General features: G+C 45.1%; 4 protein-coding genes across 10 annotated transcripts in view; 1 reads left to right on the top strand and 3 right to left on the bottom strand.

Annotated features, from left to right (window-relative positions):
* Positions 1 to 24,076: 24,076 nt before the first annotated feature.
* Positions 24,077 to 45,280, bottom strand: CCM2L (CCM2 like scaffold protein). 6 transcript variants are annotated; one of them, XM_060188300.1, is made up of 10 exons: positions 45,069 to 45,280; positions 40,552 to 40,719; positions 37,967 to 38,050; positions 37,685 to 37,868; positions 35,986 to 36,446; positions 32,364 to 32,463; positions 29,300 to 29,363; positions 28,146 to 28,275; positions 25,620 to 25,758; positions 24,077 to 25,046 (listed from the first exon to the last, which is right to left on the bottom strand). In XM_060188300.1, the coding sequence occupies exons 1-10, from the start codon at positions 45,096 to 45,098 to the stop codon at positions 24,733 to 24,735; spliced, it is 1,674 nt and encodes a 557-aa protein (XP_060044283.1). In that variant the 5' UTR covers positions 45,099 to 45,280; the 3' UTR covers positions 24,077 to 24,732. The 6 variants fall into 6 exon arrangements, with proteins under 6 accessions (XP_060044283.1, XP_060044275.1, XP_060044268.1 ...); XM_060188292.1 differs by having other exon boundaries at positions 32,364 to 32,499; positions 37,685 to 37,865; positions 45,069 to 45,275; XM_060188285.1 differs by having other exon boundaries at positions 32,364 to 32,499; positions 45,069 to 45,274.
* Positions 45,281 to 56,652: 11,372 nt separating this feature from the next.
* XKR7 (XK related 7) lies at positions 56,653 to 90,302 on the bottom strand. 2 transcript variants are annotated; one of them, XM_060188273.1, is made up of 4 exons: positions 89,246 to 90,302; positions 65,283 to 65,485; positions 63,663 to 64,126; positions 56,653 to 63,404 (listed from the first exon to the last, which is right to left on the bottom strand). In XM_060188273.1, the coding sequence occupies exons 1-4, from the start codon at positions 89,830 to 89,832 to the stop codon at positions 63,171 to 63,173; spliced, it is 1,488 nt and encodes a 495-aa protein (XP_060044256.1). In that variant the 5' UTR covers positions 89,833 to 90,302; the 3' UTR covers positions 56,653 to 63,170. The 2 variants fall into 2 exon arrangements, with proteins under 2 accessions (XP_060044256.1, XP_007523126.2); XM_007523064.3 differs by having other exon boundaries at positions 56,653 to 64,126.
* A 16,823-nt stretch (positions 90,303 to 107,125) lies between these two features.
* PDRG1 (p53 and DNA damage regulated 1) lies at positions 107,126 to 116,826 on the top strand. Its single transcript, XM_007523063.3, has 5 exons — positions 107,126 to 107,321; positions 110,096 to 110,171; positions 111,360 to 111,434; positions 115,092 to 115,172; positions 115,774 to 116,826. Exons 1-5 carry the CDS (start codon positions 107,235 to 107,237, stop codon positions 115,854 to 115,856), a joined length of 402 nt encoding a protein of 133 aa, XP_007523125.1. The 5' UTR covers positions 107,126 to 107,234; the 3' UTR covers positions 115,857 to 116,826.
* A 2,821-nt stretch (positions 116,827 to 119,647) lies between these two features.
* The window catches only part of TTLL9 (tubulin tyrosine ligase like 9), an 11,392-nt gene continuing 3,200 nt past the window's right edge, over positions 119,648 to 127,839 (bottom strand). The window contains exons 3-5 of the mRNA XM_060204831.1: positions 127,735 to 127,839; positions 124,282 to 124,406; positions 119,648 to 120,036 (exon numbers count right to left, since the gene is read on the bottom strand). The exon at positions 127,735 to 127,839 is cut by the window's right edge and continues 9 nt beyond it. Of these exons, the coding sequence (XP_060060814.1) occupies positions 119,960 to 120,036; positions 124,282 to 124,406; positions 127,735 to 127,839 (307 nt within the window). The 3' untranslated portion in view covers positions 119,648 to 119,959. The remainder of the gene's footprint in view (positions 120,037 to 124,281; positions 124,407 to 127,734) is intronic.

The raw sequence follows: 127,839 nt of genomic DNA, 5'->3' as shown, positions 1-127,839 counted from the left end.
GAACTTTGGAGCCTCAGTTATGAGATTCTCTTTGCATAACCATTATGCTATCTACCCCCACTTTCACTGCTATTTGTTTATCAATTACTTCTTGATGGACATTTTCTTGTTTACAGTTTTGGGTTAAATGAGTAAAGCTGCTATGAACATTAATGTGTAAGTCTTTGTGTGGACATATTTTTTATATTTATTTTCCCTTTTTTGCCCTTTTTAAAAATCATTGTTGTAGTTATTATTGTTGTTGTTATTGATGTTGTTGTTAGATAGGACAGAGAGAAATGGAGAGAGGAGGGGAAGGCAGAGAGGGGGAGAGAAAGCTAGACACCTGCAGACCTGCTGACTTCCCTGCAGGTGGGGAGCCAGCCCCGGGGCTCGAACAGGGATCCATCCTTATGCTGGTCCTGTGTAGACATATTTTTATTTCTTTTGGGTAAATACTTGAGACTGGACTATTTAACTTTATAATAAAATTTTAAATTGATTTCCACAGTGATTATACCATTTACTTTCCCAGCAGTGATGTATTAGGAAATACATCCTTGAAAATTTTCCACATCCTTGAAAATTTTGTACTTTCTAACTTGTATTAGCACCAAACAACACTTATACACTTGTAAACTTTATCCTAGAATTCTCCCTTACTTGTAATTGGGGTGGTAGACATTTGCTGATGTGAGAAATATAACTGATTACAAGATGTAATGCTGAGTGTTGCATCTTTGCAGTCAGACTAGAATTCAAATGTCATTTATCAACTGTGTTATTTTGAACAAATCAAGTTATCTCTCTGAAGCTCAATTTCTCTGTCTAGCAAGTGAGAATTAGTATTGGCTTCAGTGAGTCATTGTGAGAATCGACATTCAAGGGTGATATGGAACATAAGAACAATAAAACAGGGTAAGGGGGATATTTGAAAGAAGTAGTAGGGGAAGTGGTGGTGTGACTTAAAACAAGACTTCTGGGAGTCAGACGGAAGCACAGCGGGTTAAACTCGGCGCAAAGCACAAGGACCAGCATAATAATCCCGGTTCAAGGGATTATTATAAGCACACATGGCACGAAGTACAAGGACTGGCGGCAGCGGCGGTGTAAGGATCCCGGTTAGAGCCCCCAGCTCCCCACCTTCAGGGGAGTCGCTTCACAAGCAGTGAAGCAGGTCTGCAGGTGTCTATCTTTCTCTCCCCCTCTCTGTCTTCCCCTCCTCTTTCTATTTCTCCCTGTCCTATCCAACAATGATGACAACAACAACAACAGCAATAATGACTACAACAATAAAAAACAACAAGGCAACAACAAGAAAAAAAGAATCCCTGTTCAGCTCCCCACCTGTAGGGGAGTCGCTTCACAAGCGGTGAAGCAGGTCTATAGGTGTCTTTCTCTCCTCCTCTCTCCATTTCTCTGTCCTATCCAACAACAACAATAAGACAACAAGGGCATCAAAAGAGAAAATGAATATTAAAAAAAACAAACAAACAGGACTTCTCAGAAGAGGGGACACATGTTCAGAGACTTGCTGAAGTGAAGGAGTACGTCACTGTGGTAGTCTGATGGAAGAGCAAAAGGTTCTGAGACACAATTGTACTTAGTGTGGTTGCTCTGGAAAACGGTGTGGTAGCTCTTCAAAAGGTTAAGCATAGGGGCTGGGTAGTAGCATTCCTGATTTAGTGCATATGTTACCATGTGCAAGGACTTGGGTTCAAGTCCTCTCTTCCCTCCCCCCTCCCCCACACAAACACAGAAGGGAAGCTTCAGAAGTGGTGAAGCAGGGCTTCAGGTTTGTCTCTTTCTCTCTTCTCTATCTCCCCCTCCTTCCTTAATTTCTCACTGTTCTATAAAAAAATGAAAGAAAGGAAGAAAAAAGGTGGTGGAGTGACCAGGAGCAGTGGATTCATTGTGCAGGCATCATACCCCAGTGATAACTCTGGTGGAAAAAAAAAAGTTAAGCATAGAGTTACCATATGGCACAGCAATCCCACTCCTAGTTACATACCCAAGAGAACTGAAAGATATATTTACACAAAAATTTTATAAAACATTTATATAAATTTCCTAACAGAATTATTGATTATAGCCAAAAATCAGAAACAATTATAATACCACTAATAGATATGTGTTACATCCATACAATACAATATCATATGACAATAAAGAGGTACAAAGTACCGATAGTGCCACACCTCTGATGAAGTCTGAAAATACCATGTTAAATGAAAGATGTCAGTCATAAAGAACCATGTATTATATGGTTCCATTTATATGAAATGTCTGGCAAATCTATGGAAATAGAGAGTGGATTAGTGGCAATCCAGCCTTGGGGTGATTAGCGGATTAGTGGCAAAAGTTGGGAGGGGGAATAAGAAATTCTTGCTAATGGAGGGCGAGTAATGAAGACATCCTAAAATTAATTGTGGTAATGGTTGCACCCATTATGTGAATATACTCAAAATCATTAAATTGTGCATTTCTAATGAGTACATGTGACAAGTGATGTCTCATTTAATAACCATGTTTAAAACAATGAATAAGGAAATTCCTTATATACCAGTGGGGACAACTGGGTTAGTTAAGAGACAAGCAAGGCCCATGACAACTTCTGTAGGATTCTTTCACATCCTCTCTCTTTTTCTTCAGAGTACTACTTAACTCTGACTTATGGTGGTGCCAGCGAGTGAACCTGGGACTTTGGAACCTAAGGCATGGGAATCTCTTTGTATAGTCATTATGCTATAGTCTCCCCTGATCTTTTATTGCTGGGGCTTGGTGTATGCACAATGAGTCCACCACTCCTGATGGTATTTTCCCCCCTTTTGTTGCTCTTGTTGTTTATCATTGTTGTTTGTTATTATTGTTGTTGTTGATGATGTCATTGTTGTTGGATAGGACAGAGAGAAATGGAGAGAGGAGGGGAAGACAGAGACGGGGAGAGAAAGACACCTGCAGACCTGCTTCATCACTTGTGAAGCAATTCCCCCCGCAGGTAGGGAGCCCGAGCTTGAACTGGGATCCTTGCACTGGTTCTTGCGCTTCACGCCACATGCACTTAACCTGCTGCACTACTGCCTGGCCCCCGGTCTTTTTTTTTTGTTTTGTTTATTTATTGGATACAGACAGTCAGAAATCAAGAGGGTAGGGGAGATAGAGAGGGAGAGAGAGGGAGACACCTGCAGCCCTGCTTCACCACTTGCAAAGCTTTCCTCTGCAGGTGGGGACTGGGGGCTCGAACCCGGTTCCTTGTGCACTGTAACATGGGCGCTGAACCAGGTGCACCACTACCTGGTCCCCCCGGGTCTTTTTTTTTTTTTAATTTCTTTATTGGGGCATTAATGTTTTACAGTCAACAGTAAATACAATAGTTTGCACACACATAACATTCCTCAGTTTTCCACATAACAATACAACCCCCAGTAGGTCTTCTGTCATCCTTTTCCAGACCTGTACTCTCCCCCCCCCCCCACTCCAGAGTCTGACTTTGGTGTAGTACACCAACTCCAGTTCCTGACGGTCTTTTTTATTTTCCCCTCCTTCTCTTTCTTATCTTTGTTGAAACAGAGAGAAATTAAAAGAGGAGGAAGAGATTAAGAGTTTGAGAGATAGAAAGATGCCTGCAGCATTGCTTCACCACTCATCAAGATTCCCCCTGCAGGTGGGGACTAGGGTCATGAACCCTGATCCTTGTACATGGTAACATGTGTGCTCAAGTGGGTGTGCCACAAATGTGTGACTATTTGCCAGCACAGGCCTGAGCTGAATTTGGAAGGGCACACCTACAAAGGTGCCTATAGCTTCTTCCAGGGAGGTGTACTGTGTAGTTAGCAGACTAGTGAGTGAGTGTGCTGAGAGGGGTTTTACTGATTAAAATACACCCTTGTGTCCTCTAGAATTCTGAGTCACCTGGATATATTAACTATGCACAAATAAAATAAAATCTGCTAAGACCCAGAAACTTCATGAACAATATAGAGTTGAGGCTGGGCAGGATTTTTAGTTGGAAGGAATCAAAGTTTTCAGTATGGAGGAAAGACGGAAGTACGGCACTGAGACTGGTACCATGGGTAGGGAAACGATGCATTGAGGCTGACTACTTCTCACTAGTGGTCACTTTGGACAAGTAACTCAATCCCTGTCTGCACTGGCTTCCTCATCTGCAAAACTGAGTGATAAAAGTTCCTGAATCATGCAAGCAGCGGTGCAAAGACCCTGGTTCAAGCCCCTGGCTCCTCACCTGCACGGGGCGGGGGGGGGGGTTTGCTTCACAAGTGGTGAAGCAGGTCTGCAGGTGTCTATCTTTCTCTCCTCCTCTCTGTCTTCGCCTCCTTTCTCAATTTCTCTTTGCTCTATCCAACAACAACAACAATAACAACAACAAGGACAACAAAAATGGAGAAAATGGCCTCCTGGAGCAGTGGATTCATAGTGCAGGCACAGAGCCCCAGCAATGACACTGGAGGCAAAAAAAAAAAAAAAGTTCCTGCATCACTAGGTTATTGGATTGTTGCATATAAAGGACTTTTTTTTTTTTTTTGGTAATTTATATGACCAATCTTTTAATGGCTACATAGATTTAACAATATTTTGCTATTAACATGAATGCTACAATGAATAATCTTGTACCGAAATCATTTATCTACAGGATAAATTCCCACAGGTGGGACTGCTAGATCAAACAGTGTATAAAGGACTTTTGATTGTGACTTCACAGACAAGATCTCATGTTACTTCTTTGTGATAGGAATGATTATAAATGGATGAATAGATCAGAGAAGTGAAGACACTTGCCTAAGATCACACAGCCAGCAAGTGGCAGAGCTGGGATTCCAACCTAGGTCTGTGCACCTCCAGTGTGCTTCCAACAATTGTTCTTTTAGTGGCTACACAAGCTCAGTGAGTATTTACTGGAGACTGAGCAGTTGAGTGAGAGACAGTTACTGACTGGAGAACATGGCACAGAGCACAGTCTTGGAGGGAAGGTAGGAGCCAGGGAACAAGATGGCTTCAGTTTACAATAGGTCATATACTGACCTTTTCAAAACACATTTTCCTATTCCCACTGACATTTGCATTTTATATTTCACATTCTTTGGGACCACTGTTGATTGTTCCATATTCAAAAATGGGATGGGGAATAGGGAAGGCAGTCACAATCATTATATTAGGACAGATAAAGGAGTCCATGTTCATTTCATAGCTATACTTTCCCAGGCAGTTATCACTGCTATCTAATTTTTAAGACAGGCAAATGAAAAGAGACAAGACTAACCCTTGAGAAATCCAAAACATTCCCCAGTGGGTTCTTGACATCCACCTTCTACCCCTGCCACTTTTCCCAAAGTCCCTCCATATTTGTCTTCTTTAGCCTCCTTCCCCCTGTCTTTGCATGTTTCTAGAGAACTTGTCACCACCAAGCATGACAATACATGTTCATATATATATTAAAATATACTTTGTTTTATGTTAATGAGAGAAAGATATAGAGATACCAAAGCACTGCACAGCTTTGGCTTATGGTGGTGCAGGGGATTGAACCTGGAATTTAGGTGCCTCAGGCATGAAAGCCTTTTTGCATAACCATCATGCTGTCTCCCCTGTCCACATGTTTATATGTTTTTTTTTTTTTGATTTAAGAAAGGATTAATTAACAAAACCATAGGGTAGGAGGGGTACAACTCCACACAATTCCCACCACCCAATCTCCATATCCCATCCCCTCCCCTGATAGCTTTCCCACTCTCTATCCCTCTGGGAGCATGGACCCAGGGTCATTGTGGGTTGTAGAAGGTGGAAGGTCTAGCTTCTGTAATTGCTTCCCCGCTGAACATGGGCGTTAACTGGTCGGTCCATACTCGCAGTCTGCCTCTCTCTTTCCCTAGTAGGGTGGGTCTCTGGGGAAGTGGAGCTCCAGGACACATTGGTGGGGTCTTCAGTCCAGGGAAGCCTGGCCAGCATCCTGATGACATCTGGAACCTGGTGACTGAAAAGAGAGTTAACATACAAAGCCAAACAAATTGTTGAGCACTCATGGACCCAAAGCTTGGAATAGTGGAGAGGAAGTGTTAGGGAGATACTCACTGCAAACTCTAGTGTACTTCTGCTTTCAGGTGTATATTTTGTAGTAGTTTATGGATACGTGTGAACATATGCTCTCTCTCACAGAAACTGGTGTATATCTAGGTTTTGGGACTTTGTTAGAAAGTGAACCACCTGAGATGGAATTAGAGTATACTATGAAAGGAAAGGTCTTACCCAAGTAATGAAGCTGAAGGGTTGTCATTCCACACGTGAAGTCTCTGGACACAGTCTGAAGTGAAGCATGTTGAGGTGGCAATCGTTGTGTTGGTTAGGTTGTGATCGGCAGATGCAGTATTATTTGATATGGATTGGGAGAGGCATACGGGAAAGTGGGCCCTATCCAATGGTTCCAGGACTGGGGGAAGTAGAGGCTCTATAGTGGAGATGTGAGGTTCCTGCTGTCTTAGTGTTCAAAAAGACAATCGATAGTTAATGTTATCATCACATTATTTGGTAATTGGGTTAACTTTGAAAAGTCCTTTTGTTAGGGTTTGCTGTACAGTACCCAGTATCTTGTATATAGCTGTGCTATTGGTTGCTTCTGATCTACTTGGTCTAGGCTTTTGAGAGAGTCTGCATATCAAATACACAGCCTATATATTAAAAAGATTCAGTTTGTGTTTTGAAAAACTTCGAGACATACAATTAATTTTCCTCCTCTCATATTAATTAACTAGTAATTTATATGACTACATTTTACTAGGAGTGTACATAAACACCATTCCCACCACCAAAAGACTGTGACCCATCCCTCCCACCCACTCCCACCCCCCACTGTCCCAGGAAGCTGCATGTCTACCCCTCACCACAGGGTTTTTACTTTGGTGCCCAACTTACAATTTGGTCAGTTCCTGCTTTTAGTTTCCCTTTCAGATCTTCTTAGTCAACTTCTGTTGATGAGTGGGATCATCCCATACTCATCTTTATCTTTCTGACTTAGCTCACTTAACATACTTCCTTCTAGCTCTGTCCAAGATGGGTCAGAGAAGGTGGGTTCATTGTTCTTGATAGCTGCATAGTATTCCATTGTGTATATATACCACAGCTTTCTCAGCCACTCATCTGTTGTTGGGCACCTGGGTTGCCTCCAGGTTTTAGCTATTATGAATTGTGCTGCTATGAACATAGGAGTACACACCTCTTTTTGGTTGGGTCACATGTTTATATGTTATCCTGATTATTGTCAGTCTCTTTTACTTTTTTGCAGGTTTCATTCAGGTACTATTCACATGCCTATTGTACAGATGAGTTGGCACTTAAGGTTTTTGAATAACCAGTAAATGATAGCACTAAGATCCAAGGCCCTTCTTTCTTGGTTACTTCTTCTTCTTCTTCTTCTTTTTAAATATTTACCTATTTATTCCCTTTTGTTGCCCTTGTTATTAATGTAATTTCCTGGTTACATCTATTAACTTTTACTAAGGGCTTACTATGAACATCTCTGTCAGGGGCTGAGAACTCAGAGATGTACAGATCTTGGCGAAGCAATGTCCAACTCAATTACAGATACAAAAACTGAAACCACTGGCTTGCTATCTAAATGTTATAATGCTATCTATGATTGAGAGTAGCCCCAAATATTATAGGACCAGGTAGAAGGTAATCATGTCCAGCATGGGATATAGTAAGGAGGACTTCTTGAAGAAGGTGATCTATTGAAACTGAAAGGAAGCTAGGGGCTAGGGAGAGAGTATAATGGTTATGCAAAAGCCTTTCAAGCTTGAGGCTTGGAGGTCCAAGGTTCAGTCCCCAGCACTACCATAAGCCAGAGCTGAGCAGTGTTCTGTTTTTTTTTTTTTTTTTTTTTTTTTTTTTAATGGAAGCTAGTAGATCATGACAAGGGGGCCTGGTAGTTGTGCACCAGTTTAAGCGCACATAGTACCAAGTGCAAGGACCCACACAAGGGTCCCAGTTGGAGTCCCTGGTTCCCCACCTGCAGGGGGGGTCACTTCACAAGTGGTAATGCCAGTCTGCCTGTGTCTTTCTCTCCCCCTTCCTATCTTCCCCTCCTCTCTCAATTTCTCTTTGTTATATCCAATAAAAAATAGCCTTCAGGAGCAATGGATTCGTAATGCAGGAACCAAACCCCCAGTGAGCAAAAAAAAAAAAAAAAAAATTAAATATATCTATCATGACAAAAGCTATCACAGAAAAAAGGACATCCTGACAAGGACTTGTGAGAGAGGCAACCTCTTCTGTTTGTTGGTCCCTGAAGCCTCAGGAATGGGCAGGTAGACCATGAGACTGGAGAGGGCAGCAATAGCTGATAAGGATCTGGGGCCTTCTCAAGTAAGTGACCTGGGAGAGTGACCTGCAGGCACTTTGGAAACTTTCCTGTGTCTATCATAGAGGCATCCCTCTTGCTCAGGGGTGTGATGGGACTGGATGGGGAAAAGAAGTTCTGGGGGATGCCCAGTAAAGTTGTTTTTCTGTACCCAGCTGCATAGCCACCTCCAGCTGAAGGGTTTCCCTCAGGTGGGGGCAGGGGGAATGTATGGTTTCACAACCCCTCTCTATCTTCCCCAGTTGTCCCTAGAGGCCAAGAAAAGAAGAAGTTCTTAGTGGACTTCCTCCTGGGTCAAGTGCAGGCCTTAGCCCAGACAGGCCTTGGGTTTGGGGTGTGGAGCAGAGCTAGACCTGCAAACCTCTCAGCATTCTGGAATCCAAAGAGCTTAGGTCTAACCTCAGTCAGTAGCTGCCACAACTGTGCAGGGTGTGACCAGGCCAGAGACCTAGGAGAATGGGTCCCAGTTCTGATCTACTGTTTGTTCCTGAATAAGACCTGCTCTGAGCCTCACATCTTGAATAAGAAAGTAAATTCTTATTTAGTAGTTTAAAACTGAGGCTATGTGCATAAATGATTAACATGGAGAGATTCTCAAGGCATGTAGAATAAATAGTAGAGTACATTCAATAAGAAAAAAAACCAAACACAACTTCATATTTACCTATATGTGTATGTAAATGCATAGAGGAAGGTCTGAAAACTACATAGTTGACAAAAACAGGGGTATGAGAAAGAAGCGTATTGGGGACAGGAGGTGGTGTACCTGGTTAAGTGCACGTAGTACTAAGCATGAGACCTGCTCAAAGATCCAGGTTCGAGCCCCTGGCTCCCCACCAAGCTGTGAAGCAGGTCTGCAGGTGTCTATCTCTCTCTCTATTTCCCCCTCCTCTCTCAGTTTACCCAGTTAAAAAAAATGTTCACCAGGAGCAGTGGATTTGTAATGCCAGCCCCAGCAATAACCCTGGAAGAAAAAAAATAAATAAATAAACACAAAAATAAAGAAGACTAATACATTTGGATCAGAGAAAAAGAGGTTTGACCTTTTCTGTCTACATATTTTTTTCTTTTCTAACTAGATATACTTGTTTTTTTTTCATATACATAAGAAAATAATGAGTGGTCTGGGAGGTGGTGCAGTGCATAAGGCACTGGACTCTCAAGCATGAGGTCCTGAGTTCAATCCCTGACAGCACAAGTACCAGAGCGATATTTGGTTCTTCCTCTCTCTCCTATCATTTCTCATAAATAAATAAATAACTTTTTTTTGCCTTCAGGGATATTGCTGGGACTCAGTGCCTGCACCATGAATCCACTCTCCTGGAAGCTTTTTCCCCCCTTTTGTTGCCCTTGTTGTTTTTCATTGTTGTTGTAGTTATTATTCTTGTTATTGATGTTGTCATTGTTAGATAGGACAGAGAGAAATGGAGAAAGGACGGGAAGACAGAGGGGGGGGGAAAGATAGACACCTGCAGACCTGCTTCACCGTTTTTGAAGTGACCCCCCAGCAGGTGGAGAGCCGGGGGCTTGAACCGGGACCCTTATGCCAGTCCTTGATTTTGCACCATGTGCGCTTAAACCACTGCATTACTGCCCAGCCCCTATAACATCTTTTTTTTATATATATAAAAAGAAAAGAATGATAAATGAGAGAATTGGTTTACATGGTTATTCAGAGGCCTTTTCCTCAAACATTATAAATGTTCAAAACAGGGCCCTGGTAAAATTGTACAGTGTACTGTTTTTCCATGTGTGCTGCCCAAGTTTGAATCTGGCCCCCACTACATCATATGAAGTTTCAGTGTGGTGGTCTTTTTCCTTCTTTTACTCTCTCTGACTCTATCTAAAATTATAATAATTAAATGTGTTTGTTTGATAAACTTCAAAACATACAGCAAAATTGAAAGACAACAAAATCCTTCTGACATTTTATCATTAACATTTTGCTTACTCTAGCACATGTCTATCCATTGATTCAACTTTTTTATATGTATTTATTTTTTTACTGGATAGGACAGAGAGAAATTGAGAAGCATGGGGGAGATAGAGACAGAGAGACACAGAGAGACACCTGCAGACTTGCTTCACCACTTGTGAAGAGACCTACCCCACACCCCCAGTGGGTGGGGAGCCAGCAGCTCCAACTGGGATCCTTGAGCAGGTCTTTGCACTTCATACTATTTGCACTTAACCCGATGTGTCACCATCCGACCCTCAATGTATTTTATTTATTTTGGACAGAGAGAGAAGTTCAGAGGGAAGGGGGAGATAGAGAAGGAGAGACACCTGCAGCCCCGTTTCACCACTCATGAAGCTTTCCCTCTCTAAGTGGGGGATGGGAGCTTGAACCAGAGTCCTTGTGCATTATAATACCTAACCCCTACCAGATGTGCCACCACCTGGCCCCCAATTCAACTATTTAATATATGTATTCAAGATAAATTATTTCTGCATACATTAACTAGAAAGTTCAATGTTTATTTACAAGATGTTAATATAAATTTTTAATATAAAACAGTGTACAAGAGTGCTCATTTGCTAAATTCTTACAAATGCATGCACTTCATGCTAATTACTATGTAACTCCATTACTTAGAAAGTTCCTGTTCTAAGTTCCCAGGTTCAATAACCAGCCCCACCACAAATCAGAGTTTATTTGTTCCCTGGGCAAGCTTGCCCTCTCTCTCTGTATTCCTCTTTCATTAAAAGTAAATTAAACAAACAAACAAACAAACAAAAATATATATATATTTAAAATTCCCTCGTCTTACAGTGTATTTTAATTGCTAACATTCCTTAATTCAGCACTTAACACAGGATCATGCATACAATAATAAATCAATAACTCTTGATTGAAGGAGTGAATATGTCTAAGAATATAGCCAGCTTTCCTGAGGGAAGAACGTCATCTTTTTCTCTTGCTTCCCTCAGAGAACTGACATATATTAAACACTTAATAATGAAGTACTGACTGTATTATAAATTGTTGTGTGACAAATCACTCCACATTTAGCAGCTTAAACTATTATAGACAGCTATTATTTTATACAATATCTGTGGAGGCTATATAGTTAAGCTCAGTTAGGCTTTCAGCTTTATTAGGGATTGATGGGGGCTGGAGGGTTCATTTTTCTTTCTTTGTTTCTTTCTCTTTTTTTCCCTTTCTTTTTTTTTACCAGAGCACTGCTCAACTGTGGCTGATGATGGTGTAGGGGGTTGAACCCGGGACTTCAGAGCCTCTGGTAAGAGAGTCTGTTTGCATAACCATTATGCTATCTACCCACCGCCCAGGAGGGTTCATTTTCACTATGACTTCCTCACATGACTATTGGCAGGAGGCCCCCCATCATTACCATGTGAATCCCTCCAGAAGTTCAACTGCATATGCACAAGACAAGATGACTGGCTTCCCCAAGGGTGCTTGATTCTGGAGAGAAAGGTGAAAACTTGTTATTGTCATGCAGATTATTTGTAACCAATGTAGGGAGGGAGTATGGATACCAGAAAGCAGGGTTGGTTGGGGTTTTCTTGAAGAAAGGAGTAATTATGAATACGTTTTCTGATTTTCTGAGCTCTTTGTTTTGTACTGCTGTGCTGGATTACAGGCAGTGTAAGGATGAGTCAGAACTAGCAGTTCCCCTACCCCTTGCAAGGTGTGTGTATGTGTGTAGGCATGTATGTGGTGGGGGTAAGCATGTTAGATAGCCATGAAGATAGATGATGTTTGGGAGTAGAATAAATATCACAATTGTGACTTAAAATTATTTATACATATATTTTTTTAAACCAGAGTACTGCTCAGCTCTGACTTATGGGAGACTTGGGCATTGACATTGGGGAACTCTGGTGCCTCAGGCATGAAGGTCTGATGTGCTACTGATGCAACTATCTCCTCAGCTATCACAGCAGTAATTTAAAATTGTGTTTCTATAATTCATAGCACAGTATTTAAGACAACACAAAAGTGTCTTTTTTTTCCTTTTAAAAATACTTGTTTTGTTTATTTCATAAAATAGAGAGGAGAGACCAGAGCAGTGCTGAGGTTTTGCAGTACTGGATATCAAACTGGAGATCTCATGCTTCCTTATTAAACAGCTAGACATTCTCTAGTCTAGAGGCAATGACCATGTTTTGTATACCTTTCCAAAATTATCCCATGTATATATAGAATATAATCTTTCTCCCTTAAAAAAAAAAAATCCAAAGTACATCATGGAATTTTTTTTTTTTTTCTTACCAGAGCACTGATCAGCTTTGGTTTATGGTGGTAGGGGGATTGAATCTGGAAGCCTCAGAGATGAGTCTTTTTGCATAACCATTATGCTATCTATTCCAGTCCCTGGAAATGACCTTTTTCTTAAATTTATTTTTATTACCTTTAGTTATTGGATAGAGACAGCCAGAAATTGAGAGGGAATGGGGAGATAGAGAGGAAGAGAGACAGAGACACCTGCAACACTGCTTCACCACTTATGAAGCTTTCCCCCTTGCAGGTGGGGACTGGGGGCTTGAACCTGGGTCCTTGCACATTGTAATATGTGCACTCAACCAGGTGTACCGCCACCCAGCCCCCTGGAAATGATCGTTTATCAATACATGGAGAGCTACTTCATTCTTATAGGCGGTTGCATGGCATTCTGTTGTCTGCATGAGCCACAGCTTATTTAATCAATCTGCTATCACTGAACATTCAGTTTATTTCTAATCTCTTGTTAGAAACAAAACAGTGATGATTCCCTTGCACACCCATCATTTTTCACTTGCAGGAGTCTAAATGTAGGGAAAAGTCCTACAATGAAATTGCTGCATCAAAGGGCTCATGCATTTAAAATACTACTATAAATAGGGTTTATAGAAACATACTCTCCTATCTGCAGTGTGTGAGAGTACTGTTCTGCATACTTACACCCCCATGGTAAATTATCACACTCTCTATACGTTGCCAGTCTAGTAACTGGAAGACAGTCGTTCAGTGTAGGATGTGCATTGACCTCATTTTGAATGAAGCTGAACATTTCATCATACATTTCCTTTATATTTTCTTTTCTGAGAAACTATGAATAATTTGCCTATTTCTTTTCATTATTTGTATGTCATCCTTACACACTGAAGACACTGTTTTTCTGTGAAAGAAGCTTAAAAAGCAATGTCTGGTGGCTTGAGAGGTGGAGCAGTGCAGTGACTACAGTGTTAGACATAAAACTATTAAAAAGCATCTCTGAGCTCAATATGTGCCAGAATGATGCTCTGGTTCTCTCTCTCTCTCCTTAATTAGTAATTTTAAAAATTTAAAGATTAATATTTATAGGCCATCTTTCTTTCTTTCTTTCTTTCTTTCTTCCTTTTTAGTATTTTATTTATTTTTATTTTTGAGAGAGATGCAGAGAGAGAAAGACACAGTGAGCAGCACTAGAGCTGCTCAGCTCTGGTTTATGGTGGTGCAGGGGATTGAACCTGGGACTTCAGAGCCTCAGGCATGAGAGTTTTTTGCATAACCGTTATGCTGTCTACCTCTACCCCAGGTCATGTTTCTTTTACATAGAAATGAATAGTTTCTGCAGGTTGCATTTTTTTTTTTTTAGAAATCACTTAGGATTGCCTAAGACTAAAGGATCAGCTGTGTCATGCAGAGTTATAGAAAGCAATGCTAGGACCTGGCAGTGGGATGGGGAAGATTGACAGAAGCAAGGGGGCAGTTAGCTCTGGAATTAGATTAAAAAGATTAAAAAGGAGGTGGACAAAAAGACTAGACCCTATGACCCTTTGTCCCTATCTGAAATCTCTGAGAACAGGTAAGTCAGAAGTAGAAGGATATATTAATATGATTGTCAAGTTTTCCTTCCTCCCTCCCTTCCTCCCTTCCTCCCCTTTCCTTACTAGAGGTTCATAGCTCCAGGCCTACTTTTTCAGAGAAAGGAAGAGACACAGTACCTGAAATGCCTTGGTGCTCCTATGTGGCATAGCAAAGCAGGCACCCTCTCTAGTAAGCTGTCTTGCCCACCCTTGGCTGTCTGTTCCTAATCACTTAGGTCTGACTAGGTGGTTACTGCATCAGGAAGCTTCAAGTAACATTAATAGTACTCCTAATATAAATTCTATGAAATCAGAGTTTAAGTGCTAAATATATAGTTGTCTAATGGGTGGATAGATGACGGGATGATGAATGGATGAGTCTAATCAAATGATGTAAGAAGTTTGTGTTTCTGAGCAGGAAGAAAAACATTCTCTGTTCCCCCTTTGTATTACCTGCTCTCCTCTGTCTTTCTCTTACCCGCAAGAGTCAGGTCTTAGTATCTTTTCTGGTCCTTGTCCCAGACCCCTATCCCTTTCCTGTAGTGCCCAGGCTCTCTACTGCTCTCTAGTCAACTGTCATCTCCAGCTGGATTTACTTTAAGAAAATGGAAACCCATTAGACCTACATTTCATAAAAGCCCTTAGTCTGCCCTTTGAGGACCTTCTCCATGTGCCCATATCTTTTCTTCTCCTACAAATACTTAACACTTACTATATGTACTTTTATCTGGATTATCTTGCTTAAGCTTCGCAATAACCTATAAAATCTACAAGGACAATGCAATTATTGTCTCCATTTTCTAGAGGAGAAAACCAAGAGTGCAACATTTTAGGGGTTTGCCAAAGGTGACTAAGCTAGTGGACGACAGCTTTGGGATTCAAAACCATTCAGTCTGACCTTAGAGCTGGATTTCCTAACTACTACCTAACAACTTTAGCTACTAGTGCAAACTGTTTCCCAGTTCAGAAGTGTGTCTTATCCATACTGGTCCCACTTGGAGGACTCTTCCTTCTATTATCTGCCCGTCAAAAACCATGCTCAATCTTTAAGTGCTCACTCATAAGTCACTTCTGTAAAACCTTTTCCAGCTTCCCTAGAAAAAGCTGATTTCTCACTCTGGGATTTGAAAGTTGAGAACCCTTTGAAAAATATTATATATGAGGGTCATGCAGTGGCACACCCTGTACAGAGCACACATTACTGTAAGCAAAGACCTAGGTTCAAGTCCATGGCCCTCACCTGCAGGCGAAAGCCTAACAGTGGTGAAGTAGAGCTGCAGGTGACTCTCTTCCTCTCTATCTCACTCTTGTAAAAGGCAGTAGCCTTGAAGTTCCCTTTTTATGCAGAAGTTTTTAAGTTCCTTTTAGTGTAAGTTGCTTGTAGTGTGAGATGGAAAATTCCTTGCCCTTTCCCCCTTGAAGAACAGGACCTAATCAGTAAGCCACCGGCTGTTTACCAAGAATCAGTAAGCCACTGGTTGTTTACCAAGACCCTGCAAACAGGCAGAGCTCATCAGGGCCTTGGCACTAGGAAATTATTTTCTAGGAAGGGGCAGCTGATGGCGGGGGGATGTGGTGACCCTACCTGGCTAGATTCTATTGGTTGTGTGATTTTGCAATGTTTGAAACTAGCCCACGCTTTGCTTTGAATGGATCATGCTTTTGCTAAGTTTGAAATGATTGGATTTTGTGTTTTCTATAGCATGTTATTGGATATAGGCTGATAAGGTGATGTGTTCCCCCTCCCTGAGTGTAGTCTGAATTCCTATAAATTGTGTGGTTTGAGCCTTGCTCAGGGTCGAGCTGGTAGACTGCTGTCAGTCACCACTTGGACTGGATTCGAATTCGTGAATAAACATCTTTTGCTTCCTTGCAGTGGATGGTGGTTTGATTTTTGCTCACTAACAACTCTTCCCTTTCAATTTCTCTCTGTATCTATCACAAAATAAAATATATATTTTTAATTAAAAAATAATTGTAAGGAATTGGGCAGTAGCATATTGGGTTAAGTGCACATGGCACAAAGTACAAGGACCAGTGTAAGGATCCTGATTCCAGCCCCCGGCTCCCCACCTGTAGCGGAGTCGCTTCACAGGCAGTGAAGCAGGTGTGCAGGTGTCTATCTTTCTCTCCTTCTCTGTCTTCCCCTCCTCTTTCCATTTCTCTCTGTCCTATCTAACAATAATGACATCAATGACAACAACAACAATAACTACAACAATAAAACAACAAGGGCAACAAAAGGGAATAAATAAATATTTTAAAATTATTTTTAAAAATAATAATTGTAGATTAGGAATCAATCTCAGGACCTCAAATGAGAGTACAGCACTTCACTGTGCCACCTCCCAGGCCTGAGAACTTTGTGCTGTGATAATTGGGGAGCCTGTTGATGCCATCAGGCTGGGAGACCCCCTCTCTTAGTGTGCAAGAACTGATATGTGCCTTTTTCTACTGTCTAGCATGATGCCTGCCACCAAATGGGCACCTAGATGTTTGGTGACAGTGGCTCCAGACTCCTCCCCAACACCTGATTGTAAAGAATTGCTGGGTGTTTTTAGTGGAAGCTGGGAGACAGTAAGGAATTTCAGAGTCCCAGGTTTTTTATTTTATTTTATTTATTTATTTATTTATTTAAGAAAGGAGACATTAACAAAACCATAGAATAAGAGGGGTACAATTCCGCACAATTCCCATAACCCGATCTCCATATCCCATCCCCTCCCCTGATAGCCTTCCCATTCTCTATCTCTCTGGGAGTATGGATCCAGGGTCATTGTGGGTTGCAGAGGGTGGAAGGTCTGGCTTCTGTAATTGCTTCCCCGCTGAACATGGGCGTTGACTGGTTGATCCATACTCCCAGCCTTTCTCTTTCCCTAGTAGGGTGGGGTCTCTGGGGAAGTGGAGCTCCAGTACACATTGATGGGGTTGTCTGTCTAGGGAAGTCTGGTCAGCATCTTGCTGGCATCTGGAACCTGGTGGCTGAAAAGAGAGTTAACATACAAAGCCAAAGAAATTGTTGAACAATCATGGACCTAAAGACTGGAATAGTGCAGATGAGGTGTTGGGGAGTATTCCCTGCATGCTCTTGTGTACTTTTGCTTTCAAGTATATATTCTTCCCCTAGTTTATGGGCACATGGTTTTAAGTCTCAGGTTTTAAGGTCCCAGTGTACAGGGGAAGCTGTGACAGTTTCACTGACTTGTCATCAGTGGGAACTATTTCCAGGGCATCCAGCTGGTGGGGAAGTTTCATCCTTCATCACCCCAAGAGGTGTTGGAATCAGCTGTTCTAGCCCCAGGGGGGTTTCCCCCCTTGCAGTGTTAGGAACTGAACCATGAAGGGAAGCCATCTGGGTAGGGTAGCTGTATGCTATAGGAGGAAGTGTGACTAGAGTCCCCAGGCTATGTGTGCACTGCTACAAGAGCTTTTTGGACCTCAGAAAGCAAGGAGCTCTGTGGCTTTGGTAAGAGGGTAGTTCCGGGGTGGGTGAGAACTTCCTCAGGGTAAGGGAAATTGCTCCATTTCCAGAGCTGTGGAGTAAGAACTATCCCAGTGTCTGTCAGCAGCCCTGCCACTGTACCCGGGCTAGGACTATGAGCAGTTTCTGAGTTTGGTTCTCTTGCAAGACCTCAAACCTTTAAAAACAGACCCTACCGCTAGGACTGTGAGCAGTTTCTGAATTTGGTTCTCTTGCAAGACCTCAAACCTTTAAAAACAGACCCTACCGCTTTAGTCCTACCGCTAGTCTTCTCTGTTTTACTCAAGAATTTACCAAGGTTTCTCATAGAGTTAGGTTCCAATGTCTCAGCCTGCAACTACTATAGCCCAGTAGCTGATAAACAGCATAACACAGAAATAATGAGCACAGACTCTAGTGTTAACCAGATATGAATCCAAATCCCAACTCACTGTACAGTCTTGGGTCACTCACTTGACCTCCTTCAGCTCCAGTTTTCTCTTTGATGTAATGAGGACAAATACATTTGAAAACACTGAAGTTAAGGATTTGTCCAATGGAACAAACTTGTTCAAAGAAGATGACATGACCAATTCTTTTCAAAGTGTGGTCACTGGACCACACGTATCACCAAAGTAATTGTTAAAAATGCAAATTATGTGCTTCTATCCCTGTTCTACTAAAACTCTGCAGCGGTACTCAGAAACCCATATTTTAACAAGTCTTCCAGGAGATTCTGATGCATGCAAACTTTGAGAACCACTACTTCAGATCACCTTGATAGATGGGCAGTGTTTGGGGAGAAGAAATTTGGAACATCAGCATCCTAGAAAGGATTAACAGAACTTTTATAAGCTACTTCTTTTTTCTTTTGCCTCCAGGGTTACCTCTGGGGCTTGGTGCCTGCACTACAAATACACTGCTCCTAGAGGCCATTTTTTCCCCCTTTTGTTGCCCCAGTTGCCCTTGTTGTTATTGCTGTTGTTGTTGTTGGATAGAATAGAGAGAAATTGAGAGAGGAGAGCAAGACAGAGAGGGAGAGAGAAAGACACTTACAGACCTGTTTCACCACTTGTGAAGCGACCCCCTGCCCCCACAGGTGGGGAGCCAGGGCCTCAAACTGAATTACTTGCACTGGCCCTTGTGCTTCACACCATGTACGTTTAACCCACTGCACTATCACCCAACCCTCTATAAGTTACTTCTGAACATTAACAAGGGCAAGACAATAGATAATGAGCAAGCAATATGAACAAACAGGGAAACTCAAATGCCTGACAGATTTTGGGGGTTTGACACTGTGGATTAACAGAGAAATGCAGGTGAGAACATCAAAGAGATACCACCTTATACTAACACAGAGGCAGAAATTACAAAGTCAAATAAAAGCTGATAAGACACCATCCTTGTGTTGCTAGTGGAGCCATTCAAAATTTAATAGAATTTTAAATGCATATGTCATGTAATCTAGTAATTCTACTCTGAGGGACAAAATCCAAAGCAATTTTTCACATCAGCTCATAAGGGTTATGTGCAAACAGGTTCAGTACAGTGTTCGTAGTAAAAGGAAATTCAAAGTAAAGTAGTTGCCTATCACTGGGAGAATGGATACAGAAAGCACCAGATGTCCAGCTTGGAATCTTGAATTCCCAGCAATCAAATGCAGTAAGTTGTATTTTCCCACAGCAACCTGAATAAAGCTTAAGAAAAAGAATAGGGAGTCAGGCGGTAGCGCAGCGGGTTAAGTGCACATGGCAATACCTTTATTTAAAGCACAAGGGCCGGCATAAAGATCCTGGTTCGAGCCCCCCGGCTTCCCACCTGCAGGGGAGTTGCTTCGCAAGCAGTGAAGCAGGTCTGCAGGTGTCTATCTTTCTCTCCTCCTCTCTGTCTTCCCCTCCTCTCTCCATTTCAACAACAACAACAGCTATCCAACAACAACAACAGCTATCACAACAATAACAACTACACCACAGGCACAACAACAAGGGCAACAAAATGAGAAAAAATAGCCTCCGGGAGCAGTGGATTCCCAGTGCAGGCACTGAGCCCCAGCAATAACCCTGGAGGCAAAAAAAAAAAAAAAAAAATCAAGCCAGACACAATGCTATTTGTATAATACAAACACACACAAAAACATCATGTATTGCATGCGCAGGAACATAGTGCACAGGGGTGGCTGCCCACATTGAGGAAAAGAGGGAGTGTGGGGGAATAACTGGATAGGGAGGGAAAAACAAACAGCCAGAAAGGGCTTGCATGAACCAATTAAGTATGAATAGGGAGTTGGGCGGTAGCATAGCAGGTTAAGCGCAGGTGGCGCAAAGCGCCAAGACTGGCTCAAGGATCCCCATTCGAGCCCCTGGCTCCACACCTGCAGGGGAGTCGCTTCACAAGCAGTAAAGTAGATCTGCAGGTGTCTATCTTTTTCTACCCCTCTGTCTTACTCTCCTCTCTCCATTTCTCTCTGTCCTATCCAACAACAATGACATCAGTAACAACAATAATAACTACAACAATAAAACAACAAAGGCAACAAAAGGGAATAAATAAAAAAATATGAATAATGGAACTCTGGACTTAATTACTTAAAAATGGGTTAATAGTACGTTGCCTGAACAAGTAAGGCACTATAACGGCTAGCAAATAAGTTTTGGCTCTATCCCCAGCACTGTCACATAGCAGGTCTCAGGTCAATACTTGCTGAATGAATTCATGAAATCCTCTTGGAGCCACAAACATAATATAAAGGTTACTTTAAGGTGATAACATCTAAATAAACATATGCCATAGGAAGGCTAACAAATAAGTTTTAACTGCTCTGTGTGAGCCTCCATTCAGGCCTTATTTCCTTTTAGTCTCTGTCTTTACTCAGGCTGCACTAAGTGCTCTCCTACCACCACTCTCTTTCTCTCTTTCTTTCTTTCTTTCTTTCTTTCTTTCTTTCTTTCTTTCTTTCTCTCTTTCTTTCTTTCTTCCTTTCTTCCTTTCTTCTCTTGTCTTCCAGTTCTCTCTTCAAAATTTCTTATTTTTCTCTTTTTAAAATATTTATTTATGTATGTGTGCATTTTTACATATAGACAGATATAAACTGATATGGACAGGATAGGGAGAGAGAAGGAGGGAGAGAAGGGGGCAGAGGGAGAGAGAGAGAAAGAGACCTGCAACACTGCTTCATCATTTGTGAAGCTTTCCCTTTTGCAGGTGGGGACTGGGCCTTGAACCTGGATTCTTAAGCTTTGAAGCATGTGTACTCTGTTGGGTGTGCCACCACCCAGTTCCTCTCTTCTCTCCTCTCCTCTCCTCTCCTCTTCTCTCCTCTCCTCTCCTTTTCTCTTTTTTTGTTCTTCTTAAAATTTATTTATTTATTTTAAAAAGGAGACATTAACAAAACCGTAGAATAGGAGGGGTACAACTCCACACAATTCCCATCACCAGATCTCCGGATCCCATCCCCTCCCCTGATAGCTTTCCCATTCTTTATCCTTCTGGGAGCATGGACCCAGGGTCATTGTGGGTTGCAGAGGGTGGAAGGTCTGGCTTCTGTAATTGCTTCCCCGCTGAACATGGGTGTTGACTGGTCGATCCATACTCCCAGTCTGCCTCTCTCTTTCCCTGATAGGATGGGTCTCTGGGGGAAGTGGAGCTCCAGGACACATTGGTGGGGTCATCTGTCCAGGGAAGTCTGGTCAGCATAATGCTGGCATCTGGAAACTGGTGGCTGAAAAGAGAGTTAACATACAAAGCAAAACAAATTGTTGAACAATTATGGACCTAAAGGCTGGAATATTGCAGATGAAATGTTGGGGGATACTCACTGCAGACTATTGTGTACTTTCGCTTTCAGGTATATATTTTGCCCTAGTTTATGGATACGTGTGAACATATGCTCTATCTCACGGGACCTGGTCTATATCTAGGTTTTGGGACTTTGTTAGGAAGTGAATTGCCTGGAATGGAATTAGAGAATACTATGAAAGAAAAGGTCTCACCTGAGTAATGAAGCTGAAGGGTTGTCATTCTACACCTGAAGTCTCCGGACACAGTCTGAAGTGAAGCATGCTGAGATGGCACTCCTTGCGTTGACTAGGTTAGGATTGGCGGATGCAATATTATTTGTTATGAATTGAGAGAAGCATGCAGGAAAGCGCGTCCCACCCTAAGGTTCCAGAACTGGGGGAAATACAGGCTCTATAGTGGAAATGTGAGGTTCTCGCTGTCTTAGGGTTCAAGAAGACAAAAGATAGTTATTGTTATCATCACATTGTTTGGTAACTGGATTAACTTTGAAAAGTCCCTTTGTTAGAATTTGCTGTATAATACACAACATCTTGTATATAGCTGTGCCACCAGTTGCTTCTGTTCTCCCTGGTCTAGGCTTTTGAGAGAGTCAACATATCAAAGACTCAGCTTATGTATTAAAAAGATTCAGTCTGTGCTTTTAAAAGTTTGTGACATACAATTTTTCCCCACTCATATTAATTAAATAGTGATTTATATGACTTCAAATTAATAGGAGTTACACATAAACACCATTCCCACTACCAAAAGACTATGTCCCATCCACCCACCCCCGCTGCTCCAGGAAGCCAAATATCCACCCTTACCCTCACCCCAGGGTTTTTACTTTGGTGCCCTACTCCAGATTTAGTCAAATCCTGCTTTTAGTTTCCCTTTCTGTTATTCTTTCTCAACTTCTGTTGATAAGTGGGATCATCCCATACTCATCTTTATCTTTCTGACTTAGCTCACTTAACTTCCTTCTAGCTCTGTCCAAGATGGGTCAGAGAAGGTGGGTTCATTGTTCTTAATAGCAGCATAGTATTCCATTGTGTATATATACCACAGCTTTCTCAGCCCACTCATCTGTTGTTGGACACCTGGGTTGCTTCCAGGTTTTAGCTATTATGAATTGTGCTGCTATGAACATAGGTATACACATATCTTTTTGGTTGGGCATTATGGAATCCTTGGGGTATATCCCCAGGAGAGTAATTACTGGGTCATATGGAAGGTCTATGTCTAGCCTTGTGAGAGTTCTCCAGACTGCTCTCCACAGAGGCTGGACCAATGTACATTCCCACCAGCAGTGCAGAAGGGTACCTCTGTCCCCACAGCCTCTCCAGCATTTGTTGCTGCTGTCCTTTTTGATGTATACCATTCTCACAGGAGTGAGGTGGTATCTCAATGTTGTCTTTATTTGCATTTCTCTGACAATCAGCGACCTGGAGCAATTTTTTGTATGTTTGTTAGCCTTTTGGATCTCCTCTGAAGTGAATGTTTTGTTCGCATCCTCTGCGCATTTTTGGATGGGGTCATTTGCTTTTTTGGTGCTAAGTTTGCTGAGCTCTTTGTATATTTTGTTATTAGTCTCTTGTCCGATGTATGGCATGTGAAGATCTCCCATTCTGTGAGGGGTCTCTTTGTTTGTGTGATAGTTTCTTTGGTTGTGCAGAAGCTTTTCAATTTGTTGTAGTCCCATTGGTTTGTTTCTGCTTTAGTCTTCCTTGCAGTTGGGTTTGTTTCATCAAAGATGTCCTTGAGATTTAGGTGGGAAAGTGTTCCACCAATGTTTTCCTCTAAGTATTTGATAGTTTCCGGTCTAACATCCAGGTCATTGATCCACTTGGAGTTGATTTTTGTTTCTGGTGAGTGTTGTTAAAGTTCAGGGGCTCCAGCAGGCCGGGCTAGCGTCACGGCGGTAGAGAGAGACTTGAGGACATATGGCTGGGCTGAGAAGCTGCAGTTTAATCTTTATTCACGAACAGGCAAATCACCATACCATGTGCTTCTCCATCATTTTCCTTCTGCTGCTGCTGCTGGGACTCTGGACATCCTTAGCATAGGGGGCGGGGAGAAAAAGGGGTGCAAAACTAGCAAGGGCCAAACCAATTCTCTCAGAGTTGGGGGGAAGGGGAACAAACCAATATGAAACATAGCAACAGGTGAGATAAAATGGTTCAATTTCATTCTTCTGCATGTTTCAACCCAGTTTTCCCAGCACCATTTAATGAAGAGAGGCCCCTTACTCCATTTAATACTTTGGACCCCCTTATCAAAGATTAGATGTCCATAGGTGTGGGGGCTTCTCTTCTCTTCTCTTCTCTTCTCTTCTCTCTGTCTATCTCAGACATTCACTAAAACTGGCTATGGAATCCTGGGTAGTGTTCATTTGGGGTTTGGACACTGAGATGTGACAGACAAACACTATTTTCTCTTCCCAAACTGTGAGCTCCCTGGGAGATAGATAGCATAATGGTTATGCAAAGAGACTCTCATACCTGAGGCTCCAAAGTCCCAGGTTCAATCCCCCATACCACTATAAGCCAGAGCTGATTAGTGATCTGTTTTTTTTTAAAGGTGAATACATCCAAAATGTTAGCTCCCTGAATGTCTCCCTACACCTCAGTTCCCATCCCATTGCACCCAAGCAAGAAAGGTAAACCAAACGGGAAAGTGTTACACGTGAAAACAGCATTTCTTGAGCACCTGTCATGTATTAGGACTAGCACTCAGGTCCTGGCCTTCATTAACCTCCAGCCTGTAAGGTAGGAAGGGGTGATCTCCTGGGAAAGACAACTTGTTCAGCGTCTGGGGATCAAGATCACCCACATCTGAGTCAGCTGAGACTCTGCCACTTATAACTTTAAAAAGCCCCCTCCCCTAGAAAGAACCCCCTCACACACTTCGTACAGTGAATATGAGGTAATACCAAGGAGAATCAAGAGAATGCCAGTTTATTCGACTGTCAGAAGAAAGAGGTCTCCAGGCTTTGGGAAGTCTTTTCTCAGTATGCCAGCAGGTGGAGCCCACTCTTCATCGCTCCCTTGGCTGAGTCCTATGGGCTAGAGGAACAAAACAGGTCCACTGCAGACCAGCCAGGAAGCTGGCAGAAAGGCCCACAGAACCCCAGGGAAAACGGCGCAGAATTTTAGGGTACTCCCCCACCTGCAGGACATTCTCGGTACTGCAAGGACCGGAGCCCCAAAGGGCAGAGACTGAGACTCAGGCAAAGGAGGTGAGGAGGGGGTTCTAGGCATGGGGTCCCATATGCAAGAGTAAGTGGGACTCCAAGCAGGGTGGCAGGGCCGCGTCCGTTCCCCGCTGTCCACATGGCAGTGGCCACAGGCTATAGATAGTTGTCCTCTGCTGTGTCGCCCCCACTCGGGGATTCCTGGGCATCCAGGTCTGTGCTTTCGTCGTCGTCAGGGGCCAGGGCCTCGATGTCGTGTGTGATGTCGGCCAGCAGCCTGTGAAAGGCCTGCACCTCGGGCCGCTGAGCTGCGCCGTCGTAGCTGCGCACTGCAGACGCAGACGCCGAGCTCATGCTGCGCTTGATGCGGCCGAAGCTGTCGGTGAGGATGCCGCCCTCGCGGATGCCAACACCCTCCAGGAAGCCCTCGAAGTAGCCGATGTCTTGGTCGGGGATGAAGGGTCGCATCCCTGCCGGTGGAAGTGCAGAATGAGTCCTCCGAGCTCAACCTCTTCCAGGCACACAGAAGACTCACTTTCTCAGGAGATCTGAGTTCAAATGCCCACCCCTAATTCATGGGCTGTGTGTCCTTGCAAAAGTTTCTTGACTCTCTGAGCTAGAGAATAGGGCTCGTGTTCAGTACAGGTGAATATTATTATTCATATTAGCCCTAGGGCTTTGCCCACACAATTCTATCCCTCCCTGGTTGACTTTCATTCTTTTTCTTTTAGACAGAGAAAAGAAAGGAGAGACATCACAGCACCATCAGTGAAGCTTCCCCTATGTTGGCATGCTTCTACGTAGGACCTGGGTTCAAATACTGGTTACAAGCATGGTAAAGCACCGTGCTCTACCAGGTGAGCTATCAAATAGAAAAGGCTGTTCCCCTCTGCAATACAGTCTCATAAGCCCTATGCATCTCAGCGTGCTGGCTTTACTGGAGGGTGAGCAGTAGGAGTAAACATTCCTGCCCTCAAGCCTGGCTGGGAATGCCATCAACCACCAGGCACCTAGCCTAACCCGTGGGCTGGGGCAGAGCTCACCCAGGAGGAGGAACTTGCGACGATCCCCATAGAGCTTCAGCAAGCCTGTGCAGTAGTCCTGGATGGGCAGCCCCAGCCTGTATTCCCGCAACAGCAATGCAAACTGCTGGATTTCAGGAGGGGCCAGCTTACTCCTCAGCTGTGGGGACACACTTCAAATCAATTCAGAGAGCAACCCCCACCCCAGCCTTCCTTGAATGTCCCAATCTTAGGACATATTTGATCCAGGCCTCCTCTAAAAACCCTGTGCTGGCATCCTAGATGTCCAGATCCCTTGTGCTACACCTGAAAAAAGGATGTGGGCTTCCAGCTACCTAAGTGCAAATCCTGCCCCTTCGCTGATTAGCTCTGTGTCCTATTAGCTGACTAATCCCCCGACCCTAACTTTTCTCCTCAACAAAGGGAGAATAATGATGGCTCTGCCCTCATCTTCTTGGGCTATTGAAAGAATTAAAATACATGATGCATAGAAGGTGCTTAGAAGGAGGCTGAGTGTTGGCTCACTGAATGAGCACACATGTTACAATGCACAAAAACCCAGGTTCAAGCTTCCAGTTCCCACCTGTAGGGGGAAAGTTTCATGAGTGGTGAAGAAGTATTTCAGGGGTCTCTCTCAATTTTTCTTTTTAAATTTTTGCCTCCAGGGTTATCGCTGGGGCTTGCTGCCAGCACTATGAATCCATTGCTCCTGGTGGCCATTTTTTCTATTTTTATTGGATAGGACAGAGAGACATTGAGAGGGAAGGAGAGATAAAGAAGGAGAGAGAAACCTGCAGATCTGCTTTGCTGCTTGTGAAGCATCCCCTCTGCAGGTGGTGAGCTGCTCAAATGGGGATCCTCGCACAGGTACTTGTGCTTAGTACTATGTGTGTTTAACTGGGTGCACCACTGCCCAGCCCCCTGTCTCTGTCCCTCTATTTTAAATATTTTATTTATTTATTAATGAGAGGGATAGGGAGAGAGAGAGAAAGAAGCAGACATCACTCTGGTACATGTGCTGCCAGGAATTGAACTCAGGACCTCATGCTTGAGAGTCCAACATTTTATCCACTGTGCCACCTCCTGGACCACTGTCCCTCTCTAACTCCCCCTTCCCTCTATTTCTTTCTGTCTATCCAATCAATATGTAAATATAACAAATAAAATATTTAAAAATAAAAGGTACTGGGGGAGATATAATAGTTATGCAAAGAGACTCATGCTTAAGGCTCCAAAATCTCAGGTTCAATCCCCTGCAATACCATAAGCCAGAGCTGAGCAGGACTCTGGTAAAAATAAATAAATAAATATTTAAAAAAAAATATTTTATTTATTTATTCCCTTTGTTGCCGTTGTTGTTTTATTGTTGTAGTTATTATTGTTGTTGTCATTGTTGGATAGGACAGAGAGAAATGGAGAGAGGAGGGGAAGACAGAGGAGGAGAGAAATATAGACACCTGCAGACCTGCTTCACCGCCTGTGAAGCGACTCCCCTGCAGGTGGGGAGCCGGGGTTCGAACCGGGATCCTTATGCCGGTCCTTGTGCTTTGCGCCACCTGTGCTTAACCCGCTGTGCTACAGCCCGACTCCCATAAATAAATAAATTTTTAAAAAGGGCTGAGGAGACAGCATAACAGTTATACAAAAGACTTTAATGCCTGAGGCTCCAAGCTCCCAGGTTCAATTTCTAGCACCACCATAAACCAGAGCTCAGCAGTGCTCTGTTCTTTCTCTCTGTATCTCTCTCATTAAAAAATAAATAAATAAAATGTTTTTAAAAATAAATAAAATAAAATGTGCTTAGAGCAGTGCCTGGCATACAACAAACATTCAACTAATGCATGCTGACATTAAGGCCTTTCTCAAGCAGAGTTTACCAACCTCCCATCCCACTTGGACCTCTGAGGCCTTTTTTCTAAAATATTTATTTACTTATTTAAATATTTATTTATTCCCTTTTGTTGCCCTTGCTTTTTATTGTTGTTGTTAGCATCATTGTTGGATAGGACAGAGAGAAATGGAGAGAGGAGAGGAAGACAGAGAGGGGGAGGGAAAGACAGACATCTGCAGACCTGCTTCACTGCTTGTGAAACGACTCCCCTACAGGTGGGGAGCCGGGGGCTCAAACCAGGATCCTTATCTCGTCTTGCACTTCATACCACACTAAAATATTTTTTTAAACATCTAAAATTTATTCTCCAAAAGACAGACCACATCATCAGGTAAAACTACAGTTTTTTTTTCTTTCTTAGATGATACATTTCACTAGGCATTGTTAGCTTAACAGTGAGAAAACCACCTGTGTATTATCCTCCTGTGTAATAATATCTACTTCACAGAGTAAAGGCATATTCGTATTTGTTCACCTGCAATTCCAGAAGGAAAGGCATGACTTAACAATAACCACTTTTGTTTACTCTTCTTGAATCATGCATGGTCTGATGCTTTAATTATGGCAAAGAACAATTGGGATTCCTCAAACACCTTCATGCTGGTCCAGCCTCCAGGCCTTTGCCTGCACTCTCCCCACTGTCTACCCCAGTTTACCGTGACCATGTAATCCTGCAGCTGCTCAAGTCCCAGGCCACTGTGGTCACTGCCGCTGCAGTGGGAACCATGGAAGGACGGAGTTGATGTGCCACTGTAACAGGCTTCAAATGTATCCTGGGAGCCATTGCTGTGGGGACAGGAGGAAAAGGGCCCTCAGCTGCCTTCTTTTATCTCCTCTGTCTGTGACAAGCAAGAGGGTATATAACCACTGATGCCCTAATAGCCTCCAGGGGCCTTCATGATCTAGCTTTTGATTGCCTCTTTTTTCTTTTCTGAATATTTATTTATTTAACATGAGAAAAATAATGAGGGAGAAGACAGAGTGAGAACCAGATCACTGCTCTGCCCTGGATAAGGTGGTGCTGGGGGTTGAACCTCTGACCTCTGAGACCCTGGGAGTGCAAACTGGTGCTCTAACAAATGCATCTCCAGACTTTCCTGGTGGTCTCTTAAGCATCATATCTTACTGTGCTCTTCCGTGCTCTCTGGGCTCAGGCCAGAGTATTGTGCCTTCTGCATTTCTTCAAATTTCTTTAAGAACCTTGCCATCTCTGCCAGGGGTGTCTCTATGTCTCTATTCTCCCTCCCTCACCTAACTTAACCCCAAACTTTCACTCAGTTAACTTTCAGTCCTCATTGAATCTTGAATGTCTTCTCAGGAGTTTTCCCTACTCCTCTCAGACTGAACTGGAACCTTTGTTAAAGTATAGCAGGATAGACAAGGCCTTCCCAGATTTTCCACCAATGTCCTCTTTTTAACATGTAATATATATATTATTTTTATAATATAATTTATTTACTTATTGGGTAGACCAATGATATATATAGAACCAAAACTAAAGCCAACTAGTTTTTTTTTTTTTTTTTTTTGCATTATCTGTGACTCTAAACTCTGCAGGTCACTGTCTCTGGGTGACAAGGAAAGAACCTTCAGAGACCTAGTTCTGGATCACTCAGAGACCTGGGTCCCATGAGTTCACCAGAGTCTAGAGCTCAGTTTGTTTCCCACTCACTATACCCAGTGTATCAGCACAAATCCAGGTAGGTCACTTTCTCCCATCCTCTTTTGCCCAGAGGATCTCAAGGGTGTCCAGAAAGCTGCTTTGTCTGTGTAGGGGAAAGTGGGGTCCCCAGCAAGGGGCAGTACTTACAAGGAGCTGCAGCAGCTGAAGTCAGCATCATAGGCATAAGTCCCATCTGTGCGGCAGCTCTCACCTGGAGCCAGCAGACAGAGAGGCTGTAAGAGGTAACAAGGAAGGGACCCGCAACCCTGGTTCCCCAAGGCCCCACCTTCAATCCCAAATGGGGCTCGGATGGAGGCTGGAGTGTGCATGTCCTTGGAAGCAATTGTAAGGGTGTTAGTTTTCACCCTGAATGAAATGGGCAGCCACTGAGGAATTTTGACTTGATTTCCACCCTCAACATCCAACACACAGATGCCCTTGGGTAACACCCCTCTTCCTCTCCAGCCCCTCACAGCAGATAATACCACCTTCTGCCTACTTCATGGAAAGTCTTGGGGAAAGCAGACAAAGGAATATTTAGTGAAATATGTGTTTGAGGTGAGACAAATAAAGAACATGCTAGGGAGCAGTTAAAATTTTGAGAGCAAAGATCACCCCCCCCACCACCATAAGACAGAGTTGACCAAGTGCTCTGGTAAAAAGAAAGAAGAAAGAAAGAAAAGAAGGAAGGAAGGAAGAAAGAAAGAAAGAAAGAAAGGGAAAAAGTCATTCACTAAGAACTTGCTCTGTACCTACCCCGGTCTCTCTCTGAATCCAGGTGTTAGCCTCACCCTTCTGATCACAGCTCACTCAATGGCACTTCCTTGGGCTGTCCTCTGATGCCCAGGCAGGGCAGGTCCCTCATTGTGTGTTCTAGTAGCACAGTGTGCTTACATTTAGTTTTTCTGAACAATCTTTAATTAATTAATGAATTAATTATTATATTTATTTAGATAGATTTACAGAGGGAGAGATAGAGAGAGATTGAGAGACCACAATACAGAAACTTCCTTCTATGCAGTGGGGGCCTGCATGGAACCTGTGTTGCACTTATGGCAAAGCAGTGCACTATCCAAGTGAGATGTTCCACTGGCCCTAATTAGCTTATTTTATTGCTGCCAGGGTTAAAACTGGGTCTGGTGCCTGCATAACTAATTCATTTTTCCTGGTGGCAATATACACATGCATACATATGTATGTATTTTAAATATTTATTTATTTATTTATTCCCCTTTTTGTTGCCCTTGCTGTTTTATTGCTGTTGTTATTGATGTCATTGTTGGATAGGACAGAGAGAAATGGAGGGAGGAGGGGAAGACAGAGAGGGGGAGAGAAAGATAGACACCTGCAGACCTGCTTCACAGTTTTTGAAGTGACCCCCCTGCAGGTGGGGAGCCAGGGGCTCGAAGTATGTATGTGTTTTAATAGAGACAGGTATTGAGGGGGGAAGGGGAGATAGAGAGGGAGGGAGAGAGGGAGAGAGAGATAGATGTCTGCAGCACTGTTTTACCACTCATAAAGCTTAGGTAGGAACCAAGGACTTGAATCCTGGTTCTTGTGCATAGTGACGCGTGAGCTCTACTGCATATACCCTTGCTAACCAATTTTTCTTGGACATTAAGCTCGGTAAACTTTTCTTGAGTAAATGTATTACTTGAATAGTTGAGTGGTCTCATTTATTTTCTCATCATTCTTGTAAGAGTTGCTGAACTATTATCCCACAACACCTACAAACTAGGGAAGTTCCAGAAAGGAAGAGACAATTCCCTGTGGCTGGAGCTTTGTAAACAGGGACTATGTTGAGGGACTTCTGTTTGAGGAGACTCATTTCATGGCCTTGAAGGCAGCATGTAAAGTGAAGCTGTTGCAGATTGAAGCTTGAGAACTAGAGACACCTGGGTTTGAATCCTGATTCTGCCATTTTTGCCAGCTGTGTGGCCTCGAGCAACTTGTTGATGAGTTGGAGCCCTATAAAACTGGAGCATCTATAAAACTGGAAGTCCTTTTGTCCATTAAAAAATACTTCTTGGGGCCAGGTGATGGTGCACCTGGTTAATGCACATATTACCATGTGCTTGGACCTGTGTCTGAGCCCCCACTCCCTACCTGTGTGTGTGTGGGGGGTGTTTCACAAGTGGTGAAGCAGGTCTGCAGGTGTCTTTCTCTCTCCCTCTCTATTTCTCCACCCTTCTCAATTTCTCTCTGTCCTATCAAATAAAATAGAAAGAAGGGGGGAAGGCCACTGCAAGCAGTGGATTTGTCTTGCAGGCAACTGAGCCCCAGCAATAGCTCTGGTGACAATTAAAATAAACAAGCAAGCAAAAAAAAAGCATTTAAAATCAAGGGGTGAATAAAAAAAACAATACTTCTTGAGAATGTTATATTCCTCTGGTCCCATGCTAGGCATAGGGAGTACAGTGAGAACGAGAACAGAAAAGGCTGATGTGGGCAGTAAGTAAGATGTGGCACTTGGATACTGTGTTTGGCAGCTTTGTCAGTGTCAGTGAATGACTCTATTGGTCTCAATTCTCACTTCAACACTGTTCAAGGACCAGTCCAGAAATCTTGATTCTGACCTAGAGTACTAGTGGGGCTAGACAAATGTCTAGTCAGTAAATAAATTCATGTACTTAGGTTTCTGCAAAGTGAGAACAACAAAAGCAAAAAAAGAGAGAGAAAATCTGAGCATTGATTTGAAAGGCTTATTCTAAATCTGGAAGCTGGGGCATTAATGAAGATGCTACATTTGAAGTAAACATGAAAACTGACATTTTATCTACATCTCAGGGTACACTGTGATTGCCATAGAAATTAGGGCCCATTAAGACTTTCCCTGGGGAATTAGGTGGTAGCGCAGCAGGTTAAGCGCACATGGTGCAAAGTACAAGGGGCATAAGGATCCCGGTTCAAACCCCGGCTCCCCACCTGCAGGGGAGTCGCTTCACAGGCGGTGAAGCAGGTCTACAGATGTCTATCTTTCTCTTCCCCTCTGTCTTCCCCTCCACTCTCCATTTCTCTTTGTCCTATCCAACAATGACGGCATCAATGTCAACAACACTAATAACAACTATAACAACAATAAGAAACAAGGGCAACAAAAGGGAAAGTAAATAAATAAATATTTTTAAAAATTTAAAAAACTTTCCCTGAACCTAGTCCTGTGCCATTCCAGACACCCCTGAGGGATGGCCAAAGCATTTCCAGTACTCACTTCGGCTGCAGAGCCAAGGCCGTTCGGGTGTTGACATGTAGTGGTAGCCAGCCCGGTCCACGCACTCGATGCTCTGGTCCCCATAGATGATCTGGAAGACCTGACAGATAAGGGCACAGGACTCCTCAGCAGCATCCTGGCCCAGGAAAGAGGACAGAGAGTTTACATCTCCCCAGTGAAAAGAATGTCCCTGCTCCCTAAGACTCTGTTTGAGGAGACTCAAGGAACACACATGCACATATGTATGTTTAAACTGATTTGTAGGACTTTCCCATCAAAATGATATGATTATTTTCTGGGGTTTGTACCCTTTTATAGAATCTCATGGGAGTCGGGCAGTAGCGCAGTAGGTTAAGCGCACGTGATGCAAAGCGCAAGGACAGGAGTAAGAATCCCGGTTCGAGCCCCCAGCAGTGAAGCAGGTTTGCAGGTGTCTATCTTTCTCTCCCCCTCTCTGTGTTTCCCTCCTCTCTCCATTTCTCTCAGTCCTATCCAACAACAATGACATCAATAACTACAACAATAATAACTGCAACAATAAGACAACAAAGGCAACAAAAGGGGATGAATAATTTTTTTTTTAAAAAAGAATCTCATGCCAACTCTAACTCCTCTGTACTGATAAATGAACACATGCACCCCAAAGTTCAGAGTGACTCATGGACTTTCTTGAAGCTTATCTAAAAAATGGCCTAAGGGTTGAGTGGTATCATACTAGGTAAAGTGAAGGTGAGTGAAAACCCAGGTTCAAGTCCTGGTCCCCACTATCAGGGGGATACTTCACAAGTGGTGGAGCAGTGTTACATGTTTGTCTGTCTCTCTCCCTCTGTCCACCTCTCTCTCTTTCTTTCTTTCTTTCTTTCTTTCTTTCTTTCTTTCTTTCTTTCTTTCTTTTTACCCAGAGCATTGCTCAGCTCTGGTTAATGGTGGTGCAGGGGATTGAACGTGGGACTTTGGAGCCTCAGGCATGAGAGTCTCTTTGCATAACCATTCTACCCCTGCCCATCTATTTCTTTATTATGAGAAAAGGAAGAAGGAGGAGAAGGTTGTTTCCAAGAATGGTGGAATTGTCATGCAGGTACTGAGCCTTGTGGCAAACAACAAACAAGCCTAACATACAGTATAATATTAGAATACACTTGCTTTCTTATTTATTTATTGGAGAGCCAGGAGCTTGCACATGTGCAGTTTCACCACTGCTACCAGGTTGACATTACACACACACACACACACACACACACACACACACACACACACGGAAAGACACTACAGAGCCAGAACTTCCCTTAATGTTGTGGCACTTCTATGTGGTGCCAGGACTCAGACAGGCTGCACACATGGAGAAGCACACACCCTACTAAGTGAGATATCTTCTAACCCAGAAATTGCATGAAATCACTAATTTATTCAGTATTTATCTAGTGCCTATTATGTGCCAGGCAGGGTTCCAAATACTGGAGATAGCACAGTGAACCATCCAGAACACACAGGTACCGTTTGGTTGGAGTGAAGTAAATAAAGAGGGAGAGCAGGAAGAGATGGGGCCAGTGAGGTATGATGATGATGGATGACACATAAATACTCTTATAAGCACCTAGATGGACGTTAACTTTTACTCTGTATGAAATGGAGAGACACTGGAAAATTTTCAGCAGTGAATTGATGTGACTTCTGTGTTAATAGGGCTGCTTTCATCATGTGGGAAAACAGATTTCGAGCAAGGGCCAGACCAGTGAGAGTTGACTGTATTGTCTAGATGGATTTTAGTTATATTTTTAAAATAAGGTCAATAAGATTTGTTAACTGTGTGTGTGTGTGTGTGTGTGTGTGTGTGTGTGTGTGTGTTTTAGAAAGAGAGGAGCTGGGGATCATTGCAAGGGAAGTGTTTGGTCTGAGAAATGGGACAGAGCTGCTATTAATCAAGACAGAACAAGTAAGAAGGTCTGAGAGAAAAAATCGGGAGCTCAATTTTAGGTGTATTTTGGCTGTGTTTGAAAAGTTTCATTAGACCTTACAAAGGAAAGGAGGCTGGATAAGAAGTACATGTCTCCCCACCTGCAGGGGAGTCGCTTCACAGGCGGTGAAGCAGGTCTGCAGGTGTCTATCTTTCTCTCACCCTCTCTGTTTTCCCCTCCTCTCTGTCCTAACAACACATAACTACTACAACAATAATTTTTTTAAAAGTACATGTCTGCAGATTTGCTGAGGGATAGCATTTGGGAAGTTCTTAATGTTTTAAGAGCCTCAAGGCAAGGGACCACCTAGCAATGAGTGCAGATGAAGGTGGAAGAGGATCAAGGACTAAGCCTGGGGCACTTCAACCTTGAGAGACTGGAGAGAAGCTGAAGCTACAGCTCTTGTGGAGCATCCAAGAAGGTAGGAAGAAAACTGGGTGAGTGTGAATAGCTGGATGCCAGGTGAGAGGGATTCAGTGGAGCAAGGTGGCTTGGAATCTGAGTTCACTGGTATTGCCCATGTTTCCTTATAGACAGACACTACGTCTGTTCTGTTCCCACAGTTCAATAGGGAGTTGGGGGCCCTGGGTCAGAGGAAAAGCTTAGAAGGTTCTGGTGCTGTGGCAGCTCTTGCTCTCTGTCTGTCTCTATCTAAGTGAAAAGTCATCAGGCGTGGTGAAATCACACATGAACAAAGCCCCAATTCCAAAAAAAAAAAAAAAAAAAAGGAAGGCAGACAGAGATAGTCTGACTGACACAGGACTTGGAGGTGTCTGCTAGACTGTGAAACAAAACTTAATAAGCGATGTTCTGCCACCCCCATGTAGCCATAGATCCGGGATCAATGGATACCACAAACCAGGCCAACGGGATAAAAAGCAAGAGTGAATGTAAAAGTACAGGGGTGAGTGGACAGGGAAGGTGAGAATGGCAGTAATGCCATAGTGAACTAACATGACTTCCTGGGTGCCAGTGTTGAAGTCATCACCTGTTTCATGTGTATCTTTGCACAAGTTACTTAGTCTCTATGTCTGTTTCCTTCTCTCTAGAAGGAATGGTTATAATAGTTGCATCTAGAAGATACTGTGGGAATGAACTGAGTTCATGTTAGTTATGAGTGTGGCATGGGTTGGCACTGAATTAGTTTTGGTGTTCTCACGACTTGCTGGAGATCATACTTATTCTGGCATTGACGTTAGATAAAAATTTCATTGGGGGGAGTCGGGCTGTAGCGCAGCGGGTTAAGCGCAGGTGGCGCAAAGCACAAGGACCGGCATAAGGATCCCGGTTCGAACCCTGGCTCCCCACCTGCAGGGGAGTCTCTTCACAGGCGGTGAAGCAGGTCTGCAGGTGTCTGTCTTTCTCTCCTCCTCTCTGTCTTCCCCTCCTCTCTCCATTTCTCTCTGTCCTATCCAACAACGACGACAACAACAATAATAATAACTACAACAATTAAAAAAAAAATTCATTGGGATGGGCAGGCAGAGGTGTCCTGTGTGCCCGGACTGTGGTTTCTGAGACCTTTGGACAACACGGGTACGTGGGGAGGGTTAACGAAAGAGGCCAGGGAGACCCAAGGACTCTAATGGAGCGGAGGAGGGTGCAGCAGGGGCCTCTCAATGCCCACGTATTGGGGAGGAGGAAGGCAAGGGTTGCCTCGGGCTCACCCTATTGGCCACAGCCAGGATGACAAGGTTGCAGTAGGCGTCAGGACTGGGGTCCTGCGGGTCCAGCGGGTTGGAACCCGGGTGCCGCCGCTCCCAGCTGCCAGCGCCGCTGCCCGCCTGCCTGCGCTCCCAGCTGCCGCCGGGTTTGCCTGCGCCGCCGCTGCCACCGCCGCCGTGCCGCCGCTCCCAGCTGCCGCTGAAGGTCTGCCGCCGCTCCCAGCTGCCCGACGCGCGCGCCCCCGCCCGCTGGCGCTCCAGGCTGCCGCCGCCGCCCCCCGCCCGGGCCTCGGCGCCCGCGCCCCCGCCCCAGCCCATCCGCCAGTCCAGGCTGCAGATGGTGTGGCGCCGCTCCGTTGTGCCCCCGCGCCGCTTCTCGGGCGCCGCGCCCGGTGGGCCTGGTTCGCGCCGCGCGCCTCCGGGACTGGCGTCTACGCCGGCTGGTACCGGGTCCACTCCCAGACCTAGAAGACCGGTGGCTGTCAATCTCAGAATACCCGGGCTAAGAGCGCCCTCCAGAGGCTGGTTGGAGAATCTCACCACAACCGCCGCCTGGCCCCGCCCCTGGATTCAAAGTCTTGGGACCACACCCTCCATCACCTGGTGCTACTTTCCCCCGCCGGCTCTCAGATCCCAACATCGCCGCCAGTTTGGGTTCAGTAAAGGTGTTCCCACCTCCACTCCCTGGCGCCTCTCGCCTCAGATCACCCCCCACACACACACACATCTGACCTGAGGGTGTTTATCAGGCTAACATTAGCCCCTTCTCTGGACCCTAATCTAGAACCCCGTCCCGGTTGAGTACACACCTGACCATGCACAAGGACACAGGTTTAAACCCCCACCCCCCCGCAGTTAGCTGAGCGATGAAGTGATGGTGCCGGTTGCTCTCTGTCTCCCCCTCCCAATTTCTCTGCCCTATCTAGTAAACAAACAAACAAATATAAAAGAATACTATCTCCAGGACACAGCGGTGGGTCATCTGTCCAGAATCTCAGAGTCCTGCCCCACTAGGGAAAGAGAGAGACAGTCTGGGAGTATGGATCGACCTGCCAACGCCCATGTTCAGCGGGGAAGTAATTATAGAAGCCAGACCTTCCATCTTCTGCATCCTACAATGACCCTGGGTCCGTACTCCCACGGGGTTAAAGAATAGGAAAGCTATCAGGGGAGGGGATGGGATACGGAGCTCTGGTGGTGGGAATTGTACCCCTCTTATCCTATGGTCTTGTCAGTGTTTCTAGTTTATAAATAAATTAAAATTTTAAAATGCTATCTTTAGTTTCACGTCTTCCTCCTCGCCTTGGAGTCCCGGGTTCCCTGCATCCAGCCCCTAGTCTGGAGCGACCTGAGCCCGGCACCCCCCCCATATCTGGCCCCTCCCCAGATCAGGCCTATCCCCTGCCTCGCTCTCTTTTGCTATGTATAGCCTGTGACTTCGCACCTTAACTTGTCCTCAGGATCCCACTCTCCCCAGGCCACACCCGTCTCAGTATGGTGAATCAAGCCACCCATTCTGCTTCCTCCACCTTGGGCTCTACTTGTGTAGGCCCGTAATCCGATTCTAGTCTGACTCAAGGTACTTTGCTCTGGCCTTTCCCATCAGCCCAGCATCACCTGAATCAGATCACACGCATTGCCGAGACTAGCTAGTGACCCTCGCTCTCTGGTTCATCTCGAGGCCCTGCCCGGCCCACAGTACCAGTCTTAAGCACCAGCAGGTGCAGCGCGTCGTCCTGCAGGTAAGAGGCGGCAGCTATCTCGTGCGTGGGGATACGCAGGATGAGCTCCTCGTTGTCGCGCCAGGTAAGTAGCAGACAGCGAGCTGACAGGCTTAGGATGCTGTCCTGCTCTGCAGTGGTCTTCAGCGGCAGCTCCTTCAACTGCTGCAGGGCAAGGCGGATCTCCTGAGTGATCCCAGGTTCATCAGGAGAAGAGGGAGAAGGGGACAAGACCTTGCCCTCCCCTCTCCTCAGAGCCTCACCCTGGCAGTGTCCAGAAGCTGCAAGAGCTCGTCCCGGCTAGAGGGGTTCAGTGAGGATGTCACCCAGGTAAGGTGGCCCAGAAACTGGATAGGAATTGGAGAGAAGATCAGAGAGAAGTCACTCAGAAGTCTTGGTGGACCCTTACCTGACCTCCTTACTGATGCAGTGCACGGAGACGGAGACAGAAATGTCTGAATTAATAGTGTCCTAATAATTACTATTATTAAGATGGTGAGAGAAGCCAGACACAGTCCCGACACAGTATGTTCATTCACCCATTTATATTGCCTTTAAGGACAGACAACTAAAATACAGAAAATCTAAAGAAAATGCCTAATATTATTATATAGCTAGAAAGGGCAGACCTGAATTCCACACACAGGAGCCCACTGCTCGCTTAGACTGCCTAAGCACTTAGTTATTATCAGTGACAGAAGCAAAAGTCATTTTAATTGCTTGAGAGAAATACCACCCATAGTGTCTGGGGAGGTTGTACAAAGCTTAGAGCTTTGGCTCTGAAAGCATGAGGTTTTTGTCTTTGATTTCTGACATCAAACATGTACTGGTGTCTCTCTGTCCCTCTCATGTTAATAAATAAATAAAAATATTTGAAAAAAGAAATACCACCCATGAGTTTCTTTGATCTGAGGGTCTCTGTTCATCCCAAACACCATTGTACAAGTCATTGCCCTCTGATTTTGTTGCAGAGGTCAGATGAAAAGGGAAGAGTGGTATATAAAATTTTATGTGATTTTGTCAGAAAATGATGCCCCAAATTCATTCTTCATTTATAACTTAATGCTATTATTTAAATCCCATTCAATAAAAAAGTTAAAAAAATTTTTTAGAATTTTGAGCTTTATTATTTTGCATTTTATTCTTCCAGGTAAACTCCATTAATCAAACCTTTATTCTTTACTCTATGCAAGTTCAGTCCTCAGTTTTATTGTGGATTTATTTATTTTTAATTCTTATTTTATTTATTTATCCCTCTTTGTTGCCCTTGTTGTTTTGTTGTTGTAGTTATTATTGTTGTCGTTGTTGGATAGGACAGAGAGAAATGGAGAGAGGAGGGGGAAGACAGAGGGGGGAGAGAAAGATAGACACCTGCAGACCTGCTTCACCACTTGTGAAGCGACTCCCCTGCAGGTGGGGGGCCAGGGTTCGAACCAGGATCCTTATGCCAGTCCTTGTGCTTTGTGCCACCTGTGCTTAACCCGCTGCGCTACAGCCCGACTCCTGTGGATTTATTTATTAACTTCCTCTCCATATAGTGTTGGCAGATAAAATACAAAATACCAGCTAAATCTGAATTTCACATAAACAACAGATTTTTTTTTTTAGTTTGTAAAGTATTTTTAGTTCTATGCAATATTTGGGGGCATATTAACACCAAAGAATTAAGTATTCATTGCTTATCTGAAATTCAAATTTAAGTGAGCAGCCTGGTTTTGCTAATTGTGGCACTCCTACCCCATGTACATCTTCCTTAGTGATGAGGATTCTTCATGACTCCTTCATGGTGTTTTTGAACTAGAAGTCAAGCCCTTGAGTGGCCAGACATGGTCTGTATAGCAACAGAATCACTGCACTGTTGGTAAAACCTGATAGGAAGTTCAGTGCATAGAACACTTTCTCCAGCTACTCCCCACTTGGGCTCCTACAGTTGAGAACACTGATGCTGGGCATCAGTGGAGGGTAATGCTGAGGGTCAATAGCATAAGACAAGGGATGAACTCTAACCTCACCCCCCACCTCCCACCCCCCAAACCTCCTTCTGTGAGACAAGGCTAGTCAGGGTTGGTGTGGAGGACAGGTAAGGCCTTTTTTGATGGAATCAAGGACACACTACTCCAAGTTATGGTGCCTTGGCATTATGATTATCTTAAACTGAAGGAACTTGAAGACAGAAGCAGGAAGGTCGTTCTTACCTTCCCTGCCCCCACTTCACCTTTCTTTTCTGGAAAGCAGGAGAAAAATCTTGCATGTGAAAGGGACCCACTTTGTAGTAGGTGTAGTAAATTCTATCGGCAGAGACAGAATTTAGTGTGGGGGCTGGGTGGTGGCATACCTGGTTGAGCACATAGGTTACAGTGTGCAAGGACCCAGGTTCGAGCCACCAGGCCCCACTTGCAGGGAGAAAGCATTGTGAGTGGTGAAGCAAGTCTGCAAGTGTCTCTCTGTCTCTCTCACTCTCTGTCTCCTCCTTTCCTCTCAATTTCTGTCTGTCTCTGTTCAATAAATAAGGATAATTTTTAAATTAAAAAAAACTAATTTAGTGTGGAGAACGCTGTCTAAACAAACCTTCATCATTCATTACCCCTTACCTTGTCAGTTCTTCACAACCGTACTGTTTCTTTTTCAGAAAAAAAATTTTCGACTCTGGTTACTTCTTGATATCTTGTAAAGACTCAGGTAATGTAAGAATTTGATAAAATGTGTATATTTTCTCCTATGACTCTACCTGTTGGTTTGATTTGCTGACCCAGCTGGGGATCCTAATATGGTGGAGGGAAACTGTTTCTCTCCTCTGCACTCCTCCTGCCTAGGTCATTCCCATCCCTTCTCCTCACCCTGCACACACCTTGACTTCTTTTTCCAGGTAGTCACATAGCAGAATCTGGGGGTCGATGAGGTAATCAGGGGGATAGAGTGGCATTGAGTGCAGTGGCCGGCGGCTCACGCTGCTTCGACAGGCTGCCCTGCGTGCTGCCTTGGGGAACACCAGCCTTCGGATGGGAGATACGAAGCCCTGGGAGAGGATGGAGGGAGTATGACAGTAAAAAAAAAAAAAAAAAATCACTAATAGCCATTGACCTTATCAAGCACTTAGAGCCATCTTACACACTATGTAATTATCACAAAAACTGCAGAAAGAGGGTATTTAAGTGAAATATATGGAGACTCTGAGAACAATCTGGAGATAGGACTTTCTTTCCAAGCAGAGGGGAGAGCAAATGCACAGCCCTAGAGGCTTCAGAGGCATGGCACATGGAAGCATGGGAACAAAGCAAAGAGAATCTTGCCTAGTCTGTTGAAGTACAGACCTCCCCAAAGTGTCACTTTGGCATGAAAATTATTTCAGGCTAAGAACAACTGACACTCTGTAGGTTTAAGAGAAACTTTTTACCACTCCTTTAACTACCTGGAAGAATAAAAATGGGGAATGGGCAATATTACTTAGATTTAGGGCTATAGTCAGAAATAATTTTTGTGGAGGTGGGGGAGATAGCATAATGGTTATGTAAAAACACTCTCATGCCTGAGGCTCCAAAGTCTCAGTTTCAACACCTCACACCACCATAAATCAGTTGAGCAATGCTCTGGAAACAAACAAACAAGGGGCCAGGTGGTAGTGTACCTAGTTAGGAGCATACATTGCAGTGTGCAAGGACCAGGGTTCAAGCCCCCTGATCCTCACCTTCAGGGGAAATCTTCATGAGTGGTGAAGCAGGGATGCAGGTATCTTTCTGTCCCTTTCCTATCTCTGACTCCTTCTCTCTCAGTTTTTCTCTGTCTCTATACAATAATTTATTAATTCAAAGATTAATAAAGAAAGGAAGGAAGAAAAGAAAGAAACAACAAACACAGAAATATCCTTTCTGTCAGAGAAAATATGACAGGACAAACTTATAACTAATGTGCTTGGATCCTTAATCATATAAATCCCCTTCCTCTCTCCTTTAAACTCCAGGACCCTACCCCCATTCCTTAACTCATGATAAAAGCTCTCTTTTGGGGAAAAAGAAAAATCTCTTTTTGACCCCCTTACATTAGAATTTACTTCAATGTAGACTTTCTATACTTACATTATTAAATTTGTTCTCTTATAATTTTTTCCCTCTCAGGATCTTGCCCACTTTTTTTCATTCAGGATGAGAGACATCACAGCACTAGAAATGTGTCCTAGAATTCCCATGTGGTGTGTTGGGACTCAGACCTTGACCGCATATTGTCCATCTAGCCTATATGATTTTTTTCCCCCAGAGCACTGCTCAGCTCTGGGTGGTGTTGAGGACTGAACCTGGGACTTCAGAGCCAAATAATCAATCTGATGTTTATTCACTTACTCTGTAAATTCAAAAAGAACCCAGATGGGTAGGAAAAAGTTTCCTCTCTGTCCCTACACTGTTATGGCTAAACTATGAGATAAACAAGTTATGAAGCCTTCAGTACCAGCTATGGATCTAGGACTTTGTCCTGTGTACATGAATGATTGTGAGTATGGGAGATGGTGTGTGTGTGTGTGTGTGTGTGTGTGTGTGTGTGTGTGTAATGCAAAGGTAAAAGTTTTGTCTCTGCCCCTGAATGGTTTAGTCCTAGTCTTGCCAACCTCTCTCTTTCTCTCTCTCTCTTTTTTTTTTTTATCAGAGCACTGCTCAGTTCTGGCTTATGGTGGTGCAGGGGATTGAACCTGGGACTTTGGAGCCTCAGGCATGAGAGTCTGTTTTGCATAACCATTATAACCATTATGCTATCTACCCCTGCCCCCAATCTCTCTATCCTTATTTATTTATTTATTTATTTATTTATTTTTGTTGCCCTTGTTGTTTTATTGTTGTAGTTATGATTGTTGTTGTTATTGATGTTGTCATTGCTGGGTAGAACAGAGAGAAATGGAGAGAGGAGGGGAAGATAGAGAGGGGAAGAGAAAGATAGACACCTGCAGAACTGCTTCACTGCTTGTGAAGTCACTCCCCTGTAGGTAGTTGGGGAGCTGGGGGCTCGAACCGGGATATTTAAGCCCGGTCCCTGCACTTTGCGCCACGTGTGCTTAACCCGCTGCACTACCGCCCGACTCCCCAATCTCTCTATTCTTATCTTACCCCACACTGCCCTTACCCTTTCATCTTCCCACTTGCTACATTCCATGTCACCATGAAGTGTTTGCACATACTGTTCCTCTGCTGGAAACACTCTTCTCTGTAGCTTTTCTTCCTTCCTTCCTTCCTTCCTTCTTTCCTTCCTTCCTTCCTTCCTTCCTTCCTTCCTTCCTTTTCTTTCTTTTTTTCTTTTAAGATTTTATTTATTTATTTGTGAGAAAGATAGGATAGAGAAAGAACCAGACATCACTCTGGCACATGTACTGCAGGGGCTCAAACTCAGAACCTCATGCTTGAGAGTCCAAAGCTTTATCACTGTGCCACCTCCCGGACCACGCCTGTAACTTTTCATTCTGTCCATCAAGTCTCAATCTAAACTGACCCATCTAGTGGCCTGGGAGTTGGTACAGTGGCTAGAGCATTGACACTGCAAGCACAAGATCCCAAGTTAAGGTCTCCAGCACTGCATATGCCAGATTGATGCTCTGGTTTCCATCTCTCTCTCTCTCTCTCTCTGTCAGTAAATATACAGGCTATGCAGTAGTGAGAACACATTTTATCATGCCCAAGAACCCAGGTTCAAGTCCTAAGACCCCACCCACAGGGGGAAGCTTCATGACAGTGAAGCAGTGCTACATGTATCTTTCTTTCTCTCTATTTCTCTTTCTCTCTCAATTTATCTCTGTACTATTAAATAAAAAATTAATATGATATGTATACATATATATTTTCTTTTTAAATTTCCATCAGGGTTATCAATGGGGCTTGGTGCCTACACTACAAGTCCACCGTTCCCAGCAGCCATTTCTTCCTTTTCCCCCACTCTTTCTACTTTAAATGACTGATAGAAATTAAGAAGAGAGGGGGAGTGGGCCAGGAGGTGGCACAGTGGATAAAGCATTACATTCTCAAGCCTGAGGTCCCAAGTTCAATCCCTGGCAGTACATGTACCAGCGTGATGTCTGGTTCTTTCTCTCTCTCCTATCTTTTGCATTAATAAATAAACAAAATATTTAAAAAGAAAAAGAGAAAGAAAGGGAGAGAGAAAGGGGAAGGGAAAGAGAGGGAGAGAGAGACCTGCAAACTTGCTTCACCACTCCTGAAGTATTCCTCCTGCAGGGGCGAGTAGGGCTCCTACATGTCTTTGGGCATGGTCACATGTGTACTTAACAGGGAGCACCACCACCCATCTGCCTACATATATATTTTTAATTTTTTTTATATTTATTTATTCATTCCCTTTTTTGCCCTTTTTATTGTTGTAGTTATTACTGTTGTTGTTATTGATGTCTTCGTTTTATTGTAACTATTATTGTTGTTGATGTCATCGTTGTTGGATAGGACAGAGAGAAATGGAGAGAGGAGGGGAAGACAGAGGGGGAGAGAAAGATAGACACCTCCAGACCTGCTTCACCGCCTGTGGGTGGGGAGCCAGGGACTAGAACCAAGATCCTTATTCTGGTCCTTGCACTTCGTGCCACCTGCGCTTAGCCTGCTGCGCTACCACCCAACTCCCATTTTTTTTTTTTAATCTAACCTGTCTCGAGCTGGTCTCCTAATATTTAGCTGTAGCACTACATATGAATTTTTTTGCAGTTTGTGTGTGTGTGCACGCACACAAACATGTATAGTTGTCTTCACCATTAGACAGAATTCTAGGGAGGAAGCAGAGCCCTTGTCTGGTTTTATACACCACTGCATATTTCCTGTATGAGGCTCAGTGCCTAGCATATAAGAGATTATCAGTAGATATCTGTGAAAGCATAACCCAAGATAGAACATACATGGGTGTCTGGGCTACCTTCTGAGCCCTCAGGATTTATGCGGAAGCCCTTTAGAGCAACCCTAACCAGGCTTCCTGGGAAAGGCAATTTAGTGGGGTTGGGGGTTGCATTTGCAGGTGAGACACCCAAAATTCCAGACTAGAAAATTTCTGAGAGTCAGGAAAGTGTAAGGATATGGGAGATAGAGGAACTGTCTTCCAGGCTGAAACCTTAGAAGCTGGCTCTTGCATAAAGACAAGGAGGGATCAGAGATAGTATTGCTGGTAGTTCACCAGACTTACATACCTGAGGCCCCAGAACTCCCAGGTTCAACTCCTGGCACCACCATAAGCCAGAGCTGCCCAAGTGCAAGAAGGGAGATCTTTCCAAATGAAAGAAGGGCCCCACTTAAGGCATTGACTCACTACCAATCACCCCCCTCACCCCCAGGCACCCTACATGCCCAGCTCTGGAAACATTTGTCTCTTCTGCACACCTCTCAACTTCCCACCTACCTTTTTCCCTTTTTTGACTTCATACTCCATGGCGAAGAATCCTGGTCCACTCCTGCCACAGTCCCAGCCACCCTCCAACCTCTCCCCCCACAGTTCCTTTGTTCGTTTTCCTGCCTGGTCGGAAACTCCACCAGTCCTGGAGTTCCTGCCCCTCCCGTCTGATAGTGAGCAGAGGCGGATCTGTGGTGGTGGAGTGGTGCAGGGTGCAGCCTTGAGATCTTCCAGCTAAGAAAGGAAGAACTGTCAGAAGACATGCAGTTGAGGAACTCAGGAGCTGAGGAAGGCTGGGAAATGTCCTCTGAATTTAGGGTCATAAAATCCCAAATTCCACCCCAACTGACAAGGCAAGTCAGTTCCCATTTTCAAAGCTCCAGGTTTCCCTCTCCCTTGTATGAACTGGTAATAAATGAAAGTGTGGATGGGAAAACTCTTCATACACCAAAGAGTACTGTGTTCAAGGAAGAAGTTCTTTCCTTCCTTCCTTCCTTCCTTCCTTCCTTCCTTCCTTTCTTTCTTTCTTTCTTTCTTTCCTTCTTTCTTTCTTTCCTTTTTTATTACCAGAGCACTGCTCAGCTCTGACTTATGGTGATGCTGGAGATTGAACCAGGGACTTCAGAAGATCAGGGAATAAAAGTCTTTTGCATAGCAATTACACTATCTCCCCAGTTCTAATATTTTAGAAATTAATTATTAGTTTTAGGGGAGACAGTGTGCATGGTCTTTAGTTATAAGCTGAGTTTGAACCTGGCCTTGCCACTGACCTTGGGTCACTCTCTTCTGGCCCCCACCTATAAAATGAACATAATACCAATCTGATCTCAGAGTGACCTTGGAGGGACTAAATGCACTTAGAACTCTTGATACATCAGAAGCTTCATAAGTATGAAGTATTGACCTATCTGTGTGTCCTGAACTATTTTTCTGTCTCTTGGAAAATTATAAAGGGAGCAAGGCTAGCTTTGTGTTTCCATACTGAGTACTTTTTCTCACTTATTTCTATTAAAAATATATACACAAGATATGTATATGTATATTACATATATACACATATTTTTCTTTTAAAATTATTTATTTATTTATTCATGAGAAATATAGGAGGAGAGAACCAGACATCACTCTGGGATGTGTGCTGCCAGGAATCGAACTAGGGACCTCATGGTTGAGAATCCAATGCTTTCTACACTGTACCACCTCCTGGACCACAAATATATATATTTTTTCTACTAGTGTTATCACTGAGGTTCCGAGCCTGTACAACTCCATTGTTCTCTGTGGCCTCTTTCCTTCTTTTTAGAAGGTAAGAGACGGAGAGACCTAGGGAGATCCCACCTGTATGAGGAAGCTTCACGAGCAAAGAAGCAGTGCTATAGGTGTCCCTTTCTCTCTCCCTCTATATTTCCCCCTTCCATCTCAGTTTCTCTGCCTCTATCAGAAAAATGAAACAAAAAAAAAATTTAAATAATTTTAAAATAATTATTTAATCCCTTTTGTTGCCCTTGTTGTTTTATATTGTTGGTGTTATTGACATTGTCATTGTCGTTGTTGGATAGGACAGAGAGAAATGGAGAAAGGAGGGGAAGACAGAGGGGGAGAAAAAGATAGACAGCTGCAGACCTGCTTCACCACTTGTGAAGCAGGGGAGCCGGGGCTCGAACCCGAATCCTTATGCTGGTCCTTGCCCTTTGCACTACCTGCACTTAACCCATTGCGCTACCACCTGACTCCCCATGCAGATTTTTTTTTTTTTCCTGTTAGGGCTTTGTTGCAACTTCCTGACTGTGATTCCACCACTCCTGGAGGTCTTTTTTTTTTTTTTTTCCTATGAGAGACAGAAAGGGAGACAGACACAGAAGAGATACACAACACTGTTCCACCACTTGTGAAGCTTCCCCTTTGCACAGTGCTCTCATGTATGTGATGGCTGAGGCTCAAACCTAGGCCTGCAAGTATGGCAAAGTGCATGCTGTACTGGGTGGGCTATCTCTTCCTGGCCCTCCTATTATACAGATTTTAAAAGCAGACTCAGCTGCAGCTGCTGGCACTGAGGTGTCTAACTGATCTGACCCTGAAGGTGAGCAATTTATTGTAGGGGCCAATGCACTCTGCACGCTGTAGCTCAAACAGGTGAAAAGGTTCTGACTCAGCCCTCTGCACTTGCCTTAATACCTGGGTTCTGGAGACCCTACTTCTGCTACTGAATTGTTGTATGATTCAGAGAAGGTTGCTTATAACCACTCTAAGCCTCAGATTTCCAACTTTTCAAAAGCCCTGCTCTGTAATTTGAGGGTCAAGAAAGATATAAGGCCCTAGAAGAAAACGCAGTGGGGACTTCTGAAACACAGACCAATGAGTAATATTGTTTTGAAAGATTTTTTCTTTTCTTTTTCTTAAAGATGAGAGAGAAAGAGAGAGAGGAGAAAGAGGAAGGGGGGAGTGGGGTGGTAGCATAGTGGGTTAACCACAGGTGGTGCAAGGTGCAAGGACCGGTAAGGATCCTGGTTCAAGCCTCTGGCTCCTCACCTGCAGGGGAGTCGCTTCACAAGTGTGCAGCAGGTCTGCAGGTATCTTTCTTTCCCCGTCTTCCCCTCCTCTCTCCATTTCTCTCTGTCCTATCCAACAACGATGATATCAACAACAACAATAATAACTACAACAATAAAACAAGTGCAAAAAAAGGGAATAAATAAATAAAGAGGAGGAAGAGGGAGAGAAGGAGAGACACCATAACACTGATGCTTCCTTCAACGTGGTGGTGGCTGGGCTCAAATCTGGGTCATACACATAGCAAAGCAGCAGAAACGTTTTGTTTGTTTTCTGAAAGTGTGGTTATGTCAGGTCACTTCTCACTGGAGGAAGGACCAGTGCTCCCCACTGCCTTTGTGTGTGAGGAAATTCTCAGCTAACAGCTCTCCCTCTTCCTAGCCTCCTGTGGTGGGAGGAGAAATGAGCAGGGTGCTTAGTGGCAGCCCACGTAGCTACTCCTTCCAGCTCCCCTATTTCCTGCCTGTCACCTCCCAATGACAGGAAGTAAAATGGCCATGAGTCTGCTAAGCCAACAGGAAGAGGCCAGGATGTGCAGCCCAATTCCTGACTCTGCTCCCAGACATCAAAACTCCCTTCTAGGTCTTTGGGCCAGTGTTGAATTCTCTCATCTTCAGAGCAGTAGCAGGTAGTGGAAGGTAGTTTCTTGCTCTAGCATCTCTCTCTTCTTAAGTAAGTTATTTATTCAATAGAGACATAAAGTGAGAAGGGAGGAGGAGATAGAGAAGGAAAGAGACAGAGAGAGATATGCAGCCCTACTTCACCATTTGGGAATACTTTGTCACTCATGAAGCTTCCCCTCTGTAAGTGGGGGCCAGGGGCTTGGACCTGCATCCTTCCACACTATAATGTGTGCGCTTAACCAGGTGTGCCACTGCCTGGTCCTTTGCTCTGGCATTTCCGTAACTGGCTCTGAAAGTTTCTCTGAGCCTTGCTTTCTCAATATACAAACAGAGAACTTCTGTGACCTGGGAGGTAGTGCAGTAGATAAGGCATTAGATTCTCAAGCACAAAGTCTGGAGTTCAATTCCCAGCATTGCATGTGCCAGAGTGATACACTGATTCTTCCTATATATAATAAATAAATATTTTTAAAGGATAATTTCTGTTTTTTCCATTCCAAAGATTACTGAACTGCTGGAAATCTCAAATGGGACAATAAGTATTCTGAATGCTACTAGAAAGAAATAAAGATGGCTGAGTCAGCATTAAAGCTCTAGAACACAGAGTCTGGCAAAATAGCTCAGTTGACTTGTGCGCTGCTTTGCCATGTGCATGACTCAGGCACAAGTCCAGTTCCCATGGTACTGAAGGAAGCTTTAGTGCTATGATCTCTCTCACCCCCTGGATCTATCTGAAGTGGTACAGTGGATAAGGTAGGTGTTGGACTTTCAAGTACAAGGTCATGAGTTCAGTTCATGGCACTGCATATGCCAAAGCGATGCTATAGTTCTCTCCTCCTCTGTCTCATAAATAAATAAATATAAATAAACAAAAACAAATAAATCCTTTTTTTTTTGTAATGAAACTTTAGAGTACAGAACTTGTATGCCTGAGGTTCCAGTGTCCACTCACTGTCATATGCCAGAATTGAACAATACTCTGGTCTCTCCCTCTCTCTTGCTGTCACCCTCTCTTTCGCTCTCTCTTCTTCTTCTCCTCCTCCTCCTCCTCCTCCTCCTTCTTCTTCGTCACCTTCTCCTTCTAACTTTGTTTAACTTGATAGGAAAGAAAGAAATTGAGAGGGAAGGGGATAGAGAGGGAGAGAGAGAGAGAGAGAGAGAGAGAGACCTGCAGCACTACTTTACCACTTGCAAAGCTTTCCCCCTGAGGGTGCAGGCAGAGGGCTTGAACCCTGGTCCTTGTGCCTGGTAACATGTGCACTTAACCAGGTACACCACTAATTCTCAATACATATAAATACATACAATTTAAAAAATGTCAGTGTAAGTGAACAGAGACAGGTGGGCCTAGATTCAAATGTGTATGACCTTGAACAAAGTGCTCGTTTTGAATAGTGTTCATCTCTCAAACCCCAGAGTCTTCATGTATCAAAAGCAGGATAATAATTCTGCTTGCCTCAGAAGGCTGCTGCAGGAATTAATTGAGAACATGAAGCATACAATGGCAAATTTATTGTTGAAGTTAGCTTGTGAATCAAAAAAAAGAGATGAGTTTAACAAAGTCCCTGCTCTCAACAACTTAATAGTTGTGGCAAATCAGATCCTTCTCTTTTTAGCTATTTCCATTTGATTGGCAGGGCTCCCTGGAGCTCTGCATAGAGGATTATAAAAGCCAGATCTTCACCCTGAATTAAAAAGGGATTGATTATCAATGCCTGTCATGGGACAGGACAGAGGGATGTGGCAGCAGGTGTACAGGGCATATACTGAGAGCCTCATCTGGTTAGGGAGAAAGACACATAAGCAAGAAACTCTGATATAAGTGATTTGTTTTGAGGAAGTCAGAATCAGGAGCTATTCTCCAAATCCAGTGTATTTAAGTCAAATCTTGAAGGACATGTGGAAGGGAGGTCAGTCTAGGTAGAGGAAACAGCTTGTGCAAAGACATAGTGCCTGAACTGTAATGCTTTTGGCTGCAAATAATAGACTACCCAGCCAAAGGTGGCTTAGACAATAAGGACAATTTATTATGTCTCAAAAGAAGAAATGCAATGGTAAGTGAATCCATGCTGGCTATCTGAACAGCTCAAAAATGGCTATGTATAAACTTTGCTGCAGTTACAGGCTTAGTCATGTCCCCAACTCACAACTTACATTTTGGAACCCTAACATGAATTGCCTGGGAATATGACTAGTTTTAGAGATAAGACATTTTAAATAGGTGATTAAATTCAAATGAGGCTGTAGAGTGGACTTTAATCTAATCTAGTTGGTATTGTTATAAGAAAATGAAACTTGAGCACACAGAGGGACCCCAGGGAAGTGCACAAATAGAGGAGAGACCATGTGAAGACATAGTGAGAAGGTGGTCAAGACAAGGAAGTGGGGGCTGGGTGGTAGCACACCGGGTTAAGTGCATATAGTGCGAAGCACAAGGACACTGTAAGATTCCCAGTTCAAGCCCCCAGCTCCCCACCTGCAGGGAGTCACTTCACAAGTGGTGAAGCAGGTCTGCAGGTGTCTTTCTCTACCCCTCTCTATCTTCCCTTCCTCTCTCAATTTCTCTCTGTCCTACCCAACAACAATAGTAGCAACAACGATGGGAAAACAAAAGAAGAATTTAAAAAAAAAAGACAAAGAAAGTTCTCAGGAGATATCAGTTTCCTGCTGAAACCCTGATCTTAAATTTTTATGTCTCCAAAACTGTGAGACAGTAAGTTTCTCGTAAGACATTCAGTCTGTGGTTTTGTTATGGCAGCCCTAGTAGACTAAAACAGCAGGCAAAGATGGCTGTAGTAGCTTTAGGAGTTACATAGGCCCGATGCCAATCTTTATTCCACCTGTTATTCTTCTTTTTTTGATGTTATCAACCTATGATGAGTCCAGGGCTTTCTCCTTCTTATATCTTTATCATGGAGTCAAACCTTTCCAAGAGATTCTTCAAAAATTTGCCTTAGGAGTTTAGGGGCTTGATGTATTTTAGGTAGGCTATATTTAGGCTACAACAAAGACTCAAGTACTGGTGGCTTAAACATGATAGTTTATCTCTTCTATCACAGAAGCTGTCTAAGGCATAAACTGTGTATTTGCCCTGGACCCAGGGACTTATCTTGCTGCTTCCCCATGCTAGGGTTGTGTTCCCCTATTTCAGAGTTTTGCTCTTAGCTTTAAAATGGGTTTCTATACAACTACACTCCAGCTAGTTGGAAGAGTAAATTCAGCCAGGGGAAAGCATAGCCCCTCTTCCTTTAAAAGGATGACCTGAAAGAAGCACAAAATTCTACTTTTCACATCCTTGTGAAAAGTGACCAAACCTTGTTTCCATGGCAACAATGAATTCCAAAGGAGGCCCGGCAATAAGATCTACTCTGAGTACTTAGCTGTGTGTCCAACTAAAAATTCATTTATAGGGGCCAGGTCATGGTGCACCTGGTTGAATGCACAAGTTATAGTGCGTAAGGACCCAGGTTCAAGCCCCCTGGTCTTTTACCTGCAGGGTAAAGCAGTGTTGCAGGTGTCTCTCTGTCTCTGTCTCTCTCTCCCTCTCTATCACCCCTTCCTCTCAATTTCTGGCTGTCTCTATCTAACAAATAAATAAATAAGTATAATAATAATAAAATTAAAAATAAAATTTAAAAATTCACTTATAGAACTTCATAGAAAAAAGGAAACATGGATAATGGGACTCATATAGCCGTCTCTCTGGCCTCATAGAATTGCCTCACATGCTCTTTGTCCTCACTAATACTCAGTCAGAGCAAATATATTAGACCAAAGTTTGGGTATGTATCATCCAAGAATTACCTGAAAATTTTATCAAAAACATGTTGTTCCCTTGTGCACAGTGGATAAAATGTTGGACTCTCAAGTATGAAGTCTCAAGTTTGACCCCTGGCAGCACATGTACCAAAGTATATGTCTGGTTCTCCCTCCTCCTTTCTCTTACAAATTAAGAAAATAAATAAATTAATATAATTTAAAAAAATAAAATAAACCACGTTGCTCTCCACTATCAAAGCAGTTGCTGACTCAGTAGGTCTAGGGTAGGGCCTAGGGATTACCATTTCTTTTTTTTTTAATTTATTTATTCATGAGAAAGATAGGCAGAGAGAGAAAGAACCAGACATCACTCTGGTACATGTGTTGCCAGGAGTTGAACTTGGGACCTCATGGTTGAGAATCCAATGCTTTATCCACTGTGCCACAGCCCAAACCACGGGGGGGGGGGGGGGGGGGAAGAGATTAACATTTCTAATTCTGGTACTGTTGGTTTGGGGACCACACACTGAGAACCACTGCCTTAGGCCATTCTTGACCTGCCTTCTAAGGTTACATTCCCTGAGTGTTGGGATGGAGGCCCCTAGGAAATGTAGCTCTACTTGCATGAAAGAATAGTGAGAAAGTTATTTGGGGAGTCATTAAGAGAGGTTCACAGAAATAGAAAGATGAGAGGGAGAGCAGGTGGTGGCGCACCTGGTTAAGTGCACACACTACAGTGCACGAGGACCTGGGCTCAAGTCCCTGGTCCCCACCCGTAGGGGGAAAGCTTCACAATTGGTGAAGCAGAGCTGCAGGTGTCTCTATGTCTCTCTCCCTCTGTATCTTTCACTCTCCTCTCAATTTCTCTCTGTCTCTATCCAATAAAAAAAAAAAAAAAAAAACTAGAAAGACAAGAGGTTTAGAGAAGAATCATGCTGAAGTTAAGAGGCTCTGAAGTTGTTTTGGGCACAGGCTGTGAAAAGTCAACATCTGAAGGCCACAGAGAGCCACTAAAATAAGGAAAGCTCTAAAATAAGGAATTGCGGTCAGATTTGTGAGCATGTGCCAAAGTGAGGTGTGTGTGTGTGTGTGTGTGTGTGTGTGTGTGTGTGTGTGTGTGTGTGTGTGTGTGTTAAAGCAGTGATCTTCAGATCCTTTGTACCAGAATTTCCTAGAGAATTTTAAAAATGCAGATTTCCATGCATGTTCTTTCTACATACTGCTTATGGAAATGGAAACTTTTCTCTCTTCTCTCTTTTGTCCTCCCCTTCTCCCCTCCCCTTCTTTTCTCCCCTCCCCTTCTCCCCTCCCCTCCCCTTCTCCCCTCCTCTCCCATTCTCTCCTCCCCTCCCCTCCCCTCCTCTCCCATTCTGCCCTCTCCTCCCCTTCTCCCCTCCCCTCCCCTTCTCCCCTCCTCTCCCATTCTGCCCTCTCCTCCCCTTCCCTTTTCTCCTCCCCTCCCCTTCTCCCCTCCCCTCCTCTTCCTTTCTTCTCCTCTCCCCCTCCCCACCCCTCCCTTCCTGTTCCCCCCTTTCCCTCCTCTTCCCCTTTTCCCTTCCCTTCCCCCCACTTTTCTTCCCAGAACCAGAGCATTGATTTCACTGCTTCTGGACTAATTTTTCATTCAGAAAGAGAGAGAGAGACACCACAGCATTAGAGTTTCCTTGGGTGTCATGGCATGCCTGTATGGTATGGGTCTTGAACACGAGCTGAGTATATGACTAGGCAGATGCCCTGCCTGCTCATTTAAAAATAACTCCTATACCCCAAGATAAGCTTAATCATTTTTAATTTTGAAAGCCTGAAAGCCAAGGAGATTGTTTAGGTGCAATACCCTGTGGGATATAATGGCTTTTTTTTTTTTTTTTGCCTCCAGGGTTATCACTGGGACTCCGTGGGGTTATTACTGGGGCTCGGTGCCTGCACTGGGAATCCATTGCTCCTGGAGGCCATTTTTCCTCTTTTGTTGCCCTTGTTGTTACTATTGTTATTGTTGTCATAGCTGTTGGATAGGACAGAGACAAATCAAGAGGAGAAGACAGGAGGAGAGGAAGATAGACACATGCAGACCTGCTTCACTGCCTGTGAAGCGACCCCCCTGCAGGTGGGGAGCCGGAAGCTTGAACTGGGATCCTTGAGCTGGTCCTTGCACTTTGCACCATGTGCGCTTAACCTGCTGCACTACCACCTGGCCCCTGAAATAATGGGCTTTGAGGGTAAAGACTGCACTTGTTTTATATTTTCTGTTTATTGTACCTGGGAATAGCACCTAGCACATAATAGGAACTGAAAAATATTTATTGTAGTGGAGTTAGGAACTTCAATCTGGGTCCTAATTTTGCCATGAATTTGAAGAATTAAGCCATACTTATATATTTCTTTGTAAATCATTAGTGAACACAAGCATTAACAATTCTGTATATCCTGGGGAGCTGGGCGGTAGCGGAGCACGTTAAGTGCACGTGGTGTGAAGCACAAAGATGGGCGTAAGGATCCTGGTTCTAGCCCCTGGCTCCCCACCTGCAGGGAAGTCGCTTCACAGGCAGTGAGTGTTTATCTTTCTCTCCTCCTCTCTGTCTCCCCCTCCTCTCTCCATTTCTCTCTGTCCTATCCAACAACAATGACATCAATAACAACAACAACAACTACAGCAACAATAAAAAGATAACAAGGGCAACAAAAGGGAAAATAAATAAATTAATTAATTAAACAAACAAACAATCAAAAAAACTATTCTGTATATCCTAATGGAACTGTCACATGCTAGCCTTGGATAGGTTCTGGCCCCAGATCAAATTGATGGGGTTTGCAGTTAACAATATATATATATATATATTTTTCCCCCCCATATTTGGGAGCTACTCTCTTCCCTGATCCAGCTTTCTAGTCCTATCTCCAACTCTGACACCATCTCCCCAGACAATACCCGTATGTTAGCTGTCAGACTCAGGCAAAAACTAGTAAAGTCATGGGCCCCTTGGAATATACACAAAATAGACCTACTAGCTTTTTCCAAAATGGAGACCCCAAATCTCATCTGCTATATTCTTGCCTTTCTGATTATTAAACAATTTGTTCTGCTTTATATCTTAATGCTTTTTCAAGTTCCAAGTTGCAGATGCTACCATGATGCCAACCTAACTTCCCTGGGCAGATGACCTCACCATTATACCCTGGAACCCCACTTCCCTGGAACCCTGCCCCAATGGGGAAAAATAGAAACAAGCTGGGAATATGGATCAACCTGCCAACGCCCATGTTCAACAAAGAAGGAATTACAAAAGCCAGACCATCCACCTTCTACACCCCATTATGATCCTGGGTCCATGCTCCTAGAGAGAATAGGAAAGCTTTCAAGGGAGGGGAGGGGATACAGAGCTCTGGTGGTGGGAGCTATACCCCTCTCATCCTATGGTCTTGTTGATATTTTTTATTTTATAAATAAATTAAAAAGAAAAAAAGAAAAAGAAAGGTTCTGGCCTCAGGAGGCTTCTGAAAAAGGTTTCTCTTCTGATATATTAATTATCTAAAGGAGGGGTTAGGTGCCTTGGAGATGAAAAGGAAGCCATTTATCTCTTTTTAATAAAAAATAGGGGGCCAGGCAGTAGTGCAGTGGGTTAAGCACACATGGCACGGAGTGCAAGGACCCATGTAAGGATTCAAGACCCTGGCTCCTCATCTGCAGAGGTGTGTCACTTCACAGGCGGTGTAGCAGGTCTGCAGGTGCCTAGCTTTCTTTCCCCCTGTCTTCCCCTCCTCTCTTGATTTCTGTCCTATCTAACAACAGCAATGGCAACAATAACAAGGGCAACAAAATGGTAAAAATGGCCTCCAGGAGCAGTGGATTCATACTGAGCTGAGCCCCAGTGGTAACTGTGGAGGCAAATAAATGAATAAATAATAAACATCACTTTTCATCATCTTGCTCTTAATATAAAAGCAAATGTTTTTTATTTCCTAAAATCTGGTGCTTTGGGCCCCCTCAGCTCTCAACTTCCTGAATGCCAGAGGGGGAAGACCTTCCCCCAAGAGCCAAGCACCTAGATGTCAACATCCTCTTTGGAGATCTAGTTTAAGATCACATCGAAATTTGGATCTTCTCTAAGAAGTACTTAGAACTGTCTGCTGGGCACCCTGTCACCAGCAAGTCTAACAGTGCTGCCCCCTTTGATTTGGAGATCAAAGAGACTACGCCTGGTATCCTGGACCCCCAATCCAGAACTTTGTACTCACCAATTTCAACCTCCTGCTCCACCTTCTGGTCATGGAGATTGCAATTTCAAAGTATGTAACAGGGTGTTTTTCTAGGTAGATGCCCCCCCACACCCAAATTTAAAATACTTCCTCAGTGAAAAACCTGTCAGCTTTCACTTTTTGCGCAAATGATGGTGGATCTAGTTATGTCAGTATCAAAACCAATCTCTGATCTCTGGCTTTTTTTTTTTTAATTTGTAAAACAAAAATTTGGAGAGAATCCCTAACATCTAGAGGTTTTGTTGATTGGCAGAGGCACTGTCCAATAAACAGGGAGCTTTATGGAATTACAATTCTCTCCAGGCCAAATGCTTTTTTGTCACTTAAAGGAGCCACAGGAATTGTGACTTCCCCTAAATTTCCTCCTTTCTCTGACCCAGAACAGCCAAAACAATAGGACACAAACAGCACATACTGAAATGACTTTTAATATCTCATGTTGCAGCAAAATTAAAAATATACAAAAAGATTGTGGTGTACAAAAGAGTCTCAGTACAGAAGCCCCAGCTTGGGGGCCCCCTTCCCCTCTTGGGGGAATAGCAGAGGGGTAGGGGTGGAGGGACTGAGGATGGCACAGATGTAGTCAGTTGGGGAGCGGGAGTAGGAAACTGAAATGGGGAGGGGTGTGAGCTGACTGCCCAAGGGAGAAAAAACCTGGAGGGGAGAAACACCCAGAATTGTGCTGAGGGAGGAAAATCAGCCCCTTGGGCATGGCTAGTGATTCTTGGAGTCAAAGGAGCAGAGAGGATCAGGGCTGGGAGTGTTCTGGTGGGACCTTGAAGAACCTTGGTTTCAGACCCCCATCCTTCTTCCAACCTGCTGTGTTAAGCTGACCTCCTTTCTGGACCTGCTCCTTCAGTAAAACAGGACACAAGATAATGAAATCACTGATTTCCACCTTGAGGTTCTAGACTTCAGGGCCTGGGAAGGAGGAATGGGGGCCCACAAGTGCTCTTGGGACTTGTACGGCAAACACTTGAAAAGAACACAGACATTCCAAGATCCTCAAGGCCCTAGAAGTTAATTGGAGGCCTGGGAAGCATTTATCTACAATAAGAAACTCAGCTTGAGCTAATTTAACATGGGCGAATGAATTATTCTTTAAGGGAGACTTGTTTGGAAAAACATCTCCCAAATCATCAGGGGTGAAAATAATGAGAGGGTCCTGGGAACTGTGGAGATCCTTTCCAGCTATTATGGGCTGCATTTATATGAGGCTTCTCCAGGTTTGGCAGTTTAGGCCAATGGAGACAAGTCTGACTTGGATTCTGGATTTGGGTGAGAGGGAGGTGGAAGAATAATCCTTTTTTTTTTCCCCTGGTGATATTCTTTCCAACTCCACTCCTCCCCCCCCCCCACCTTTTTTATTCTCCACCTTCCACACTGAAGTCATTGCGATCTCCCTGGGCCTCACCCCTTCAGCCTGATCTTGGGGGTGCCCTTACTGCTTCTGTGCATAGAATAAAGACTAGGATTGCTGAGGAAAGGGTGGCTGTGAGAAAGAAGGGTAAAGGAGTCCAGGTACAAGAGGATGGGTCTCCTTTGCCCGCTGGGGTGTTTTCTGACTCTAGGAACCCAGGCATCTCAGTGCTGTCTTCTCCCAATTCCACAGCTCCCAGCAATTCCTCCCTCCCTGTACGTGCAGTAACCAAGAACCCAGCAATGTCCTACTTCCTTCCTAACCAGAATGGTCCTTAGAGCCCCATTATCCCAGCTACAAGGTCTCAGAAACTCCATTGATTCAGAAGGGGGAAGTAGGGGCCTGGCCACGGTGGTTGAGTGCATGTTACCAAAAGGAGGAGCACAGGTCCCATCCCTACTGCTTGGAATTCAGTCCATTTCACTGAGATATCACAAAGTACATCGTTAAAGATAGTGATCACTTCAGTTCCCCATTCCTGAAGGCCTTACCTATCTACAGCTTCATCTGGGAGGAGACAGGTACCAGAGGGTGGCAGAGGCCTGCGCAGAGTGGAAGCCACTGGGTCCTGGCTTTCAATCCTCACCCTGTACCTGGACTCACCCTTCACCCAATGCAGAGTCCTCATAACCAGGGACCCCTGAATTGGAGACAATCACAGCCCCTAGCACTGGAGGGGCCAGCAACCTTTACCAGAGGATGGTTCCCAAATCAGGGACCCTAAAGTCAGTCAGGCTTGTCCCCCTTCTCAGATTGAGGCCAGTTCTCAGGTTGTGGGTTGGAATAGAAGTCTCAGGGGCCAGGACCTCGGTCCTTGAGTTCCCCCAGAAGGGTTTCTAGACTCTGTAGGTCTTCCTAGAACCTTCTAAACATTTTGAACCATTGATACAAAACTAGTGACTTTGGGTCACATGAGTTTAGCTTGGCCAACACAGGAATGTTCAAATGTTTTGAGTTATCTATAGGCAAGGCATGGACTCTTCCGTCTACTAGAGTCCCCACCACTCCCTATTGTATAGCACCTCCATTTTTCTCATTTTATTATCTGAAGGCATTTGGATTTCAGTCTATATCCCCCTATCTAAGAAAACCTTCCCCCTTTTGCCTGAGGTTTCCATGAACTCCAAGCCTAGCTGAGCTCCCAGGGAAGTCCCTGTGGGACTTTAGTATTTAGGAGGGCACTAGGGGTGCAGACAAGACCGTTCCTGGATACCCTCAGACCTCTCAGCCTCCATCCTGAGATCTGGACATCCCCTAGGTCTCACCCTTTCTGTCTCCTCTGATGCAACTAAACTCTGTGGACCTAGAGATAGCAAGAAGCTACCTGGGAATAAGGCAGATTTGGGGGAGGCTCAAGAATGAGGCAGAGGAGGGGACTGAGAAAGCCTTCCTTGTTGAGGGGCACCCTCCTGGGGGAGGAGTGCTGTCCAACTGGAGTGACAGTCACAAGGCACATGGTACATTAGAAGAGGGATGTGCTATGGGGGTGTGTATGGCCTGGTGTGATTTAGGGAGCAGTCATCAGCCTGGGGGCCCGTTCAAGGAAACTAGGTGATAGAAATCTACCCTGGGAATGAGGACACTGGTCTTCTGTGGGTAAAGTACTGGAGACTGGGAAGGACAGGGTTGGGCCTGGCATGTTTGATACCCAGAGTGCCTGTTCTCTTCTGCTCTTGGCAAAATTTAAATTTAACTCCCTATCATCTCCAGGAAAACCTTAGCTTTGCCACTGACTTCCTGTGTGCTCTTAGGAAAACCGCTGACCCTCTCTGGCTTAGGGAGCCCCCAAGGGTTCCTCTGGGTAATGGTTCTGGAAATTTCTCTCACTAACCAGGACACTGCAGGAATTAGGGGAAGGAATGAGCACCCAGGACAGAAAATGGTGACCAGGAGGCAGGGACCAGGCAGTCCAAGTCTGGTTGGGAAAAGAAAGATCAACTGAGGTAGATTGTGCCATAGAAAAGAAGATACATGGGAGCTGGGTGGTGGCACAGCGGATTAAGCGCACATGACAAGAAGTGCAAGGACCGCCATAAGGATCCGGTTTGAGCCCCCAGCTCCCCACCTACAGGGGGGTCGCCTCACAAGCAGTAAAGCAGGTCTGCAGGTGTCTATCTTTCTCTCCCCCTCTGTCTTCCCCATCTCTCTCCATTTCTCTCTGTCCTATCCAACAACAACAGCAATAACAATGCCGATAAACAACAAGGACAACAAAAGGGGGAGGGAAGAAGCTAGACAACAGCTCAAAACAGGTGGTGCCCCTCCCCTGTTTAACTCCTCTATCCCAGTAAAATAAGGGGACCTTCAGGGACAAGATGAAAAAAGAGACCTCAAGCCTGGGAGGGATGATGTTCCAAGCTGGGGGGCAGTGTCGGGGTGAAGTTGAAATCCTCAAGGGCCTACTCTCTCTTCTCCAGCACTTGTGACCATTTCTGATGCTCAGATGTTCTTGGAGGCAGAGGCTCTGAGGGAAGGAAGGTTTTTTTGGGACTGAAACAAGTGGGGATTGGAATTAGAATAATGTCCCAGTGTCCAAACATATGACCATGGCTTCCCTGAGCCTCAGGCCATGACTTAGCAGTGCCAGACCCATTCTTACCCTTGAGTTTCCCAGCTGGCTCCCAAAGCTTTCTGTGCTTCCAGCTCCCAGGGAAGGCATTGTTAAACTATTCCTTCTAGAATGGAGAATGGGAGCAGCTAGAACACCTGGGACACTGAGGAAGACATTCATGTCATCTCGGTAAGCCTTCATTTCCTCCTCTAAAAGGTGGGTTGATAATACCTCTCTTGTAGAAAAGAGTTTAAGTGAAACAACAGAGGGCAAGGATGATAGAGTCAGTATGGTCAGTTGGACCTGGGACCAGGGCTCTTGTGTTGTAACTTTGGGCTTTGACGTGTGAAAATGGTGATGGAATTTAGCCTCTAATACAGAGTTGGGTAGAGGACAAAGAAGAGGGAAGACCACACCAGAAGGGGTCTGGGGAAGTCTTGGGCATCCCCTGTCATCTATCAGTTTTTCCTCTCCTCTAGGTAGAAAGATTGAGACAGAGAGGCAGAGATAGAAATGTAGAGATAGATAGATCACAGCAATGAAACTTCTTCCTGTGCAGTGGGGGTGGGACTCAAACCTGGGTCACATATAGGGCCAAGCAGCACACTATCCAAGTCAGTTATTCAGTAGCCCCCAGTCTTTTTTAGTGTTATTACCAGGGCTTCACTACTCCAGGACAATTTTTTTATATAGACAGACACAGACAGACAGACAGACAGACAGACAGACAGACAGACAGAAGGATGAAGGAAGACAGCAAAGCATTGAAGCTTGCCCTGGTGTCATGGGGGTTGGGCTTGAACCTGGGTTGCATGCATCGCAAACTAGGCACCCTCCCAGGTGAACCCTCTTGCCAGCCTTTAACCCATCAATCTTGAGGCCAGTTCCTGAGGCTTCTTAAGGGTGAGAGAAGTAGAAAAAGGAAGGAAGCATGTTCTCTGCATTGTCAAGAGAGGCACACACCATCATGGCTAGCGTGGGTGTCTTTGCAGTCCAGGTATGTGGTGCCAGGAGGGAAATGACTTACTTGTGTCACAGGTGAGACGTGTATGTCTGTATGTGTGGGCAGTCCTGCCCTTTCCCTGAATCCTCAGCAACTCACTACAACCCATCACTATCTGACAGCACAGCCAGGATTTTGGGAACTTGTGAACTAGCTGATTCTCTGGGCCTCAGTATCCCAGCTATCAGCTAAAGGAGGCTGAAGCAGAGAAGGCTAAGTGCCCTCATAATTTGCATAGTGTGGGATTCCCCTGGCCCACCTCACCTCTAGCCTAGGTCTGTATCTACCTTTGACATGGCTTGCTGTACCTTTACTGTGAATGCACCTCATTTAGAAAAGGGAGTGTGGCAAAGGGGTTATTCAACCTCTGCCTAAGGGCTCTGTTCCATCATCCCACAGAACTGCCTGCTTCCCTGCTCCCATACTCCCCTACCCTATCCAGAACTGGTTGTCCTGGTGGGGAAAGGGGACCCTGGGTGAGTGGTCCCACGGACACCTCAGGATGTTCAGGCTGTGGGAATGTGCTACAGGGTCCTTGGAGGACTGTTGGATCTGAAGCAAAACAGTTTTCCCAGCTGTTGCCCCCAGGGAGCTGCATCTGTAGGACGGACGGCTGAGAGCCAGGCTCATGTCACATCCCTGTTGATCATTACCAGCTGGAAACCAGTTGGCAGTTGAAATGTCTCAGGGGTTCTGAAGACAATTTCCTCTTGGGAAGATGGCTATGAACCAAAATGGACAGGGGCAGAGAATTCCTGTAAACCCCAGAAGTCCGGAACTGGGGTGTCCATTTCTAGAATGTTCTACTTATACTGGATTCTAGAGACCTCTTTCTTATTATCATGGTAGGAACTAGAACTCCACCTATCCCCCAAGAAAGAACAGTGTGGTGTTAGCATCCTTACCCTTATAACAGAATCTAGATCAGAGTGACTCTCCAGGGTGACATTGTATCAGCTATACAGAACTTAATCTAGAATTAAGAGTGCCTCCCTAGAACAGTTGCTCTGCTAAATGTGCTAGAACTCCATCTATGATTGAGCCCAGAGTATCTTCTAGACATTCAAGGTTTTATCTAGAAGGAATGTTCCAGATGCTCATCTGAAACAAAGACTGGCTCCTTGAAGCATTTTACCTTAGGTGTCTGGAACCTCATCCATAAGAGTCCACAATAGAGTGTGTCTACTGAGGAGTTGGTTTTTTATCAAAGAACATTCTCTGTGCTCTGGATCTAAGGTTCCCCTCCCTCAAGACTGCTATCTGCTATCTCTGCCAGCCTGGACCTGCCAGATGTCTTAGGGGTTTTCCTCCTGTCTATCTTCAGCACTGTTAGCCCCCCACCCCCTAACTTCCCACCCACCCCAACTCCCTCTTTCAGTTCCCCTCTTGTCCAACTCCAGATCTTGGAGCCCACTTGGAGTTGTAACAACTTTGTCCACCAGAAGCTTCAACCTCATCCCACATCTTCCACAGCCTCCTTCATCCTTCTCAAATCTCTGCCCACCACAGGGACAACTCAACCTCCATACCACCACGAGGAGAACTTGGCTTAGGTCATGGATCCCAGACAATGCCCCTTCTCTGGCAATCCACCAGGGGTTGACATGTGGGCAATTCCAGGTGGGAGACAGGGTGTGGTGGCTCCCATAATTAGCCACGGTATGTCAGCCTCTTGAGAGTGGGGCAGCTCAGGGAGTGTAGCACCAGTTGATTCCCTGGACCCTGACACAGGGAATTTAGGAAATGGGCCACAGGCTGAAAACAGGGCCTAGGGCTGGGTTTCCATCAGGGTACCCTCTTACCCTCTGCCCTGAAAGGAACTCATGGTGGGGCCACTCTACCCTTGGACCAACAGATGTAGCTCCTTAGCCTGGTGGCCCTGACATTCTGGGCACAATACTGGTCAATGTGGGGTCAGCCAAGCCCATCCCTTTTAGGGGGAGCCTGTGACCTACACTGTGGTCTCATACTCCAGCAGCTCCTGGGAGGTCCCCATGCTCCGGTACTGCAGCCGGGGTGTAGCGGGTGAGGAGTACTCCAGTGCCAGAATAGTCTTCCGGAGGCGCCGGTCAATAAAATGAGCATCCCATGCAGGGTACTTCTTTCGAGGCAGGTCAATCCGAATGACAGGACCCTCTGTCCGCAAGGTGTGGGACACTGGTGTGGGAGGCAAGCCTGGACGTACCTGGAAGACAGGTGGTGTGGGGGTCCCTGCACGGTCACCCCCCACTGAGGCCCCTTCCCTCTCAGCTCCTGTAGTTCTTGGCAGGGACCGTGGGGGACTTGTGACAGGCTCGGCTGGTGGGCCACAAGGCCCTGGGGCCTCGGGGAAGATGCAGCCAGGTGCCTGGGGGCCCAGCATGGGCCCATTGGGGTGCAGGAGGCAGTAGTAGACACACATGAAGAATATGCCCAGAGCGAAGCTAGAGGCCACCACGCATACCAGGATGAGTGAGTGGAAGTCTGTGGAGAAGTTGCGGCTGGAGTACCAGAAGCCTGTGAGTGCGGCATTCTCCAGCAGGACTATGCAGTAGTAAAGGGTCATGCGGCGGCGACTGCGGCCCTCCTTGACATTGAACCAGCAGAAGATGTAGATGATGCCCACCACCATGTTGTAGATGATCTCCTCCCATTTGGACATGCAGAAGTCTGTCTCTCCCTGGATGACCCAGAAGGTCATGACACACCAGTGGGCCACAATGAAGATGCCAAAGTAGAGTTTGTAGACGCTGGCAAAGAGTGCAAAGGCCAGGCTGCGGGCAGCAATGGTGAACAGGTGCCACAGGACCTGGGCCACAGCACCCTTGTAGGACAGTGGCCGCTTATCATCCCGAGAGTCCCGCAGCACCTTCTGGTAGGAGGCCAGCGTCCAGGCCAGAGACACGAGTGAGGCAGAGGTGGAGAGGGCTGTGGAAACAGGGTGGGGGTGGGGTGGGCTGGGTTAGGGATTGGGTCTGGGTTGGGGTATGGGAAGAAGGGGAGGGTTCTGGGTCAGGAGCTGGGTTCTGAGGTGTGAGGGGAGGGGAAGGTTGTAGGAAGGACTTGGGTGGGGCTGAGAGCTTCTGCAGGGGTGGAGAGCATATAGGGAGGTGGGAAGGAGGTGAGCTGAGTCTCCACAAAGATCAGGTCTAGGTCTCTACTGTAGGGCTGTGAGGGTCCAGGAGTCTCAGTGGAAGGGTGGGAAATTAGGGTCCAGGACTCTGGGAGTGGAAAAGGAGGTGGAGAAGGGGATGATGATCAGGGTGTGGAAAACCCAGGAGGCAACGGTTAGAAGAAGCTACACCGAATGAGGCTGGAGTCTAGAGGGTGATGCAAGCTGAGCACAGCTTAGGGGATGGAAACAAGTCCAGGGTGGGGAATTCTTCCCATGGGAACCGAGTATCCTGGGCTAGGGATCCCCATGGGTCTGGAAAGGTGGTAACAGAGACTTCAAGGACACGGAGGGGACATTGGGCAGTGCCTGGCTGGAGGAGCATGGGATGCTCCTCTGCGAATGAAGGTTTGGTTTTTCCATTGGAGTTGGGGATGAGCAGGGCTTGCTTGGCTCATGGTGGGTGTGGGGCAACAAGGAGGCTGGGAGGACCCCAGGGGGCGCTGAAGAGCACTGAGTGGGCGGAGCGCCAAGCTCTGGGAAATCTGGTGGTGACTAGAAGTTGTGGTCAGGCCAGTCCGGAGAATGAAGCCCGGGTGGGAGTGGGGGTACTTCCCAGCGTCTGAGGTCTGTAGTCAGGGTCTAGGATTTCTCTGGACTTGGCAGAAATGGGATCTGATCTGCCCTGGCTTGGGAAGAGAGGAGAGCATCCAGGAGGTCTGGCAGGCAGCCAGTCAGTGGAGGGGCTAGGTCTCGAATTTGAGAGTAAGAGGACCAGTGGAGGGGGCCACGGGTTGCAGGGTGGTAGTAGGGGTGGGACTTCCCAATACCCTGATAGTGAGTGGGTCCTGGGTGTGGTGAATGTATGTGAAGTATCACCAGGGAGCCTGAAGGAGAGTGGGCACGTGTGGCCCTCAGAATATGGAAGATGAACCCTTGGGGTCAGACACAGCGGGGCGGGGCGGAGCTCACCAGACAGCAGGTCGGGCTGGCCGCCCTGATACACCAGGAGGCTGAGCTGCAACACCAGCTGCGGGGCGCTGCGCAGGAAGGTCTCCAGCAGCCGCAGCATGCTTACGTCCGCGCTCTCGAACAGCATACGCCAGTAGAAGTGGCGCCGCAGCCGCTCTCCACGCCACCGGCTCTGCAGCCCCAGATACATGGTGCGTAAGTACCTGCGGGAGGCACGCGGCTCTGAGACTCAGGCTCACTCCTTCCCTGCACCCCCCCTCTCCGTCCCACCTGCCCCTTCACCCTGGCGAACACTAGAGGGCAGGTGCAGTCTGTTTCCTCAGCTGTACAATGGATTTAGCGAAAGGATGGAATTCCTTGTTGGGTGGGGCTCTGAATGGGCTCAAGCCCTGCACAGAGCAAGCCATGAATCATCATCATCATTATTGCTGTGGTAGATTGGGACCTTTATAGTGCTGAATTCAAAATAGTGATATTATTACTCCCGTTTTAAAGGTGGGGTAAATGAGACCCAGAGAGCAGAGACAGACGCCTATCATACTGCCCAAGACACACAGCTAGGAAGCAGTGGAACTGGAATTCAAAACCAAGAAGGCTGACCTCTAGGGGTACATTCTAACCATCAGGCCACAATGCCTCTCATTGTAAGCCCTAGTTAGTTCTCAATAGGCTCCTTCAGGATAGGTGCCAAACCCAGTAGCTTATTGGTCTGTTTCCCAACCCCACCTCTAAGTGCCCAGTTCTTCCAACAGGGCAGGGGGGAGCTGTTCATGAATGCTTTCCAGGTATTTAAGACTTCACTGCTTACAATTAGACCATTTTTTTTTCCCAACAAACACCATGACCTGAGCTGTTGTGCACAGATCCTAGTTCATAATGTTCTCCTTCACTGCTGTGTTTTGTATGTGTTGTTCTATCTCCCTGGAAGACCCTGCCTGCCCTGCTCCCCAACTCTGCCCCAGCCCCAGTCTTTGGTAACTCTTACTCTTCTTCCATGGCCCAGCTCTTTCTTTTTGAAATGGAGTACTGTTCAGTTTTGGTTTATAGTGGTACCAGAGACTGAGCCTGGGACCTCAGAGTCTCAGGCACAAAAGTTTCTTGCAGGGGGTCAGGTGATGGTACACCTGGTAAAGCACATACATTACTATGTGCAAGCATCAGGGTTTAAGTCCCTAGTCCCCACTTGCAGGAAAAAGCTTCATGAGTGGTAAAACAGTGATGCAGGGGTCTCCCTATCTCTCCCCCTTCCTACTCAATTTCTCTCTGACCTATCAAATAAGATTTTTAAAAAAGGTTTAACAACAATAACAAAAAAAAGTTGGTTGCATAAACCACTGTGCTATTTCCCCAACCCAAGGGGTAAGTTTTTAAATATGATTTTTTTCTAGGACTACCCTCCAATGCCCCCCCACTGGGGGTGGGCTCTGCATACATTTTCCTAGACTGTGACCTCTGTGAGGGCAAGGTCAACTTGCACACTGCAGATGCTCAATCTGTGTATGATTGCAAGCTTAATTAAATGACACTCTGGTAGGAGGCATGGAAAGGATTCTGAAGTCCTGAGTTCAATTCCTGACTTTATTTCTAATTTACTGAGTAATTTTTGAATATGATTCTCTGTGAGCCTTAGCTAATTCCTTCTAAAGTGGGTATGAGGATTAAATGGATGAAATAAGACTTTGCAACTCTCAGATACTTTCACCATATAGGATGAGAGGGTACCTATACACAAAAAACTTTGGATCTGATATCCTCTCTCTTCCCTGGTTACTTGTCCAATAGCTCCACCCTTGACTATTGTAGCCATAGAACTTATCAACTACAGAATGGTTTCACTCATATGTAGGATGTAGAGAATTGAACATATGAATGGGAAAAAAAAATTCAACCTATATTGAAGACTGGGAGAACTATAGTGGTTATTTATGGGGGTAGAGATGAGGACACAGACCATTGGTGACGGAACTGATGAGAAAAAAAACAAACAAACCCTACAACAAGAATCACTGAATCACATACCAAGCATGTGTTGATCAATTGATGTTTTCCAGGCCCTTTGCAGTCCATGGGGGAAAAAAAGAGTGGTAAACAGATGTTCTAAGATATTTGGGAACCCAGAGAAAAGATAGGTAACTTTGACTAGGTGAAGGGGTCAGGGAAGACTTCCCAAAGAAGAGACATTTGATTTTATGTTAAAAGCCAGGGGATGTTTGAAGGCATCCAGGGGGTGAGAGCATATCCCATGTGGAAGAACCAGCTGAGGCAAAGGCAAAGAGTCTTTTAGTGGGATGTTTAGTGGTTTGCTGGGCAGGAGTATAAAGAAACTAGACTTGTGAAGGACATCAAGTTTGGAACTGACACATTCATATTTTATTCTAAATCTGAACCTACCCCAGCACCAGGGATGATGTGATCAGCTCCATGGCTTAGAAAGCATGCTCTGGAGGCTGGCTTGGAGGGAAGCCAGGAGAAGCTGGGGTTTGGTCCAGGCTGGAAATGACAGGGTTGAGATAAGGCAAGGCACAGAGGAGTGGCAGAGAGCAGAGCTGGAGATGGCCAGAGCTGAATGGAAAGAGAAGAGAACCAAGATGGTCCCCGGAGCGTCTGTAGACCCTGAACACAGACCACTTTCCCCAGCTTCCATCACCCTCTGACCTCATTCCCACTGTTCCAGCTTTGAACAGGAAGGAGAGACCAGCTGGTCTAATGTGAAGGGGCCTGGGGAGTTGTGGGAGGATGACACTGTGGAAGTTTCTCTCAGGCTGGAAGACCATCTGTTTCCCAGCCCAGGTCAGCATGAGAGAGGCCCTGGCCGGGCCAGCATCCATCATCACCATCTGACAGGCTGCCTGCCCACCTCCCGCCCACTCCTGCCCCCTCCTCTGCCAGCTCCCAGCTAAAAGCAGACAAAGAGTTCGCCCCACCCAGGGAGGCTCTGAGTCATGGCAGGGAAGGCAAAAGGAAAGGAAGAAGGCCCTCTGAGTCCCCAGAACATGGAGTAAGTAAGGTACGTGGAAGGACCACACCACAGGCTATGGATGAAAGGGCTGGATTCAGCCTCACTCTGACCCCATTTGGCAACAGGACCTAAAACTGTGCTGTTCCTTCCAGCTGGCACTACGTGTTCACTGCCAAGGGACTACAAGGTTTTCATGGGCCTAACAAAACATTTGAGGCCAGGAAGAAAATTTGGCTCTAAAATGGGGAAAACTGCAGAATCAAAATTAATAAATGTTTAATTAAACATCTGCAAAACAGAACATAATATCAGTCAGTCAATTGCAATTTGGCTTTTATCTGGTTATATATAATTTACATGTGATGTCTGATGTTTCTGTATTTTACTATGCTTGATAGATGTGGGGCTTACTAAGCCCTTAAAGCTGTCCTGCTCTAGGATATGCAACTTGCTTTCCTGAGCCTCTGTTTCACCTTCTCTAAAAAGAGAGCAGACTTGTCATACTAACTGTGTCACAGTCCCTGGGGTAAGGATGAGAAAGGCAAGTTGGTAATATACTGAACTAGTGAGTTTACTTCTAACTCGGCCCTTGATACTGTGCTGCCTTAGATAGTGTCTGCCTCTCTGAGCCTCACTTTCCTCCTACTTGTGAGAATCTATAAATTGTAGAGAGATCAGCACATAGAAAGGGAGAACATATGCTAGTTGGAAGCCTCTGGCTTATCTTAATCACCAAGCAGTCTTTCTAGAAACTTCCTCCAGGAAGCCCACTCTATTCCACTGTTTGAAAGGAAGTTGATTTTCATGGCAAGTGAGACTGGTACCACCTACATAGAAGGATGCTCCTTCTGAGGAAAAGGAATTCAACCTTATGGTGTGTGTGTGTGTGTGTGTGTGTGTGTGTGTGTGTGTGTGTGCATGCGCAAAAGTGCACATGTGCCTTCTCTCCTCCCAAACACACCTCATCAGTTCTGTACATTGTCTCCCCTGCTGCCACTCTGCTCTGGACCACCATTATCCTTTGCCTTCTCTGTGTTTACTCCTACCCTGTGTTCACTCCTACCCACCCCCTTGCATCCCATTTGCCACATGGCAACTGGTGGGATATTTTTAAAACCTGTCAGATCATGTCATTTCCCTTCTCAAAACCTTCCCAGGGCCTCCCATCACACATGGAACAAAATCCAAGCATCTCCCTTTGGCTTACAGGCCCTAAACCATCTGGTCCTGCCTGCTTCTCTCACATCCTCTCAAGCCACTGTTTCATTCCTTCTTAGCACTGCATAGGCCCTGGGGGTTCTCTGAACACAGCCAAGTCCATCCTGAACTCAAGATATGTGCACTCATGTCCTGCTCTGCCTAAACTTCTCCTTCCCCACATCCGTCTATGACTGTGTTCTCTTGCTCATCTCAGAGAAGCCTTTCAGGTCACATAGCCCAAGTCTGCCCCATGTCAATCACTCTGCCCTCACATCACTCTCATCTATTACATCGCCCTGTTGATATTCTCTTACCACACACTACAAAACAATCTTATATACTAATTTATTATTCTTATTTGACCACTGTGACTCTATGATTGTAGGGACCTCATCTCTCTTGATTGCCACTGTGCCCCCAGCATCAGTATACACAGTAGACGCTTGGTAAGTAATTTGCTGAGTAAATAAACAGGAACATTTACTTATGTGTTTACTTAGTGTATCTCTCTTCTGACTTCAGAGGCACTGAGGATTCTCTGCTTGAGTTTACACATCCAGCAGGCAACTATTGTCCTCATTGCTCATTCATTATTCTTCCTCCTCCAGGAAGCCACCTTTGATGTTGCTCACTTGGTTGGGCCTTCCCAACCCTGGAAGCTCCTAGCTTTAATCTGCCTGAGGCCAGCAGGAGAGAAGCCAGCAAGTGTGACATCTGTTTACTCAAGGATACCAAAAGCCATTTCTCCCAAACCCCACTGACTGCACAAGCAGGCAGCAGGGCCAATAAATGGAAAGAACCCACTGCCTTTTCCCCAGGCCTAATGGTATTTGTGACCCAGGAGGGAAAGGATGGGAGAAGGATGAGGACACTCCACATCTCTGAGAAGCCAGGAGACTCCTGCCTTGTGTCTGGAGCACCCTGCCTCTCTCCTGTTCTTTGTTTCTAGGTTACCCAAATCTCTAGTTTGAACTCAGTCTCTAATCAAGTGGTTAGGCCTGGCTTGAGTCTGGGCCTGTTCCCATGTCTGCATTCAGATCCTGAGCCTTTCTCTTCCTCTCCCTGTCCCTCTTCCTGTCCCTGTCCCTGTCCCTGTCCCTGTCCCTCTCCCTGTCCCTCTCCCTCTCCTTCTCCTTCTCCCTTTCTCTCTCTCTCTCTCTCTCTCTCTCTCTCTCTCTCTCTCTCTTTCCCCCCTGTGTCTGTGCACCTCTGTCAGTCAGCTTCACTCTGGGACCCTGGCCCATCAGTCCACCTGTCCATCCCTTAGACTATGGGTCATGTAGTCTCACAAGCACTCTACCCATCTGTTGATCTTAGTCAATCTGCCCTGGGGTTCTGGGTCAGTGTATCTGTCTGCTATCAGAGGCCAGGAATATCAGTCTGTCTGTCCCTCAGACAGCACAACAATCATCTACCTCCTTGGATGCTCAGCCTGCTTTTCTGCCCGCCTTTCTGTATCTTGGAGACCGTGTTGGTCTGTCTCTCTGTCTTCCAGTCTCTTGGTTGCTAGGTCCATCTGCTGGTCCGATGCTCAGCTCATGGCTCAGCATGACTGCCAGCTTTCCGGTAGTCCTCCCCACCTGCTCCTCCTCTCTCCGGATCTAGGTCTCTCTGTCTGTCTGTGTCTCTCACATCCTCAGCTCCTCCATCTGTCAGTGTCGGCACTTCCGAGTGTGTGTTCTCGCCCCTCTCCACTCCCCCTCACAGCTCTGGGCCAAAAACACAGCAGCTTCCAGAGGCTCCCCCGCTCTGGCTCCATCCAGGAACCTCCTTCCCTCCCCACCTTAGCTGGCTTTCTTCTTCAGAGTCCCAGCTGGGGAAGTGGGACATCCCCTCTCAACTGAACCTATTACTGCTCTGTACGTCTATAGGGGAAAGTGTGCAGGTGATAACAACAACTCATACTTGTTGATCACTGAATGTGATAAATCATGCTAAGTCCTTATATGCATATATTGTCCAGTTCTTATAGCAAATCTTTGAGGTGGGTACTATGATTATCTCATTTTGCAGGTAAAGAAAGTGAGTTTCAGGATGGGGGAGATAAAATAAACGTTATGAAAAAAGACTTTCATGCTTGAGGTTCCAAGATCTCAGGTTCAATCCCCTATACCACCATAAGCCAGAGATGATCAGTGCTGTGATGAAATAAAATAATATTAAAATTAAATTAAAAAATAAAATTCAGAAAGAGGCTGAAATTTGAATAAAGTCACATGGTAAATTTGTATTTAACCCAGAACTCTGACTTGGCTCTCCCTGGACCTCTGAACCAGAGATGGGATCAGGTGTGTGTGTGTGTGTGTGTGTGTGTGTGTGTGTGTGTGTGTGCGCGCATAGGGGTGGGTGTGGATGAGTCTCCTCCCATCCAGTCTTTCAGTTTCTTTAGTTGCCTACATAGTCACATGGAGAACATGCAATTTGCTGCCCTGGAGGACCCATGTTGGACAGGGATGAACCTAGAAGTTTCACCTGGGATTATGTGGGTTTAGAGAATACTGATAGAGAGGTGACGATAGTCACCAAGTGTCAGAAGACCTGGTTCAAGTTCTTCACCAAACTTTCTGAGGAAGTCCACCCCTTTTGTTGTCTTCAATCTTGCCTTAGAAAATGAACCCAAATAATCTGATTTTTTGTCTGTCAAAAGTCCATTTACCTATATAGCCAATTCTGGTAACATTCAGGCCTAATATTTGTGTCCTGAACACAAGTACTTCTCCCTAACCCATGTGACCATTCTGTTCAAGTCACCTAATGCCAAGCAGCACAGCCTTGGTCTCCTTCCTCCCATCTCTGTCTTCTCAGAGCTGGACCCATGCCCTGTGGTGAAATGGGGGAGTCCTGATTTGGGATGAGTTCTGATTTTTCTGCCTGTTGACCCTGAGCAAGTCACTTCTCCAAAATTTCTGTAAATGCCACTGAGTCTCCTTCTGTCTGGATCATCCTAATCTGTGCCCTGGCAGCTGGTCTTTTGCCTTCAACCTTTGTCTCCCTCTAATTCTGTTCCCAACAGTCAGAGTACTACTCCCCTCTAATCTCATTACTACTTTTCTCAGGAACATTTCTGGAGCTCCCCATGGATTTAAAATAAAGACCAAATCCTTCACCATTTCCCACCTCAACTCATTTCACTTCTCTGAGCTGCAGCCATTCTGACTGACTACTTGCTGCTCTTTCCCAACTCAGGACTCTGTCCGTGTTGCTCCTTTGCCTGAAACTCCCTTGTTCCTTCACTTGCCTAACTTCAGTGTTTATGTCAGATCACAGTTCAGCGGCTACTTCCAGAAAGCCTTCCGTGACTACTACTCCTTTCCCAAGGTAGGCCAGGCCCTTCTCCAGTTGTACTGTTTTCCTCTGTGTGGGAGTATGGAGTCCTGTTGGAGCATGTCTAAAGCCCATGGAATATGGTTGTCATTCAGTGTTGTCATGATGTTTAATTAATGCCCAGGCTCCCCATTAGACTGAGCACTAAATGGGCTATGCCAGTTTTGCTCACCACTGTATCCACCAGAATTTAGCAAAGTTCCTGACACATGGTAGGTAGTCAGAAATGCATAGTGAATGGCAAATAAAGTTCCCTTTTTCTGAGACTCAGTTTCCTCACTTAGAAAATAGAATCATAGGAGCCAACTGGTGGTATACCAGGTTAAGTTCATGTATTACTGTGTGCAAGGACTGGGGGCTTGAACCTGCAGGAGGGAAGCTTCATAAGTGGTGAAGCAGTGTTGCAGGTCTCTCTCTATATATATATGTATATGTATATGTATATGTATATGTATATGTATATGTATATGTATATGTATATGTATATGTATATGTATATGTATATATCCCTCTTCCATCTCAATTAATTAGTTAAAAAGAAAATAGAATCGTCGGGTGGTAGCGCAGCGGGTTAAGCACACGTGGTGCAAAGCACAAGGACTGGTGAGGATCCCGGTTAGAGTCCCCAGCTCCCCACCTGCAGGAGAGTCACTTCACAGGCGGTGAAGCAGGTCTACAGGTGTCTATCTTTCTCTCCCTCTCTCTGTCTTCCCCTCCTCTCTCCATTTCTCTCTGTCCTATCCAACAACAACATCAATAACAACAACAATAACTACAACAAGGGCAACAGAAGGGAAAAATTTTTTTTAAAAAGAAAAAAAATAGAATCATCAGGTTCACAAACCTTGATGGCAGTAAGGACTCTAACAAAGCACACAGAAAGTCTTTATGAGTGACAGTTATTTTCTGGGGTGGGCAAAGCCCTAAAGAAGACCCCACCCTGTGAATCACTCTGAAGAATTTCTCTAACCTTCTGCCTCCTGAGGAGAGATTCAGTGGGTCCCAGGAAAGCCAGCTTCAGAATGGGCTTCATCTCTACCAGAAACTAGTTTGGAAAGTCCAGTGTCTCCTTTCCCTGGGGGCTGCTGAATCACATAGTTCTTTACAGCCACCCATGTTGGTACCATGCCCAACACTGAGCCGGGCATTTTATGAGTACCTTATCATCACTTTCTGATTTCAATGCTACCTTTTAAGGTGGGATTGAGCAGAGGGGTTCAGAGGAGGAAATGGCTTGTCCTAGATGCCACAGACAGTAAAAGATGGAGCCCAGTTCTAAACTCAGGTCTCCTTTCTCCCACTGACTTTTCCCCCTTCACACGTGAGTGCCGTTACCCACACAGCTTGTAAGGCAGAGCATATGAAGCACATTCACATTCTCCATTCACTCATTTAAAACATGAAACATAGATCGAGTATTAATTATATGACAAACACTAGGGACAGTGCAGAGAACAGCTGGACAGCCATAGTTCCTACTGACAAAGAGACAGACAATATATAAGCCAGTAAATCAGACCATTTCAATTTGTGACGTATATATTTCAAAAGAAAATAAGATAAAATGACACAATGACAGGAGGTGTTCCAAAGAAGTCTTTTGAGAGAGGGGTAGGAGATTTGAGAAGATCTCTCTGAGGAGGTGACACTGAGTTGAGATAGAAAGAATAGGTATTTGACTGGCATTGGGGAAGTCCTTTTTAGGCAGAGACCCTGAGGCTGGAATGAGCTTAGACTGCTGTGGGGCAGCTAGAGAGGTGTGAAGTGGAGAGGGTGTCAGGGGTGGGATGCTAGAAGAGGGGTCACACTGCAACAGGGGAGATCCTAGAAGGGGGTCACACTGCGATGGGGGGGAGCCTGGACATTAATTAAACATCATGCCAACACTGGATGACTGTCCCTAAAGGTCATGGGGTGACACAGTCTACTGCTCCTCCAGGAAAACACTGGACCCTCATTATACAGCTACTAGCAGTGACCCTAGAAGTTCTTGGGGGAAATGGCCCAAAAATCCCTTTCCCACCTACCCACTCCTCCAAGTTGAATGCTCCTTCAAGGATGCAAAAGGGGACCTTCCTGGGTATGGCAGCCAAGTGAGTCATAAATGTCAGTAAAGAACGCGATTTTACAAGTTTGGCTCCTATTTTGTGAGGTGCTAGGAACTGAGCTGTCACCTCCTCCTTAGCAGCCCCCTCAAGAGTCACAGCACCTCTTTATATGCTGGGCTCAGGTCAATCATTTCCTTGTCACTAATTTTAGGCTCAGCCTAAAAAGCCAAGACCCTTTCCTATCCTTACTTGAATAGCTAGCTCTTAGCCAGTGCTCTCCCCCCCACCCCCCAGAGAAACAGGAAACCTCTCCAGCAAAACATTGGGATGAGCTTAGCAAAGCAGAAAGTAAACTCAAGACTCATGTTCCTGGGTGGAGGGTAGACAGCATAATGGCTATGCAAACAGACTCTCATACCTGAGGTTCCAAAGTCCCAGGTTCAATCCCCTGCACCACCATAAGCCAGAGCTGAGCAGTGCTCTGGTTAAAAAAAATTAAAAAGACTCATATTCCAGTCTAGTGTTTTCCTCCTCCCTCTTGGTACCCCTGTGTAGAACTGTGATGTCATGGAGCAGTGGAACAGAAGGGTTAGATTCTAGTTTCCGAATGGCATCTGAAGGTACTTAGAGATCAAGACAGTGATGGAGCATTACTTCTCCTTCCTCTCCCTCTCCCTCTCCCCCTTCCCCTTCCCCTTCCCCTTCCCCTCCTCCTCCTCCTCCTCCTTCTCCTTCTCCTTCTTCTTCTTCTTCTTTTAAATTTTCCTTTTTGTTGCCCTTGTTGTTTTATTGTTGTAGTCATTATTGTTGTTGTTATTGCTGTTATCATTGTTAAATAGGACAGAGAGAAATGGAGAGAGGAGGGGAAGACAGAGAGGTAGAGAGAAAGATAGACACCTGCAGACCTGCTTCACTGACTGTGAAACAACTCCCCTGCAGGTGGGGAACCTGGGGCTCAAACAGGATCTTTACGCCAGTCCTTGCGCTTTGCCACGTGCACTTAACCAGCTGCGCTACCACCTGACTCCATGGCATTACTTCTATCTGCTTTTGGTCTGGCTGTGGAGTCCTTGATAATAGGACTAGTGCTAATGAGAGACTCTGGGAGCAACAGATGGGAGCCCTGTCTAGACAGGCAGCAGCCCCTCAGCTTCAGCTGATTATTGTTCTGAATGGGAACCCAGTGTGGCTGAAATTTCAGTTTTTCACCAATGGCTGGAAATTATGATATTTGTGCAAAAAGAAAAAAAAAACAATTTGGAAGCACTGGCAATCAGTTAAAAAATAACATATGAGTTTTTTGTTTTTTTAATTTCTTTATTGGGGAATTAATGTTTTACATTCAACAGTAAATACAATAGTTTGTACATGCATAACATTTTTCAGTTTTCCATATAACAATACAACCTCTACTAGGTCCTCTGTCATCCTTTTTGGACCTGTATTCCAACCCCCCAGAGTCTTTTACTTTGGTGCGATACGCCAATTCCATTTCAGGTTCTACTTGTGTTTTCTCTTCTGATCTTGTTTTTCAACTTCTTCCTGTGAATGAGATCATCCCATATTCATCCTTCTGTTTCTGACTTATTTCACTTAACATGAATTTTTCAAGGTCCATCCAAGATCGGCTGAAGACGGTGAAGTCACCGTTTTTTACAGATGAGTAGTATTCAATTGTGTATATAGACCACAACTTGCTCAGCCACTCATCTGTTGTTGGACACCTGGGTTGCTTCCAGGTTTTGGCTATTACAAATTGTGCTGCCAAGAACATATGTGTACACAGATCTTTTTGGATGGGTGTGTTGGATTCCTTAGGATATATCCACAGGAGAGGAATTGCAGGATCATAGGATCATATTTCTAGCCTTCTGAGAGTTCTCCAGACTGTTCTCCACAGAGGTTGGACCAATTGACATTCCCACCAGCAGTGTAGGAGGAGGGTTCCTTTGACCCCACACCCTCTCCAGCATTTGCTGTTGTTACCTGGCAGTAGCGCAGTGGGTTAAGCGCATGTGGCATGAAGTGCAGTGACCAGTGTAAGGATTCCGGTTCGAGCCCCTGGCTCTCCACTTGCAGGGGAGTCGCTTCACAGGCAGTGAAGCAGGTCTGCAGGTGTCTATCTTTCTCTTCTTCTCTCTGTCTTCCCCTCCTCTCTCCATTTCTCTTTGTCCTATCTAACAACGATGACATCAATGTCATACATCAGAAAAGGTAACAACAGCAAATGCTGGAGAGGGTGTGGGGTCAAAGGAACCCTCCTACACTGCTGAGAGAGAAGAGGAGAGGAGAGGGGAGGGGAGGGGAAGGGAGGGGAGGGGAGGAGAGGAGAGGAGAGGAGAGCAGAGGAGAGGAGGGCATTTTTGTCACTGCAGAAAGTTCTGTTGGATGGTGAAATTTCTTTTTTTTTTTTTTCTCCAGGGTTATTGCTGGGCTCGGTGCCTGCACCATGAATCCACCGCTCCTGGAGGCCATTTTCCCCCCTTTTTGTTGCCCTAGTTGTTGCAGCCTCGTTGTGGTTATTATTGCCATTGTTGACGTTGCTTTGTTGTTGGATAGGACAGAGAGAAATGGAGAGAGGAGGGGAAGACAGAGAGAGATGGGAGAGAAAGATAGACACCTGCAGACCTGCTTCACCCCCTGTGAAGTGACTCCCCTGCAGGTGGGGAGCCGGGGGCTCGAACCGGGTACGCCGGTCCCTGCGCTTTGCGCCACTTGCGCTTAACCCACTGCGCCACCGCCCGACTCCCGGATGGTGAAATTTCTATTGGATGGTGCTGGTCTAGTTGAAACTCTACTTCTTGTGAGCTGATAATTGTTGAAGCTGGTGATGCTATATGGGGAAACATTATCTCCCGACTTCTTGTATATATAAACATCTTCCTCATAAGTTTTTTTTTTAATCAGATAAAATACTGTAGTGGTCAAACACACCCTCAAGTTGGATATGCCCATAGATCACTCATTTCAACCTCTACTTTGATGGTTAAGCATCATAAAGCATCTATCTTATAGTTTAATCTATAGACTCTTAAAGCTGGTAAGGGGCTACAGAGTTAGATCATCTAGTTTATCACCCAAATCAAATGTGTTACAGTTTCCCTGACCAAATCAGCCACTTCCCTGTACATGTCTGCTAATGTGTAGTTCATGTTCTTGGGAACAAGTCCACTGACTCTGGACAGCTTGACTGTCAGGTGTTCTCTTATGTTTTCAAACAAATCCTGCCTCCCTTTAGCCTTGGGTTCTTTTCCTTCTTTCCTTCTTTTATTTATTTAATTTTATGTATTTATTTATTTGCCTCCAGAGTTATTGCCAGGGCTCAGTGCCTGCACCACAAATCCACTGCTTCTGGAGGCCATTTTTTCCCTTTTGTTATCCTGGTTATTTTACCATTGTTGTGGTTATTATTATCGTTGTTATTGATGTTGTTGGATAGGACAGAGAGAGGAAGGGAAGACAGAGAGGGGGAGAGAAAGATAGACACCTGCTGACCTGCTTCACCACCTGTGAAGCGACTCCCCTGCAGGTGGGGATCCAGGGGCTCAAACCCGGATCCTTACACCAGTCCTTGTGCTTTGCGCCATGTGTGCTTAACCCACTGTAATACCACCCAACCCCCTAATTTATTTATTTTTACCAGAGCACTGCTCAACTCTGGCTTAGGGTGGGACTTCACAGCCTCAGGCAAGAAAAGTCTTTTGCATAACCATTAGGCTATCTCCCCCACCCTTAGCCTTGGGTTACTTCTGTCCTCATGCCATTTCTGGAGCCACAGAATAAGTCTTCTTCCTTGACAGGGGATCAGTAAGGGTTAGGTTGATTAAGACCCTGATACCCCTCTAATCTTGTTACTAAGTAAGTAGGATAGGCTTGGGCAACTTGGGTCAATAATTACAGTAGTAATAATCATGTTTTTCTGAGCTGATAGCATGTGTCACATCCTGTGCAATTTTACTTTCTCAAGGTATTTTTGCTAGACCTTTAGGTCATGGATACTTTCTATATGCTCATTTCACAAATGAGACTGTAGCTTGTTCAGGGTCACTTATCTTGGAAGTCATTGAACCAGGGTTTGCGTCAGTGCCCAGAGTCCGTGGCTACTGTGCTCTCTTGTTCAAGTCCTGGGAAAACTCACCCAGATTTATTGATCCTCCAAATGGACTTTACAGATTGGGCAGCTGAACCCCAATAATAAGTGTCTTGCCCAAAATTCTGTTTTCAAAGATTCTATTCATAACCTATTTATTGAATGTCTACTGCATACAAGGAATGATACCTCCTCTACCACCTACTAGCCACACCTGTATACCCCTGTGAAGCAGCTCTGAGTTATTCTTTGTGTATTTGCATCATCTCTAGCCTGTATTTGTCTGGTGACCATTTGGACAATCAAGAATATAGACCTAGTGACCTTCAGTGCTCTACCCACAACTGCTGAGTGTCTCCATATTGCGCGCGCGCGCACACACACACACACACACACACACACACACACACACACACACACACACACACACACACACCATCATTCACAGATGCAAAGTCTGTTTCAGCACATTCCACAGACTAAGAGTCCTCTATGAACCTCCCTAGAGCTGTCTGGATATGAGGCCACCAATGGTAACAGTGGGTCTATTCTGAGTCAATTTAGTGGGGAGGAAGAAGAAAAGACAAAGCTTCAACTCCTCAGAGGCTTGTCATCTGGCAGGCAAACTAGCTAGGTAGGCATTCAATCACAACAGAATGTGATCAGGGCTGTGAGACTGAAAAAGAATGAGTAATTATGCCTGGGGGAAAGTCTGAGAGGAACTACCCAGAATGTTAGGAGTGAGTACCTTTAAAGTAAAAATGTTGAGGGCTGAAAATTAGCTCACCTGGATAGTGCTCTGCCAAGTGTGCAACCCAGGCTTGAGCCCAACCCCCACAGCACTGGAGGAAGGTTTGGTGCTGTAGTGTGTTTATCTATCAATCCACCTATGAAAATAAACTTGGAGTGGCCAAGCCTGGGTGATGACAAGCAACACCTTAAAAATACCTTTCCAAGGGGCCGGGTGGTGGCGCACCTGGTTAAGCGCATGTGTTACAATGCACAAGGACCCAGGTTCGAGCCCCCAGTCCCCACCTATAGGGGGAAAGCTTTATGAGTGATGAAGCAGGGCTGCAGGTGTCTCTCTGTCTCTCTCCCTCTCTATCACCCCCTTCCCTCTTAATTTCTGACTGTTTCTATCCAATAAATAAATATAATAAAAAAAATTTTAAATACCTTTCTGACTTTTATTTTTTACTTCCCAAAGCAATGCATGATGATTATTTTACAAGAATCTGCTTAACTAGCAGAAGGCAATTTCATTGGTGGTTATACACATTGGCCTGAGAGCCCAAATGTATTACTTCAAACCCTAGCTTTGCTGTTTACTAACTAGGAGGCTATTATCACTCAGTGCTTCAATTTTCACATCTGTAATATGGGTCAATAGTGCTGGCTAATACTGATTGAATACTTGTGATATGCTGCATACTGTGGAAAGTATATTCCACATGTTAATAAACCTTTACAGTGACCATTTATAGAAGGACATTGTTGTTCCATTTTACAGATGAGGAAATCAAGGCCCTGAGAGGTAAAGTGACTAACCCAAGGTTGCACAGTTTATACATGAAAGAACCTGAGTTTGAACTCCATGATCCTTATTTACCATATTCCCTGAGGGGGTTGTTATAAAGTGGAATGATTTAATCTAAGTCTCTGTAAGTGGCAACTATAATTTTCAGCAATATCTAAACTTTTATTTATTTAATTTAATTATTTACTTATGAGAGAGGAGGAGGAGAGAGCCAGAACATCATTCCGGCACATGTGATGCCAGGAATTGAACTTAGACCTCATGTTTGAGGTTCCAACCCTTAATCCACTACACCACCTCTGGGGTTGAATATATAAGATTTAAAAAACAGGTGAATATATGAATGTATTTCTTAAGAACCAGAGTAAAAAAAAAGTGAAGCACAAAAGGCATTTATAGCTAGTAAAACAAATGTTCTCTAGCCCTACTGCTCTGTCCCCAGAGGGGAACCTTCTTTATACCTTTTCTGTACTGTCTGTGACTTCAACAAAAGGCTGCATATGTTGCCTTTTATCAACAGGCAACATAACCAAGTAATTTCCATTTTATATTTTGCCTGATTGAGGGAGCAAGAGGTAGGGTCTGAGGGACAGGGCAGCATGTGTTGGGAGTGTTCAGGGAAATCTTCTCTGAAGAGGTAGCATTTGAGCTTGGCCTTGAAACATATGCAGAATTTCACTGAAAGAGCACAGGAAGGATACCTGCTGAAGGAAAGACTTCAGGCAACTGCTCAGGGGTCTGAAGGAAGAATGTCTGTCTTTGGGGAGGAAGGGGGAGGGTTAGAGCATTGAAGAGACAAAGAAGTAGGAGGCAAAGGGTCTTGATGCCAGGCCAAAGGATTTGGATTTCCTACAAGGGGGGGAGGTGGGACTGGCCTTTTGTCTCTAGAGTGGCAAGGTCAGGTCTGAGCTTCAGAACTGTCCTGGCTGCAGGTGGAGAGAGGGTGGGGTGAAGAGGGAGGTGAGCTGGAGGTTGATAGGGTTTCCCAGGGGAGGAATTGCAAGGCCCTAACAAAGGCAGGGTAGTGAATGGAGCAGTCAAGAGTAGATCCCAACCCATCCTCCCTTCTCTCCCCAGGGACCTTCACCCCAGCTGCTGGGGTTCAAAGCCAGGCAGCTTCCCCTCCTCCCCTTCCAGGGCTTCTCCTGTGTGGTCTTTATAGATCAAACAGGGGACGATGGGCCCAACTGCTGCCACCGCTGTGTCTGTTAGAAGCAGCCCTAATGGCCTGTTGTTGCTGGCTGGGCAGGGAGTGGAGGGGTAGGGGGTAGGGGGTGTGGTGCAGAGCACCCTGGAGGAAACTCCTAGGAGGTGGGTGGTGAGGCTGGACTGAAACAACCCTGCAAAGGGATTGTAAACATTTTTCAACTGTGGGACTGTCAAAAGAAAATCTTAGACAAGTAATTAACATTGAAATAAAGAAAGAGTGATCCAGGAGGTGGTATAGTGGACAAAGTCTCTCAAGCATGATATCCTGAGCTGGATCCCCAGCAACAAATATACCAATGATGCTCTGGTTCTATTTCTCTCCTCCTATCCCTTTCATTAACAAGCAAATAAATAAAGTCTTCAAAAAAGAAAGGGGGAGAGAGCGAGAGAGAGAGAGAGAGAGAAAAGGAAAGACGTATATAGTCACGTTGAAATGATACTGAAAGGATCATAAAACAAAGTGTCAAAACCACTGTGAAATCCATCCATTCACCTGTCTTATCACTAATCCAAATAGTGGGTAATAAGACTTGAGCACTGCCAATACTCCAGGCACTGTGCTAAACATTACATATTCATTGTTTCATTTACTTCCCCCAACTCACGTGTGAGAGATACTGTTTTTAGAATGTCCATTTTACACAAGAAAAACGAAGGCACAAATGTTATGCCACTTGCCCTAAATCACAGACAGTGGCAGATACAGGTATGTTTAACTCTAAGAATATGAGCTCTTAACCATGAACTATCTGCCTCAGTGAGGAAACTTAGCAAAGATGAAAACTATCCTTGTCCATTTCTGCCTGAATCAGACAGAGCCCCCCTCCCATGCTAATACCCTGATCCAGTCCCCAGCTTCTCCCACCAGAATCATTAAGTAGCTTTCTCCTCATGAGTCTCCAGGCTTGCCCTTGTTGCCCACAACTCTACTTCCTATCCATTAGTCAGTGTGTCAAACACAAGTCAACCCTTATTCCCCTTTGGCTGAGGTCTCCTTCGGCCCCCATCTCATGCAGATTGAAAACTCAAATTCCTGCAGTGGTCTATGAAGTTCTATGTAACCTGGTCCTAGCTAACTTGCCCATCTTTAGCTCCTACCCTTCCCCTCTCTCCCTCCTTCTGCCACTAAGGACTTCTTGCTCTTCTCCTTCCTTTTGCCTGTTTCTAGAAAGGACATACTTCCCAAGATCTCCTTCATACAACTCCCCTCATGGTATTTTGCCCTCTGTCCACATGCTACCTCATCATAAAGGCCAGTCCTCACCACATCACCTCAAAAAGACATACCCTCCTTTAAGGTACTCTGTAGGTCACTTCCCAATTTCACCTTTTTCTTTTTCTTTCTTTTTACCTGAGCACTGCTCAGCCAGTGGTAGTGTTGGGGATTGAACCTGGGACTTTGGTGCCTCAGGCACAAGAGTCTCTTTGCAAAGCCATTATGCTATCTACCCTCCACTGGTTTCACTTTTTTCCATGGTACTTATCAGACCCACTATATCTTATCTATATCATGACATTTTAATTACTGATTTCTCATGTTATATTATTCTTATTATACTATTTATATTATTTTAATGAGAGACAGAATGAGATACCAGAGCACCGCTAAGCTCTGGCTTATGGAGTTATCAGGGATTGAATTTGGGACTTCAGAGACTCAGGCATAAAAGCCTCTTGCATAATCATTATGCTATTTCCCCTGCCTGCCACATTATATTCTTTTTTTTTTTTTTGCCTCCAGGGTTATCACTGGGGCTTGGTGCCAGCAGTACAAATCCACTGCTTCTGGCAGCCATTCCTCCCCCCCCCCAATTTTATTGGATAGGACAAAGAGAAATGGAGAGAGGAGGGGAAGATAGGGAAGGGGAGAGAAAGATAGACACCTGCAGACCTGCTTCACCACCTGTGAAATAACACCCCCCCACACTGGTGGAGACCTGGGGAGGGGGGCTCGAACTGGGATCCTTGCGTGAGTTTTGCAGTTAGTATTATGTGCACTTAACCCGGTGTGCCACTGCCTGCCCCCACCCACCACATTATATTCTTGATCTCAAAAAATGCAGTGTCCCCCCCCACTTTGTTCATAATTCTAATTTTCCTGGTATACAGCAGGTGCTTACTACATTTGCTGAATGACTACAGATTAAATGAACAGCCACAGTGTCCCTATGGCTCTGGAGGCCTTGGAGGCCCTCTTGCTTTCCCTACCACTCCCTGGCCACCTGCTCAATGAGCAAATCTTCCACTGGGAACAAAGCCCAGGCTGATGCCTCTAATCATCGCCAACAGTTTTGAATACTTAATGATAGAACAATTCTTTTGCAAAACAAGTAAACATTCCTTAGTAAACATTATTTCATTAAACCTCCCAACAACCCAACTGGTAGGTACCATTATGATTCCCAGTTTACAAGGGATAAAATAAAAACTAGGTGCAGAGAGATTATACCACTTGTCAAGATCACATATCAAAAGTATAGTCAATATTTAAACTCAGGACATTTGAATCCAGGGTGAGTGTTCTTAACCATCATGCCAAGAATATATTATAGCTTCCTAGAGGGGAAACAGAGAGCTCAACTTTTTTTCTTTTCTTTTCTTTTTTCTTTTTTTGCCTCCAGGGTTATTGCTGGGCTCAGTGCCTGCACCATGAATCCACTGCTCCTGGAGGCCATTTTTCCCATTTTGTTGCCCTTCTTGTTGTTGTTATTGCCATTGCTGTTGTTGTTGTTGTTGGACAGGACAGAGAGAAATTGAGAGAGGTAGGGAAGACAGAGAGAGGGAGAGAAAGATAGTCACCTGCTTTACCGCTCATGAAGCAACTCCCCTGCAGGTGGAGAGCCAGGGGCTTGAACCGAGATCCTGATGCCGGTCCTTGTGCTTTGCACCATGTGTGCTTAATTGACTGCACTACCACCCACCACCCATCCCAAACCCAAACCCCAGCCCAACTTTCTCAATAGGCCAAAAACCTATTTCAGAACTGCTACTGAATACAGGATTCATATTGAGAGGAGGCAGAGGGAGCAGTGCTGGAACCTAGAAATAGAGATGATATTAGAGAAAGGGTCTTATGGTTCAATTTGTCTCCCTCTTCCCTTATTTTGGAGTCCCCAGATCCTGACAGCCTGGGAAAAATCACATGCCAGATCTTCTCCCACTAATTGGCTTAGTAAGCCATGCTTATCTAGGCAAAGCTGAGACTCAGTGAGGTCAAGATTAGGAAAAGCTGGATTCATAGTTTACTGATCTGCTACCCACGGGGTCAGAGGAGACAGGGTTAGGACTTTAATTGGCTTAACAGCACTGAGTGGCTTAACATCTCAGAGAATTGGGTGGTGAGGAGGGGGTGAAAACAAAGGTTGGTATCCAGCAGATTCATGTCAAAGGGTCACTGTGATTTTTTTCCCAGGGATCAATCAGTCAGTCTCTGATAGAACCATTACTCTGGGATCCCCTCATACAATAAGCAAAGAACTTGAACTTAGGAACTGGACAAAGCAGTGTTGGCACTTCACCTCTTCCCCCCCCCCCACTTCCTCAGTGAGCTACCTTGACTTTGCTGAGCCTCACTTTAATAAGTGGGTATATCAATTAGCATTAAAGTAAAGGTTTCAGAGTAAAATGAGATCATGTGGCTGAGGATCTCATGGGATATGGTAGATACACAGTGTCTGTGAATTCCTTCCCCTACTAAGCTTCATTTTGTATTTGAAATAGTGATAAACATGACTAGAGGAATAGGTCAATTATTAGAGTATTGGACTCTCATTTCTCAGGTTCCTGGTTCAATACCTCCTTGTGCATGTACTAAAATGGTGCTCTGGTGTCTGTCTCCTTCTATCTATCTCCCGCACCCCCTTCTCTCTGCCTCATATGAGATTCTCTCATATGTAATGAATAAAAGCATAAGTCAAATATTAAAAACTAAAACAATAATAATAGCACTCACTGCTCAGGGTTGTTTGGGCATAGATCTCATGTGCAGAAAGAACTTATCAATTGTGAAGAGTTAGACTAGAGGTAACAAAAAGAACAGGCTTACAAAAGTGTTTCCTTTGGTTTATTCTACTTTTAAAAAAATCTTAATTAGCAATTGAAAATTGGAAGGGTTCCCACAAACATGCCAATTTCCCACTTCTCTTGTGAAATCAAGACTTGAAATACTGGGCTCAAATTCCTTGTGGCACCATCAACTGGAGGTGGGTAGAAACTTCTCCTTCTCTAGGACACTGCTTATCCCATAATGTTCTCTTATGTGTTGACACAGGTCTGCATTACCTGGCTCCTCAAAGAATTTGAGTTTTTGTCTGGTATTGTGTACATGTGAGGAACTAAAAGGTATCTATTATTTAAGTTATTTTATTCAAAATGGGAAGCATGGAATCGGGAGTTCAGCGACTGGCCAGTTCCCCAGCCTGACTCTCCAAGACTCACCATGACTCTCCTCACTACCCCAAGTCAGAACATCTGCATCACATTCTGCTCAACAGTGAACCTGTTCACTCTGGGAACATTTCACATGGTAAGTGAACATCGTTTAATTTCTAGGAATGCTAGTTCTGAAATGCCATACTCTCTAAATTTCCTTCCATTTAGTCAGACCCTGAGCCATTTTAGAATCTAAAACTTTCAGAACATGAAGTTGACAAGTTTTAGCTCTGATTATTAGACCCAGAGTCAGAATTTTTAAAAAGAGAAGGTTTTAAGGTCATCAAATCTAATCTTCTGATTTCACATGCAGGAAAATTGAGGCCCAGGAGTGGAGAGAGTGTCACCCAAGGTCATCTAGCAAACCTGTCACAAATCCGGTGAAGATGTAGGTACCCAACCCCATCCTACCCAGTCCCCAGTCCAACACTTCCCCCACAATACACATTGTCTCCTCATCATTCCCCACATAGTGCAACTCCCTCCTTTCCTTTCACATTCTTATCTCAGTGTAACAGAAGCTCTGACTTTCTATCATCCTGGAATCTTGGGATCTCAGATTCATAGTTCTTTGAGCTTGGGGGACATTTTAGTGGCAGGATTGCAGGGTGGATAAATAGAACTTGGGCTTTAAAGGCAGAGTCTTGAGTCCTAGCCCTTTTAGTCATGAGCTGTGTGACCTTGGGCAAGGATATCCCTCTTCTGAGCCTCTATTCCCTCATCTATTAATAGGAATGACAATACTAACTATATCACAGGGTTATTAGGACAGATGAGGAGATCAAATAGGTAAAGTGGCAAGCAGCAGAACTGGCACAAAATGAGTGCTTAATGAAATAATTGTTATAGAACTGTGAATTAGAACACTTGTGCACTTAATGCCTAGTGAAACAATTCAATGACAATCAACAAGAATGGAATTGGACAAGATGGAATATGTACACCCTTCTCTAAATTCTTATAGTCTTATACTCTTAGATTCATGTTCTTTTTCTCAAGAGAAACTAGGACTCTGGGATCTTAAAAATGCTATATAAATCAAACAAAATACTACTGTTGGAGAAGACCAGGTGGTGGCACATTTGGTATAGCTTTGGGTGTACAAGGTTGCAGGTTCAAGCCCCCAAGTCCCCATCTGCAGGGAGAAACTTCAGGAGTGGTGAAGCAGTGCTGCAGGTGTCTCTCTTTCTCTTTCCCTCTCTATCTCCCCCTTCTCTCTCAGTTTCTTCTGTCTCTATTGAAAAGGAAAAAAGAGAAGGGAAAAACCCTCTGTTGGTCAGGTTCAACCCAATGGTCATTAGTATATCATCTCCACAGAATTATTTCAACCCAACTCTCCCTCACTTTAGAAATGAGGAAAAAGTGGAAATAGTTGTTTCTTTTAACTAAGAACCATGGAGTTCCATAGACATTCAACCACCTCCAGTCACTCCCCCCACCCTGTGGCTATCTTTTGCCCCCCCTTTTAAAAAATATTTATTTATTCCCTTTTGTTGCCCTTGTTGGTTTTCTTTTGCCCCCTTTTTAAGGAAATTCAGTTTATGTTCAAAAGGAAGTATTTGGTTTTTGTAGGTGAACTATTACCAATGGGAGGAGAAGAGGAGAGGTAGTCAGCTGACCCACTTTAGGCTGAAGGGAAAGGGGAATGAAGCTTTGGCTACCAAGAATAGGAAGTTACTATTTCAGAATCTAAAAATATCTTTCACCATCTGTCCACTCAGGCACAGAATGATAAATGCAGATTAGTTCCTGGATGTAGACATGAATATTCTTATGTGTCATGCTAATAATAATAACACCACCTTGCGTGTATAGAGCTCCACCACCCCTCTTCCCCCATCACCCTCCCTGGGGCAAGCTAAATGGAATATACACATCATCTTGGCAGGCATATATGGGTAAGGTAAACCAAGGCAGAGAAAGATTTGGCAACATAACAAGGGTGACACAGCAAGTGAGCAGCTGGGACAAACCCTAGGAGTCCTGTTTCCAACCCTCAGCTCAGAACTGAATCTTCTGAGTTAAGCAGAATGTATTAACAAGTAGCAGAATAAATGTAACAACAACAGAACAATCATCCTTTATATCTCTAGAGATACTTTGACTTTTCCCATGCTTTCCCCACATCTATGAGTATCTATTATATTCCTAAAGGTATGTTAGTCTATAGAGTCTTCACATAGAACTTCTCACACTTGACCATTCCAGCAAGTATGAAAAATGTGCTGGCAGAGAATAATATGAGAAAAGTAGGGATTCTATGTCTTCTCACAGGTAAGGAAACTGAGTCTCAGAGGCAGAGAAGGGCTTATCTAAGAATATATAGTAAGTAGGCAAGTTCCTTCTGACAGTAAGCAGTACAGCCTAAGCTATTAGAACAATTTCATTCAAGAGGAACCCCAAGTTTAGACCCCCCCTCCACCCAAATAACTCACTTCAACTCAGCAGACACCCTCAGTCCTAGCAGAGTGAGAAGCCCAGAAGTGGGATTTCTGTACAAAGCCTCAGTTTTGTCTTACTGCTGTGGGGTTAAAGGATAGCCAGTAGCCATCTAGTCTCACATTCAAGATTCCCAATCTTCTTAGCCCTGCTGAGGAGGCAAAAGAGCACGCCTACAAAAGAGAAGTCAGATTGTTTCTCAGTCTGATCCAACACACTCTTCCCAAAAAGTACAAAAACTCCGGGCAGGATATACATTTAATTGCTCCAAATTCTGTTTCTCTTGTGAGGTTGGGAATGAACTGAAATTCCAAACTGAGAATTTTTGAAAGTAAGTTAGGACTTTCCTGAACCCAGGCTCAGCATTCAGGTAGAGGGGGGTTGAGGACTGGAGGGAACCCTGGAGCTCTGACCCAAGCTTCACACCAGGGTCCCCCCCCTTTCCCCCTCCCAGTTTTCCTCATTCACACATCCCTGAGGGTCACTTTCTCTCTTCTCCCTCAGTAGCCTGATCAGAGTGGATGGCACTGGGGTCGGTCAGCATTTGAAGGCAGAGGGAAGATAGGAGCTGGCAGAGAAATCAGAGCTGCAAAAGGGTGGGGCGGGGCGGAGGTCAGGACAGGAAGGGGGGCCTGGAGAGGTCAGAACAGGGCGGGGGTGGCGGGCAGCCTCCTCGCCACCCCCAACTCCCTGGGACTTAGCTCCCTCCACCTGCGCATCTCCTACCTCCAGACCTGGCCGAGCTGCAGGAGGTGGACAAGGGTCTGCAGAAGCCAGACACAGAGGCGGCAGCAGCGGCGGCGGTAGGTGCGCGCAGAGGAGGGCGCGGGCCGGGGCCCGGGCTCTGGACTGCAGTCTTTGGTCCCAAAGGCGACGACACTGTCCTTGGTGCTGACGCCGGGGCCCCCGGTGCCGCTGTCCTTGGTGCTGACGGCGGGTCCAGGGGCCCCCGCAGACTCGGAGTAATCGTAGACGAACCAGCGGAAACTGAGCAACTGCACCACCAGCGAAGGCAGGAGCACGAAGAGCAGCGTGAGGCTGAAGTAGGTGTGCTGACCCTGCAGGTAGTAGGAGGCCGCCAGCCACAGGTCCGTGGCGCCGTCGGAGAAGAACACGAGCAGCGCGCACAACACCCAGCAGCAGTCCCGCAGCTCGTAGCGCGGCCCGGGGGCTCCGGCCCCAGCCACCCCGTGCCCCCCGGCCGCCGCCGCCGGCGCCTCCCCGCGCCCGCCCGCACCACCGCGGGCTCCGCCAGCCGCCCCCTCCGGCCCCGGGCCGGCGGCGGCCGCCGCTCCATCAGACTTCGCGGCCATGTTGGCGGAGCAGGAGGCGGGGATCGACTTCCGGGCGGCGGAGGGGGTGGGGTGCCGAGCGGGGAGGACCCTGTTCGGGCGGCTCCCGCCTCCTCCTCTTCCTCCTCCTGCACTTCTTCCTCACCCTCCTCCTCTTCCTTCTCTCCCTTTCAATTATTCATTCACCTCGGCGCCGCCCCCAGCCCCGCCAGGTTGGAGGCCGAATGGGGCAGAACCCCGGGAAAGCGAGAGGAGTGGGAGTGGGGAGAGCATCCCAGGTCACCCTCTCTCTTCTTCCTCAGAGATGTGGGGCCCTAGACGCTTCTCACCTCCGCCGTACCCCCACTCTTTCCTCTTTCCTTCACTCCCTTCGTCTCCTCCGCTTGCACGTCCTCTGTTTGCCTCCAGAGGTCTGGGTCTGACATGGGCGGGAGGATCAGCGACCTGGAAGTCAGGGGCTGCTAACACACCACTTGCTATTTCCTGAGCTGGAGCATATTGTTCATTGCGTTCCTTGATCTTAAGAGGTCCCTTTTCTTATTGTTTTGAGGTTCAGAAAACTGCATCACCGAGAATTCTCTCCCCCTCCCTCTCCCTCTCTTCAGGGAATTGGGTAATACAAAGGAGGAAGGGATAGTGGGAAACTCCAGGTGGAGGGAAGAGCAAGCACCATGACCTGCTGGTCTGATGCAGGAGAGTATGCTTTCAAAAAAGTCTGGATCACAGTTCCACAGCGGTGGAAAGATGGGGCTGGAGAGTTCTGAAAGATGACATCCATAAAGGTCAGAAATGCTCTATCCAGGGAGCAATCAGGAACCACTACAGAATCTGAGCAGGGGACTAATGTGACCCTGAGCCAGAGAGAGGCATTCACAGGCTAACAGCCTGGCATAGAGGAGCAGAGGGAGAATATGACAGTAATCCAGGAGAGGAGATAGGGTGTTTTATTCATCTTGGATGCCTCCTACTCATCCTTCTCTTTGGTCTCAGATTGGATGAGCAGCTTCTTCTTGCCCAGAACTGTTCTAAGTACTATGCGGTTTTTAATTGCACCCTTACAATCTGTGAGGCAGTTTACCTTTCTTTCCATTTTACAAATGAATAAACTAAGTCGCAGAAGTTAATTTTTCAGTGTTACTCACTAAGTCATATTCAAGCCCATCGTCTGATTCCAAAATAGGCTTCACCACCTGCCAAGGGGAGGAGAGTTAGGTGAGGAAAGAAAATGGAGGAGTGGAGGTGCCAGGACCATGCTGTCTTCAAGTGGCAGGGAGGGAAGATGAAGGGAAGCAGCTGCCCAGGGTCAGGAAGGAGCAGCCATCTGCAGTCCTTCAGCCCAGCACCCCTTTCCTGTCCAGGGACTGCTTTAGTCCCAGCAATTGGAGTGCCAGCTGTGACTCAAAGCTAGAAAGCATCAAGAAAGAACTAAGTGTTGAGGGAGCTTCCCAGATTGGATTAAAATCTGACAGTCCTATCCAGGGCATGTGTAGACTAGTAGGAGTTTCTGTGGGTTGGGTGGAACTTGGAGGGGTATCTGAATCCTAATGTGATATACGCAGGGACAATAACCCTGCTTTTTCTCTCCAGCAGCACCTATCAGGGAGACTCAGAGTGCATAGAGCTCTGTACAGACAGAAGCTCTGACCCCAGATCCTCTTAGGACCATGGCTCAGATACTACTTGTTTCTGGACCTGTACTTTCTCACACATGCCTGGGTGGGGCCTGATAGAGTTAGATTCTCATCTTTGGTTCCCACCCAAGCAGAGGCAGCCCTTCTACCTCCCATACCTTTCACATCCCACAATCAGTCTGTTCAAACAGGCAGCAGCAGACACGTTTTTGTGTCTGAACTTCTGGAGCCAGGAAACTTGGTTTAGAAACCCCCATATCTTTCTAACTCAGTGATTCTTGGCAAGTCACTCAGTTTCCCTTAGCTTTAGCTTCTGAATGATAAGATATAGTGTGTATGTGTGTGTAGTACTTTCCCCTAGGGCTTGGTGAAGTTAATTAATGCTAATTATTAGCTAGGGTGAAACCTTTTACTGGAAGCCCTCTGCATGTGCCACCCAGGTATGCTCTACTCCCTCTTCCTCAGAAAACTCACCTTGTGGGAGTCGGGCAGTATAGCACAGCGGGTTAAGCGCATGTGTTACAAATCGCTAGAATTAGCATATGGATCCCGGTTCGAGCCCCCAGCTCCCCATCTGCAGGGGAGTCGCTTCACAAGTGGTGAAGCAGGTCTGTAGGTGTCTATCTTTCTCTCCCCCTCTCTATCTTCCCCTCCTCTCTCCATTTCTCTCTGTCCTATCCAACAAGGATGACATCAGTAACTACAACAATAATAAAAAACAAGGGCAACAAAAGGGGAAAATAAATAGATATATTTTAAAAAGTCACCTTGTAACTCCCCTATTATAAGTTATGATGATACACTAGTCTTTTCCCTTTTAACAACAGTACAATTGCAAGTTAACTTCCTATGACTGGGAGCTTCTTGCATATTTAGGACAATTCTTTTTTCCCAACAAGTCACCTAGTTATTCACACTCAATAAATTTCTTTTTTTTGTCTTTATTTTATTTATTTATTTTTAATATTTATTTACTTATTCCATTTTTGTTGCCCTTGTTTTATTGTTGTTATTATTGATGTCACTATTGTTGGATAGGACAGAGAGAAATGGAGAGAGGAGGGGAAGACAGAGAGAGGGAGAGAAAGATAAACACCTGCAGACCTGCTTCACCGCTTGTGAAGAGACTCCCCTGCAGGTGGGGAGCCGGGAGCTCAAACTGGGATCCTTTCACTGGTCCTTGTGCTTTGCACCACGTACGCTGAACCCACTGTGCTACCACTGACTCCCACTCAGTAAGATTTCTATAAAAATCATTGACCATGGGGGCCAGTTGGTAGTGCACCAGGTTAAGCTCACATAGTGCAAAGTACAAGGATCCCAGTTCTAGGCCCCCTTCTCCCCACCTGTAGGGGTGTCGCTTCACAAGCAGTGAAGCAGGTGTGCAGGTGTCTTTCTCTCCCCCTCTCTGTCTTCCTCTCCTCTCTCAATTTCTCTCTGTCTTATCCAATAACATCATCAGCAGCAGCAGCAACAACAATGATGGAAAAAAGATGTCCTCCAGGAGCAGTGGATTCATAGTGCAGGCACCGAGTCCCAGAGATAACCCTGAAGGCAAATAAATAAATAGTGGAAAATCATTGAGCATGATGTATTGCACTAAAGCAAAGAGCTCTGAGGAAGGAGGGGGAAGAAAAAGGATGTTAGGGTGCTAATGCAGGATGGCGGAAAAGGACCTAGGTTGGGGGTATGAGTGTTCTGTAGACATCTATCATGGGAAGATGAAAAGCTGTAGCTATGTGTAAACAACTCTACTGTAAACCATTAACCTCCCAATAAAATGATTTTTTTAAAAAAAAATCATTGAACAGAGACCAGGAGGTCACTCAGTGGCTAGAGTTCAGTGAATTCTTTGCTATGCATGAAGTCTTGGATTCAACCCTTGGCACCACATGGGAACACCATGGATGCTAGAGCTGTGCCTTTCTCTTCATCTCTCCATTTCTCTCTCTCATTTTCTCTCTCTCTCTCCCTCCATGTACAAGACCCTCCAATCATCCCTTGGGATGTCATTAAAAAGAAAACAGTGGGGAGTCGGGCACGTGGCGCAAAGCACAAGGACCGGCATAAGGATCCCAGTTCAAGCCCCCTGGCTCCCCACCTACAGGGGAGTCCTTTCACAGGTGGTGAAGCAGGTCTGCAGGTGTCTATCTTTCTCTCCCCCCTCTCTGTTTTCCCCTCCTCTCTCCATTTCTTTCTGTCCTATCTAACGTCAACATCAACAGCAACAACTACAACAACAATGAAAAAAACAAGGGCAACAGAAATAAATAAATAAATAAATAAATAAATAAATAAATAAATAAATATAAAAAAATTAAAAAAAAGAAAACTGTGGGGTCTGGGCCGTAGTGCAGCTGGTTAAGTGCACATGGTGCAAAGTGCACTGACTGGTGTAAAGATCCCTGTTTGAGCCCCCGGCTCTCCACCTGCAGGGGGGGTAACTTCACAAGTGGTGAAGCAGGTCTGCAGGTGTCTATCTTTCTCTTCCCCTCTTTGTCTCCCTTTCTCTCTCAATTTCTCTCTGTCCTATCTAACAACAACAGTAGCAGTAACAACAATAAGAGTAACAACAACAACAAGAAAGGCAACAAAAATGGGGGAAAATGGCCTCCAGGAGCAGTGGATGAATAGTGCAGGCACAGAGCCCCAGCAATGACACTGGAGGCAAAAAAAAAAAAAAAAAAAAGGTCTGTGAGTACATAAGTGAATGAGTGGTCAAACTATGAAACAGACTCCATTATTCTCCCTATTCTATAAACAAAATAACTGATTTGGACAATACCAGTAACTTGGGAATTATCCAGCTCTTTTTTGTGTTAGGAAATACTAAAAACTTTACTGATATTACCACGTTATCCTCAAACCAGTTATTTTTTGGATAAGGAAGCTGAGAGCCAGGGAGGTGCTATTATTTTCCCAATACCATAAGTTAGGAAGTAGCAAAGTTGGCATTTACAAATGCTAGTCCAGGCAACTGTGGGAGACAACACGGGAAGGATCAAATGGAGTATTGGGCTGTGGAGCCAGTATGGGTGTGGCATGCCTGTTAGCAGTATTATAGAAGAAGCTCTACCTTGAGGGAGATTGCGCTTTGTGTTCTGAGCAGCCTGAGATCAGAGGTTAATAAGGGATTCAATCTAGGGCTAACAAGACAGTACAGGGGGCTGGGAGGTGGTGCATCAGGTGAGAGGACACATATGAGAGGACTCAGGTTTGAGTCCCCACTTCCCATCTGTAGGGGTGATGCTTCATGAGAGATGAAGCAGGTTTCCAGATGTCACTCTTTCTCCTTCTCTATCTTACCCCTCCAATCTCTATTTCCTCTTCCTCTAAGTCCTATCAAATAAAATAGAAGGCAGAATGTGGGGAGGAGGATAGGACTGAGTCTGACTGGTGTGAAGGAGGGAAGTGTACCACAATTTGTTCTGCCTTTTATCTTAATGCTTTTTCAACCACCAGGTTCCAGATGCTACCATGATGCCAACCTGACTTCCCTTGACAGACAACCTCAACAGTGTGTCCTGGAGCCCTGCCTCCCAGAGCCCTGCCCCACTAGGGATAGAGAGATAACAGGCTGGGAGTATGGATCAACCTGCCAATGCCCATGTTCAGCAGAGAAGCAATTACAGAAGTCAGACCTTCCACCTTCTGCACCCCATAATGATTCTGGGTCCATGCTTCCAGAGGGATAAAGAATAGGAAAGCTGGGAGTTGTGTGGTAGCGCAGCAGGTTAAGCATGGGTGGCGTAAAGTGCAAGAACTGGTGTAAGGATCCCTGTTCGAGTCCCCAGCTCCCCAACTGCAGGGGGGTCGCTTCACAAGCAATGAAGCAGGTCTTCGGGTGTCTATCTTTCTGTCCTGTCTTTGTCTTCCCCATATCTCTCCATTTCTCTCTGTCCTATCCAACAATGACAACAAGAATAATAACTACAACAATAAAACAATAAGGGCAACAAAAGGGAATAAATAAATATTTTTTAAAAATAATAGGAAACTTTTCAAAGGAGGAGATGGGATATGGAGTGCTGGTGGTGGGATTTTTATGGAATTGTACCCTTCTTATCCTATGGTCTTATCAATATTTATACTTTATAAATTTTTTTTTAAAAAAGGAACAACCATCAGCATGTTTCCTTGATTAGCTGAAAACTCAAGTCTATCTGCCCACTGTACCCTCTGCTTGGACCAGTTCCTGACAATATTCCTCTAGTTCCTGTACAAAAAATGCACAAGAAAATTGACACAGCAAATACTGAGAACAATACAAATATCCTTCAGTGGAGGACTGGCTAAGTAATTCACAGACTTCCTGACAAAGAAACAGCATACAGTAGAGGAGATAAAGTTCTCTGTCTCCTAATACAGAGAGGAGGTCTCCACGGGAAAAAACAAGGGAAATAATAGGGCACAAAGCTGAGTTAAAAGGAGAGAGTAATAGTCTGCATTTTGATCTGTTTGTATATGCACAAGGAAACTTTGGAAATATATGTGGGGGGGCTGGGGCTGGGCAGTAACACACCAGGTTAAGCGCATATAGTACCAAGTGCAAGGATCCTGGTTCGAGACCCTGGCTTCCCACCTGCAGGGGTGGGGGGGGGGCTCACTTCACAAGTGATGAAGCGGGTCTATGGGTGTCTATCTTTCTCTCCCCCTCTGTCTTCCCTTCCTCTCCTAATTTCTCTCTGTCCTAGACTATAAAATGGGAAAAACGGTCTCCAGGAGCAGTGGATTCTTAGTGCAGGCACTGAGCCCCAGCAATAACCCTGGAGGCAAAAAAAAAAAAAATGTAGGAAAGTAACAGCTTATTGAATGGGACACTGGGCCAAGGGCAAACAAGGATAGAAGACTTCACCATACACCTAGTTGTAATATATTTTGGAATTGGTGAATTTTTTTTTTTACTTCATTAATATAATAAAATAAATGAGGGCAGCTGTTCCACTCAGCTATCACTGAATGGTGTCATATGGGGGAAGGTGGCTAGTATGATCAGATTTCCTGATTCTTCAAGAGGAGTCAAAATCTTTTACTGTAAAGACTCCTGACTTTTAAACATTGACTCCAATTTTTTGCAAACATTTCAGGTTAAATAAAGAGGTCAGTGGGTCAGTTATGGCCTAAGGGCTACCTGTCACTAGCCTCTGCTCTAATGGCTCTCTGTTCCTGGGGCCCCACTTCTCTGCACCCCAGGTCTCCACTCCAATGTGGGCAGCTGCTGACAAAAAAAAAAAAAAAAAAAGAGCCTTATCCTGCCTATCTTTTGATACCCTTCAACCCTTACTCCCCCAAGGCTATGACATTTGGGGCTTTTAACAAGATCTGGAAGGCAGTGAGAGGTTGTGAACTCTCAGATAATTCCCTCCCTTAGGACCCTGGGGTTTCGAGACCCAGCTGCCTTTTGCTGCCCACCCATCTGTTCCTGAGAGGTGGGGACAGGAAGGGGACTGGTAGTGATGAAGGGTGGGAGTACCAGCTCTGAGCCTTGGCTCACTGGGCTCTGTCTAGACCTAGAATCTAAAAGAAGGGCCCTAGATATTATGAGAAAAAGAATACAGAGACTTGGTTACAGCTAGCTGCTGTTCACTGAGGTAGTTCATAGAATTACCAAATGGCAGGGCTGGAAAAGTCCTATGGCAGCAGCTTATGCAGCCCTGTCTGCACAAATGGGGAGATTCATCGCTGCTCCCCACCTCCAAGCCTGGCTGTGTCACCTCTTTCCAGAGTAGCTGATCTGCAGCAAGCGCTCACAGGGCTTCCTGAATCCTGCTCTCCTCTCCCTAATGTCTAATCTCCACACTTGGCCAAAGGATCTTTTTCAAAAAAGCCCATCAATTTCCTAGTCTACCCACTTTGTATCTCACCTGGAAATGTGGTCCTCATCCCTGCCTAGTCTGTCTCATGCTGACCTCTCTGATCAGTTCCTTTCATTTTTCTTTGCTCATTCTGTTCCACTCATGTCAACTCTGCTTTTTCTCTAACACTGCAACCTCTTCCCTCCTATGAGGCTTTTGTTCCTGCTTTTCCTCCACAACATGTTCCCCCTCTCTCTTTTAACAGATTAAAAAAATTTTTAATTTTACCAGAGCACTGCTCAGATCTAGCTTATGGTGGTGCAGGGGGTTGAACTTAGGACTTCAGAGCCTCAGGCATGAGAGTTTGTTGCATAACTATTATGCTATTTCCCTCACCCAGAATTCTTTATTAACAATTAGGAGAGAGAGAGAAAGAACAAGAACATCACATTCACACATGTAATACTGGAGATTGAACTCAAGATGTCATCATACTTGTAGGTCCAGTGCTTTTTTAATTTTTTGTGCTGGGGCCCTACACATGCATAATTTCATCACTTCCAGGATGACTCTCACTTTTTAAAAAAATTTCAGATATGTACAGTAAGACAGAGAGTAAGAGAGATGCCACAGTACTGGAATGCCCCAAGTATCATGGTGTTCCTATGTAGTGTTCGGGTTCAACCCAGGGCTTTGTACATGGGAAGTCACATGCCCAGCTCAGTGAACCACCTTCCAGCCCTGAAATATAGCCTTCTCAGAAAAGGAATTCCTTCCCTGCTCCTTTTCCCTTGCCACTCTTTCCCCTCCCTTTCCTTGATTTTTATCCCTAGCCTGTATCATCACATAAGGCTATAATACACATTTCTTTGTTCCTGCCTGGCATATAAGATCTGAGAAGGCAGAAATCATGCCCAAGTTGGTCTTAGAAATAAATGGAGTTTGACACATAGAGGATAAATTATTCTGAGCCAACTGTGACCTGAATGAACAGAGGTGCACAATACAGGTGACAGACAATCCTATCCCGATCCTGCCTAGTTAGGTGACCTTTAGTAGGCCACTTGATCCTTATGAACTTTGTTTGTTCCATATGTGAAATAAGGGAGTCTCTAAGACACGGTCAATGCGAAAATCCTAGATGTGTTCTCTGTTACTGTGCCACTTTCTTCCCTACAGAATACAAAAGTCCTTTAAACAAACACAATTGTGTTTGCTTATTTACTGAATAATTAATGCATTCACATGGTTCAAAATTCAAAGGTACAAAGGGGACACTTTTGCCACCAGCCCCCAATGAATGTCCTCCTGGCACAAGATCCCCATCTTAGAGGCAACCAGTTCACTCTCTCTTGTTCTCTTCCCTAAATCTCTCCTAGTTTAACTACTAAAACTGCACACATCCAGCACCCTCACTCCTAGGTGTACACACAACACAAATGTGCACTCAAAGACACATATACTCTTTAAAACAGCCTCAAGCTAAAAGCTACTCAAGTCCACCAATGCCAGTTGCGATGTAGTCACATAACAGAATCCTCTACCATTTTGAGAATAAGTAATCTATAGCTACACTTGGAGATAGATATAAATCTCAGAATAAAGTATTAAGTGAAAGAAGTTAAACACAAAATCATACAAACTATGTGGCCCTTTTTGTATGAAGGTCAAAACCAAGCACAGTCAAACTATGTTGTAGTCACTGGGAGCTGAGCAGTAGTGCACCTGGTTAAGTGCACACATTACCATGTGCAAGGACCCAGATTCGAGCCCCAATTTCCCACCTGCAGGAGGGAAGCTTCATGAATGACGCCAGTGTCTGTCTTTCTCCCTCTATCTCTCCCCCTCCCCCCTCAATTTCTCTGTTCTATCAAATAAACAAAGGGGGGAAAAAGGGAAAAAATGGCCATCAGGAGCAGTGAGTAGAGGGTTTATTGTGCAGGCACTGGGCCCCAGCAATAAGCCTGGCAGCAATAAAAATTTAAAAAAGAAAAAAGGAGGAGGAGGAGCAGGAAGAGGAGGAGGAGAAAAGAAGCCAAGTAATAGATCTCCTTGGGTAGTGGTTAGGAGGGTTTGAATGGGGTGTCCTTGGGGCTGCTGATGTTCTGGTCTTTGATCTGAGTACTGGGTGTGTGTAGGTTTTGTAAGTTCATGAACTTTATACTCTGTGCACTCTTCTCTGTGTGCTAGACCTTGAGATGAATTCAAAATGCATTAACCCATCCTCCATAGAGCACTACTCTGAAATCAAAAAAGATGATATTGTGTCCTTTGGGATAAAATGGATGGATCTGGAGGTGATCATGCAAAATAAGCTTAGCAAAGTAAGTACAGAGATGAAAGATAACTACCAGATGGTTTCACTCATATGTGGAACCTAGGGAGCTGAAACACGTAAAATTACAAGCAAAAAACCCAGAAGTAAACAAACTGTCTCTAAGACTTTGTGAACTACAGTGATTATCATGGGCAGGGTGAGAGAACAGAAGTTTGGTGGTGAGGTACTATAATCTGCAGTCTCATAATCTTATATGCTACTATTAATCATAAATAAAAATGGCTTAAAATGTACTAACCTGTGAAACAGCTTCTATGTATTTTGTTTAAAAATTACAAATATTTAAATATGCATATTAGACACACTAGAGAGTGCTTTGGTGAGCTCAGAATTAAATGTGAATGGAGGGAAAAGGGGGAAATAATAAAAATCAGAGAGGGCCCTTGCAGATTAACTCATGGCCACGTGTTAAAAACTGAGAGGCGGCACTAATTCAACCCTCTGTACTTTAGTGCATGGAAGATAAATGCAAACTTAAACTTAGAAAACTAGATAAGCAAATGAAATATGGTGCTTATATGTTAAAGAATATTTTGCAGCTGTCAGAAAATGGATACAGAAACAAGCAAATCAAAGATGAACAGGTGCACATGGGCTGCAGAAGGAGACATTTGGGTGCAAAACCCTTTGCACATTCCCTCCTACCCACTCCCAACACACAAAATAACAATAATCCTACATGTATTCTAAGTTGTAGCTCTGGAGGGAACTCAGATGGGGAAAGGACTCAAAAAGGAACTTTTGTCTTCCTTGTAAGGCTTTAATTTCCATTAAAAAGCATTTATTTATGAAATATAAAACATGAATGATTTTTTATTAAAGGTAGTAGGAAAGAGTAACTCAGAAAGGCCAGGAATGTTCTGAGCTTGTACACTTTCTGAGGTCACTAATGATTTTCAAGTCAAGTCCTAGGACCATCTGTTTCCTGATGAAATCGAGGCATGGGGAATTGGGAGATAGGACCCCACCTGGTGTTGCCATCTGGCTGTATGACCTAGGGATTGTCCCATCCCCTTTCTGGGCCTTGATGTCCTCATCTACCTAATGGGAATCAGATTTGTATGTGACCTGGTGATGTGGGAGGCTAAAGTGAGAGCACATGAGAATCCCATGAATATAAGGGATTATTCTCTGGGTCAGGGGAGGAGAGGGAGTGGAGGCATCCTTTCCACCTGCCAAATCCACAAGGGCACAAAGGAAGCAGAGACAGAAATTGGGGACCACCCAGAAGAGCAAAGAGCCCATCTGCAGAACAAGGGCATACTGTCAGCAGCTGGCTGGCTTGGCAGGACTGTTGTTAGGTGATAGCCCATGTGGTAGCCACCCAGGCTGCCTGGTAATCAGGGGGTAATAAGACGGCCAGCTCCCACCCCCAGGACAGCCACAGCCAAGTCACCTCTCCATGCCTCCTACAGTATCCCCACACACACACACACGGGGGGGGGGGGGAGAGAGAGAATACCCCACCAAACTTGTCCCTTGTTATCACTTTTATCATCACAGCCATAGGAAATTTTCACAAATTAGGCCCAAACATGCCCAACCACACTATTTGCTCAAAAACCTTCTGGTATCTTCATACTGATCTAAGCACAAAATCTAGTTGGTGTATTGCACCAAAGTAAAAGAATCTGGGGTGCGTGGGTGGGCCAGGGGGAGAGTACAGGTCCTAGAAAAGGATGACAGAGGACTTAGTGGGGGTTGCATTGTCATAAAAAAAAAAACTGTTATGTTATGCATTTACAAACTATTATATTTACTGTCAGATGTAAAACATTAATCCCCCAATAAAGGGGGGGAAAACCTAGCTCCTTACCTTAGCCAACAAGGCATAGCCTTTTACCTCTACCATCCAGTTCCAGCTTAGGCACTGAGCCTGTCATCAGAGAGAATCTGCATTAATCAGGATGTTGGTTCAGCAGATTCATTTAAAACTGAACACTTGCTAGAGGCCAGGCACACTGCTCTGGGCATTGGGGCACATTAATAACAAATAAGACCAAGTTTCCTAGTCCCCCATATAACTTCCTTTTTAACAGAGAGAAATTAGCAAAAAATAAAAGTAAAACTCTATGGGCTGGTTGGCTGTGCACCCAGTAGAGCACACGTTGCCATGAGAGAGGACCCCAGTTGAAACCCCGGGTCCCTACCTGCAGCAGGGGAGGGAGCTTCACAAGCAGTGGAACTGTGCTGTAGGTGCCTCTGTTTCACTGTCTCACCGTTTGTCTCTATCACTTTCTATCAAAAAGAAAAAGGAAAGAAAAAATGGCCACCAGGAATGCTGGAGTCATTGTCCATGCACCAAACCCCAGCAAAAGAAAAGATGCCCAAAGACACATGAAGAAATGGTCCACTTCACTTATTACTAGATAAATGCAAAGTAAACTATGCTGAGAATTCATCTCACACCCGAGAAACTGGCTTACATCAACAAAACAGGAAACGACAGGTGTTGGAGGTTGTAGAGAAAAAGGGAACTCTGCTTCACTGCTGGTGGGAATGCAAACTGATGCAGCCCCTTTGGAAGACTGTATGGAGAACCCTTAAACAAATGAAAATGGAGTTACCTTAGGATCCAGCAATGCTGCTCTTAACATATTAGTCCAAAGGCACTCAAACACTGATTTGAAGGTATATGTGTACCATTGTGTTCATAGCTGCATTATTCACAATAGCCAAAGAGACTGAGCAGTCTAAATGCCCATCAGCAGTTGAGTGGCTAAAGAAGTTATGGGTTATATACTCCATGGAGTACTACTCTGCAATCAAAAAGATGATGTGGTGTCCTTCAGGACAAAATGGATGGATCTGGAGGTGATTATGCCTCATGAAATAAGTAAAGAGATGAAAGACAACTACCAGGTGGTTTCACTCATGTGGAATCTAGACAACCGATACACATGAACTTGAAAAAAAAAAATACAGAAGCAAGCAAACTGTTTCTAAGACTCGTGAGAACTACGGTGGTTATCTTTGGGAAGCTGGAGGGTGGGGATACAGAATTTTGGTGGTGAGTGTTGTGTTGATATACACTATAATCTTACAATCTTATAACCCATTATGAATCACAAATTAAAATGGAAAGAAAAGAAGAGAAATTCTGCTTCTTGTTGAGTCCGCTTATCTACTTCATAAACATCAGCTGAGCACCTGCAGAATGAATGTGCAGTCACACGAATGTAAAGATCACTAGGTTGGGGGTAAAGGGGAGTGAAGGCCTCCCCTCTATCTGCCAAACCTCAAGGGCACAAGTGAAGCACAGGAAGGAACTTGGACCACCCAGATGCCTTCAGGGCAGTGTACTAGGTCCTTGAGACAAAGAAACAAGCCAGAAAGACAAGGCTTCCATCCCCAGGAACCCAAGAACTAGGAAGAAAGATGACCAGGGGGGAAAAAAGTGGTGTTTCCAAGTTGCAGAGATGGGGGAAACCCAAGAAGTCATGGGGCCAGGGGGACAGTTTCATTTTGAAAGTTGATAATACAAACTGAATGGGTGGGGGGAGCGCTATGTAGCAAGCACCCAGCAGGGCCTCAACAGTGTGAAAGGGGCACCTATGGCCCTTTCTTTCTTTTTTTTTTTTTTAATTTTTTTTTAAAATATTTATTTTATTTATTTATTCCCTTTGTTGCTCTTGTTGTTTTATTGTTGTAGTTATTATTGTTGTTGTCGTTGTTGGATAGGACAGAGAGAAATGGAGAGAGGAGGGGAAGACAGAGAGGAAGAGAGAAAGATAGACACCTGCAGACCTGCTTCACCGCCTGTGAAGCGACTCCCCTGCAGGTGGGGAGCCGGGGCTCGAACCGGGATCCTTATGCCAGTCCTTGTGCTTTGCGCCACCTGTGCTTAACCCACTGCGCTACAGCCCGACTCCCCCTTTCTTTCTTTTTTAAAGAAAAAGTTTATCTTTATTTATTTATTGGACAGAGGCAGCCAGAAATTGAGAGGAAAGGGGGTGATAGAGAGGGAGAGAGACACCTGCAGTACTGCTTCACCACTTGATGGGGGCCAGGTGGTGGTGCACTGGGTTCGAAGCACAAGGACCACTTGTAAAGCTTTTCCCCTCTAGGTGGGGATCAGGGGATTGAATTTGGGTCCTTGAACATTGTAACATATGTGCTCAACAAGGTGCGCCACCACCTAACCCCCATTTTAAAAAATTTATTTATAAAATGGAAATATTGACAAGACCATAGGGTAAGAGGAGTACAATTTCATAAAAATCCCACCACCAGCACTCCATATCCCCTCCCCTCCCCTGATAGCTTTCCTATTCTTTATCCCTCTGAGAGCATGGACCCAGGATCATTATGGGGTGCAAAAGGTAGAAGGTCTGGCTTCTGTAATTGCTTTCCCGCTGAACATGGGCATTGGCAGGTCGATCCATACTCCCAGCCTGTCTCTTTCTTTCCCTTATGTGGCAGGGCTCTAGAGAGGTGGGGTTCAGCCTTAATACACCTATTAAAAGACACAGAGTAGGAAGATGTATCAGAAAACACAACCCAACAATATGCTGTCTACAGGAAACCCACCTAACTCAACAAGACAAACACAAAGAAGTGGGGTTCCAGGACACATTGGTGAGGTCATCTGCCCAGAGAAGTCAGGCTGATGTCATGGTAGCATCTGCAAATTGGTGGCTGAAAAAGCATTAAGATATAAAGCAGAACAAATTGTTTTAATAATCAGGAACCTAAAGCAAGAATACAGATGAGATTGGGGGGGGTCTCCATTTTGAAAACAAGCTAGGAATTCTATTTTAGGTATATTCCAAGACCCCTTCTTCCGTAGGTTCTTGCCTTCATTTTATCTCCTCTTTTCTCTCTCTCTCTCTCTCTCTCTCTCTCTCTCTCTTTCTGTTCCTCTTTCCCTCACCAACACAGTTTTTGGGGGACTTCACACATATATGATTCTACCACTCCTGCTCTGGTGAGCCCTTTTTTTCCCCTTTATTTTTTCCCCAGCTATAGGATGAGAGACAGAGAGGAAGCCAGAAGCATAGAGAGAATGAGAGACACCACAGCACTACACTACTGCACCACAGATAAAACCTCCCCTTTGCAAGTTATTCCTATATGGTGACCAAGGACTTGAACCAAGACACTTGAAGTGGGGTCCATACAATAAATGTAAAAAGATAAAATGTGTGGGGGAAAAAAAAAACATGAGCTTTCTCCTGGTCCCTCTTTCCCCTTTCTGACTACACCTCCTCCCTCTCCCCCTTGCTCACTCCAATCCACTTATACTGATTGTACTGTCCTCTCAACTTGCCAAACAGAAGCTCTCCTCAGTTTTTTTCTGTCAATAGTTGCTGTTCCCTCTGCTAAGAATGCTTCCCCCAAAATATCTATGTGACCCACCCCTTCATTTCTACTTCTCTGTTCAAATGTCACCTCTTCAGAGAAGTCCTTTCTGACTACCCCATCTCAAATAGCTTTTCTATGCTGCCCTGCTCTACTGCTGTCCACAGAACTTACCATCATGTGACAATCTGACTACTCATATGTTTAGTATCTGTGCCAGACTGGAAGGTTTCTGAGAGCCTGTCTAGTCCTGCTTATGGCCAGAGCAATCAATACATTTATTTGTGAAACAGATGGTCCAGAGACATAAGAGGCTCCTAAACTACTCCAAATCCAGGTCTAGCTATCTCAGTCTTGGGTATGAGCTTCCTGCCCAACATCCCCAGGGGCCAGGGTGCCCTTTAAGGGCCAGTCACCATCCGAAGAGCTGCCAGTGTAGAAGCTTCCTCAGCCCCTCCCAAGCCAGGTCTATCTGGCAGGGGCCAGTGCCCTGCCTGACCTAGTCTTCTTTGGGCCTCAAGATGAAAGAGAAACCAGTTCTGAAGTCATGGCCTCAGGGATGCTGACCATCCTCATTTCCATCCCCATAAAATGTTTCCCTTTCCTTCACTAGGCCTGTGCCTGTATTTCTGAACCAGAAGGTGTTTATACAAAACATCCCCGGTTTGGCAACAAATTCACCCTCTATGAGGAATCTTTAATGAGTCTCCTTCTCTCCCTACACTGAGTGCTGATAGGAATATTAGCCGTGTCTTTGGCAGCTGAAGGCAGCCAAGGGCCAGCCTAAGAGGAGGTGCTGCTGGGACATCTGGAGCCACAATTTTGGGAGAAGCCTTTTTTCAAGGTAAAAAGACAGCTGTGGGAAGGGGATACAGTATAATGGTTATGCCAAAGACTTTCTTGTCTGAGGCTCTGAAGTCCTGAGTTTAATCCCCAGTACCACTGTAAGCCAGAGCTGAGCTGTGCTCTGGGATAGAGGGAGAGGGAGAGGGAAAAGGAGAAGGGGGAGAGAGAGAGAGAGAGAGAGAGAGAACGAACCAGAGCATCACTTTGACAATGCAGTGATAGAGATCAAACTCAGGACCTCATGCTTGAGAATTCAATGCTTTATCTACTGCACCACTTCACAAGATGTTATTCATTCATTTAGTAAGTACTCACTGAATCCAATGGTATCAGATTCTGTGCTGGGGAAGGGATCTAGTAGGGAATGAGGCAGACAGAGGTCGTGTCTGTGCAGGTCAATGCGTCTAGGGAGATAGATATTATTAGTCACCCAAGCATATGCCTGCAGCCTTAACAAGAACATAAACAGAGGTCTGGGCGCCATGAGCGCTTACAATGGGGGTGTGCTGGGTTGTCAAGACACAGGCTGGCTGTCAAGGAGGGCTTTCTGGAGGAGGTGGACACTGGACTGAGACCTGAACAGGAGCTGGAGGCAGAGGAGCAGAAAGTGGGTGCCTTGGTGGAGGTTGTGGGGGGTGGGTAGTAGAGGAAAAGTGTTACCAATTGTGTGGCACAAGGGGAACCTCAAGGAGAATATTTTCTTCGCTGGTGCCACCTCAGCACCTAACCCTCTTGGGTACATACTAGGTGCTCAAGTACCTCCCTAATACTTCCTCTCCACTTTTCCAAGCTTTGGGTCCATGATTGCTCAATAATTTGTTTGGCTTTGTATGTTAACTCTCTTTTCAGTCACCAGGTTCCAGGTGTCATCAGGATGCCGGCCAGACTTCCCTGGATTGAAGACCCCACCAATACGTCCTGGAGCTCAGCTTCCCCAGAGACCCACCCTACTAGGGAAAGAGAGAGGCAGACTGGGAGTATGGACCGACCAGTCAACGCCCATGTTCAGCGAGGAAGCAATTACAGAAGCCAGACCTTCTACCTTCTGCAACCCACAATGACCCTGGGTCCATGCTCCCAGAGGGATAGAGAATGGGAAAGCTATCGGGGGAGGGGGTGGGATATGGAGATTGGGCGGTGGGAATTGTGTGGAGTTGTACCCCTCCTACCCTATGGTTTTGTTAATTAATCCTTTCTTAAATAAAAAATAAATAAATAAATAAATAAATAAATAAAAAAAAAGAAAAAAAACGTGGCACCAGGAGCAGTCAGCGCTATGGACTGTGCTCTCTGGAGCCTGCAGGGGGCGCTTCAGCCCCACCCACAATACTAGGCCCTGCCCCTCACGTCGGTCAAAAGGGTTGCGTGTTTGCCTGCGCGCCACACTTCAGTCGCGCATGCGCGCCGGGAGCGCTTTTCTGAACGGCGCATGTGCAGGCAGGCGACTCAAACCTTCCAGGAACCTGAACGGAGGTCGCGAGGTTGCAAAGCGCGGCCGGAGCTGGTGTCGCCATGCTGTCCCCCGAGGCGGAGCGGGTGCTGCAGTACCTGGTGGAAGTGGAGGGACTCGCTGAGGAGGTGCTGGCGGACAAGCGACAGGTGGGAGGCCTGCCCGTCCGCGGCACTGGGCCCGGGCCGTGCGATCTGGGGCTGCGGCGGGGAGCAGCGGGATGTGCCGTGCGGCTCTGCTCCGGCCACTGCCGAGACTCGGAGGCCGGGCGGGTGGGGCGACGTGGCCGGGCTCCCCCCTCCCCCCGCGCTGTGCTTCAGCCCTGGCTGCACCTGTGGGGTGAGCGCCCGCCCGGTGCCAGCCGCTCCTTCCTCTGCACCCTGCCCTCCAGATCCCCACCCACCATCCCGCCTTATTCAGATGCAGTTTCTGGGTCCCTCTGAATGACTTTGGCGAGAAGGACCCTGCAGACCTGGAGGACGTAACCGGATAGATTTTTCTTTTTCTTTTTTTTAAAGATGAGTCTGGCGTGCTTCCAAGTTTGGGCTGTTTGCTGTCCAGTTACACCCTCCACATCTCCCCATGTATGCTCTCCAAACACGGACGTTTGAACCAGACCGCAATTCCTGTGCGGGTCTACAGGGTCCATTCACGAATTCGCGAAGCCACCAGAGGAAACCTTTCCTGGCAAACTCCCCTACCTGATTCTGACTTAGTGTCAAGAGAAATCCAGCAATACTAATCTGGAGTAGTAGGAGTGGAGGGCACCGAGGTGGTAGAGAAGAGCACAACAGCTGTCAAGTGTAGCACATGTGCCGCTTACTGCCTGAGAGAGCAGCACTGTCCCGTCCAAAAGCCAGGTTTGAACCCAGTTGCCGCCTATGAGTTGTGTAACTTTCCCTTCTTACTGGCTCCTCGAGATCGAGAGCTGTGAACTGGATTCATCTCACACGTCATTGAGACAGGAACAAAATGAATTAGTCTTATCCTATGATTTAGTCAATGTTTCCTTCTTATAAAAAACTATATTTAAAAAAAAGAAAAAAATGAGTTAGCACAGAACCTGATGCACACAGGTGTCCTGCAAAGGTAACAATCACCCATCACACTTTAGTGCAGTGTTTGATTTAAAGGGCGCTTCTTCCCAATACTTGACAACCATCAGATCAACCTGAGTGGAGATGAAGAGTTAAGAGTCATTTCTGTTTCTCCTGCTCTTTACCCCAATACTCAGTCAATACCAAAACCTAAGTCCACCTCTAAAATTTGTATGGCCCATTCACCTGTCTCTGTCCCCAGTATTCTCATCCAAATCTATCTCGCACCTGTTCCCATGGTAATGGCCCCTCACCAGCCCCTTGCCCCACCCCTAATATTCTGTGTTCCATACAGCTGCCAGAGCCATGTGCACACTTAAATCATTTTATTGGGGTGGACCATCTTGGTTAATAGTTCACAGTCCAGCTGTTGGCACATGAGTACAATATATATTTTTAAATATTTATCCCCTTTTGTTGCCCTTGTTTTATTGTTCTAGTTGTTGTTTGTATTGATGATGTTGGATAGGACAGAGAAATTGAGAGAGGAGGGGAAGACGGGGGGGGGGGAGAGAAAGATAGACACCTGCAGACCTGCTTCACTGCTTGTGAAGTGACCTCCCTGAGGTGGAGAGCTGGGGGCTCAAACCAGGATCCTTAAGCTGGTCCTTGCGCTTTGCGCCATGTGTGCTTAACCCGCTGCGCTACCGCCTGACTCCCTCTGTCCTTGTTTCTTAAGTTCCACCTACAGGTGAGATCATCCTGTATTTGTTTTCCTCTTGTTGGCTTATTTCACTTATCAGGATTCCTTCAAGCTCCAAGACAGGGCAAAGGATATAACATCATTTTTAACAGCTGAGTAGTATTCCATTGTATATATACACCACAACTCTTTTAGCTACTAATCTGTTTTCTTTTTTTTTTTTTTTAATATTTTATTTATTAATGAAAATGATAGGAGAGAGAGAGAAAGAACCAGACATCACACTGGCACATGTGCTGCTGGGGGTTGAACTCAGGACCTCATGCTTGAGAGTTCAGTGCTTTATTTATTGTGCCACCTCCCGGGTCATGCTACTCATCTGTTTTCCATAGAAAGTAAGCACACGGGAGTTGGGCGGTAGTGCAGCGGGGTTAAGCGCACATGGTGGAAAGCACAAGGACCAGCATCAGGATCCCGGTTTGAGCCCCTGGGTCCCCACCTGCAGGGGAGTCACTTCATAGGTGGTAAAGCAGGTCCACAGGTGTCTTATCTTTCTCTCTTCCCTGTCTCCCCCTCCTCTCTCCATTTTTCTCTGTCCTATCTAATAATGATGACATCAATAACAATAATAATAACTACAACAAAAAAAAACCAAGGGCAACAAAAGGGTAAATAAAATTTATTTAAAAAAAAGCACACTCATCTAAAGAGATATGTGTACCCCAAAGTTCATAGCAGCACAATTTGTTTTGTCAGTACACATTTGCCCAGTGCTTTCTTTTTAAAAATATTTTTATTTATCTTATTGGAGACAGAAGTTGAGTGGGAAAGGAGAGACGGAGGGGGGAGAGACAGACATGCTTGCAGCATCGTCCCCCTCTGCAGGTGGGGGTTGGGGAACTGAATCTGGGTTTTTGAGCATGATAACGCACACTCAACCTGTTGTACCACCGCCTGGCCCCTTCCTTGCCCAGTACTTTCTTTGGGGAAGACAGCTGTGCAAAGCGCTGTTCTAATAGATGACAGGAGTTAAAACTGATGTATCTGCACATCAGTCCATGTTTAGTCAGGACTTAGGAATAACCCAGGAATACTACCTCCTTTCAGTCAGGTACTTTATCTGTTGAGAGGGGCAGGTGAGAATAAGAAGTAGTGGAGTTCCCTCCTGCACCATGCTTTTCAGATTGTGGATCTGGACACCAAAAGGAATCAGAATCGGGAAGGCCTGCGGGCCCTGCAGAGGGATCTCAGCCTGTCTGGTAAGTATAGACTTTCTCACTGGAGTTCTGGAGACCTGCTCAGTTTTCCATTCCAAGATGCTGTTTTACCCCTGGGGTGGCATGAAATGAGGCTGGAGAGATGGGCCATGGGTAGGCCCTAATGAAGGGCCTTAGAAACCCAGACAAGAGGCTTGACTTTCATTTGAAGGAAATGGAGAAGCAAAAACCTCAGTTGTTTCTCATTTCTCTAGTGTAAATCCAGAGTTCTGCAGGATCCCACACACTCCAGACCCCTGTGACCTCATCAGTATCACTTCTCACTCATTGTCTCCATCTACACTGGTTTCCTTGCTGCTTCAAACTTTCCAAGGGTGTTACTGTCTGGCTCACTTTCCCCAGGGGCCTGTAGGACTCAATATCCTCATTTTTTTTGCCCGAATATCACATGACCAGCAAGGCTTTCTAGACCTAGTATAAACAGTGATATGCCCTTCTCTTTCTCAGACAATCCCTATTTATTTATTTTTAAATAGATTTTTCAAGGTCTGACAAATCATACCTTTGCTTACTTATTTCCTCTCCTTCCCTATGAAAGCAAAAAGTTTACTGTTAATGTTCTCTGCATCTGAAACAATACCTGATAGGTGCTCAAAGAGAATTTGAAGGGGCTGGTGGGAGGTGGGGCAGCATAATGGTTATGCAAAAAGATTTTCATGCCCGAGTCTCTTAGGTCCCAGGTTCAATCCCCAGCACCACCATAAGCCAGAACTGAGCAGTGCTCTGGTGTGTCTGTATGTCTGTCTCATTAAAAAATAATAAAGACTTTTGGGGGGCCGGGTAGTAGTGCAGCAGGTTAAGTGCACATGGTACAAAAGTGCAAGGACTGGCTTACAGATCCCAGTTTGAGCCCCTGGCTCCCCACATGTGTGTGTGTGGGGGGTCGCTTCACGGCATGTGAAGCACGTCTATAGGTGTCTTATCTTTTATATATGTGTGTGTGTGTCTGTCTCCCCCTCCTCTCCATTTCTCTGTCCTATCCAACAACGACAGCAATAACAATAACAACAACGATAAACAACAAGGGCAACAAAAGGGGAAAAAATAGCCTCCAGGAGCAGTGGATTTGTAGTGCAGGCACCAAGCCCCAGCAATAACCCTGGAGGCAAAAAAATAAAGATTTTTTTTTAAAAAAAAGAAATTTGAGGGGATAGTCACCTGTCATTTCAGAAGACGTGATGGTGTGCTTTGGGGACATGTTTATCAAGATGCCTCACCCGCAGACAAAGGAAATGATTGAGAAAGGTAAGGCTTCCTGGGACTGGGTTGGGAGTACAAGCTGCCTTTCTCACCAGCCTTCTTAACCCAGACCTGCAGGTTAGGCAGCTTGAAGAGAGATGGCTGTTTTAAAGGGTTGAGACTGATGGGGGTTTTAATTCCTGTTCTGCCACTTACATTTCATCATCTCTAAAAAAGAGAGTAGGGGGGGTCGGCGGTGGCATAGTGGGTTAAGCGCATGTGGCGCAAGGTGCAAGGACCGGTTAAGGATCCCGGTTAGAGTCTCCGGCTCCCCACCTGCAGGGGAGTCGCTTCACAGGCGGTGAAGCAGGTCTGCGGGTGTCTATCTTTTGCTCCCCCTCTCTGTCTTCCCCTCCTCTCTCCATTTCTCTCTGTCCTATCCAACAACGAACAACATCAACAATGGTAATAGTGATAACCACAACGAGGCTACAACAACAAGGGGGAAAATGGCCTCCAGGAGCGGTGGATTCATGGTACAGGCACCGAGCCCAGCAATAACCCTGGAGGGGAAAAAAAAAGTAGGTACACCGCACATTTGTTGTGAAGTTAAGATATAGTATTGTGTCTAGCATAGTGCTTATTTATCATTGTCTATTCTTGAGGAATGGGCTGAGCCACAAATAATAAAACCCAATACATTTAGGCATAAGAAAGAGTTCTATGGGTGGGGGTATAGCATAATGGTTATGCAAAGAGACTTTCATGCCAGAGGGTCTCAAGTCCCAGGTTCAATCCCCAACACCGCCATAAGCCAGAGCTGAGCAGTGCTCTGGTAAAAAAAGAAAGAAAGAAAGAAAGAAAGAAAGAAAGAAAGAAAGAAAGAAAGAAAGAAAGAAAGAAAGAAAGAAAGAAAGAAAGAAAGAAAGAAAGAAAGAAAGAAAGAAAGAAAAGAAAGAAAGAAAGAAAGAAAGAAAGAAAGAAAAGTTCTGGGGAGTCAGGCGGTAGCGCAGCGAGTTAAGTGCAAGTGGCTGCAAAGCGTAAGGACCTGTAGAAGGATCCCAGTCTGAGCCCCTGGCTCCCCACCTGCAGGGGAGTCGCTTCACAGGCAGTGAAGCAGGTCTACAGGTGTCTATCTTTCTCTCCCCCTCTCTGTCTTTCCCTCCTCTCTCCATTTCTCTCTGTCCTATCCAACAATGATGACATCAACAACAATAACAACTACAACAATAGAAAAAAAGGAAGTAGAGTTCTGGTTTTCTTATGCAAGTTGTCATCCAGATTGGACAGTCTGGGACTGACACAGCGGCTCTGCAGAATCACTGCAGCACATTCTCGTGCTTGTGTCATCCTGTAGGCATCTACATGTGCCAGAATAAAGACAAGGCAGAGGACTTTCTCTAAATATGACCTTGCCTTCTGTTTTTGGAAATAAGTCAGGGACTCTTAACATTTAGTTGACCAGAACTAAGTCACATGACACACATAGCTAAAGGGGAGCTGGAAGAGTGAGCTTTTATTTTTCACATTCCTTGTAGGGGAGACTGCTGAAAATGAACGTTTAGGAGAGTAAACTAGGATCTGCCACAGCACAGGTACTCAACACATGCTCCTCAAAGTCTTCACAACCATTACCCTCTTTGGAGGAGCATAAAGGCAAATGAGTCAGGTGATGAATGAGCCCTTGACTGGGGGAAGTTCTTGACAGAGGAGCCAAGAAAACCAGCAAGATTGCCTCAGTCCTTAAAAGTGTCTCTATGCTTGTTGAACTCCAAATGCTAGGAATGAAAACTCAATATAGTTTGAAGGTGATGCTTTCAGCATCCTATTGAAAACATACCATAATATTAAGGCTATATAGTAGGGCCTGGGCAGTGACGCACCTGGTTAAGCACTCAGCATTATTGTGTGCAAGGACCTAGGTTCAAGCTCCTGGTCCCCACCTGTAGGGGGAAAGCTTTATGAGTGGTGAAGCAGGACTGCAGGGGTGTCTCTGTCTCTCTCCCTCTCTGTCTCTCCCTCCCCTCTCAATTTCTGTCTCTACCCAATAATAAATAAATAAATACTTAAGACTTTATAGTTAAGAGTTGGATGGCGGGCTGGAAGCTGTTTGGGCTAAGCTTTCAAGGGTATATTTTGTCTGGTTTCAGGATCTGATCCTTAGCCCTGTTGACCCAAAAATCTGGCTTTAGCTCCATGCCTAGAGTGGTACATCATCATTCCTGGTTCTCAAAGATTGAGAAGCAGGTCAAACAAATTCTTCAGAGATTGGTATTGTGCCTTTACAATAAGTAATAGAACCCAGGCCAGACAACTCAGCTGGTCAGGGCTTCTCCCCATTAGAAGGAATGACAAATGACAAAGGAAAAATGACAAAAACTTCTGTTTCTACCTGCTGAAGGTGACATTTGACCAGTTTGTGACATTAGCCAGTTGTCTCAAGCCTTGATAGCCACCTTGATCATTTTTCTGCTTCTTGTGATCCAGTTTACCTTCAGGTACAGTCCATCAGAGGAGGATAATGACCTTTTGATTTATTGTCATTAGATTAAGCTTGGTATTAGGCTTGTCCTTTCTTTTGATAGTACTTTTCTTTTTAGAAAGTTTTTCTAAATTTTTTATCTTTATTTATTAGATAGAGCTAGCCATAAATCAAAAGGAAATGGGGAGAGAAAAAGAGACACCTGCAACCCCGCTTCACCACTTGCAAAGCTTTCCTCCTATAGGTGGGGACTGGGGGCTCGAACCCCCAACCTTGTACATTGTAACACGTGTGCTCAACCAGGTGCATCACTACCCAGCCCCCCTTTGATAGTTTAATCCCATGTTAACCACAGTCAGTGCTTTCCTAAAAGCTCCCTCACCTTGATGGGCTTGGGAGACACCTCAATCACCCATGTTCTGACTATTTTAAGATGAACTGGGTTTAAGCTCTTTTTTTCTTTTCTTTCTTTTTAAATATTTAGTTATTTGAGAGGGATAGGAGGAAAGAGAGAAAGAACCAGATACATGTTATATGTGCTGCCGGGATTGAACTCAGGACCTCAAGCTTGAGAGTCCAGCACTTTATCCACTGTGCCACCTCCTGGACCAGAAGGCTCTTTTTTTCTTACATTATAATTATTTCTTATGTTATAGTTCACTGCGGGAGAGTGACCTTCAATCCTGATGTTTTCTGTGCAAATTCCATCCTTAGGGACTTTGCACAGTGAAGAAAAGGCCACTGAACTGGTGTGTTCAGTTCTCTGCTAGCCTCATTCAGTGATACCGGACTGGTCATGCCCCTCCTTTAGCCTGAGTTCTTCACTTGGTCTCTCAAGTCCCCTTTTCCTTTTTGAATCAGAGTTCTTTTTCGTTTTCTATTTATTCCCTTTTGTTGCCCTTGCTGTTGTTTTATTGTTGTAGTTATTATTGTTGTTACCGTTGTTGGACAGGACAGAGAGAAATGGAGAGAGGAGGGGAAGACAGTGGGGAAGAGAAAGACACCTGCAAAACCTGCTTCACCGCTTGTGAAGCGACTCCCCTGCAGGTGGGGAGCTGGGGGCTCAAACTGGGATCCTTATGCCGGTCCTTGTGCTTTGCACCACCTGCACTTAACCCGCAGCGCTACCGCCCTACTCCCTGAATCTGAGTTCTTTTAAGAGGTTGGTGTCTCTGATTACTTTTGGGTCAGTCTGTCTGTAGCATAATCTTATGTTTGCCTCTTTTTTTTTTTTTCCCCAGATCAAGATAATCTGAATAAAGAAATAGAGAAACTCCGGAAACAACTTAAAGTGAAGGTCAACCACCTCTTTGAGGCCCAAGGTATTGACTTGGGGGGGAGGGGGTAGTGGGTAGGAGGTGGGAGACTGGAAATGAGAAGGGAAAGAGCCATCAGTAAGGACTTTGAGGGGCAAAGGTGGGAAGCACTTCCCAGGGGGGTGATGGCTGGACAGCATGTAAGTGGCCTGGACAGCATGTAAGCGGCGTTAAAAGTTCTGGCACTGACTCATGAATTAGGGGAGTTTGTAGGTTCTTTTCTAGACACCAGGAATGGCCTGGGATGACTCATTATAACCTAGGGCATGGTGTTGGTAATAGAATAGTGCTCTAGGGGACTCAATGCTTGGAGTCAAGGCTGGATTTCTGAGGAAACCTAACCACTCCAGATCGGTCACAGGTCTGGCAGATATCTGAAGGTATCTGGATAGTAGAGTCATGACTGCAGATTGTTGACTCGGGAGCTGATGTCAATGCAACTGGTCCAGTGCATTGCAGGTTAAGACCCTTCCCTGTCAGACCTTGGTGACGTGTTGGCAGCATGAATGTGCTGCTGCAAACCCCTTTCTGGGGATTAACTCCAGGACCAGTAGGGTGTTACATAGCAGGAAGATTAACTCACTGATGGATTGTCTTCTTCCTACAGGCAAACCAGAGTTAAAGGGTTTTAACCTGACTCCCCTCAACCAGGATGAGCTTAAGGCTATCAAGGTCATCTTGAAAGGATGAAAGTCAAGAATCAAGATGGGGACCTATGACCAGCAAACCCCCACCCCCACCCCGTTATGGAGGACCCTGGATCCTCCATTACTTCCCCTCAACCAGGATGAGCTTATGGCTATCAAGGTCATCTTGAAAGGATGAAACTCAAGAATCAAAATGGGAGACCTATGACTAGCATCCTCCCTGTTGTCATGGAGGACCTGGGACCCTCCAGTCTTGACACCTGCAAAGATAGGATCCACCCTTCAAAGGGACAGGCATCGAGAACCAGGCCTGGCTCCTGGATGAAGTCTGTTTGTAGTGTTTAGCTGCTTAATGATGGCAGGAGGGAACTCAAATCACTGGGCTGGATAAACACACAAGACCCATTGACAGAATGTGGCAGTCACCAGTGGGTGGGTGGGGACCATCCTGTAGGGGTGTGAGAATGACTAGCAGGCATTTCAAACAAGGGCCTGCTGTCCAGATGGGCGGTGGGCAGATAAGGGAAAGGGGAAGAGTGGGAGCTTCATTCCAGCTTCATTCCTTTCAGAAAGGGAAACATTTTGAAGCTGCATGAATAACAATTAGGAATAAAGCAGGATGCTCACAGGTGGTTTCTGAAGGAAAGACAGCATCTTAGTGTGTTATAGACATTTGTGGGACAGAGACACCTTTCCACCCACCCCCATCTCCATTTTGGCCCTTAACTTCCAGCTTGCCTGCTTGGATACTGCTTGTCAGCTTTTTGAACCTGCTCTTTAGTTAGAAGGCCTTGCAGAAACCTGAGCTAGTCATAAATGAGGGAGGCTGCCTCATCCAGGATGGCCTATTCACCGCCCCTAAAGTAAAGCCTGGACCAGCGCTATTCAAAGTTCCTGTCTGCCTTCAGTGAACGGTCCTACTGTGAATCTGCTATAAGAGCACAGTGTGTCTTCCCTTCATTGAAGGTTCAATAAATGTTATTTAAATAAATGAATAGCAGCTTCTAATCTTCCTTTAGTAAGATGCCATCTATGAAGCAACAATGGTTTCTGTCTAGTACTATTACACTATTAGCAGGATTAAACAGGCAGTCACACAGAAAATGGCAAAATGAAGTGGGCATACTGCTTGTCCCCATCACCTGATATTTGTATGGGAACAGACAGAATGGCCGGATAGATGTTAATTCTTCTATAAGAATTAGAAATTTGGGCTTCTAAATTTGGATTTTCAGGTTTTTGTTTTTGTTTTTTTCCAGAGTATCAGCTCTGGTTTATGGTGGTGTGGAGGATTGAACCTGGGACTTTGAAGCCTTAGGCCTGAGAGTCTGTTTTGCATAACCATTATGCTATCTACCCCCACCCTTAAATTAGGAGTTTCTTTATTTTCCCTTTTGTTGTGCTTTTTTCTAATTGTTGTAGTTATTATTGTTCTTTTTATTGGTGTCATTGTTAGATAGGACAGAGAAATGGAGAGAGTAGGGAAAGACAGAGGGGGAGGAAAGATAGACACCTGCAGACCTGGGAATACTGTGAGAACCGGGTTGAGCATGGTGAGGCTTTTCCCACTGAAAAATGGGGAACTGAGGAAACGAATCTCCCTGTCAGACTTCCTCTTGCTAAGGTTGAGCTGGGGAGAAAGTACGGGCCTCAGTGCTTTGCTTCCCTGTCAGTCACTCCCTGTCTCCAGAAACCCTGCATTTTTCTGCCTCCAGGGGCGTGGCATTCCTTAAAACATTAAGCCAGCTCCCCTGCTTCACCCTGCATTCCTTGATAGAATAGCCCACTCTCTTATCTCCATATCAATGTTCTGCTTTGTCTAACAAATGACTTAAGGTTTCCTCCCTATTTCCCCACCCATTCTGCTCATTTGATACATTCTTTTCCTACCCTCAAGACCCTCCCTGCCTGCAAAGTATTATTAATCCTACCAGTTAAACCCCTGGCAACAGTAGCTAAGGAAGTTCCTACCTTTCCCAGCCCCCTTTCAACTTTCTCCACCCCTTTCCTAACCATGTATGGTATTGTCAAGCCACTTCTGTTGTCCGGCTCGAAGAGCAGGCTCAGACTGGGATCCTCACGCTGGCCCCTGCACTTTGCGCTATGTGCGCTTAACTTGCTGTGCTACTGCCCGGCTCTGGGGTGCTTGGATGAATAAAGATTTGAACAGCTTTGCCGCCACGAGCTCAGTTCCTTGGTCATCTCTCTCGTGTCACTAGCCCAGCACAGACATGCTTCACCTCTTGTGAAGCGACCAGGGCCCCTGCAGGTGGGGAGCTGGGAACTTGAACCAGGATTCTCATGCCTGTCCTTGCACTTTGTGCCACATGTGCTTAACCCAATGTGCTACCGCCCGACTCCCTAAATTTGGATTTTCTATCTTTGAATATTGTTGACTAGGTAAACTTTTTTTGCCACTAGAGGTTTTCACTTTGTTTTTGCACTTGCACAATTCTACCACCCCAATGGACTTTCTTTTTCTTTTTTTTTTTTTTGTAACGAGAGGGAGAGAGAAAAGAGGAAGAGACTGTAGCACCACCCCACCACCTGTGAAGCAGCCCCTCACCATGGTTTTCCCAGCCACAGGGATTTGAACTGGGAGCTTGAACTAGGCTCGTCTAGTTTTTCCCCATGGCGGTCCTAAGGGGGAAAGGAGGTAGAAATTGAACAAAATGTTCATCCACAGCAAAGTACGTGGAGAATGGCTCCAGGCTCTAGGTTAAAATAAGGAAGCTATTTGAACAGTGACTTGGAACAAGCTCTGCAATATATCAGATGATAAAATAGGGGTAATATTGGTGTCTGACAGGGTGATAATTGTCACTTTTGGGATAGGAAATACAGAGTTGAAGTACAAAGGTAGAAAGGAGAGGTAACTTTGCTGTTGTCACTTATTAAAAATGTAAAAGGAGGAGTTCAGAGATTCACTTTAATAGATGCTCTCTGGTATGACTGGAAGTTTCTCTATCTGAACATGCCCTAGCCTGTGTGGCAGAGTGGATGCTAGGCTAAAAAGGAACATAGCAGGTTCTCCTGGAAATGGGGAACCCATGGATCTGCTCTATCCACGTTCTCCAGGCAGGATGTCATGTCCAAAGTAGCTAGACTTCTCATCTTTCCAAAAGTGACTGGTTTACTTCTTGGATTTGTCTTGTGTCCCTTTCCAAAACCCTTCCCTTCCATAAGCAGATTCTGTTATTCGCACACACTCCCATCCCCCTAAAAAAAAAAAAACCAAAAAACTTCTTAAGCAAAGAGAGTAGTGGAGGGAGGTGCCTGGAGTCCCATAGCTGGCTGTCTATAAAGCAGTCAGCTCATTATCCCACTCTTACTACAACCCCCATTAAACCAAGAGGAAGCAAAAGAATGTGGGAAATGCAGACATTTTTTTACTGGTACCTAACTCCCTGAGCCTTCTTGCCACTTGCTCAAGGCTTTGGCTTAAATCTCCCAACCTCAAGCAGGAAGGACCCAGAGAAGCATCTATGTCACTCTGCATCATTATAGACACCCTCACTAAGCAGCTCTGCCTTCTTGGTCATTACCCTTGTCTAAGAAATAGGGGTGCCCTGGCTCACAAACTTTCAGATAGTCAGAGAGCTTGAGTTCCCCTGACATGCAAATCCAGAGTATTGCAAGGAGGGGAAGATGTATTTAATGTTCAGCTTTCTCATAGACTCCCAGCAAACACTAATCATTGCTCACTGAAGTCCCCCAGCCCCAGAAGCCTCTCACCTTAGGGAATCACCACTCACCTTAGGAACATCAAAGGGTCAAAGGAGGGCTTGGCTGTAACTGAGACCATCCCTAAGCCAGGCCCAGTGATTGTCCAAGTAAAGTCTATGCTCATTTATTAGACATGATCTCTGGTGGCAGAACTTGCTGCATTTGTCCTCTTTGGGCCATCCAGGTTAAACCCCATCCAGCCCTGGAGATTGAACTTCTTCTGGTATGCTGATGCTCAGGGGTGGACTGGGAGCACCCAGGGGTCCTAGAATGTGTAGTAAACTCACTGCTAGCCAGCAGGACTACCAGGCAAGTGGGTAGGATGAAGAGAAGCTTTCAGGTACTGCCGTGCGAAACCGGGTATGGGGAGGGTCTGACTAGCAGGACTTCCAGGATTGCTTTTCTTCCAGGAGCTGGAGCTTAGCTGGACACTTTCTTCTGGACTGGAACATTGCGGAATAGTTGCCTCAGCTGCTTTTTTCGATCATTGACACAGCCTGGAAGAGAAGCAGTGTTGGCTGGCATAACCTGTGCTTGATGGGGTGGGGGGTGGCTTGGAGGAGTGGGAGGGCTGTGCTCCTGGTAGAAAGCAGGGACAGCAGGAACCACACAGCCTGGGCTGACTCCTGAACTGCCTCTGGGCACACTGTTTACCTCTGAGCACCATTTTCTCATCTGCAAGTCAGAATGCCTGCTTCCAGGTGTGAGTAAGAATCAACATTAGGGGTTTACCTCTAAGTAGCCTGATAGAACTACTTCTGGTACCAGATGGGGGGGGGGGGACTTGAATTCTCACAGGAATGATAAAGAGAAAACAGGTTCAGACACGTAATTTGCTCCAGTCATACAATAAGTAGTGGAACTGGGATTTAGACCCAGGCTGTTTAATTCCCAAGGACTCGCTCTTTAAAAAAAAAAATTAGTGACTTGGGAGTCGGGCGGTAGCGCAGCGGGTTAAGCGCACGTGGCGCAGAGCACAAGGACCAGTGTAAGGATCCCGGTTCGAGTCCCTGGCTCCCCACCTGCAGGGGAGTCGCTTCACTGTCTGCAGGTGTCTATCTTTCTCTCCCCCTCTCTGTCTTCCCCTCCTCTCTCCATTTCTCTCTGTCCTAGCCAACAACAACGACATCAATAACAACAATAATAACTACAACAATAAAGCAACAAGGGCAACAAAAAGGAATAAATATTTTTTAAAAAATTTGTGACAATATTGACTTACCAAATTATAAGATAACAGATATAATTCAGCACCGTTGCCACCACCAGAGTTTTGTATCTTCATTCCCTCCATTGGAAGTTTTGTATCCTAATTCCCAAGGCCGAAGATGTGTTCTTAACCACTATCTGACACTACCTTTCCTCTTGGTTCTACTCAGTAAAACTGCATCTAAAGCTGGCAGAGTGTCTGGTGTTTCATAGGTTGAACATTAGTTTTCTTACCTTACCCACCCAACCTCATGTGCCATGCACAATGAAGATATGACTCTTGGGGCCAGGCAGTGGCACACTTGATTGAATGCACCTGTTACCATGCACAAGGACCTGGGTTCAAGTCCTTGGACCCCTCCTATGGAGGGGTGGGGGAAGAAGCTTCATGAGTGATAAAACAGTGCTGCAAAGCATTTATATCTTCCCTCCCTTCTCAGTTTCTGTCTTGTCAAATGGAAAATATACAAAAAGAAAAATTGACCATCAGGAGTGGTGGATTTGTTGTGCAGGTACTGAGCCCCAGTAATAATCCTGGTGACAAAATATTTAATGGGTTAAAAAAAAAAAAGAAGATATGACTCTTGCTAGCAACTTCTGAGACACTTCCTCTCCCTGCATGTGTTGCCTGCTCCATTGCTGTCAGAGCAGATGTTTGCACCTTCATAGCCATGTAACTTTGTACCAGGCCCATTGATGATGCTCACTATTGCTGGCTGAGCGACAGAATCCCTGTGGCCCCAACTTAACTAGTACATCTACTACTGACAAAAAGATCACTGGGAAGGGTGAGTCATGTAGACACCAAGCCTCAGCAATAATCCTGGTGGCAACAACAAAAACCCACTATATAGTCGTCTTCAAACAATATAATATGGCAAATACTTCTGAGATCAGACGAGATCAGGCATGTTCAGGGTGATATGGCTGTAGACAATATGGCAAATACTAAGGATCTGTGGTCTGGGACGTGGCATAGTGGATAAAGCACTGCATTCTCAACCATGAGTTCAATCCCCAGCAACACATTTCCCAGAGTGATGTCTGGTTCTTGCTCTCATTCCTCTCTTTCTCAAACTTCATCAAGGCAACCAACCTACCTATTCAGTATCTCAGGCTTCCTCCCTGTTAGGGTAGGCACATAACCAAAGTTTCGGCCTTACTGACATCAGCAGGGTTCCACGGGAGAACTTCCCTTTTAGAATAAAGAGTCAAATCTTGGCCCTGCTTCTTTCTGTTTGGGACAAGGTCAGAGGATCTGGATCTGGAGAAGCCATCTTGCAGCCACGATGCAACAAGTATGAGCACCAAGGCAAAATGCAATGAGGGAAATGCTGGGTCCTTAGAAGCATCATACAGACAGTATGTCAACACTGTATGACTTACCTCAAGACTTCCTGTGGCTCAAGAAAAACAGACCCTCTCTGTATATCCCTTAGCTGTTTTTTTTTTTTAGTTGTTTTCAGTCAAATCCAATCCTTAATCAAACAAAACCCCAGAAAAAGACTGAAAATTTCTCTTCATCAGAAAAATTGCCACAAAAAATTAAAAACTGACAAACTCAGGAAATTGTTATAATATGTTTGACAGGAGTGTTATATCCTTAACATATTAATACCCCAAACCTTTGTGAATTTAAAAAAGTGTGGGAAAAATTGAGAAATAGATCAGTAATATGGATGACATACAGTAAATACAAAATTTAAAATTAAAACTTCAATAATAATTAGTGGGTGTGCATAAAATGAGTCAGAAATTTTACCTATCAAGATAGCAAAGACTTTTTAAAAATATTCAGAACTGATAAATTTGTATAATCTTTCTAGAAAGGAATTTGGCTGTACTGTCCACCCCTTTGACCTTAGTAATTCTACTTCTAGGAATCTGTTCAATATAAATAGCCAAAATTTCAGTCAAGTTTTATGAGAGATGATGGTCACTGTGGCATTACTTAGAAAAGAGAAAAACTGGGAGTCGGGCTGTAGCTCAGCGGGTTAAGCGCAGGTGGCGCAAAGCACAAGGACCGGCATAAGGATCCTAGTTCGAACCCTGGCTCCCCACCTGCAGGAGAGTTGCTTCACAGGCGGTGAAGCAGGTCTGCAGGTGTCTATCTTTCTCTCCTCCTCTCTGTCTTCCCCTCCTCTCTCCATTTCTCTCTGTCCTATCCAACAACAACAACAACAATAATTACAACAATAAAACAACAAGGGCAACAAAAGGGAATAAATAAATAAAATAAATATTTTTAAAAATTTAAAAAAAAAAACAAGAAAAGAGAAAAACTGGAGTTGTGCCAAATATCCAATTTTAAGAAACTGGGTAGTAAATTAGCATCTGTGCAAGCTGGAATATTTTGCAGCAGTATGGTGATTTTATTTTCAGCCATGCTAAGGGGCAAGAGAGTCTAGCAGTCAAGCATTCAGGTTTTGGAATTAGATATATTGACATTAAATCCCTGGCTCACTACTTATAACTGAGACCTTTAACAAGTGATGTCACATCTGGAGATCATTTCCTTGTGTGTAAAATGCTAATAAAGGCTGGCTAAAGATGAAATGAGATGATGTGTATAAAATATTGAGTATGGGCCTGACCAAAATGTTTCCAAAGGATCAGAAAAATAGTTCACTTGGATGCTGTGCTTGCTTTGTCATGGGTGCCTCCATCATACTGAAGGGAGGTTTGGTGCTATAATGTCTTTCTCTCTGTCTATCTCTGTCTCTGTCTTTCTATCTAAAAATTCCTCCTGGAACACTGAAGCCCCATGATGACCAAAAAAAAAAAAAAAAAAAAAAACAGTTCCCAAAGGGGAAGCTCTTATTTACATGGAAAATGTATGTTACATGTGGAAAAGAGATTTTCAAACTCCAGGCCAATGCCAGTTTCATAATAGAAAAAACATGAGTAGATATATATTTTTTTAATTTGGAAGGAAATACACCAGATTGTTGGGGATGGTTACGTCTACATAATTTTCTATTTCCCTCTTTAGTTTTCAAATATTCTATAATAAGTATGCAAAATTCTTATAATCAGGGATTTATCACTGTTTAGAAACCAAGTGTGGAACTGGGGAAATAGCATAATGGCATTCATGCCTGAAGCTCTAAGGTCCCAGGTTCAACCCTCATAAGCCAGAGCTGAGCAGTGCTCTGGCTAAAAAACAAAACCAAACATAACAAGTTTAAAGTCAACTCCAAAAGTCCTTGACTTCTCTTGACAACATATGCATTTTCTGGTTTTGTTTTCCACCTAAGCCATTTGAAATCCCCCCCACACCCTACAAACACACAGATTGACAGTATCTCTCACTATGTGCCAGGCAGTATGCTAGGCATATATTGCAAGAAAAATGACTTATTTTCCATTTCACAGATGAGGGACACAGAGGCTGTTCTTCACCCAAGGTCGCACAACTAGTAAGTTGCAGGTCACATGAAAACAGTGCAAGCATTGTGCCAAGCTGCCTCCTAGAAAACCTGGCATTTCTCATGACACACCCCTGTTGCCCACTCCCACCTGGCCCCACTTACCAAGGTGTGTGTTGGTCACAAAGTTTCCCACTCCTGACAGGTCAGGACTTCCCTCCTCTCTGCTCACAGGGCCATCATTCCACATGAGGTCAAAGCCTCCAACTCTCTTCTCTCTTCCAGTGAGCCTCAACAGGAAAGAGACACAGAGACTTAATGAAGGTGCACCTGGAGGGACCCTAATTCTCACCCTGCCCCTGATCCTTTCTGCACCTGAGGGGTGTCCATGTTGTCAGAATGCCATAATCCTTTCACTTATATTTTTTCCCATATGCTCACACCGGTCTCACAGGAGTTGTCCTTTCTATAAAACTCCAGGCTTCCATACCTGAACTCATTAACATGTACCGATCTGTACTTTCTGGCTTAAAGCCTGTTGTCCTGCACAGATCATAAAGTCCATGATGACAGAGACTCGGCTGCCATGCTGTTTGCTGTGCCACAGTGTTTAGTATAGGGACAGGCACATGGTAGAGGCTCAGATGTTTGTGAAAGATAAGAGATGGTGAATATAGTGATCATCTGAATCCATGTCCATTTCACTTTCTTTTTTTTTTCTTTTTTTTTTAATTGTAGTTATTGTTGTTGTTGTTGTTGTTGGATAGGACAGAGAGAAATGGAGAGAGGAGGGGAAGACAGAGAGGAGGAGAGAAAGATAAGACACCTGCAGACCTGCTTCACCGCCTGTGAAGCGACTCCCCTGCAGGTGGGGAGCCGGGGTTCGAACTAGGATCCTTATGCCGGTCCTTGTGCTTTGCGCCACCTGCGCTTAACCCGCTGCGCTACAGCCCGACTCCCCCATTTCACTTTCTTTCAGCCTAAGGGAACCTCAGCTTTTCTTCTGAGATCCACTCCACTCAGTTCCACCCACATGATTCAAGTGGAGTTAACCCCCACCCTCATCCCAAATGTGCTTGGTTAGAGGATGGACATGTGATCCAGTTTCCACCAATGAGCAGTGAAGATGTAGGTAGCCTTCAAATTTTTGCTGGAATAACTGAGAAAAGCCTAGTATAAAAGGAACAGGGGAGAAAAAGAGAGACAGAAGAAATAAACCAACCAACACTGATTGAGCCTATCATCTATTGAGAGCACTCAAGACATACCTGGAGTCAAATCCTGGATTTCCCTACTATATGCACATTGGTAAAGCAATACATGTTCTTATGTTGAGAATAGGAACTTCCTGTGAACTAGCCTTTTTACAAATAAGTCACCTTTGTAAATTAATCTAACAATGCTGGGAGGTAGATGTGATGTCTCTTATACTGATAAAGAAACTGAGGCTTTGGGCTGGGTGGTAGAGCATTAGGTTAAGCACACACGTTACCAACTGCAAATCCCCATTCCCCTCCTGCAGGGGGTCCACTTTACAAGCAGAGAAGCAGGTCTGCAGGTGTCTATTTTTCTTTCCCTCTCTCTATCTCCCCATCCTTTCTCAATTTCTCTTTGTCTTATTCAATACAAAAAATTAGAAGGAAAAAAATTATGGCTACCTGGAGCCATATTTTATAGTGCTGGCACTGAGCCGCAGCAATAACTCTGGTGACACTAAAAAAGGAAAAAAGAAAAGAAAAAGAAAAAGAAATTCAGGTTCAGGCCAGGTGGTGGCTCGTAGTTGAGTGCACATGTTACTGAATTCAGGGACCCAGGATCGAGCCTGTGCTTCCAACCTGTAGTGGGGATGTTTCAGGAGCAGTGAAGTAGGGCTGCAGGTGTCTTTCTCTCTCCCTCTCTATTTCTTCTACCCTCTCAATTTCTCTCTGTCCTGTCAAGTAAAATAGAGAGGAAAAGAAAAAAAAGGGAGGAAGGAAAGAAAGAAAAGAAAGGTTGGGTGTTGGCGCACTTGGTTGAGTGCACATGTTACAATACATAAGGACCCTGGTTCAAGCTCCCAAGCCCCACCTGTAGGAGGAAAGCTTTACAAGTGGTAAAGCAGTCCTACAGGTGTCTGTCTCTCTCCCTTTCTATCTCTCCCTCTTGATTTCTGGCTGTCTCTATCATATATATATATATATTCCCACCTAACTCAACAAGACAAACACAGACTCAAAGTGAAAGGATGGAAAACTACCATACAAGCCAATGGACCACAAAAAAACAGGCAGGAACAGCTATTCTCATATCTGACATGATAAACTTTAAAATAAAAAAAAATTTAAAAGATAGGGATGGATATTACTTAGTGCTCAGAGGATAGATCAATCAAGAGGACTTAATGATTATCACCATCTATGCACCCAAGGAGAGGCCATCTAAATACATCAAACATCTACTGAAAGAGATATAGCAATATATTAACAGCAACACAGTAATTGTAGGGGACTTCAACATCCCACTCTTTCAACTTGACAGATCATTCAGGCAGAAAATCAATAAAGAAACAAAGGAGCTAAATGAAGAGATAGATAAACCAGAACATTTTCAGAGTAAAAATGGTGATTTTGCCATTTTCAGCCCATCTTGGACGGAGCTTAAAGAAATCATGTTAAGTGAAATAAGTCAGAAACAGAAGGATGAATATAGGATGAGCTCATTCACAGGAAGAAGTTGAAAAACAAGATCAGAAGAGAGAACACTAATCAGAACTTGGACTGGAGTTGGTGTATTGCACCAAAGTAAAAGACTGGGTTGGTTGGATGGGGAGCAGAGTTCAGGTCCTAGAACAGAATGGCAGAGGACCTAGTGGGGGGTTGTACTATTGTATGGAAAAATGAGAAATATGCATGTACAAACTATTGTATTTACTGTTGACTGTAAAACATTAATTCCCCAATAAAGAGAAAAAAGAATGAATTTCTTACTAAATAATAAATATGAAAAAAAAAGATTTGAAAAAAGGAAGGAAGAAAGGAAGGGAGGAGGGGAGGGAGGGGGAAAATGGCTACCATGAGCAGTGGATTCACAGTGCTGTCACCAAGCTCCAGTGATAATCCAAGTGGAAAAGAGAGAGAGAGAGAAGAGAAAAGAAGAGAAGAGAAAAGAAAAGAGGAGAGGAGAGGAGAGGAAGAGAGAGGAGAGGAGGGGAGGGGAGGGGAAGGGAGGGGAGGAGGGAGGGATGGGGAGGAGAGGAGAGGAGAGGAGAGGAGAGGAGAGGAGAGGAGAGGAGAGGAGAGGAGAGGAGGATGAGAAAGGAAAAGGAGAAACTGAGGTTCAGAAAGGGGAAATGATTAGTCCAGGGCCTTGTAGTAGTCAAGAAGTGTTGAGGAAATTCTGCTGGACTGAAGACTCCCAAAAAGCATTTGGCTCTGCTCCTCTCAGAAAAGACCAAGTACAGGACCAGTCCAGCCTGTGTGGACAGCTCAATTTCTCTAGCTATAGCATAGAGGACATGACACAGTCACACCAAGGGCTGCTCTAGTCCCAGGGTTCTGATGCTCTCTCTTCCTTGATGGGAACCTCCATTGTTTCTGTATGGTGGTAGTGGGGGTCTGAGCCTGCCACCTATCCCCTTACCTGGCCTCCATATCCACAATGTGCAGGGTGTCTTCCAGGAGGCAGGTCTTGAGCTCATAGTCCTCCTGGCTGCTGGCTGTCAGTGAAGGGGATGCATTGACCTCC

This window comes from Erinaceus europaeus, chromosome 1 (assembly GCF_950295315.1).
Source record: "Erinaceus europaeus chromosome 1, mEriEur2.1, whole genome shotgun sequence".
Taxonomy (NCBI): Eukaryota; Metazoa; Chordata; class Mammalia; order Eulipotyphla; family Erinaceidae; genus Erinaceus; species Erinaceus europaeus.
This window is presented reverse-complemented; position numbering and strand designations above follow the sequence as displayed.

Bases quoted from the DNA above. Each gene is read 5' to 3' on its own strand.
- CCM2L (XM_060188285.1), bottom strand. From the start codon at position 45,098: ATGGAGTATGAAGTCAAAAAAGGGAAAAAG. The intron at 38,051-40,551 runs GTGTGTGCAGGG...ATTCCTATCCAG, and splicing joins ACCTGGAAAAAGAAGTCAAG to TTTCTGGGCCACCTTACCTG. The intron at 28,276-29,299 runs GTAAGTACTGCC...CTGTCCCCACAG, and splicing joins TTCAGCTGCTGCAGCTCCTT to CAATGGCTCCCAGGATACAT.
- XKR7 (XM_007523064.3), bottom strand. From the start codon at position 89,832: ATGGCCGCGAAGTCTGATGGAGCGGCGGCCGCCGCCGGCCCGGGGCCG. The intron at 65,486-89,245 runs GTAGGAGATGCG...TGCCTCCCGCAG, and splicing joins CAGCTCGGCCAGGTCTGGAG to GTACTTACGCACCATGTATC. The intron at 64,127-65,282 runs GTGAGCTCCGCC...CTGTTTCCACAG, and splicing joins CCAGCCCGACCTGCTGTCTG to CCCTCTCCACCTCTGCCTCA.
- PDRG1 (XM_007523063.3), top strand. From the start codon at position 107,235: ATGCTGTCCCCCGAGGCGGAGCGGGTGCTGCAGTACCTGGTGGAAGTG. The intron at 107,322-110,095 runs GTGGGAGGCCTG...CATGCTTTTCAG, and splicing joins TGCTGGCGGACAAGCGACAG to ATTGTGGATCTGGACACCAA. The intron at 110,172-111,359 runs GTAAGTATAGAC...CTGTCATTTCAG, and splicing joins GAGGGATCTCAGCCTGTCTG to AAGACGTGATGGTGTGCTTT.